This window comes from Anoplopoma fimbria, chromosome 15, assembly GCF_027596085.1.
Source record: "Anoplopoma fimbria isolate UVic2021 breed Golden Eagle Sablefish chromosome 15, Afim_UVic_2022, whole genome shotgun sequence".
Taxonomy (NCBI): Eukaryota; Metazoa; Chordata; class Actinopteri; order Perciformes; family Anoplopomatidae; genus Anoplopoma; species Anoplopoma fimbria.
In genome coordinates, this window is record NC_072463.1 from 24,434,088 (window position 1) to 24,568,768 (window position 134,681).

Below are 134,681 nucleotides of genomic sequence, written 5' to 3' on the forward strand. Positions count from 1 at the left end.
GTATTGAGACTGAGACCAGACCAGTGCGTGTCCCACACTGCATGACACACTTAAGATAAAAGTGACACATTAAAACCATCTAGGCACTCCTCTAATTGATCTGAAAGATACACATTACCATCAAAACAGCTGCAGAAAACCAATGAAGATTCCTCTTCATTCACCTCTCCATTACCAGACATACTGTATATGTGTGTATGTAAAAGTGGACGATGTGTCCTGATAAAAAAATAATAATCAAAAAGCATTGCAGAGGTGAATTTGATATGAGAATGTTGCTTTGTTTTCTATGCGCAATCTCAGTGATTATGTTAAATAAATCAGACAATGCACAGACAATTTAGTGAGTACTGAGGTAATACTCTGAGATAAGACAGAGGCCTTTCAAAGGTGGTCTTGAGATCTAGTAACAATATGACTAAATACTTGTATAATTAAAAAATGTCTTATGTTTTTCTCTCAAAACAGTTCAACTTTATTCTAAAAATCACAGATTTCTTTTTCACAACCGTGGCTCTAATAATATCAATGTTTTACAAACCATAGAGCCAATCAGTCTTGATGTAGAGTCTAGTGATGCTGGTAATTCACCATGCATTACACTAGTCTTGGATCATTAATCAATCTAATTTCTATAGCTAATTTGGCCAGTGGACTCAATTCCAAAATATTTCTGCTACAAATAAATCACAGATTCAGTGGAGAATATGAATATGTGCTGCTTCGTTAACTGGATTACTGACTCATTCGGGGCAACAGCGTATCCACCATCTCACAATCCTCAAAGTGACATAATATTATGGAGAATACAACATTTGAATCCCTTGTCTGCTGAAACCTAAATACGTGTTTTTTTAGCGCACGGCTTATCAAAGTGTTTTCCCATCATTTCGACTGTGGATAGTACAATTATAACATAACAGATCTACTGCAGCTTCCTAAACGCAGCCCAATGGGGAAATCGTTCAAGCCTTCAACAGCCATTACTTAATCTTGTTTTCAAACATGGGAAGTGCACATGCCTATCTGTTTGACAAACTATGCTTTCCACGAGGTTCAGTTGACTTTAATTTCATTTTACACAACTTTCTGCTTTTGGCACAGTCAATAAAACCCTATATAAAGCATGTCACTCGCCTTTCACCGACAGAACATATAAACATGTCTCTATTAGAGATCAAGCCCCATGTAATACAAAAGTTGATATAGAAACTGAAAGACTTCTACTCAGAAGCTGGATGTGCGGCTGTGAACTGGAGTGAAGTAAACTCCCCCACACTGGAGGATTGGAGTGGATGTTGTGTATGCCTGCTCAGCGAAAAAGCAGACATGTGGATGGAGTCTTAACTGCTGATCTAGGAGATCTGCTTCATCTCCTCCATGGCAGAGGTTATGGCAAACTATAAAAAACACAACATCGGATCAAGCTAAGGATGTTCGAATGAGCCAGTGACCATCATTATTTCCCCCCTTACAAGAGGGACATAACTTAAACTGTTGCCTGATATTGTTTATTCGCTTTTCTTTCTTAAATGACAATTAACTTGTGAGAAAAAATGATTAAGTTTAGGTTAGAAGAGAACAATAATAATAATAATATGTCTGGGATGCTTGACCCAAAGAAAATGTAAGTGCAAGCTGTCTGGGCTCTTTGAAACAGCTTTGTATGTAGACTATGGTGTTACTCAACCAAGGAATACATTTTAGTATTCACATTGAAGGCCGGGTCACTATTAAATGAATCATTACTCATACTGTAAGGGCTTGTTAATTGGCTTTTTGAAGACACTCTCCAATGAAATTATAGCAGCCTCCTTTTTTCTGCAGGCCTGGTTAGTTGAAGAACGTTTCATTAGTTTTAGGTCAAAGGTTTTCAAGCCTCGGGAAGGGCTCTGGAGAAAGAAAGCTCAAGTGCACGTGCTCGCAGCATTGACATCTGTTCATCTACAGATTAAATTTCTCTTTGAACATGAAAATCACACACCTGTTGGGTTCCTGGTTGACTTAAGAGACACAATAGATATTTCTGCATGTTGCGCTACATAAGTGTGTAGGTCAGGGACTGATGTTGGGTAAAAGGCCTTTCTCTTAGTTAGTGTCAGATATAAGGCATATAATAAGAGATAATAAGAGGCCTATGATGCACCACAATAATGGATTTTACACTGGCAGAGGAAGTATATTGTCCATACAGGGGTTTTTCTTGTGATTTATTAATAACTATCAAGCAAGCAAAAAAGAAACAAAGAAAGAAAAGAAACTATGGCTCATTGGACCCCTTCAGGTGCATATTGGCTCTATACCTACATAAACAAAGGTGCCTATAGACTCTATAGGCACCTTTGTTGGACGGCACCATACCGTCCAATTCTTGAAAAAGAAAACAAAGCCCTAGCAAAAGTAGATAAATAATTAAAATACTCAAAACTATACATAAAATATTATGTCAAAAAACAAACCTGTTTCTACAGTTTCCGCTGTATTTCCTACTCAAAAACAAACAGGGTAGCCAGAAATGACATATGTCCATGCTCCATGAGTATGACGTGAACATGGATTAAAACATTTAATAATCAGTAAAAGATGTTACTTTCTATTATTTTATAATTCATTACAGAAATAAATACTTCTTAAATATTTGTCTTGTGTCCTACAAAACAAGCAAGGTGATTTTAAGACAGGGTACTGAAAAAAACAACCTGATGCACTGTTACTTGAATGTAATGAAAATAGATAAGAGGCAAAACCTGGATCCAGCCAGACCAACCAACCAAACATGCACAGTATTTACACATACATGTACATGCACTTCCATATAGGTGTATGTGTAATATTAACCAATAAAGGGGTTCGAATGATCAGCAGATAGATAAGTGGAAAAGATACACAGCCAAGGAAGAAAGAAATACAAGACAGAATACAGAGAGAGAGAGAGAGAGAGAGAGAGAGAGAGAGAGAGAGACGGTACATGTGACAGTCCAGCTCAACAGCCTCCTCCTCCTCCTCCTCCTCCTCCTCTCCTGCTGTCTCTCGCATCCACATCTCATTTTTTTTGGGTCACATCTCTTCATTTTCTCCTCCTTCCTGCTCCTGCTTTTTGTTTCGGTTCTTCGTCTTCGACATGTTTCTCACGTGAAGTCCGACAACTTGCAAAGAGAAAGAAAAGAAAGCAAAAGAAGGCAGATGCTCTGTCGGGGAATAAGAGAAACAACTACGCACGTTGGCATCTTCCCTTAGTGCCTCGCATCGGACGGAGAGACACCATGGATCTGTCATTCATGGCTGCGCAGGTGAGAAATCTCTCCTCCAATTTGCAATAAGATGTTTGGGCTCGTCTGAACTTTTTATTACATTTTTCCATTGATTTCATGGGCGTGGCCGGTCAACAAGTCATTTTTTAAATTTTCTATACGTCAGAACTCTGTTAATCAACTAACATACTAAATGTACTTCTGCTTAACTGTTAATCAATTCCATATCGATACTGAGACTTCATGGTATCTTATTTCCCCCTAGGATTATTGTAGTGGTCTTTAAGTGAACAGTTGACAGTCATCCTTCATAAGTTTATATGGCTTTATGTTTGTTGTAGTTAACAAGGTTATGTCTGACATGGACATGCTGTACTTGTGTTATTTTTTGACAGAATCCAATAAAGGATTGTGTGTGACAAAAAAACCCATCATTAAAACTTAGGACATCCTTATATTTCATTTTTATACTTATCTTATTGTATTTTATTTACATTAGTTTGATTGGACCCATACCTTATGGCATAATTGTGTTACTTGTGCTTTACATATTAATATATTTTAATGTCTATTTATTTTTGCTCCATAGATATAATAACACGTGTTATTGCGCAGCTGTTTTGGACATGTGGTTCGTTTCCATTAGAAGCTTCCATTGCTTCTATTGCAGGCTGTTATTCCCTCTGCTCTGTCTGGCTGCTTATGGTTTGTCTGGTGCCATCTACTTTGCCATTTAAATGTGCAACTGCCATTGAAAGGGTTCAGAGGGTTAACTTTGCTGCCAATGGCTGGTCTGCTGGCCAAATGCTCTCAAATCTTTTTTAATCTAGTACCCCTAAATAGAAACGCATTGCCATCCAAGAATACATTTTGAGCAATGACAGAGGAGAGCATGAAACCTAATGTCAAATCAGTCAAGAAGTATTCACTTTCATTGTGCAAACTTTTAGTGAGTGAAATAATAAATATTCAATGCTACAATGCTGACACCATGTCTTCCAGGACTTGTTGTCCTCTTGTGTTCTTAGAAACTTTGTTCGGGTAGCAGTGCACAGGAACCAGGTCTACTAACAGAAGCACAGTGAAGGAGGCAGACCACTGTCAGCCTTTATATGTGGGCAGTCAGTTACTCATATTCACAACTGGGAATGGTTGAATACCACAGTGTTTTAAACCACTCAGCTGGAGCCAGTGTAATATGTTTCTTCTGCACTGATGAGGATGCACAGCAGCGAGCTAAACACACTGTCAGTAATGGTGGAAGACAAGGAGCTGATTTTGAGGTTTTCACTCAAGCAATTGTGCAACAGTGAAAACAGTAATGTCAAACACATGTAATGACAGGCATTAGAAATATTAATAAATAGATCAAATGTAGTGTAAAAATGAATTCATACAGTAATAGGGAAACTAAATAACCACCAGTGAAGGATTAATGAAACACAGCATGTTATTAATTTAGTAGACACATAACTAAGGCTACAACTAACAACCAAATTCATTTTCAAGTCATCTACCGATTATAATCTTAACTGCTTAATTAATATTTAGTCTATAAAATGAAAATGTGAAAGTGCTCTGAGCAGATGGTGACCCAACCAAACGTCCCCACAAACGCCCTATTTTGTTTTAAACAAAAATGACAAAATGTGCCTGTAGTAAAACAGGCAAATTCACACCATTTTTCCCCCCCAGGGACTCCATAGCATCCTTTTCAAGAATGCAGCCCTATCAGAGAGCTAATGGCTAATTTTACTGAGGTGAAATTCATTCCAGTGCCAGCAGTCACTCTGTAATGGTGACTGTGAATTAAATCAGGCAAATGTCCCTGGAGTTTTCAACATTGACTTCACAATGGATGATTTTTTGCCCATTCATCTCAGCGTAGCTCTGCTGCCTGCAAATCACTGGACCTTCGCCATCACTTTGTCTCTGCAAGATGACGGATGCTGCCATAACTGTTCTTTCCTAAAGACAGGGAAAGTTTTCAGGGAAGTCAAACTCAGAGGACCTGGTTACTGAGGATAAAGAATGAGGAGTTCAGAGGATGTACTGGTCATGCAGCATGTGTTTACCAGTATTGGCCATTGTTATGCTGCATTTGCCACTCTTCTCTTTGTTAAAATGATTTGGTACGATATCACAGAAACATGCTTAATAGCTCTCTGCAGAACAATGTGCACGCTTTTGTATTTAGTGAATGATTTGCATTTGGCAGCAATGCCTCACTGGCTTGAAATGAAAAAGGGCATACTTCATTAGGCAAAAAGCGGTGGCGTCCTCAAGCATTGCAAAACATGGATTAATATGTGACAATCACAGTGAAGCGTTTGAATACTAAGCTGAGGGGCAATGAGGCAATTTTTTCTGTATATTTTTAAATAGACTGAATTGAGGAATGTAGGAACAATTTCCCTTAGCTCCTTTGAAATGGATATTAAGAATTATTTTTAATTTTCAATCGCTTAATAATTTGTTTTTCCAGACCAACTACTGTGATGTTACTCAAACGGTGTAAAGCTTTGCACCTTGAGAAGAGTGTCTCTTTCAAAATGATTAAAATGACAGATGTTAAGGCATCGGAAAATGAGCCAGGGTGTTCGCTGGTTACTGACTGATGTTGGGGTCAAGTGTGATGTGTTGTAGACAGGCTCCAGAGCCATCCTGGGCATCTTGCCAGTCTCAGAGTTGCTTCAACTGATCTGACTGCTACACAGGGCGGAAAAACCCTTAAGGCTTTGTCCATCCAGTACACAGTGACCCACTGGCCCTGGTCTTTTACTACGTTTTGCATGTAAACACGTGTATGCATGCAGCTGTAGTCTCACTTCAGATGATTTGTCTCTTCTTGACAGGCCATCAGAGTAGTTAGTTTCTCATTACTCAATTACTTATTCAGTGAAGCTGTGGCTCTGAGTCATTCTACCTGATAGGGTTGTCAATCTCAGTCGTCTTAGAAAGGACAGATGAAAGAGAACGGTTGATGATGGAGGGAACGGTTTACAGCTTCAACACAAACACAGCCATCTGTATTTACCCATAGCACCAAGACGAGGAACGCGAGTTGCAAATACGCTTCACTTTGGTGCCATGATACAATACAATAAGGTCTAGAAAGTCAATTCAATCAGAGTATATCATTTTAAAGTTTGTACATGTATCTAGCTGTATTGTCAAGATGCAGTCTGCTCCACACTTTCATGTAGGTTTGTCGTTTGCAGAATAATTTGCAAATGCTACTTTGATTACGATGGGATCAAAATAACATATGATTGACATAGAAGTGACATATGGTCAGAGAAAGACTGGCTGACAACAAGGCAAGAAGACTTGTTTGTGCACCACTGCCCCCCTGAGAAGAAGCCAGATATGGAAATGCAAGTTGAATAGTTCACAGATGAGATTATTTTCCTATTAAACACACTTTGCAAAATAGCAGCCGCCACAAGGCCTATATCAAGACCATCTTTGTGCTCAATTGCATAAAAAATTCAATTACATAATCATGTTATCTCACTGTGCATCCTTCACACCCGGGCTGTCCCTTTTAAAGAATAAATCTCCTGATCTCCTGATCTAGATGAGGCTTATAATAATGGCACACCATCCTTTTCATCTCAAGGAGTTCATTTCCCCTCTGGTGTTTTGTTTGCCCTTTCAGCAATTGGTTTTATATTGTGAAAACTTGCAACAGCCCTGATTCTCAGCCGTTTTCCTCTTTTATGACCCTGCAGTGTTGTAAAGGGTTGAAAAAACAAGCTTTACCTTGAACCAATAACAAAGAGCTGTATGCACAAGAATAATCAATTCTTTAAATACATGAAAAGCTTGTTAGGTCTGCATTCTATTTTTAGAAGAAAAAGCTGTGTTAAGATTTGATGCCTTTGTATTTCAGTGTTTTTTTTACCTTTACATTTTATTCCTTCATGTATAGTCCATCATCTTTCAGATAAATCAAACAAAAATTTGCAGTAATGTTGAAAATGAAACCACAGTGAGTGTGAATTAATTTTTTGTGTGTCTGTGTGTAGAATATGAATATGTGACTTCACACAGCCAGGAGGAGCGTTCAAAGACATAAATGGACTGCGAGGGGCAGTATGCAATGTTAAAAAGTAAACCCTGCTTTTTTAATGAGCCTTAGATGAAGATGTAGCCCTGCCTTAACAGCAGGCCTTCATGGTTTACTCTCACTTGGTGGATTTTCTGATGAAGATGCATACACTGGAGGCAGGAGCATTTAGAACCTTTGGATGACTTTTGATTTTACGTCATCCTCCCTATAATCAAAACAAAAACTCATTGAAAAAGAACGGTTAATGTTTTCTAGCTGTTGCTGATGTTGGAGGGATTCGGGTTGAATGAACAGCTCCAGGTTCAGTCTGTTCTTTTAAAATGACAAATTGTAACTCTCTCATTGGCAACAATTGAATAACCACCAGGATGCTGCAGCTCTCTATTTTTGGCTCTAATAACTGTTGAAGCAGGCACCAAATAGCCTTGTAAACAAATTGACTGTTTGCTAAACTCCTTCCTCTAGCATTGCTTGTCCAATCATAACATAGCAACAGTAACTAGGCACGGCAGGCCTATCAAGCTCTGGGTTTCTATGAAAGATAGCGAACAAAACTGAGTACCGTATTTTCCGCACTATAGGGCGCACTGGATTATAAGGCGCACTGTCAATGAATGGTCTATTTTCCATCTTTTTTCATATATAAGGCGCACCGGACTATAAGGCGCATTAAGCGAAACAAAACAGTCAGTCAGTCAAACTTCCTCCACTTCCTACCATTGATTCATTAATGTTGAATTCTCTCGCAGCTGCTCTATTCCCATGTTCTCCTGCGTGACTGACAGCCTTGAGTTTGAAGTCCGCGTCGTAAGCGTGTCTCTTGACAGGAGCCATGTTGGGTCCTTATACACACACACTGTAATATTATGGTGAAGCACAGTATGTATTACTCCTGACGCTCCTGACTACGGTGGCCGTGATGCTGCTGCGGTGCGGCTTTGTAGTTTACTAAGTCTACTAAAACATGTTGACAGAGCGCCGTGTACCACACAAAACCGCTCCCAGGTCAGTAAGCACAACCAGAATTAATCCATATATAAGGCGCTCCGGATTATAAACTGTCGTTTTTGAGAAAATTAAAGGCTTTTAAGTTCGCCTTATAGTGCGGAAAATACGGTATATAAAAAGGTTTGTATGATGGATTATTTTATAATTTATTTATTTCCCTATCCAAAACCCTAAAACAAGAGCAACAATGTACATAATGAATTAACAGTGTGTGTCTCTGTGTGTGCCACAATTGGCACTTAGTAGCTTAACCAATGGCACACTAACAACAAGTGTGCTAGAGAGTCTTTTGAAAGTGTTGACGTGCCCTCTCATCCGCATGCCAAATTAACTCTTCCACAGCCATTGGCCTTGTGCAGTCTATTATTTATAGTTTGATTGATTTTTTTATCCCATCCTTCATTCTACGAAGACTCGTCCTACTCTGTCTATAATATGGCTCTGGCTTATATTGTTGCTTTCTTTGAAACATTTGAATTCATTGATGATAAAAAAAAAATTGTGGAAGGTTGATAGGGTTAATGATTTCAACTTGGACGTGGATGTTTTCATAAGGATGGCAGCCTTCTGTATAGTGCTCTCATATCCAATTACAATTTCGTGATTATGGGAGAAAAATGTTGCCTATATTGATGGAGTAAAACTACAGATCCGTTGGAGATTTAAATTTAGATGTGGAGTTATAGTTAAACTTAATGTAGCATAATGTTGAAATGCCACACTGATTAACAAGAAGCTTTGAAAATGGTACTGCATATCAAAAGGTTGCCAACCCCTGGCTTAGAATGAAGGAGGAGATTCTTCTAAAGGTGCTCCCAGAATCTGGTATCAGGAGAGACTTCAGATATTTGGTCCAAGTATACTGGATCACATGTTTTTAAGGCAGCACATTTTATTAGAGGATTAATGTTTCGACGCCAGGCCCATCAGGCGTTAGCTTCTCTCTAAATCAAACAACCCTATCTTCAAAATGTAAGTTTTTGAGGGGTAAATCTGCTCCCATTTTCATTGTGCTGTGCAAGAACACAGAGCCTGCCAGCTGTAGCAACTGCAATTAAGGGCAAGGCTTACTGATATGTAGCTACTGGTTAGATTTGGGGGCATTTGACAGGATACAGTGATGAAAATAATTTGACTCAGCTGCCACATTACTCTAAGTAATTTCCCAGTGTCTTCACGCTATCTTAGCTTACAACATGTTTGCACTGCTGACACAAACATCTCCCAACTGTTTTGCAACCTGAAATTGCATATTGAAAGAAGTCCTGGGGAGAATGAAAGGGAGACTTAATGGACTGTGACAGCCAAGTATGAAGTAATAACATATTTCCCTGATAGACCTAACTGCATGATGCAATATATAACCGTGACTCTGATAGTCAGCAGGTATGAATTATGTATTATCATATAAATATTCTATATTTAACTCATCCTGAGATCATTTCAAAGCAGCTTTATCCCCTTATTGATATGTTTCTGAATTAAACTGAGCTATCTTTTGGGGTTAAACTTTGATGGATATTGACTCATCCTGTTCATCTTTAAAAAGAAAAAAAAGAAGCTCCATGCTGATGCTTTTTTCCATTGAAGTGCAAAACAAATTCAGCTCATTAGCGGTTCTTTTAATGAAATGATGGGAGTTAAATAGTGTGCTGCTGCTTTGCTTTTTTAGAAGGCAGGCCAAAAGCTGAATGGCAGCAGCTGATTACACACTATGAAGGAGGAAGCAGAGGTGAATTATGATCGTAGTTAAAAATCACCACAGCTGACGTAATTCATTGAGCTCAATTTAATCATTAGCATGCCTTACATAAAGTAATAAAACTATATGATCATGTTGTGTAGTGTGAGTGAGTGAGTCTCCAGCACAGTTTTTTCAGTTTTCCAGGAGATTTTTCATCCTTGAGTGCAATTTCAGTAAATAACCCCTGTGAGTACAGAAAGAGTGAAAGAATATTTTCTTGTTGGCTTGAGCAAAATTTATCAGGCATCATTTTAAGGGGCTTTTAGATTGTTCTCCATTTTTGGACGCCATAATTTCTTTCACAATGCAGTTTTTCCACAATTTATGTCAGTTTACAGCCCAAGCTTTAAAACCCTAGTGACTTCAAACAATGCTTCTGTAATAACACCAACAGCAAAACCTGCTTTTGATTGGATCCGTTTCACTGGGCCTTACACTTTGAGTCTGACCTTGGGCTGTGTTCAAAGAAAGCTGCCCTGAAACTAATGACAATGTTCAGCTAGAAATACTGTTTCCCTAAGAGGAAAATCTCAAGTTTGGTGACCAAAGCCGAAATTAAGGTTTCAATGACAGTCTCAGTATGGATCCACAGCTCAGGACCAATCTGACTGTATCTACGCAGCATCTCATTATCCTGGATTATGCAACACCGCTCCTATGAGGACTCGCTGTATTTTAGTCTCACAGCTCATTTGTTTTATAGGCATCTGATTATTAGGCTACAAATGGACCAGTTTCAATTTCCCTGCTGACGAACTCCTCAAAACGTAAATTACACCTGTCCTCTGTGCTAACGTATGATGTTTTGCTGCTGATATTTCACACCATCTAAATTACAGCAGCTATTTTCGTCATACAATACTAGCCTCCCTTTATTCTCCACAGCTCTTATTATGTTTTATATGAAACAAATCTGACTGCGACCTTCTCATTTCGGGTGCATGCAACTTTAATGACCCGATGATGAATCAGGCACTTACAGTCAGTTGTATTACGTATGGAAATCATTTGGAATGCCCTCTGGTATGCATGAGTGGTGGAGAAGTACACTAACTTAGATTTTTCTTAAAATGTTGAATTTTTTATGGTGCTTACAAGGAGTTGTGAATCAATTCGCAGCTAGAGCTTGAAGCTATTATTTTCAGATGCTGTGATGTGTTTCGAGCTAAATAGGCCTAAAATAATACTGTTTAGACCACGTTTTCAGGCTAACAATGCACCGATATTAGTAGTGCATATGGATCTATGGTCGCTCTCTGTTGCTGTTGTGTTTCACTGTTCTTGAGCTATTTATAACACATTACCTCATGAGGTTTTTGCCACGATTTAAAGGATTTTTCTCCAGTCAAAATGAGTGAATGAGTATTGAGCTTCTCCATGTTGCAACCTGTGGTGCGCACAACACTCTGGTGTGCAGTACATCCCATATCCATTTTGGCCAACAGCTACTCTGTGAGCTTTACACAACCCCTACAGGGTCGATGCTCTGTGGGATTACTATTTTCCCTACTGTGTGTAAAATAAAAAAGATTCTAACACATCATTTAGAGGCAAATTATATTGTTGATTGCTGCAATTACTAATCAAAGACTGAAAACATTATCATTCATTTATTTCACACTGAGTCTTCGCTTTATGTGATGCCAACAGCTAACACAAAAACAGACACATCTGTACAGGCAGGGCTCTGTCGCCTAGCACTCACCTCCTTGCTACTTGTGATATATATCCATCTCAGAGTGTGAAACACACATAAATGTATTTATTTATAGCCGTGATTTATGTACAGAAGGCCCTGAACAATGAATCTAGCGCCCTCAAGAGCAAATGTTTGTGTTTGATCATGTAAATACATGTTTTCATATAAAACAGGTTTTTTCTTTACAAATGAATAATCCACATATGGATGTTGTGCACATGTTTCCTTGTTACATCATCCGTAAACTACCAAACACGTTTCTCTTTATTGCCTCACACTGTACATGCACATACATGCATAGATACATGGACACATACACAAACTTTAAACATTAGATTAATTCAAGACTGAGGGCAAGCAGAGTGAGGGAGCACATGCTGAACTGTTACAGTATTTGAAAACACTAACTAGGCCAACATGGCACTTGCGTGACAAATTCATAACGCACCCCCCCTCCTCCTCCTCCCATGGGGAAAATACATACAGCTACCATTCATAAATGCTGATGCCAACCTGCAGCGGTATATACAGTACTGTAGCAGCTACACCAGTGCAAGACGTGAGATGAAAATTCCATTTTACAGCAGTAATGCTGAAGGCAATTTACACAGTGAAGAAACATAAGAGCCAATTGCATCAACAAAAACATTGCAAGGATATTTTCCACTTATTATCCTAAACCTCTCTTAATTTTTTTCCGTGAGGTTTGCTTCAGATATTATTAGTCACATTCAGGAACCTCCCCTAACTCGACAAACCAATTCTACCTGTTAATGAGCAGGTGCGCTATGGTGAGATTTTGGTCTATAAAATGGCCTTATAAGGCTGCCTGTTCTGCGCCAATTGTTGGCAAGTTTCTTTCAGAAGAATGGTACCAAAGAGTAATAAAGAAGAAATTAACCAGCAGAGCTCTAATTTATGTGTTTGAAAATCAGCAGACAATTGCTAAATAATATGTTTCTAAAGAAAAGCAGTTCATGACTAACTTAGTATGAGAGGTGACAGATATTAGAAGAGATCGAAAACTATAGCCTAAAGTAGGTTATGTTACACTGTTTGCATAACAGATGATGATATTGGACAGCGACCTGCATAAAAACCCTGAGGCAGGTGTCAGAGTGAGAGAATTTTACAAACTACTACTGAAATGTACACGTTTATGTGCCAAAATATGGCAGTAAAAAAGTATGGAATCTAGAAAAGAAATTCAGTAAAAAGGCAAGCCATGATGATCATGATATGGTAAACATAATGTTATTAAGTTAGTCTTACATGTTTTATTTATTGTATTTCTGTATCATATTTCAAATTATAGTTCATTCAAAAGAGTTCTATTTTTCCTGCTAATGTGCTAAAGTGTTGAATTCCACAAATTCACTCAAATCACTTGTATGTACAGAGTACAGATAAACAGTGTTAAGACTGAAGAAACTTTATCATAGAGGCTGAGATAGATAGCCATTAAAAAAAATGTACACTGGCTTATTGCAACGTAACAAAGAAGAATTCACATGACTTACAGCCTAGTCTCACAGAAATACATGAAAAGTCCACAACCTGTTAAGCATTTGCATCAAAACAGTGCCAAGGGTCAATTAGGATCCTTTATCTGTGATTGACAAACTTATTAAAGTGTGTCCACGTGTGTATGAAAGGAGAGAGCTAGTGACAGGTACTAAACAGTGAGAAGGAGTACTTATGGTGGGTGGGGAGGGAGGTTGATTGGTCAAACCAACATAGGACTCTTTACGAGACCATTGTTCAAGACTGTTTGTGTAAAGTGTTGTTGTGAAGTGAAGCGTTTGTGACATTTCTTCCTAAACTTCACTAAGTCGTCTTGTTGCCTTGACCTAACCTTCATTTGAAAGAAGGGCTGAGCGATGAAAAAAAATTGGAAAATTTGTGCCCAAGTTCACCAATCAATAGAATACATTTTGTGACTCTTTCACCAACTGCCATGAGATTGGGTGGGGACTTAATATGCACTGACAGGTATTGGACAGGTTTGGGTGATGGGATTTTGCATCAACTTAAGCAGTTTTTAGTATGCATACTAATTTATGAGTATACTTAATTTTTGGTCTTTTTTCCACTGTGAACAGAAATAAATAGTCAAAACCTGCTTAGAATTAGTATGGGAGTGGCATACAGCTTTAACAGAGAGGATAATTAATCATGTTTCTCCATGAAATTGCAAATTTGTGACAGCTGCTCGCAGGCTATTACACAAGAGAGGAACAGAACAAGGGTAAAATAATTGTAAGGTTGCTTTTATATGTAAAACAATAGAGTGAAAAAATAAATAAATAAGTACACGGCTAAAGGCCCTGAGGAATTGAAAGTGTTATGCTTAATTTATATTTGACAGGAACAGTGAAGGTTCACAGGGGTCTGCAGCAATAGCTGAGGTTTGTAGAACAGGTTGACGCACCCACTGTGCGCAACAAGAAAGACTGCTGTGTTTGATTGCCTGATCAGAAAACTTGTTGGCTTTTCATTAATAACGAAACTTACAGAACATTTATTCTGGTGATTTATTCCACACACACAGAGGATTAAAGAGAAGTAAGTGGAGAAAGTTTGCTGATACTGTCACCTTTTTGCAGGTCTACTAAAAGTGTTTGTTACAGTTTTTGGAATTAAGTAAACAATGACAAATAATATGCACTCAACAGACTCAGAACACTGCACCCATAGTCTATATATATAGTACAGTGTCTGTGCATGTTTACTTCAATGCATGATGTACAGCGGGTAAAATAAGTATTGAACACGTCACCATTCTTCTCAGTAAATATATTTCTAAAGGTGCTATTGACATGAAATGTTCACCAGATGTCGGTAACAACCCAAGTAATCCATACATACAAAGAAAACCAAACAAATAAGTTCAGAAATTAAGTTATGTGTAATAAAATGGAATGACCTGTATGGAGAAACTAGTCGCATGCATTGCTCAGGTGTGATTTTGTCTTCAAATCTAGAAGGTTCCGTGGGGATTCAAGTCAGGTGGCCATTCTAGCAGCTTTATTTTCTTTCTCTGAAACCAATTGAGAGTTTCCTTGGCTGTGTGTTTGGGATCATTGTCTTGCTGAAATGTCCACCCTCGTTTCATCTTCATCATCCTGGTAGATGGCAGCAGATTTTTATCAAGAATGCCTCTGTACATTTTTCCATTCACCCTTCCTTCAATTATATGAAGTTTGCCAGTGCCGTATGCTGAAAAACAGCCCCACACCATGATGTTCCCACCTCCAAACTTCACTGTTGGTTTGGTGTTTTTGGGGTGATGTGCAGTGCCATTTGACCTCCAAACATGGTGTGTATTATGGCATCCAAAGAGTTCAATTTTGGTCTCATCTGACCAGATTATATTCTCCCAGTATTTCACAGGCTTGTCTAAATGTTGTGCAGCAAACTTTAAACAAGCTTCAACATGCTTTTTCTTCAGCAATGGAGTCTTGCGTGGTGAGCGTGCATACAGGCCACGGCGGTTGAGTGCATTATTTATTGTTTTCTTTGAAACAATTGTACCTGCTAATTCCAGGTCTTTCTGAAGCTCTCCACTAGTGCTCCTTGGCTCTTGGACAACTCTTCTGATAATTATTTTCACTCCTGAATCTTGCGAGGAGCACCTGGTCATGGCCGGTTTATGGTGAAATGATGTTCTTTCCACTTCCGGATTATGGCCCCAACAGTGCTCACTGGAACATTCAGAAGTTTAGAAATCCTTCTGTAACCAATGCCATCAGTATGTTTTGCAACAATAATGTTGCGAAGGTCTTGAGAGAGCTCTTTGCTTTTACCCATCATGAGATGTTTCTTGTGTGACACCTTGGTAATGAGACACCTTTTTATAGGCCATCAGTTGGGACTGAACCAGCTGATATTATTTGCACTGACAAGGGGCAGGACTGCTTTCAAATTACTGATAGATTTCAGCTGGTGTCTTGGCTTTCCATGCCTTTTTGCACCTCCCTTTCTTCATGTGTTCAATACTTTTTCCCTGTGTCATTCCATTTTATTACACATAACTTAATTTCTAAACTTATTTGTTTGGATTTCTTTGTATGTATGGATTACTTGGGTTGTTACCGACATCAATAGCACCTTTAGAAATATATTTACTGATCAAGTAGAGAGCTACACAAAGATGTGAATAAAATGTTCCCAATAAAAATAAAATAAAAGAAGCAGCAGAACATGCAGATGATTTTAAAGAGCTTAATTTCAATAACTTTAACACCATATTCATACATATTAAATGCATGCCATAAGAAATAATTAGGGCCCTTGTAACGATAATGTGACCCTCATATATTTTTTTTCAGAGAGCATCAGAAAGTCACGTGGTTTGTATTGCAGTTTTCACAATATACCATAGAGGATGGTACCGGCAGGCAGAAAGGATCCATATTCAGTGGCGGTTAAAGGACAAAACAATAGGGAAGAATCCCACTTCTCTTCTTGGCAAGACCCACCCTGCATAGCTTGTTTAGGAAGGGATGATTGGTTTAGGTTCGGCAATGACATAGGGTCAGTATAGCCCATTTGTCCGGGCATAGGTCCTGATCAAATTTGGTGTACCGATAACCTGGACATCTTCGACGCCTGGCCAATCCTAGTGCTCGAATGCTACACATGGCAGGTCTTTTTCAGAAAAGAGCACAAAAAAACCCACAGTGTAGTCAGGTTGGTGATGAGTAATAGAGGGACATAATTGAGGACATAAACACAGAAATGACAGTCATCAGCAAGTCTGAAATACCAGTTCTAGAGCCATCATCCAGATGGAGACAGTGTTAAACATGAGGCTGAGGGTGGGTTCTTTTCATATTATGTTGACACCACCTATCAGGCAGTAGTGAGCAATGTCCACCCAGATGGCACATTTTGTTTTAGATTTAGCAACAACAGAAAAAGGAATTATTGGGCTGCCAATCTACAAGAGGACCAAACACAGCATCAAGCTTGTTGGCTGTAATAAATGGATTGTGAAAGAGAATGTGGATACGGAGATGATTTTATGATAATGACATGACACTATGGTAGTGGTAAAACTAGGAACAGAATCAACCCAGGATTGATAAGGAGCAGAAAGTCTTTGTACTGATGCCAAACCCAGTCATCACGAGGGAGTGTTATTCATCATTGGTGAGTAGAAAAGACGAAAGGGTCTCATTAGAAACATCAGACGCCTCTGTGGCTGAAAAGAAACCGGGGCTAGAACAGTCATTGTTATGGCCCATGCAACTGCTCTAAGGAAAATGAGCAAGCAGAGGTTGAACTTGAGATGTTACTGAGCTGTTGACAAGATGATCATAGCTGAGAAAGATGTGGTGTACTTGATGAAAGTCGGGACACACTACACTGTGGGTGCAGTTGTAAATCCGCAAAAAAAAAAATCAGAATCTGAATTGGTTAATTGCTAGGTATGTTTGCACCTAAAAGGAATTTAGCTTGGTGATTGGTGCATAACAATAAACCCAGTGCAATAGTATAAGACATCATTTAAAAATAAAAAATGAAAATGTACAATAGATTTAAAAAAACAAAAACACAATTTAATGATACGTTAAAATAAGTCTGTTATTTAAGTCTCAAGTCTATATATAAAGTGAAGGGTTGTGCAGGAATATCTTAATGTCTGTAATTGTCCTGGGGATGTAGGAGTCAGAGTCAGTGGGGATCCTGGGCTTTGTTTATGAGCCCAACTGCAGACAAAAAAACAGTTTTTATTGTGTGAGGTATTGGTCTTGATGGACTGTTCAGTAGAGTTACAGAAATTAAATATTGTGAGAAGTTACAATACTATATGTAATTCAGAAAGGAAAGGGGGAACATGAGGTGCTACTCTTCTTCAGGAGATGACTCTTTTGCCTTCATTAGATGAGGACAAGTGACTCTGCTGCAGCCTTGGGGAGCCAGGAGGGAAAATATTTAAGGCCTGCCTTAACAAGGTCGAACATGAACAATCTAAAGAGAGACGTTAGACAACAGAGTGAGGTCTAGCACCCAGGACTGAACCGTGACCTGGACGCTTGGGGTTGGAGAGGAGCGCAGACCTCTTCTAGGCCTTGTAGGGTTTTGGAGTGAGAAAAGTGATATGAAGTGAATTTGAGGTTTGGCTGTAATGCTCATGCTGCCATTAGGTTAATATTGATGATAGAATACGGCCTGTTTTGTTATTCAAATTCAGCTGTGAGGAAGACACACTTTAATATTACTTTTAGCTCTGCAGCATTAATAAAGCTAAATTTATTATATCCTTCAAACAGTAGCTTTCTTCTTTGCCAAATCAAAGGACGTGCATATCAATGAGATACTGAAAATAGTCTGCAGAGCAAATGAAAGTATTTGCATTATGAAGCACTGTTGGATATAATCAACCTTTTGCTTGGATTAATCCCCACAAGCAGGAAGCATATCACTGGGCTGAAACTTACAACTTAAAAATTGTATGAATATCCAGAATTTGAAATTATAAACTTGGTAGTTCAAAAATAAAAAACATCTAGTCGATGGTTGAGCTAAAATGAGGGCTTTTCATCTCCGATCGGGGTGTTTCTGCTTGCGTAAGAGTGGTTACAAACCAGTGCTACCCCTGCTGCACCTCACCTAGTGTAAAGTCTTACATGACTGGAGATTCAATTAAGGCTTCCATCTCTACGCCTGAAATGTCTCTGTATTGCACAGTTAATGAGCAGGCATGGATGGAGCCATAGGGGCAGCTGACGCCAGCAGCAGACACACAAGAGAGCGTGGTGATCTTTTTTTACTTGTCTTGTTTTATATTTCTTTATTTTTGACAATCTACAGTGACTTGTTTTCATTAACTCTGCCCTCATTATTTCCATTGCAAAGCAATGCAGCACGTCTAACTATATTTAACCATGGCAAGTCTAAAAACACTGCAACTATTTGCAGCAGATATTATCTTCAGTTTTATTTCCCAGCGTTCTTTCAGAGATGATTTTTCTGACCTTTCAAAAAACCTAAATTCCTTTTGACTGATTTGTTTACGGGGTCAACTTTTGATTTTTTAGTCTTAAAAAGGGCAAATGATTCACTCTAACCTGTTATGCTTTATTTTAGTTTTTATATTCTTTTGTGATCTTAAAAATCTTTAGAATTCAGTGACATTGACTGTGTTATAGCAGCAGTTTATTCTGGTTTTAAATTCAACACATTGTGTCAAAACTCAGCCCAAGGTTGCACAAAGAGCAGAGCCTTGACATCGAGCCTATGTGCATTTTAGTTAACTTGGAGAGCATAAACAAAAGACAACCAGAGTCGGCAAAACCAAAAGTTTGTAAGCCAGGAGACAAACAGAGACACCCTCACGGCCACACGCTTTTATAGTGTTATGTGTCATCTGCGCAGGTGAGCTGAATTTTCATGATGAGCATCATCTACACCCTCAAGCACCTGCAGGGAGAGGCTCTCCACAGAGTGGGGGTGCATGACAATTACCTTAATTGCGTCCACATTTTGCACCACACAAAACCCACATGGCATGCGTTTGTTCAGCTTAATTATTTACATCTTGGTTCATTGATATTCTGTAGGTTGTGATTAGAATGTTTTAGAATTAAAGAAATTATATAGTCTAAATGTTTTTGGGAAATTGGAAATAATGTTAATATTTCAGAAACCAGTTTGTGCCCAGGGATTTTTAGCCTCACATGTGACTGGATTTAAGAAGTCACTTAAATTGTTCATTGCTGAAATATTACAGACTCTCCTCTCTCCATTCCTATAATATTATTCATGGTAGAGATTAAACCTGGAAAATTGGACAGATAATGAAGAGAAAATCTTTCTAATGAATGAAGACAGATATTGTTGTTTTTTTACACACACAATACAGATCCATTAATTTCAACTACATGGTGAATGAAAAAAACATGAAACCTAAGAGTATTATTCTCAGGTTGGTTTTGTTATTAGTCTGTCCACTTTAGTATAAAACTGCAGTTATGTTGTGTGTTTCCAATCAGAAAAATGACTTTTCCATGAATAAAGTCAGTTTTCTTGTTAGCCATGAACATGCAAGAGGTAGCCTGTGACTCTACTGGGTGTGATTTAATTGAAATTGCCCACAATGTAAAATACATGAGATTTTGAAGTGGTGTGGGACATTGCAAAGCAAGACATCTATTTTGCTATAGCATGTCCTTTGGTGTAAACTGTACCATAGAACACATGCTGCTGCACATAATCCAGTTTATGCATATTTAAAATAACTGCTCCAATAAATAATAAATGGCCCCCAGGCTTTGGGGGAAAAAATGTTTTTCTGTAGATTTTGAAAAGTAGCTCAAAATGAGCGTGTGAATGGTTAATGAAAATATGTCAAAATTAAACAGTGATGTATTTTAATGCAGGGATTTGGCAGTGTGACAAAAGCCTTTTCACTGAGTTAAACACCATAGTTTCTTTTCAAAATGAGGACGCCTAAGGAAATGTGATGTATATCATATCTATTTATGTACATATATTAAGTAATCATAAGTTAAAAAGCCTAATGATTGTCCTCCTGATTGTACTTCTCTAAAAAGCACTATGAGAAAGTGCTACTAAGTCACTGTCCTGCTTTTTTCTCACTCTCTTTTTCTGTCTGAACAAACACAGTCGCGATGACATAGAGAGAAGATAGCATGATCAGAGTTTCAGCAGTGTGATCTTAGAGCCTAGAGAGGTATTCACCACTATAATCATCTAAATAATTGAAAACATTTTAAAATACTTTCTAGGCTTACAGTTTGATACTGTATCTGTTATCTGAGCTTCTTAATTCTTTGTTTTGGAGAGGAAATATTGATGCATCTGCAAGGAATAAAGATGAAATATGATCTCCTCGTCAAAATGTAAAAGTCTTTCAACTTTCCAGCTCCACTCATTCATCACCCTCCTCCCGTCTGTCTGTGTTGTGTTTAGACGCTGCTGACAGTTGTCATGTTTGGTTTCAGGATTTCTGTCTTAATTCCTGTGTGAACTGAGTCTTGAGAGCTTGGGGCGTCACAGAGCAAAGCACTACAGATTTAAACATACACTTACACATGTCAAGAGTGAGACACTAGGACAATAGAAGCTCCAGCCTTGCAGACACACGCACAGCCTCAGTCTCTTTCACTCTTTCTTGTCACTTAAAATTCTTGCCCCTGTGATCGTCTGGCACTGCTTCTCCGATCTCATCTGGCAGGAATAAGAAATGACTCTTTGTTTGTGGTGGATTTTAATGTTTAATATTTGCTGACGAGTCTAGTTTCATATCAAATTTAAGTCATCACGCAACTGCTAATTCGTGGCATAGTATATCAGTGAGTAACAACTCCAGATGTGAACATGCATTATTTCCTCCACCTTTAATATTTTTTCCTGCTTCGAGTGGCGATAATGGTACAAAAAATCACATTGAGGTCAGATAGACCATTGACAAAAGAAGCATGAAGGTGATACATTTATAATTCATAATATCCAAGAAGTATAAGAAGTTTCCCCTGTGCTGCTCAATTTCAACCTAGCTGACAGATTGACCAGGGTGTCAAACGAGGATCACTTGGGCTACACTTGTTCTACTGAATTATAAGATTTATTAAAAAGTGCTGCTGGGCTGCTGAGACAGGGAAAATCAATGAAAGCACAGCTGTAAATCTGACCAGTAGGAACCAGGCCTTAAACTAGAGGTCTCACCTCCTTAAAACCTTTGTAAATCTCCCACCAAATTTATAGCCATAGGTGTATTGTATGATACAGACCAAATCTATTGTTTTCACTAAGTCCCACTATTGTGTAGAAGGAGTGGCTATTTTTCTTCTGCAAACCGCCAATTAAACACATTAGGGATTAATCTGATTTTTTTTCAAATTTGTAAGCCCATTTTATTAATTTCCCTGATCAGTGGTGTCCTGAATTGTAAGTGCAGTAAGTTAAAACCTTCCTTTGGTAAATTCACATTGTTGTCTTTTTGTACTTTTTTGAAAAGCTAGAAAGAAAAAAAGATCTAAACCTAAAAAACAAAACAAATGAACATACAAGTTTGAATGTAAGTGTATATATTGTAGTATATGGTTTAGTTTGGCCATCAAAATTAAAGCAAAAAAGCAGTGACAGTGGATTTTATTTTACCTTTTAAACACTGTCAACCAAATAGGTTTTCTGTTCTTTTTTAACATTTTGCAATATGGAGTATTTCAGAGAATCACTGTGTGCACCAGCTGAGAGCTCAAAGAGGCTTACAAAAGGGAAATACTGTCCAGTGTTTGGCTATATCTGAAATCACTCCTTGTTTAGAATAAAGACCAATACTTTCTGATTGCCATTTAATTTGAGTGTCTGAATTTAGTGTGAAATATATTGCTGCAATTGATTGTAGTCTGAACTTAGAAAAAAACAACCTCCGCAACGGAAAAGTGCAAAGGAACAATCATTCAAGTAGAAATTTCAAATTGGGAACTCGGGCAAGATGTATGGACCCATTCCAGTGATAATGCAAAATAACGATGATTCCTAAGTGTCTGTTAGCTCCATTAACTGCTCGCTATAGGGTAAACTACTGAGCGTTTCAAGTGTTATTTAGCCATAGGGACTATGTAGGGAGCAAAAGAAACACCAGACAAGCAACAACCAGACTAGTGCGGTATGCATCCATTTTTCAAAAAGCTGTGATTTCTTAACTCCCAAGTCCACACATGAATTAAACATGAGATATTTCATTCAGTGATTCTCTTACAACACCATTGTGATACCAAAGCACTTAACAGGAGGAGTTTTTAAATATAAGATAGTTTCTCCCTGAAATGACATGTACCATCCCTGTCCCTTTTTTAAATTAATATTATTATCTTACACCTCGATATTATAAGAAATCATCATCATCATTTTACCAAAATGATCTTGTTGGTATTATGATGCAGTAAATAGTTATCAATGTGCATCAACGCAGCAGGTTTAATTGTTTTAATCTACATGGTGACACACACCTGTGGTAGCAGAGTGGTGACTGAGCGTTGAGGCAGTGAGAGGCTCGTCAGACCAACAAGTCACATCAGTGTGCAATTACGTGTGTGTGTGTGTGTGTGTGTGTGTGTGTGTGTGTGTGTGTGTGTGTGTGTGTGTGTGTGTGTGTGTGTGTGTGTGTGTTTGACATGTCATAGTCTGCTTTGACACAGGCCTAATAATGTTTAAGGGTGATGTGTTTAATAAAATATTATCATGGCTCCTTAGTGTGCTTAGTCATTGCTTTTAAATTTACAGATGAGCCCTTTTGTCATATGTGCTGTCTTTGCAACAAATCCATGAATCAAACATGCATGCAAATGAAGTTGTGTGTAAATAAAATATACTTCCTCACATTTATTCAAAATCTTACAATCATGTTGTAGTTCAGAATTGGCAAAGACTCAAGGGGTATACGTCTTTTTCAAAACACTGCAGCAGTGCTCATGAATGTTTTCCAAGTTGCATGAGCCAAAGTTAATTTCCCACTCTGGGAAACCGTTGAAATCCCTTAACAGATGAGTCTGGACAGCAGCGACGTTGAAACTGATATTGCACAAAATTTTAGGAATGAATACGACTGTGTATTGCTGGTAGGACTGAAACTGTGTGATCTTCCCTAGAGAGTTAACTCCTCTCTGAACAGGGCCAGTCCTGTCTTTTATTTCAAATATAGGGAGCTTTTTTTCTATAATAGCTATGGGTGAAATCAGTACATTTGCAGTAGGTACTGTACAAGACTCTCTCTGAAAATGCAATCTTGTGTGCCCTTGTGTCCTAGGGGTAAGTGTGATTTAAAAATAAAAGAAGTCGCAAGGAAAATCCATAAAAAACAAAGATGATATCATATGGAGACAAAGTCCACAATAACAACCTTCCAAGCAGTCAAAAGAGCAGAGATGGTTGAGACAGTTGGGAAAATCAACATCTGTGTGTTTTCACTGATTGTGCGAATGATGTCAAACGCAAGGTTCATTCTTTGCACAGCAGGGGTCCACCTCTCTGTGCCGATCTTCTCCGTTACAGTTTGTTCTCTCGAGAACATGTTGAAGTTTGTTCTCCACAAGGACACAAGTATTGATTTTCTGATTTGACCTCAAATTATCCCTGAGTGAAGAAAAACAACTTGTTCCCTCTGATTTCGTCTTCACAGACAATGCTTGGGTGCTTTTCTGGGTAGGTATATGTTTTGGTTTCCCCCAATAACCAAAGACATTTACTTGGGCTTTGCTTGTTTGTTCCAAAGCCATTTCGCTGAGCACTTACTGGTGGCGATATCCAGAGGAGGCAATTACAGTCCATTCTATTTCACAATTACTGTGATCATCCGTGTAGGATGGCACAGCTCGAGGAACAGCTGGGACGCATAAATCAAAGCTGTGAGAGCAGAGCAGGTGGATTAGTACAGTGAAAGGCGTGTCACTGTATCATCTTCCATAGATTGGGATTTTCCTGTGTGTTGCACAGCTGTAGGCATTACTCAGCCAAGGAGGTGTGAAATATGCATATCAGGAGTTTTCTCTGGTGTTGGTTAATGGAGGATAGTTGTTCCATATGATACACACAATAGAATGAAACGACTGTATATCGTTAATCATGTTTATTTTTCTCATCACTAACATTATCAAATCAAATATATAAATTTCAGATTGTAGTTTTAAAGGAACAGACAACAAAAAAGGTGTTTCTCTTAATAGCTTTCATTTTTACTTATTTCTTCTGTTGGAGAAGTCCCTCAAATCAGTGTTTGTGCTAATGGTACCTTCTTCCTCCATAATTTAGTCATTTAAGTCTACACAAGATTACACAAATTGCTAATATCCTACATTCAATGTTTGGCTGTGATTCTTGTGTTTATCTCGCTGGGGATTAACTACTTTACTCTTAGTCACTTGGGAGGAACGGTAAACTATTAGATATCCAAAAAGCGAGGTGTACATGCATCCAAGAAGCATTTGAGACAGTTTGCAACCAAATAGTTTGAACCACCTCTGGAGCTTCTGAAGCTACTGTAGTTGTAACTAAACTGCTAAAGTCATGCTTCTTCTGTTGCTTTAGCCGTAACCAAATAGGTTGAGTTTCATAACCGTCACTCTCTGGATTGTGATAGGGCCCCTGATTTGCATGTAGCCCCAGAAAACCGAGACAGAAGCAATTAGATTGGCTGTCTGGCCAACAAGTGTAAATGAAAGTGCTCTTAATCTCATCTGGATTGTTGTTGGAATATGATACACTTAAAATGAGTGTAAATGTTGCCTCTTTGAAATAAGATACCTCTATCATTCCACCATTCTGCAGCACAGTATGCTACTATGGTCCGTTTTCAAATAGGGGCATAAAATGTATTTATTTCCCCTCTTTTCCATTAAAGCTTAACCACCTGCTGCACAAGATCCACATGGGAGATGTGAGCTTGGATAACTGAATAGAGGAGCAAGTCCCTAAGAAAAAAAATGATATAGTACTGACATGTCATCAAACACCATCTCTACCACAAATAGCGAGCAATCAAATATTTAGATTCAGTCTTACTACTGGGATATTTTTAGAAATATCCACTTCATTTAATATGGTACACTTCCTCTATTTATGCAAACAGCTCACTCCTGTAGACAATGAGTTACTTATGAATAAAACATTTAAATATAAAGAATGCAGACAGGGTTGAGAGCTTCAGTTATCGTCTGAGTTAATGTTAGATTAAGATAGATGCAGCTTTGAATGCAGGATAAGGTTGTCAACATTGTGGTGTCTCGAGATCACAGTGTGGTGTGATTTTAATAAATAAGAAATCAAATCAGCAGCATGTTGATGAGAGTGGTCAGATGAGCTCCTAAGGCTCCAAAATACCCTTTTAAGATAAGATTTGAATAACAAAGCAGATTTTGCCAGCTTGAGTTAATCGTTAAGATTACGCGTCAGAAAAATATAATTTCATTAACGTCAACACTTCTTGTTGTTTGCAGAATGCAAATTTCCTCACAAGTTTATGACTTTCTGTTATTTAGCTTTTTAATGTTATTCAAATTATCACCTTTTCGAGCTGGAGCACTACCTGGGGCAGTTGTGCGCATCACAATAAATACTGAATAAGGATATGTTAAAAATGTAGCAACATATTCATTCTGCATACCCACATAATTGGAAGCGGCTCGGCTAAAAGCTCATCATAATCATTTTTAACTTAATTAATCATGATCCCAACAGAAAGCAACTAAATGAGCATACAAAAGCTAATGGTGCATGCAGGCATAGTGCGACTCCACAGATTCCAAAGGCAAAAGATCATCACTATACAACCAAAACTCTCTGAACTAGCAGCCAAATAATATAAAAAATGAACTTCACTTACTATTAATTTTGTCTTACCTTTGCTGTTTTGTGATCAAACATTGTGTTTGACATTGAATCATTGCTGCTAATTGTTACTCCAATGTCTCTAGATTTTGAGTCGATTCCAGCTGTTTGTATTCATTTGCTTAGCATGGAGTGGTATTTTCACCCTGCCTTCCTTCAGCATTGAACAATGTATTTTAGCCTTCCATGTGAAAACATGGTCTATGTCTCCACCTGGTGGCTAAATTGGAATACTGCACTCATCCTTAAAGCATTTAATTTGATACAGGCAAAAACTGGTCAAATAGACCAATGGATTATGGTTTTCTGAAATTAAATATTTCATTTACGCTGTGTTCCATCTTAATTTACATATACCCAGTATCATAAAAGCAGATAATAACATCTCTGCAGACATCTTAGAAGTGTTACCTTTACTTTTTTAAATCTATGTCTAAGTATGTTTTTTGGAATAGCTACTTGTTCAGTTGTCCATAATATGTGCGTTTATGTTAATAGAAAACTACGATGTATGTGTCTTTTTTTGTGTATAATATTTTAACGTTTTCTTTATCTGAATTACTTGATATGTTGATGTTTTGTTGTCTCTGTACTCTGTACTGTACACTGTCTCTGTCTATGTCTTGAAATATTTTAACTATTAGCTTTTGTAGATGTATTTTACCCTTGGAAGTTTGGATGGTTAACTACACCTGTTAGCATATAGCTTAAGCATTTTGCATTTTGTGTGGGGACCATTTTACTGACGAAGATCCAACGGGAATCAAAAAATTGTCCATTTAAATTAATTTGTGGTTTGGCATCAGTGTGCCCACTCTTCTCATTGATGCTCATTTCCAATAACCTCCCATCTACATGGGAAATGCGTATGCCTTTTTGGTAGGAATCTGCTCATAATAATGAAATGTTTAAGTGGATGAAAGGTACATATGAAATGTTGTAGCAAGAGGAATCAGCAGTTACTGGGTGGGGGGCAGGGAGACCCAGGTTGCTGGACTTCATGCATGCCTGTCTGCCTCCATCATGCTCATATGTACAGCAAGTGCACCACAGAATGTGTCATGTCATTATTCACCACCAGGGGCCAATGAACGGAGAGCAGCAGAATGCCTACTAAACAGTGCTTTCCCTGTGTGAAAGTCGACCTGAAGTGTGTGTGTGTGATAATGCTTTGTGCTTTAGCCTGTGTGTACATGAGAGAGAGAGGGGGGATGAGAGGGAATGAATGTGAGCAAATGAGCAAGCACGACAGAATTTCTGTGTTCATTCCTCTGAGGTATTTTTAGCATTGTTTTTCAACATCTTCAGCAAAGTCTGTTTTTCCACTCTGAGTGTGGTAATGGTCTCTCATGCATTTCTCAATCATTTACCCTGTTTTGGAGACACACACACACACACACACACACACACACACACACACACACACGTAAAGTATTCTCACACAACACACACAGACACATGAAAAGCATTCAGTTGCTTTAATGACTAACCTACACAGGGTGCCGAATGTCCCAAGCAATAAATCATTTTAACTTGCCACATCTGAAATATTCATTCTTTCTTAATCAAGCACTGCTTCCTAAATACACACATGCACACACACACACACACACACACACACACACACACACACACACACACACACACACACACTGGTGTGACCCTGCATGCCTGTGTGGAAAACCTTGTAACCATTTACTAATGATGTCGTGATGCAGCTACCTCTCATTTACTTTAATATAGCACTTGCTGTTGCACGACTATAGGAAACAATCTGGCGTGCTATGATAGTCAGGAAAGTGAAGATTTTTACTCCCTGCACTAGGACTATAAAGTGGTTTGTTTTTTTAAGGTTTAAATGGTTGCTCAAAGAAAACATTATTGTCATAATAATAATAATAATCAATCCTTTATTAACAATGGGGAAATTATTGCATTTAACCCATCATGCTAGCAGCTTTATGATGATACACAGCAGTGCTTTGAGCTTAATGCTAACTTCAGCATGCTAATATGCTCATAAAGCCAACATTCTGATGATTAGCAGGTATAATGTTCCCACATTGTGATTATTTTTATTCGGTATTTGGTCATGACCCAAAGTATTGGAAAAATGTAAAACTGGAGTTAAACTGAGAGGAAATATAAAAGTAGTTAAATTGTAATGTACCACATGCAAGTTTTTAACTGTGGAATGTTACTCCCCACTAAACCCCTTATTTCATTGAAAAAACATAGAGGACATGCTGTCAGTGTCCTAAGTAGCTACGGCCCTGTCAGTTATTGGAAAAGCAAAACCTGCATGAAACACCAGACTTGCAACGTCTTACTTCTCTCCGTATACTCTCAAGACTGACAAGATTGAAACCTTTCTCTTTACGTTTTCTCCTCCCCTCCTAGATCCCAGTCATGACGGGAGCCTTCATGGACTCCTCGCCCAATGACGACTACAGTGGCGAGCACTCGCTCTTTAACTCCTCGGCCAGCGTCCACGCCGCTGCCTCTGCCGCCTCAGTACACGGCCAGCAGGATGAGGCGCAGTCCATGTCTAGTGATGCAATCTGGCTCTGGATTGCCATCATCGCCACAATCGGAAACATCGTGGTGGTTGGGGTTGTCTACGCCTGCACTTTCTGATGAATATATGCTTACAAAGACATAAACACGCACACACACACACACACACACACACACACACACACACACACACACACACACACACACACACACACACACACACACACACACACACATCTTGCGTTTTGTGGAACTCTGGACCCCTGAGCAAGGCAGTGCTTTGTAGACAGACACACTCTCTCTAAATCTCTCTCTCTTTCTCTCTCTCCCATGCACTTGGCTTTTGGATCAGTTTGAGCCCCTAAGGGTGTGTAAGTTGTGACACTGGACAATGACTTATAGACTGATATATTTCTTCATCGGAGGGGAAGACTGGGACTTGGCTGCATACGTCGGCACCAAGCATTTTTTGGATGCTTCAACAGGCAGTTCGAAAAGAAGCGCTTTTTGTAAAAACAGAAACATCAGACCGACAAGAATCAAAGGAAAGGTTTTTTTTCTTTTCAGCTAAGTTTCTTTTCATGTTTCTCCTCAGACAACACCCTCATTATGATGCAGAGATGAGAATGGAGATTAGATGGGGCTGAGGATTCAGGTTGATCCAGGCCATCTTAAACATCCACCAGATAGCTGCTTAGCAATTTAGGGCACTGCTGTTCAATTATGCGGCTGAACAGAGATGGTGAGTTTTAAAATATTTAGAAAGTGCTGGGATTATGTTCGTGCCAGGCAGCCCCGAGGCCATGGACGTTGGAGCTCAATTAAGGACTAACTGGTGGCTTAAACACATTGTGGACACTGATCATCAGCGTATATAGCATCCAAACAGTTTTAATGACAGGAAACAAAACACAAACATGTTTAAAATCTCATAAACATACACAATGAATGACTTTATGATTAGATTAGTGGTGTAAAACTAAGTCAACCCCTTTGAAATGGATGTTCTTAATGTCAAATACTTACAGTAATATTCACCAGGGATTTTAAGAAAATCTAATTGTATTGTTACAGTCTGTTGAGTCATGTCTAGATGTTATCTACAGATGTTAACAAAATACAATTAAAACACAAATTGAATCGCAAGATGACATGGCAAAGTTTTACTGACTATTTCTTTTTGTAGTTGTTTATTTGTTTTCTCAAAGTACAGCTTGCAAAAGTATTTCTTATCACTCAATAAAAAGCTTCAACAGCGCAGGGCAGATTGGAAGATTAGTAAATGTATGGATTTAAAAGTAATTTAACACTGACCAGATCCGTCGTGAAATTTGTGATAAATGTATACCAATGTGAGGAGAGAGAGAGAGGATGCCTCATTTTGAAATGAAATGTAGTCATATATCAAGCTGTCCCTCTAAATTTCTCACTGTTCAGTAAATTTGCTTTGTGTTACGGGAGAAGCTGGAGCCAGCTGTCTCCATGGCAACGAATACTTTTCCAAATTGGACGCAACAACTCCACTCAGAGACTCAAGCATCAACCTGCAGCCACAAATGCAATTTGTGCTCTTTGTTCTGAGCATTTAAAAATTGCTTGCACACCAAGAAAATCACAGCTAACGTTGCACTGCATTTTACACAAATATTACATCTGGAAATCATTGTTTTTTTTACTTTGTTAATTATTTGTGCTAACACTGTTTTATTTACATTTATTTTAAGAAAGCAAGCTACCATAAGCAAACTAATAACAATGTTAGTAATTCGTTTTTTTCTGAATATCAGTGAACAATTGTATTTCTTATTGACAAACTGACTGATCTTTATATTTAGTCAGAGAGAGAAATAGAAAGAGGGTACATTTTATTTTAAGCAAACATATTTCTTCTGGGATTTAGAAGTTAGTCAATCATTATGCTTTAAGTTTAGAGATATGAACCTGTCTTGTTAACACAATACTGTACATGTTCAAATGTCCATACACTGCGGATTACGATACTATCTTACTGTATCAACTGTACCAATGTAGGGAAAAATTCAGAGCCACTGTATTATGATGACTTCTGCAATGTTCAAAGAAGGACTTTTCAAGCCTGTTATTTTTAATAAATGGTTGATGTAGAAATACTGTATTTAGACATGTTGTAAACCACATACACAATGCTCATTTTGTAAAGACATATGCTGCTATTAAAATTTCTGTAATAATGTATTTTAGTTTTTCATCTGGACCTTAAGTGTCAAACGAAGAATGATTCACTGGAAACATGGTTGGCTTAACGCAAATGTATGCTTGGTCATGCAAGAAGGTGTTTTAGCTCCATCTTCTCTCTGCCTGAATCACCTGGCGTTGTTCCTGGTGAAAATAAAACCCGCTGCCAAGCCATCAGGTGAGATTGATGCTAAACTTAGATGGCCCCATCTGTCATTTTGACACAGGCACAGGTTGTCTAGAAACCACCTGGATTTACTCCTCTGTGTACCCCTGCTCACACTCATCTCTCTCTGTCTTCATATTTGTTTTGCTGAAACAACAGACTGTAAGAGAAGTTAAACACAAAATGTTAAAATTATGCAAGATGGTCTTACCTACTTAAAGAAAGGCAGATTATTTATGGTAAAAAAAGTAAATGCTTCAGGGATTTTTTACATAAAGTTGATATCTTATAGTTGGATGATATAATGTGCAACATCAGAATGCTAACAAGTTATAGGTATAATTTTACCATTCACCATCTTAGCTGGTAAGTAGCGCCACACACAAAAGTACAGATGAGGTTGATGTGAATTTCCTTATCACAGGTATGTTGTCATATTTTGTGATCATATTTTAACTTGATGGTGGCACTAGATAAAACGTTTAGGGATCGCCAAAGTAAGGATTTTATATTTTATCTTGAGGGGAACATGAATGTTTTCACCACATTTTCTGGGAATCATTAGATGTTGAGAGGATTTATAGAATACATTTTGACCTGTTGATGGCGACAGAGAGAAAGTCAGGGGATAACCAAAGATGAAGGATCATTAGGATTCATCCTCTATAAATATTAGTACTGTAGTTCTTGAGATACTTCAGTCTGGACCAAAGTGCTCGACAGAACAAACAACAGGCCGATAGATCATGTTGCTAAAAACCTCAATATGTTAAAACAATGTAAGATGGTTTAGTCTACTTACAAAAAAAGAATGTATTTTACTTCTTGATACATTTGTCCAGTAAGTCTAAAATGACTGGATGAATGATAAAGTTATCTAACTTTTCTAACACGACTTTACAACTTTACTAAGATCCACAGCATCACAAGTGATTTTATAACTGTAACAGATTTATCCTGAGTGGCTTACTCCCAGAGGATAGTGGTTGCAAATCCCTGTCACCCTGGGGAGAAGTGATGTCAAAATGATTTAGAGATCACATTCATTTTTCCAGGAAGGTGTATGCTACTGCTCTGCCTTTATACCACCTTACAGACTGAATCAGCCCTTTTGATACCGAAAAGGCAGCTTGCTTTCATAATATGTCGATCAGCTCCCTTCAAATTCGCCACGGGCCACTCTGATCCCCCTCGGCAGAGGAGATTTAGCTGTAAATTAAGTTGGCTGCACACAATCTTTGAACAACCTTCAAATTGCTTCTGCTGCTTGTGCCTTTCCTCTTTATCCGATCAAGCGATTCAATTGTGGGGCGAAAAAAATAAGTCCCAGGGGCGTCGCCACAGCCGGCAACTCCTGGAGGCAAGGGAGTCACAAAAAATCCCTCAGAAAGAGCAGGGGGAAATGGATAATCATTGACCTTGCCTGGTCTAATCTATGCTAATGTATGGTAATCAGTAGACTTTCAGGTGATCGTTTGTGAGAAATCCACAGTGGCTAAGACTTCATTTGTTTGGTCTATGCAAGAACAGGCCAGCTTTGCACGTGAATAATAGATAATGTTGTTAATTTAAAGCCAGGATGAGATTAATCGGTCTGAAAGTATGAGTAGAGGAGAGGAGAGTGGTCTTCTCCTTCTCTGTTACCCTCGATTCTCACAGGATGTAACACTTCAGCCCAGGTCCTGTCCAGTCGAGAGTGACAGTTTGATGATGAGGTGCTGGGTATGCTAATATATGCCAAGCTGCTTAGACCCATCTTGTCAAACTGTCACTTCAGAGACATATGAGAACGTACAGAATGGGTCTATACTTATATCGCACCTTAACAAAGATCATACAATATATACATCTATACAATGTGCCTCATAAATATGCCCATTACAGCAAAGTGTTGTATGTGATAAAGCATTTCAACAGCAAGAAGAGAGAGGATGTCTATTACTTCGTGCAAGTGTGCATGCTCACAGTATATGAGGGTGTGAGTAATACTGGAGCTCTTCAGTATCATCTTTCAACACACACACATGTCTGTCAGTGAAGACAGAATCGTGCAGCAATGAAAAACACAAATACACAACAGTATTGGTTCTTTTTGTTCTCATTAGTTCTTATTTTAGAATAGTGTCTCACTGATTATAATATGATTGGACCAGCTTTTGGGACAATCATTCACTCAACTATCTCATGAGAAGACTGGCACCTAATCAGGAATAATTCAAAACTAAAAAAATTGACCTTTTTATCAGTTCCACGCCTGGATGGTTGGTTGAATTTGTATTGAAAAGTCTTATATGAAAGGTGTTGAATTTTGAAGGATATATTGGTAAAAATGAGATAACATATTATTAAGTATGTTTTCTTAGTGTATAATCTCCTGTAAATAAGAATTGTCATGTTTTTGTAATGTAAGAATGAGACGTTTATATCTGTTCACTGAGTCAACTGCCATGTTTCTACAGAAGCCCAGAACGGACAAACCAAACATTGGCTCTCGATAGGGCAATTCACATATTTCTGTTTTTGCATCAACCACTGTAGTTCTCCCGCAGTAAAACAAAGTTGTAATAATACCAAAAGTGTCTTCATAGGAGACATGATAATGGTTGACAAATACTGTAGACAAATAAACATTTTAAATAGTCTGTATGTGCTTACAACAACATAGCAGTGTGCTATGAACTATTTATATATGTCTATAGGTGTATCAGCACTAGATATGGTGGTTACAGTTAATAGTTTTTGTTTTACGAAAACGTGACTGCAGACAATCCATGATCAATAAAGCTGATCTTCATACTACAAGTGTTGCTGGAGTTCTGACCTGTCAAGATTATTTCCATTCTCCATACACTTTGGAAGAAGGTGCGCAAAATAATCCTTCTCTGAATTTTGGATTGCTAAAGCTGACAGAGCTACCTACAGTGCTGTCCCAGAAGTTGACAGACTGCACCAAACTCTCAAAAAGTTGGTTAGGTCTATTCAGGCTCTTAATTGAATTGAGAGCTTTCTAACTTTTGCACTGATGCATTAGACACAGAACTACTTTTCGCTAATGATGTTGCCAGCAGTCAGTCATCAAGACAAGGGTTTTGTTGTGCAGCAGGGACCTGAAGTCAAAAGTTTAATGGCTGTCCCCAGGTGAATGAGCTCATCGCAGCAGACCACAATGGAGGATAATGGAGATACATTAGTTCGCTTTAGGTCAATAATTTGGTTTTCTGACTCTGACTCAGATTAGGTTGTTATCAGAATCAGTAATGGGCTTTTGATCCCAATGTTTCTGGCTTCAGGTCAGTTTTGAGGAATAAGAAAGAGTGCTTGTTACCATCAGATCAACAGCCTGCCTCCACTCCACAACATGTTTGTTAAACTCTGATCAAAACAGGCACTGATATGACACAAGATACCAGAGCGTAACATGAATCATTTTGCAGCATCTGTAATCGACTCTGACGTTGGGATGATAGATGTTTCTGATGGTACCTGCTTGAGCGCACAAGCAGGATGGAGGTTAATTCACTGGTCCGATGACGACATGAGCAACTGACAGCTGTCTTCACACTAACAGAGTTTTTACAGATAATTCACCAACTGGCTTTGTATACCTCTTGGTAACATACAATAGGGAGGATAGGGTAGTGAGAAAAGGATTTTAGGTGGGCTGCTACCATGGCAACAGCAGGCTGTAATGGATTTGGACAGCACCTTTGGCTTGTGGCAGCCATTTCTGGACCTTTATTTAGCTTGTTTCTGTCTTGGGTTTTCTTCTCTCCACTTTTCGTTCTCACGCACAAATACACTCTCTAATGATGCTTTCATTACAGATGCTTGTCAATATAGCTAATAACCTCTGATGAGAAGCTCACAGAGCAGCACCTTCACCTCTGACTAGGCAGAACGATTAAACAAGATGATAAGCCCTGTGAGCATCGTGCAGAAATTGACACAAAGTAGTTAACTGATGATGTGCATCCTCAATAAAAATAAATGTGTTCATTTCCCTCGTAGTAAAAAGCTTCCCCACTGATTAATTGCCATTTGTTAGGACACAAAATGCAGGCAAAATGTAAAACAAATCCCATAAAATCCACTTCTGCATGAAGCTTACCTTTCTAACTCCAATTGCATTGGATGGTAAATAGTGTGCTCAGTGCAACAGGGAACGGAGAGTCTTTAATGCAATCCCGGGGGCCCCACCACCCACTGATGCTGCTGCTGCCTCGGTGAAAATGCTTCATTACTGTTACTCCATGATGGGAGCTCAGCATCACCCGTCATCCAAAAGGCAGGAGCCCTATTCTTTTGATTTAGTATCGCTGGGTCTCTCTCTCTCTCTCTCTCTCCTTCTCTTCTATTTGGCCAGAAGAGAGACAAAGTATATCTCACTGCCTGTCATCTCATACAGAAAACACCTTTAGAAAGAGCAGGCATTGTATGAGGAAGCTGCCCTTTTAACATGATGTATACAGTGTTGCCCAACTCTGCCCTGAGCTTAATATCGAACATATTAAGCTTATTACTGTTATTATTCCTTATATACCCCTCATTTTTAACAAGGAAGTTGATATAGAGCAGAGCCATGGCGGTAGATTCAAAATACAGAACACTGATGTTGCCTGGCGGCAGCCACGGCAGCAACTGCTCACTGTCTGAAAAAGGCTTACCATGTTCACTTTAGTTTATTGTTTTATTGTTTTTATTGTATTATTTGCTTACTAGCACTAACACAAATTAAAACTGAGGCCGATGGGCATACCATTAGTTATGCAGGTATTTGGTCCAAACTAAAGTAGTGGACAAATTAAATTTGCTGACCAGAGGGTTGCAATGAAAGTTGGGACAATGAAAGTTTTATTTATATAGCACTTTGTATTGCAACTTTCAACGACAAGGCCATTCACATTTACAAAAAACAATTGGGACCTTTGTGAACATTGAATGTCTGTACAAAATTGTGTGCCAATAATGGATAATACCTTAAATGGATATGTGAAAACATTTGATCTGCTGTAGGCTCTGGAGGAAAGGCCAGAGGATCACCTGAAACACTAGGATTTATTCTAAAGGTGTCACAGGTATCTATGCCAAATTTCATAGCAATCCAAATGATATCTGTTTTGACATTTTACCAAACAATGTCAGTCTTGTGGTAGTCGTAAAGTTAAAGTCAGGGGTCCCTAAATAAGCAGGGTTTATCCTTTAGGGATCATTAATGTCTGTACTATACTTAATACCACTGAATAGTACCTAGACTGCAATTACATCCAGCACAGCTGTTCTTATGGTGCTGGCTACAACGAAACACCTGCAAGTCACAGGCACACTTCATCAATAATTTATCATCCGGCAGACATAATGTTCGATCAATAAGTGGAGGTAACATGAAATATAAGTCTCAGAGAGTACTAGAGGAGTCCTGGGAATAAAGACGCCGATCCCTGAGCAGACAACCACCACAGCTCTGTCACTACACTGTATATGATTGGATTTCAGCATGCAAAACATGCAGTCTGTCACCATGGAGACTGACATGTATCACTCTGGTTGCCTGACGCACCCATTGGCAGACACAGTTGAGTTTGACTTACTCGGTTGCTGGCCAAAATTAAAGTGGAAACCTCTCAGGGGCTAATGGGGGATACCTCGAACAGAGAGCGAGATAAGCAAAGAGACAGATAGACGGATGCACTGGCTGACAGAAAATGACAAGGTGATTGAGAAGAGCAAAAATGCAAGAGAATGGGGAGGAAAAGGATCGGGATTAACAGTGGAAACCTCTGTCCATTTCTGTGTTGTGATGAATGTGTGACAGGTGTTCTCTCAGAGCAGAGAGTGATCGATGCTGATCAGCTCTAGCTCACAGGGAATCACTGCTTACTGTTATTGGTAATTCCTTTATCTACCATGTTGTTAAAGCTAGGGTGGGTATTAATTAATTAATTTCTTTACTGTAATATTTGGCAAAACTGTCCTAATAGCCAGTCAGCTATATGTAGGTGAAGTGCTCTGAGAATATCTGCTCATAACTTTGCTCTCCCCTGCCTCTGTGGGCCGCACCCAAAAATGCCACCGCTCATGTACACTTTGACCAATCAGAGCGAGGCTCCGATTCTCCGTTCTTATTGGCTGTGGGACTGTCCGGTCACCTTGGCAACGACGTTGGTGCGTCCCTGCGTGTTTCGTCTTCCTATCAATGTAACTGAATTCACATGAACGCGCATAACTGACGTTCGGTGGGAGGAGCTACAGCAGGTAGCGTGGCAGGGAGAGGCCAGAGAGCACGCGACGGAATCTCAACGGCTGTTTTCGCCCACCCTAGCTTTAAAGTACAAACATATAACAATCTAAATAAAGCATCGTATGTATAATGGAGAGTGGTCCGTGTCAGTTTCAAAATTAGTAGAGCCTATATGCCTCTGTAGTGGAAAGTAACCAAGAAAATGTACTTAAGTAAAATTTTGAGGTACTTTCTGCTACTTTTTACTTCTATTCTATTATAATATTGTACTTTTAGTATGAAGTAGTAGAACAGTACACAGTGAATGTACTTACCTTCTCCTCAAAGTGACAGTGTATGTTGGAGATTTTAGAAGGCTGATGAGGTTAATTTTTATTCATAAATCATACAATTCACATGCTCACTAACCAAATATTTCATTATATCCTCGATCATGTCTGATGACAGACACAAAAGTATTTATCAATACCTTTTTACATGTGCTAATGTGCATGTGTGTTTTCAAAACAGGAGGGCCAGCTGCCCTCATTTTTCTATTTTGTCTATTGAATTATCATGGCTCAAAACACTTTACAATTCATCCAGTAGAGGGCTCCATATCAATTACTTTTTTCAGATACAGTAGTTTTCCAAGATGAAGAGAGTAAACAATACAAGCATTATATACTGTATCCTGCAGAATCAGAACCAACTTTACGGGCAAACATAGGAGGAATATAACTAGTTCTAAAAATACTCATGCTTGTTCCAAGATATAATAAAACTGCAGGAAATGCTTTAATAGTGTGAAAGTTACACATACAGAATGCTCAGACTTTTGTTTTTGTATTTTCCATTTACAAAGAGATTCATAAAGAAAAAGATCTACTGTTTATACATACAAATCATAATTTTGATGATTTTAAATCTAATATCATTGTAAGAGTCAAAGTTGAAACAAATATGCCCTTACTTTGTTCTTTTATTACATCAGCAAAAAGGTCCCCTTTTCAGATAGAAAATATGTTTTAGGGATATAGAAGAGACAAGTTGCAGATATGCGGTAACAATCCTCTCAGTGAGCTTCACCATACTGTCAAAAGTCATTCAGTAAAACATGCAGTCATCTCTTTTGTCCCTCTTAGGCTGAACATTTGTAGTCTGTCAGTCGACATCAGAGTAAAAAGGCACAATATTTGACTGGCTCTGACAAGACATGCTGGTCTGCCTGTCTGTTTGTTTTGCATGCCATTTTAGTTTTAATTTGACAGACTTTCCTTTATTGGTGGAAAATCTCAGGTAGTCTCATAATAAGCAGTTTCTATTGTGTCTTAGTTTACCCTATGGAATTGATTACTGATGCTTCTTAAGAAAATGGATATGGAGTGTGTAGAAAAGTGACATGCTAAGGTGGGTGAAAGCAAATAAAAACCAGCAGGAACTGGTTTGATGCATTTAGGAAAATTCTGTTATTTCCCAAAAGCATTTTCAGATGATGACAAAATGGACGCTCACTTAGAAGCTATGTAGTTCAATGAAATCATTTGGAGTCATAACCACTATTAGCCACTCCACAAGCCTCTGGATGATAAAATATTCATTCCCAATAAAGTGGCCTCTCCCAGATTGTTTACCTCTCGCTCAGTTCTTCTCTAAACTACAAACTCCCACAGCCAGAGACATCAGCTTGGTCACTGCACACAAACACATTAATTTGAACCATAAACTGCAGATTTCCTGGCATAGCTTAAAAGTTGTTTTTTTCTCTGACGTTCAAATCCCATAATGAAAACAGATCTAAATATCAGACACAGATGTTTGGATTGTGGCTACCCACCAGTAGTTGTATTGCATAATGTCTTGTGATGTCTGTTTTTTTAAATACAAAAAAAGGGATGTGAAAGTTTGATTTGGTCATTTTGCATTGCCTTTATCTGAAAGCAAGATGAAAAATGATACATCAGGCTTTTGAAAGAAACATATGAGGAACGATGCAGATCAGTTTCTGGAACCTCTTAACCTTTTGTACAGAAACTTAAAAGTCTCTGTCTATATATACTGCAATATGCGATGGTCTATTTTTTTCTGCCAGGAACAACAAGAAATGGCTTGTTGTTCCATGCTCGCTGCATTAGCATTAGCTCCCAGTAACAGACCCTGGGGCCCCGTTGCTCAGTGGTCCCTGCGGCCGATCCAGCTTTTTCTGTCCTGACCCCTCAGTGGTGGAATGAACCCCACTGACGTCAGGACAGCAGAGTCGCTGTCCATCTTTCGGCGCAGACTGAAAACTCACCTCTTCATGAAGTACTACCCTGAGCCTTCCTCGTAGCACTTATTGCATTCGTATTAGTTTATTGCACTTATCCTATTCGTATTAGTTTGTAGCACTTATTGTATTCGTATTAGTCTGTTGCAATTATTGTCTTCGTAGTAATTAATAATAATAATAATAATAATAATAATTCATTTTATTTGAGGGCGCCTTTCAAAGCACCCAAGGTCACCTTACAGGGCAGTTTAAAAACAGAAAACATAATCAACAATCATAAAAAACACAAGAACAAGATACATTGAACAATTTACATAAGTGGGGTGAGATGGGTTAGATGGAATATGTCAGTTTAAAAAGATGTGTTTTGCAGACTTAAAAGTGGAAAGAGTGTCGGAATTACGGATGTCAGGTGGGAGGGTGTTCCAGAGGTGGGGGCAGATCTTTGAAGGCTCTGGACCCCATGGTAACCAGGCTGCGGGAGGCACAGTGAATTGAATGGAAGAGGAGGACCGGAGAGTGTGCACTTATGGGTGTGTTGGTGTGTAGGAGTTCACAGATGTATGGAGGGGCGAGGTTGTGGAGGGCCTTGAAGGTGAATAGCAGAATCTTGAAGTGGATGCGGGTTTTGACCGGGAGCCAGTGAAGCTGCTGAAGGACAGGGGTGATGTGATTAATGGAGGGGGTTCTGGTGATGATGCGGGCGGCAGAGTTCTGGACCAGTTGGAGTTTGCGGATGGACTTGAGGGGAGCGAAAGGAGGGAGTTACAATAATCGATGCGGGAAGTGACCAGGGTGTGAACAAGGATGGCTGTGCTATGGGGTGTGAGGGATGGGCGGAGGCGGTTGATATTGCGTAGATGGTAGTAGGCAGACCTGGTGATGTTATTGATGTGTGCTTGAAATGATAGTGTGCTGTCGAGGATGACACCTAATTTGCCTCTGCACTATACTTTTGCTCTGGCTTATGCTTTAAGATGCTTGTTTAAGAAAGGAGATGCACTTATGACTTCTGGTGACTAGTAGTTCTCTTGAATACCTATGTTGAAGACACTTCCTGTAAGTCGCTTTGGATAAAAGCGTCTGCTAAATGACTGTAATGTAAATGTAATGTAATGTATGATTCCATTTCTTATGAGGTCGCATTCACTCTCCTTTCAAAGCCCTTAATTGTACCAGACAGCTGTGAAAACAATATATAAACCACATGAGAGGAGCTGAACCCTGCTGTCTTAAATCAGTCAGGAGTTATGAAAGAGAGAACGGGGGCGGGATCAGCACCGAGTAACAGAGCTCACAGACTGGAAAAAAACGTTAAGCAGACAGGCAGAAGGAGACAGGAAATGAGCTGGATATTTTTGAAGTGGAGCACAAGCCATGCCGCCCCCTCGTCCAGACATTTGTTATATACCTCATTACTCACCACTGAGACATAACTAACGGCAAAGGACATAGTTGTAGTCTGTTGTCATGATTATTCAAGATCCTTTCAGTTTGCTACGATGAATTATTTTAAAATAGATTAACCGTCACTTAGATTTTCATTTAAAGGATTCATAGAGTGTGTCTCTATAAATTTATAAAGAGTTGCCCAAGGGAATAGGTTTAAATCAAACATATTAGGCTGCAGTTAAAAGGCTGATAAATCTAATTAAGGTTATTGTTGGACATAGACATTGTGTTTTAAAGGGTCGTTATGTGTAAAAAAAAAAAAAAAAAAAAAAAAAAAAAAAAAAAAGGGGTTTTTTGTACATATAATTAAGGTTTTATTTATTGAGGTTTGTTAGATAACCATTGTGTTTGTGGTGCTCATGACATTGGAAAAGTAAAGTTAAACAACAGCAGCTTGTCCTTCCAGAAACAATGGATTTGTTTGTCAAAACAAACCACAGACCTTCCTGTCAGCACTTAACAGTATTTTTTATATATCCAGTAAAAAGTTTCTCATGAGACTGTCTACAATACAGACCAGCTACAACATTTTACTTTTATTTCTCCACCAGCCCATAATATACTGCAGCAGGAACCAGGAACATGCACTTGGCTTCAGGTGACAAAACAACAGTAAAACTCCATGAATGCTTTTATTGACAGTATTTTAGTAATGAATTGTTGGTAAAATAATTGAGAGCATTGGCCAAAAGACAGGAGTTATTTCTGGTAGGAAGCAGTGCAGATAGATTATCCTGTAAAAAATAACACAATAAATAAAACTGCTGCTTAAGGACATTTATTCGGAAGAGAGATTATGTATCTGTAACCTGACCGTTGGTGCAATTAATTTGATGGCTAAGGCAATTACCAGAAGTGCATTTGTTTTTTTGTGTGCCAAAATAATGATTTGGATCAGTTGTTTGTGGGAATAGCTGCCACCTTTTCCTATCTAGTTTTCTTTTTTCTTGTTTGCTTCATTTAACTTTTGTATATTCAGCTCATTAAAATATTGCTAAATGCAGTTTTAACCGCATTAATGATACTTCAGTCATAGTAAATCAGTTACCCAGATATTAGGCCTGTCACCTCTCATTTTAGATTCAGCATCGGATGTATGGATCAATATATATATGTGAACACAAATCAAGTTTGTGTTATTAATTAAAGCGATTCATGCCATTCTGTTCAGGAAAAGTCAATTCTAAAATAACTTGATATCAGTGTTGATATTTAAATATTGTAATATTAACCCCTGGCCATTCAAAGACCTCCATGTTTGTAATAACAGTGTTATATAACCTTGTATTCTGGTGTTGTGATATACACTTCCCTTTGCTATGCATTTGGTTCCAAGGAAATGTCTTTGTCTTTGTGTTGTGAGTGGATAATCAGTACTGCACATTACATAAAAAAAGGAAAGGGTGGATGGGAAAAGGAGGAAACAATGTCTCAGTTGCAACACCAGGAAGTCTCATGACTTGGCTGTTATTAGATTGTATGATAGACAAACTGACCTGTCATAGGAAACAAATGGTGGGTGAGAGAATGGCGCCTAACTGCTTCAGCCTGGCTACCAGGCTCACTCCTGCTGGAGGTCACTTTAAGGTTACCACTCAGATTATGGACCTCTCCCTAAAAACATGTGTAACAACAGTTACACTTATAAGGTAAACATTGCAGGATATCATGGGGGAGCATTTCAATGTCTCTGCAACAGGAAGTGGCAAAAATGAAATCCATCATTGCAAAATATTTTCAAGGAAAGATCACAGTCATGGTCATGCATTTACTGCTCTCTAATCATGTGAATATGACACACCAGATCAGTTTTCACACATTATTGACTGCTTTTAAGCCCTTTGTCTATTCTAATCAATGCTAACTTGAAAATGGCCTTTGGTTTAAAGTGCATTCTCCCTGTTAAACTCTTTATGTCTCTCAAATTGCCATTTTGTTGCTGTCTCTGAGATAAATGAAAATATCAGTCCTCAGATAAGAGCTGATAATCACAGGCTTGATGATCGAGCCAACAGTCCATTTTCCTGCATTGTCAGTGATACACATGAACACAGTGTAGAAATCAGATAATGTTCCATCATAAATCTTAGTTAGGTAGATTGGACGGAGATTGGTCAATGTTGACATCACGGAGAGTGGAAGGGTTTGAGTCCATATACAGCAAGAGAGCAGCAATGGATGATGGGCCACATCAAGACATGACAAATGGGTTAATTGTTTGATTTGCTGTTTTTTACTGTTCAACAAAAACCTCACCCTTTCTTCCCATAAAATAACACTTACAGCAAGAGAAGAGCAGGCAGAAGAGAAGCCTGTACCAGCCACAATGGCTTTCAACATTAGCCATTAGGCTGGAGGTAGGCTTGTAGAAGCCTAATATTTCACCTTGGAAAAGAGCTTGAAAAGGCTAAGATGATTATAGGCTTTACATAGAAGCAGCAGCAATGTGCACAAAAAAACCCAAAAGTGTTTTTCTTCATTGTCTCTTACCAAGCATTCAGGTGAAAAAAGAAATTGAAAACTTCTATAAGACACGATTAAATAGGATTCAGGAAGCAGGGCTCGATTATTGCTTTAGTGAAACAGCAACAATAATTGTTTGTTCCATAGTGGTCACATGGTAAACAGTAGAAATATGCAAATAACATTATAAATATCTGTCAGGAATGTTTGCACTGCGCCAACGCAGTGACCATATGTTTGATTCTGTCTGAAGGAACGTGGTTTGGAGTCAGGTTTCCCTCAGTAACCAAGCATTTTACTGCCTAATAGTGTTTTGATTATGATGCACTTCTGAGGCCATTAGAGACTATGGCATAGTTATTCTTTGCAATAATAATCCTACAATAAACTAAATACAGTAAAATAAATGAATTTGCTTGTCTCTAATGTACAGTGAGCAGTACATGAACATATCCAATAAGGTTTCCAACATAATCAGAGGACACATCTACTACTCAGAGGACACACCTACTATACTTTAATGTAACATTGTGCTCACATTATGTAATGAAAAATGTATTTGAATTTATTGTGAAATCGTGTATTGACTCAAAGGCAGATGTCACCCACTCAATTTGAAACTTTAACTCCCAGCTCAAGTGTAGAAAAATATTTAACCAATGATAAAACTTCAAGAAAAAAAACAGTAACTTTGTCCAATCACAAACAGATAGACATGCTGTGGAAGACCTGACTCAGGGGAGGACCAACAGAAAAGAGCACAAAAGAGAGAATGAATTTGGCAGACACCATTTCAATTACAGGTTCCCATAAGAGAGCGAGTCAGCGACAGACGGACAGTCAGGGAGGGTTGCTGACGCAGTGTAGCTAGGCATCTGGACTTTCACATCTGGACTCAGGAGTTATGACTCTCCAACCTACAAGGTATGTAAAGGCTTAATTTGTTATATAATAGGAAATATTTCACAATAGCATTGATACATTATCTACTCTTTAACATTGAAAATGTATTACTTACAGTAGTGTTGTGCTTTATAATCATTTTGTGTGAATAACTATGTACAAAAACGTATTAAAACTGTAGTGAAATGTGTTACGATTTATTATTTATTATTTATTATCAGGATGTGTTGAGTTACAGAATATGTTGAAGCATAGCACTAAAAAATACAGAGAAGTAAAGCAAAACAAAGTAGACGTGGGTAGAAAAGTAGAAAAAAATGTGTGATACATTTCAGTGAGCAGTAGACCCCTCTTGTTTTGTTTGTACTACAAATTTTTTTTTATAAATAAAACATATTTGGTAAAGTATGTCAAATATATAAAGTATATGTTGCAATTTGCAGTTCCTTATGCATTAAATTTGCCCAGTGCCACAGAACTGACACTGCTACATACAATAATAAAAAACAAACTTGTCTGTGACACATTTGATGTAAACCTACACTCTTAAATGCCAGCTGTATTGATTGTTAATGATTCCTAATACATTTAAAAACATTCTCATCTGCGTATCATTTAGAATTGTTGTTGCTTTTGACGTAACATTTCAGTGCAAAATAGATACTCGGACGAAGATGATATCTCATATTGTGCAGAGCAAAGTGAAATACCCCCCGGGGAAATTAGGACAGAACAGAGCCAAGCATGTCGCTCATTATTGGAACATGGTGACCACTGTACTACGAGCCATAGACGCAGGTACAATAGAAATGTGGTTATGGTATAGCTTTATTATTTAGTGCACTAGAAAGCTCATACAGCTTGAATGTGATTAAAAGAGCTGAAAAGCAGTTGTGTTCATCTCTGCTCCTGTGGAAACATAATGTCACCTCAGGAAATGACCCTCATGAACATTTACCAGACAACATATCACACAGTTGAACCCAGGTGGATTTATTACCTTTGGACAGAGCCTTTAATTGTTTCCCTCCGTTTGCAGTCTGTATGATAAGCTAGGCTAAACGGACCCAAGCTACATATTTACTGTACAGTCATGATAGTTTTGTCAATCTTCCCATTTAACTCCAAAAAGCGAATTTCATAAAACATAAATCGTTTTTTTAACTAGGGATTTCCTGATTTCAAAGATATCCTGGCAATCAAGGCCTTTTTAACTGATTGGTATCGTCACTATTGAGCTGAGCCCGATCCGATCCTTTGTTTTACGTCAGCTGTCTCTCAATGTGTGGGTAAGAGCCCCGACTCATGGCGAAACACCACACACCATGAACAGCAAAACGCAGTCACCTATGAGACTGTTTATTTATATTATTTACCTATTATATATGCATTTGTTTTATATCACCTCAGAACGTAAAGTATCTTGCTTTTATGGTGCATGATGTTTCACAGCGCCAGCACAGACACAGACAGTGGCTGAGTGCCGACAACAAACCACAATCACCAAGTGCAACAAAAAGCACCAGGTGCAAAAAAACAATAAGAGACATTTATTAATTAATTATTCGCACAGTAGATGTATGGTCAACGATAATAAACCCTCAACAGAAGAACAAGAAGTTAATTCCTAACATTTTCCTGAGACAACATGAAGGCCAGAAAGATTATAGAGAGGGTTTGTTATTTTAAACTTTGCCATTTTGCAAAAAAATATAATAAATACAAAAATCTTTAAGGACCAGCTTTGATGCAGGTCATTTTTTTCTTGATTTAATTTCAAGCATTAACATTGGATTTATTTTAATACATTTAATCTAGTTGAAGTGGACACTGTGCAGCTGTATTATCGAGGAAAAAAGAACTATCATATCGGGACATGGTATAGGAAGATACTCAATATTAAATGACTCAATTCAGGATTGTGAGCAACATCCCTAGTTTAAATCTCCATATTTAATTGTCTTTGTTTTATTTTCTCTAAAGCGTCCCGGACCAAAACAACACTAATGGCACGGATTGTCCTGATCTGTACGGCTGGGATTGGCTCTACACTGGTCAACCAGTGTATATCCTGCTCATCACTGTGCTGGGAATCATGTTCAATGTGTTTGTCCTGATGGTTTTCTGCTTTCACAAGAAGGCCTGCACTGTGGCTGAGATCTACTTGAGCAACCTGGCTGCTGCCGACCTTCTCCTGGTGTGCTGTTTGCCTTTCTGGGCTGTCTACGTATCCAACGGTTTCGAATGGCCTTTTGGTCTGTTCATGTGCAAAGTGGTCAACCTGGGCATTAAGATGAATGCCTACAGCAGCATCTACTTCCTTGTTCTGGTTAGCATGGATCGCTATGTGGCACTGGTGCATACAATGACCCATGGCAGAATGCGCAGGCCAAAATATGCCAAACTGGGCTGTCTGCTGATGTGGGGTTTCGGCTTGCTCCTGAGTGTTCCCACACTCGTCTTCAGGGAAGTGAAATATTTCCCTGAATATGGTGTAACTGCATGTATTCTGGAATACCCAAACCTCACTACAGAGTTGTTCTTTGATGGGCTGTTGGTCGTTTTTAGCTTCATCGTCCCCATTTCCATTATCTCATTCGGCACAGTCAAGATCATTCAAGCTTTGAAGATACAGCTGATAGAGAGGTTTAATGCTGAGAAAACAGAGCAGAAGGCCACCAATCTGGTGCTGGCGGTCCTCCTGGCGTTCTTTATCTGCTGGGTGCCATTCCACGTGGTCACCACACTGGACGTGCTCTTACGAGCTGGCATCCTGAGAGGGTGTCACCTTGACTCCGTCCTAGCAATCTGCAATCAGATCTTCACCTACCTGGCCTTCTTCAACAGTGTTCTCAACCCCATCCTCTACGTTATTGTAGGAAAGAACTTTCGTAAAAAACTTTGTGAACTCTTCAAGGAATGGAAGATTAAAAAAACAACCACATCTGAGTCCTCCCGTTCATCAAACCTATCCTCTACACTGAAAACTTTGGCATAAAATACTGCTTTTAAAAGCACTGTTCCTATCTATCTACTTTGCAGAAAGATGTCTGTAGTGGAAAGTCTTTAAATAGTCTTGTGCAAATGTAATTCCTTCTGATATAAGCTTATTCATTATTAGATTTGTAGTGAATGTAATTGTGTAGTAGGCCTAATGTTTAATGTAATCCCCCTTCCTCAAATCAATCTTTGACGATACGTTTTCTCAAAAAGATTAACAAGCTTTAATTATTTTTAAATGATGTTGTTATATGTGTAAGGCCACACAAGGCTTGATTTGTTTGTCTCACTTTTTAAACAGTTTCACCACATGCAATAAACAACAGCTGGCCTCTTGTTAGAAACATTTGCAAACATACATATTTGGAATGTACAGGTGTTGATTTAAATCAGCCCAGTTGCTTTTAAATAACTTATGGAAATACAGTTTACAGTTTAGTCACATTCTGTCTTGTATTGCTCAGATTGTAAATAGTACCAGTATGTGTTTTAATATGAACAAAATAGGTCAAATATAACATACATATGGTTTTATGTATGTTTGTTATGTATGTTATGAATATGCTTTATCTGTTTAAATGTTTAGTTCAGCACAAGTGTGCTCCATCCTGTGGATGTACTGTAATAGAGCCCCAATATCATGCTTGCTAAGTGTTTTCTGGTGTTTTTGAATCATAGTCTGCAGAGTTAAAAACAGGACTGTGTCAAAGAGTTTCCAGTGGTGACACACAAACATGCTCCTTTTTGTTGGCTGTGTGCACATCAGCTGTCTCATTTTACATGTCTCCCCACTCCACTATTTGATGGCCAAATGTTGACTTATTGTGGGCTGTGGGCAAGGTTACACCCCAATTAGAATCCAAAATGAAGGCACGTTGTGCCAAACAGGAAATCTTTGTTAGGAGTCAGGCTTTACCACCGTTGCCAGAGCTGGAAATTGTTGTGGAACAAAAAAGCATGCAGGCAGACAAAGCTACCTCAAAGGGTAAAATGCATGCCAAAAATACACAGTTTGACCTTGTTCCATGTATTTTCGTCTGCCTGACAGGATTATGGTAGTTGGCTTGGCTTGCTAAATTCCACTTTTTCAGTGGAATAAAAACTTATCCAAATGTGTGGTCAGAAGGGCGGGGGACATATGAAGGCAATACAGGACAATAACTTACTCCTGTCAGTAGTTTACCATGAGAGATGACTGCATGTCTCCTTGTAAAGCCGACACAAAAAGGAAATGCGACATATTAGTTAGACTTAAATATGTAAAATACTCATTGCTATCATACTCTTTGTGTTTATGAATCTGAATTTGTTTGAATGTGTGGCCTGGGTTCTGTTTCAATCACTGACATGTTTCACACAGTTGCTTAGACTCCCTACCTTGACGTCGGCATGTGAGCGCTGTGTGCTCTGACTGATAAACCACCATTAAGTCACAAACACTCCATTAAAATCAATTATCCTTCTGACTTTGGAACTCTAATCAGGATGTGAAGGTATAGAGACACGGACAATACACCCTTGTTGACACAGTTAAAAGGTTTCACTGGTATATGTATTAGTTTTGAACACTACCTCATTTCTCTACCTTTTAAAACAGCTGTTACTGTGCAACAGCTTTCACAGTGATCCACATTACTGATGGAGAGTGCCGCAAGAGCTGAGCTCGTCTGCAACCACACAGATGCATGGGACTGGGTTTACACCATGCAGCCTGCCTACATGTCCATCATCTGCATCCTTGGAGTGATCGGCAACTCCTGCGTGCTATGTGTGTTCTGTCTCCAGAAGCGGCGCAGCTCTGTGGCCGACATCTACCTGAGCAACCTGGCAGCAGCTGATCTCCTCATGGTTTCCTGCCTTCCATTTTGGGTAGCAACCATTGTCGACAAGTTCCACTGGAGGTTTGGCGAGGCCATGTGCCAGCTTATCAACATTGTCATTGGGATGAATTATTATTGCAGTGTGCTGTTTCTTACGCTTGTGAGCATGGACAGATACCTGGTCCTCACTAGACCTCTAACCCAGGGGAGGGAGAGACGGGCCTTCTGGGCTCGTGGGATTTGTTTCAGTATCTGGATTGCAGGGGTCTTGCTCAGCTTCCCTGCTATGCTCTTCCGCTCCGTTCAGTTCTTCCCTCATCTGGGCATTGATGCATGCTACATAGCGTATCCCCATGAAGGCTGGAGACTGCGCTACAACATGACTGTCAGCACAGTAGGCTTCCTTATCCCTGTTCCCATTGTGTCCTTCTGTAGTTACCACATCACTAAAGTCCTTCAGAGCAGCCAAAAGATGAGAAAAGGCAGCAGAGGCAGTGTGGAAAGAAAGGCGGCGTACCTCGTTCTTGTTGTTCTGGCTGTGTTCATTCTCTGCTGGCTGCCCTACCAGGTTCTCATCTTCTTGGACACTTTGGATCATTATGAAGTCATCTCTGGATGTACGTGGGCGTACGTGTTGGACATTGGAAACCAGATTGCTACTTACCTTGGCTACAGCAACAGCTCATTGAATCCTTTCCTGTATGTGATTGTGGGGAAACACTTTAAGCAGAGGGCAAGGGAAGTGTTTACACTTGTGTTGTTCAGGAGGAAAAGGGAGTGGAAGAAGTCTGGCCATTCGAATGCCAATCTCAACTCAACTAAACAAACTGAGAGCACCAAAATCTAAATCAACAACACATATAGAAAAAAAGTTTGAAAAAAAAACAGCTGTTTAAGAAATCAGTTTATATAACAGGTGGTAAGTCACATCATACGATTATTCATTAAAACTAGGGCTGGTAATCTTGAGAAACCAGCAAGAGTACGCTAGATTTCCAAATTATCTAAAACCCAGCCCAGTGTTGCCAACATATTTCCAATGAAAGAAGCTAGCAGCCCCAGCTCCAAACTGTGCTAAAGCTGCTAAGTCACCAACGCTGATTTCTTCCGAAGCCACTCCCCCCAAATGAAATCAACATATAGGTTAAAATTTCATGATGAATGTAAACAACTAACATTGCTATTGGTAGTACTTATGACTGTCAACCTAGCATCTTGTGGAAGACTCCGCTTATTAGCAATTAGACCACAGGTACCACATTTATTAATTTTCAGTTAATTTGATTTATTACTTGCTGCCGAGATCTAATGACTTTTTTAAAATAAATATAACAAACATGATTTTGAAGAAGATTGCCAACTCTTCCTCTAACCAAATGTCACTTAAAGGAGTAGTTTATTTCAGAAAATACACTTATTTGCTTTCCTGACAAGAGTTGGATAATACAGTTTTTACCCCTTTCATGTCTGTAGGCTAAATTTGAAACTACAGCCCTCAACCTACTAGCCTAGCTTAGCATAAAGACTGGAACGGTGATACATTTTACCATCCAGTAGTTCTAAAGATGGCAAATTAACATAGTATATCTTGTTACAACCTCCAGAACTAACATTGACTAGCATTTGGCATTATACTGTATTGTGTTGTGTTTGTCAATCTTGATATTGCTGTCATATGATTATAATTATTGGACTGTAACAGTAGTTCACTAGAACATTTCCACTTTTGTTGTACTTGCTAAACAAAACCATTGGTTGCCTTACAAAGTTTAACTTGTGGGTGTTATCTGAGGCTGTTTCTGTTTGTATAGCAAGTATCAGGGAAGGAGTTGTTTTTCTTAGAAGTTTGAGTTTGTGTGTCATGCTGCCACTGTATGTAGAGAGTGAAATATATATTTTGCTTATGCACTATCGGTAAAATTGAGTTAACCATATATCAAGCACAAAGCATTTTTGAATTTCAGAAGACAAAGATAATAATTTTTACAAGATAATTCAACAATTTATGTGTGTTTGTGTGTGTTTTGTCTTGAATAAAGCAGTATCTATTACTATTAGAAGCATGGACTCTTTGTTTGTATAGGAAAGGATTGTTGCTTTAATGACAATGATCCTGATTCCCTTTCAGAATGCCTTAATGGACTGAAGAATTCAAGTTGACTGTTATCATTGTGACCATAAAAGGGATGCTGCAGATCATAGTCATTTCCCACTACATAGAGACGAAAAAATGTGTTTATATTTTGTGTTCTGTCGACTTTGATTGTGCTTTGGGTTTAAGCCATATCAAGTTTGTTATTGTTACCAATTCATCAGCTTGAGTTAGATTGTTGCTATGGGTGTGATTGTGAAGTTTAGTTGTTTTTATTCGTGATGGGCAGGTGGCACCTTGCATGGTAGCCCTGCCATCAGTATAAGAATGTGTCTGAATGGGTGAATGATGACATGTAGTGTAAAGCGCTTTGAGTGGTTGAAAGACTAGAAAGGTACTATACATTTCTACAGTGCCTTTCTAGTCTTTCAACCACTCAAAGCACAAGTCCATTTACCATAAATTGTCATATGGATGCATCACTTTTGCATCAAAAAGCATCACTTTTGTGTGTGTTGTGTCAGCTGATCGCTGACACAACACACAAACTGGACGAAATTTGCCCCGACGCACCCAAATTCATCCTGGGGGATTTTAATAAATGTGACTTGGGTAGAACTTTGAGAACTTATGAACAATATGTAACTTGCAGCACCACACAGAAAAACACCACTATTGACCTCTGCTATGGGTCAATAGGTGGAGCTTACCGTTCCATACCCATGCCTGCCCTAGGGGCCTCTTATCACAACAGTGTTTACCTCATGCCAGTGTATAAACCGTTCTTCATGCGCTTAGAACACAAGGAGAGAACGGTGAAAATGTGGTCGGAGGACAGTATCTCCTCTCTCCAAGCATGTTTTGAGTGCACTGACTGGGACTGTTTTCAGGATAGCACAGATAATATTGACGAACTAGCAGATACTGTTTCATCATACATTACATTCTGTGTCGACTCAGTCATCCCAACCAGGATCTCTGTCCATTACCCAAATAATAAACCATGGGTTACTAAAGAACTTAAATCAGTGATAAATAAGAAAAAGAGGACATTTTACACTGGGGACCCTTGGGAGAAAAAAGCTGTCTCCAAGGAAGTGAAAAAAGAGATTAGGAAGGCCAAAATGAAATATAGAGAGAAGGTCGAAGAACGGTATAGTGGGGGGGATCTCAGAGCTGCATGGAGGGGAATTAAGTCAATGGCATCCATAAATCAGTACTCTAGTGAATCCAGGCAGCCAATAACGGTTAAAGGTGTTGATGTCCCTGATTTGTCAAATGTTTTTAATATGTTTTACTCACGTTTTGAATCATCTGATTTCTCTGAGAACATTTCTATGTGGAGGGACTCTCTTGTCCCTCACAATGACATTGTGATAGCCCAGGAACTAGTAACAACTCTGTTTAAGAGAGTAAATATTATGAAAGCTGCTGGCCCTGATGCTGTTTGCGGACGCACACTGCGTTACTGTGCTGACCAGCTCAGTGTGGTATTTACTCCACTCTTTAATATGTGTGCTAAGAAAGGCCAGATACCTCAGATATGGAAGAGCTCCACTATAATACCAGTAGCGAAATCAAAAAATCCCAAAGAGCTAAAAGACTTCAGACCAGTAGCACTTACATCCTTAGTAATGAAAATTTTTGAAAAAATTATTAAGGATGAAATCATGTCCCTGGTCAGTGGTAAACTTGACCCATTGCAGTTTGCATATCAAACTGGGAAAGGTGTAGATGATGCAAAACTCTTCCTTTTAGACACAATGTATAAACATTTAGAAAAGCCTGGATCTCATGCTAGATTGTTATTTGCAGACTTTTCTTCTGCTTTCAATAAGATGCAGCCACATATTTTAATTGAGAGACTAGCTGCTGAGTTTGAGTTACCCCATCAGATACTGTTGTTGCTTTTAAACTTCTTAACAGACAGAACTCAGAGGGTCTCTGTAAATGGACACTTGTCCCAGGCCATTACATCGAATACTGGTTCACCTCAAGGGTGCGTACTCTCACCCCTGTTGTTCATTTTGTACACAGATAGCTGTAGGTCCTCTCAACAGGGAAGTTATCTAGCTAAATTCTCAGACGACACTGCGTTGCTGTCCCTTTTCCAAGGTCCACATTGCAGCCATGGCCTTGCTTTGACATCGTTTGTTAATTGGTGTGATAACAACTTCTTAGATCTAAATGTAGAAAAAACAAAGGAGCTAGTCATAGATTTTAGGAAAGTGAAGGGAGCGCTCAAACCAAGTGTCATCCATGGGGAGGAAGTCCAACTTGTAGACACCTACAAATATCTAGGCACAGTATTTGATAACCAGCTTAAATTTCATCCAAATACTGAGGTAATTGTTAAAAAGGGACAACAAAGAGTTCACCTGTTGAGAATGCTGAACTCTTTCAGTGTCTCTAAAGTTATTTTGAGAATTTTTTACCAATCTTTCATTGAGAGTCTTTTAACTTTTTCATTCATATGCTGGACTAAAAGTCTGTCAGTGAAGGACATGAATAGTTTAAATAAAATTGTGAAGATCTGCTCTAAGATCACTGGCATCCAGCTCAAGAGCATAAGTTCATTGTGGAACAAACAAGCAGTCCAGAAAGCTAAATGCATTATCAGTCAGCCTGACCATGTCCTCAGTAAAGAATTTAAACTAATGCCTTCAGGGCGGCGCTACTGTTCAATCAGGACAAGAACAATGAGGTACTCCCACTCTTTTATCCCTGCAACCATCAGGTTACTAAATGATGACAAAAGTCAGGAGTAGGTGGAGAGCACACCAGTGTTGCTGGGTGTTTCCGGGGGCAGGGTGGTTGTTACTGACGGGTTGAAATGAATTGTGAGTTAAATGTGTGTGTTGGACTGCCTTTGATATATGTTTTTGTCTATCTCCTATTGCTATTTATTGTATTTATTTTATTAAGTAATTTATTATGTGAGACGGGAAACTGTGAACGAAATTGCCCATTTTGGGATAAATAAAGTTTTTCTAATCTAATCTAATCTAATTATTCAAGCAAACATGTTATTACTGTAGATAATCAGTGACATTTTTTAGAAATCCAAAAGCAAAACATTAATTACTTATTTCTTAACATCAAAGCATAGACAGGGGTATTACAGACTGTATAAAGCGGCAAATATTATTTTAATCAGTTAAAACAGATGGATGGGTTCCACATTTCCCTTTGTGCTTAAGGTTTGTAATAATAACGAGGCAATGCTATCTTTCTTGATCTTTTTTTAATAGTCAGCAGTATGGCTTATGAAGTTGAACACTCTCATAACACATTTTGTGCACTGTAGTTTCAGCTCGTCACTCTATGAGCACTGTCCGAATTTTGACTTTTTCATAAACAAGTTGATATATTGAACTTCTTGGCGAAGGGTTTGGAAGAATGCAACTGTATACAAAAACCCCCGTAACAGATCTCTCTACTGACTTGCTGTGTACTCTTACCAGGAGCTCAGTGTACACACATGAGCCTGTTCCAGACGAGTCTGGTATCATTTTGACCATAAGAGGAACATTTTCATGAAACGAACGGTAAGAACATTTTACTTTACCATCCTATTTTTTTTGTTTTGGGCGTCAATTTTCTAGCAGGTGCTACAGAGAATTAATGTAGCTTCTTTTGGTAAATATTTGTGTGGTTAAACTAAACGGAAATCAATCAACTTGTTAAAAGTGATGAATTCCGAATTCAGAGCATTCATATAGCAGCAAACAACCATTTAAAATGTACAGATTTTATCGAGTAATGTCATCTTGAGCAGAGAATCAGTCACACTACCTCTGTGTGAGTTGTTATCCATGCTTTGCTGTGCTTTGTTTACGTAGCCTGTCCAGTCCTGTGTACATATTAGTGTATGTGAGTCTCTGCACTATGCTCATACGGTGGTTACCACTGATAACGTCCCAACCCAGGACCCACCCTTTGGTTCCCCCCTGTAAGCACTATTGCTGTTGTTTGCACTGTTACTGCCACCACCAGCTCAGCCGCATCCATGTCATTTTGTTCAAACTATATCATTTCATACTATTTTAAAACGTTTTTTATTTGATTTATTGTGTGTTACCTGGATATTATAAATAAATATAAATATGATTTTTTTTTTTTTATCTCTGATGGGGTACTAACATAACATAATGTGTTTTAAATATGATAACAGGATTTTACTGATGATTTATTTATAATGAATTTGTTTCCTAGCCCATGGACCCAATGACGCTTGTATCTGAGGCAACACTGTGGTCTGAAAACAGAAGTGCGTTCTCCCCATCCGGTCCATCAGAGTCTCCGATCTCTGAAGAATGGGAACTCGTCCACTCCATCATTCCCCCGTACATCTTCACCTTATCCCTGCTAGGCCTTGTCTTTAACAGCTTTGTCCTGGCGGTGTTCTTCGCTCACAAGGATCGACTGACAGTAGCGGAGATCTACTTGAGCAACCTGGCGCTGGCTGACTTTATTCTGCTGTGTGGCCTCCCCTTCTGGGCGATGAACATCCTCAATGACTTTAACTGGCCGTACGGAGATGCCTTATGCAAACTGGTCAACTCCATCATCATCATCAATTTCTATACCAGCATCTACACCATGGTCATGATTAGTGTTGACCGCTACCTGGCACTTGTGAAGACCATGAAGGCCAGGTGGCTGAGACGGACACTCTATGCCAAGGTGATCTGCTCCATCCTATGGATATTCGCGGTCGTACTGAGCATACCAACAATGGTTCACAGGAAGGTGAAGTTCATCAAGGAGTTCGAGACAATGTCCTGTATACTGGATTATAGTCATGACAGCTCTTGGAAGTTGGCTCATCAGGTTCTGATGAATGTGGTGGGCTTTTTACTCCCTGTTCTGGTCATTGTTTTCAGCAGTGGAAACATAATCAAGGCTTTGATTCAGAGGAGGGAGAGTGTTGCTTTTCATGACACTAATGACACAAAGGCCACAGCGCTGGTGTATGCCGTCACTCTACTATTCTTACTGTGTTGGGGTCCCTTCCAGGTCTTCACCTTCCTCGACACACTCTGTGATGTCCAGGCGCTGGACGAGAAGCTTTGGTTCCACACTCTAGATATAGGAGGCCAGGTTTCAGTGTATCTGGCCTTTCTCAACAGTGCCCTGAACCCAATGCTGTATGTCTTCTCAGGGCAGTACTTTAGGAGGAAAGTGAGCGCCATCTACATGAGGACGCAACATCATCGCAGAGGATCAGATATGACCATATATCAACGCTCTGTTGTGTCCACTTACATTAACAGAGCAGAGCAAATCAAGGCTGTGGTCATTTTTAATGGAATGGATCAGATGTGACCTCATAATATCCACCACTTCCATTGCTGCTTATGGAAAAAGCGATGTAATATACTTAACATAATACTAATGCTGTTATATTGTTAAACAGCACCATTAGAGGATGTTTAATGTTCTTTGCTAAATAATTGACACAACCATGTGTCAACCATCTGTGCACAGATTGTAAAGCCCTCTGAGGCAAATTTGTAATTTGTGATTCTGGGCTATACAAAATAAACTGAATTGAATTGAACCAGAGATAATGGCTGTAATCTCTAGAAGACATGGAAACAGAGTTTATGTTCACAGCCTTCATAAAGACACTTATGTCTAGATATGTATCTGAATCAGTTTCATTGAAATGACTCCACAAAGCAGTTTATGTTATTACAGTCATTTTTTTTTTTCTCACTACTTGCCGGAACCCCGGCGTCGGCCATCAGACCTCTGGAGCTCGTCCAGAAAGCTGCAGCACGTCTGGTGTTCAATCGCCCCAAGTTCTCCCACACAACTTCCCTTCTCCGTTCTCTACACTGGCTCCCTGTAAGAGCTCGCATCCAGTTTAAGACTCTGGTGCTAGCCTACAGGGCAGTGAAAGGAACAGCTCCTTCCTATCTCCAGGCCTTGGTCAAGCCCTACACCCCCGCCCGACCACTTCGCTCTGCTGCCTCGGGGCGATTGGTTGCCCCGTCGCTCAGAGGTCCCTGCGGCCGATCCACCCGGTCACAGCTTTTTTCTGTCCTGACCCCTCAGTGGTGGAATGAACTCCCCACTGACGTCAGGACAGCAGAGTCGCTGCCCATCTTTAACCTCACCTCTTCAAGAAGTACTACCCGGAGCCTTCCTCGTAGCACTTATTGCATTCGTATTAGTTGTTGCACTTACTGTATTCGTATCAGTTCGCTGCACTTATTGAATTCGTATTAGTTTACTGCACTTATCCTATTCGTAGTAGTTTGTAGCACTTACTATATTCGTATTAGTCTGTTGCAATTATTGTTTTCGTAGTAATTTGCTTCTGCACTATACTTTTGCTCGGGTTTATGCTTTTAGATGCTTGTTTAAGAAAGGAGATGCACTTATGACTTCTGGTGACTAGTAGTTCTCTTGAATACCTATGTTGAATACACTTCCTGTAAGTCGCTTTGGATAAAAGCGTCTGCTAAATGACTGTAATGTAATGTAATGTAAAAGTTTATATTATGTAAGCTAACACAGGAAAGTGGCCTCCCTTGTACTTTGTAGAATTACATTCATATTTCCCTTTGTACGGTATATCTAACTCATAGACGGTCAGCCATTTGGTCTCTTGTGTGTTCCAACATGACATCCATTTCCAGTAGCCTAAACATCAAAATCTAATAACATGAACAAATACAGTTAATTACTTTGAGGCTTTGTTTTGGCCTTCTTGTTATAATCTTGTTTATGCATATGCACTGTTGCATATGCACTGAATCTGTGTTTTCTTTCACTCAGGAATATAGAGTGAGTTATCTACACAGCAAGTTGTCCAGATGTTTATTTGTGTTTATATTGGTGTCTTGTCAGCACAGATTAATTTCAACTGGATTCGATGTCCAACCTCACTTTTCTCGTTTGACATGGCACTGACATTTCCCTCTGGGTTTTGACTCAGTCCCCTTGTGCCTCCTTCAGATTGACAAGAACAGGAAGCGGGGGGGAGGAGGAGGAGGAGGAGGAGGAGGAGGAGGAGGTTAGTGAGAAAATTGCGTGTGCCGGAGCTTTCTTGCCTCAACCTGACATTAGAATTCCACCAAAAAGTTTATGAATCATTTTAATTAATGTGTTGTTGTTTCTTTTCGTTTTAAAACAAAGACACTAGAGGAGCCAACCACTGTTTTCCTGATGGTGCAGTAAAGCCTCACATTGGTAATTTTCTTTTTGCAATTATTTGATTTATGTAATTATTGTTGATTTATGTATTAATGTTTATTTTTGTCCTTCCCTCCTTTATTATGACCTGCAGTTAGGCCTTGTTTTGAAACTCACTTATGAAGTCTTTTATTCCATGCATTGTCAATAAAATAAATATCGTCGGTATAGTAGTCTCTGGATCCAGTTTTATTCTGGGTCTTGTGCATTTAGTGTCACCGAGTTACATGGGTATAAAAAAGGTCATAAAACAGAAGCTTTGTCCTGTCATCACTCTACTGTCACTATTTAATAAGTTCATAACATGCCTCAAAAATAGCTTGTGGTAGCTGCTCTGCACAGCACTCAAATGGGGCTAACAGATGATAACGTTGCCCTACTGTCGGCGTCTTCACGGAAGCATAGCAACCACCAGGATAACGCTTTAAGCTTTGTCAGCACTTTTGCTGTTGTTTAAAATGTTAGCAATGTTAGCATTTTTAGCTGCGAGCCAACGGCTCAGTCGTCTCAATGATGAGAGCCGTGTGGAGGCAATAGATAGATAGCTATGAATTTCAAATTTAGCACCTTTAAATAAAATGCTAAAAGATAAACATCTCTGAGATAATAACATTTCTTTACTGATGTAGACACAAACTTTACTGCAAACCGACAGACAGGCTGTGTATACATTGCTGCTACAGACAGGATGTGTATACACTGCTGCTAGAGGATTGGATTAAAAAAATTGAAACCTGAGACTGGAGGAGGGGACAAAACACCATCAAAAGAATTGTCGGACAGGATTCATATAATTTCCTTTCACTTTTAAGAGAGTGAATCAGAGACAGACTAGTAGAAGGGGTAACTGGAGCAGTGCAGCGTGTCTGAACATTTCACATCTGGACTTCCTCAGAAAAAATGACTCTACTGCCTACAAGGTATTGTTGGAGTTTAATCACTATCGATTATCTAAATGTTTGAATATAACTAAATGTTGGAAACTTATATATATATATAGGGCATCTGCATACTGAAATGAGTGTGAATATAGAGTGATTTGCATGGTTTAAGATATAACCTGTTTTATTTAGTAAAAGACTAAGAGCTGTTGAAACACACACGCACACACACGCACACGCACACAGACATCAGCATACATGCAGGGAAGAGTAAAGCTGGGTGAACACAGACACACACTCTTCAGCTCACCAAAATTACGACATGCAGAAAAAGAGAAGGCCTAAACTCACACAGCCTATGAGAATGACTACATGCAATACAAAGTTCAGCCTATATGAAATGACAACATGCAAGAGAATAATAGGCATTAGGTAGCTTGCACAGACAACTGGATGATAAGAGTTTTTCGGGTTTATTTCTTTGCTTAAAGAATTAACTCTATTGCATCGAACTCTGCCTGTCTGTTTCCAGTGTTTTCTTCAAACTTCATCGAGACTCCAATAGGTATTTAATATAGAATAAGAAAAAAGAGTTGGAGCAGTAATTCAGGCTTCATCAACTTCTGTTACCCGACAGTATGTTTAATCTTTGTTTGGCCTGGATATTACCTTGCTAGATGCTTTATAACATTGCCTGTGATAAAGCAGATAAAGTAGTTTAAATTACCTTCATCTTTACCAGCATCAACATTAAAGTGTAGTGCAAATTAATGCAACAATAATTATAATCCAATAATACAATTTATATTATTCTGAAATGGGCTATTTCACATACAGTAATGAGTACTTTCACTTTTTGTGCTATAAGTATATTTTGGTGCTAATACATTACTTTTTTTTTTTTTATAAATTGAAAGCATGACTTGTTACAGAGTATTTCTACACTGCTATTTAACTAAGATACAGGATCTACCTTTAAAATAAATACACAATAAAAAGTTCAACCATCGTAAAACTGCTTTTCATGTTTCAGAAAATAATTTAGAAACTGTTAAAAGTTTTTTGTTTTGTATCCATAAATATTCATGTATTACATTAAACAAATAGTATCATGTATGCAGTACGCCATATTTGAATACTATATTAAAAGGAATATCAGTTGAAATTGCACGTTTATGGCTTATGAACAAAAAGAAAAAAGTACCTAACAAATGCAACAGTAGTTTATGGCACCTAATCATGTTATTAAGATATCATTCCTTTATTTCTTACTTTCATCATAAGGTGTTTGGGGAAACATTTTTGTCGAGAATATTTGTAACCTTTTTCATTGCTTGTACAAGTGATTTTTCTTTGCACTTTCACTCCGTGAAATAGCATGAATCTTTAAGAAAATGATCTTGCTACTAATTGGAATCATTCCAATTCTAAAAATGTATTAAGGCACAATGGTAGTCCTGTTAGTGTCCCACCTCTGTACACATCCTGCCCTCTGCATTATTTATTAGCCCAGTCTTCATTATTTTGTAAAGCATTGGCTCACAAAATGAAATAATGTATTAATCCTTAACAAATGTTTGAAATGATTTTCATCAGCTCATAAGGGACAGAACACAGAATAATTATGAATTTGATGATCTACTTGCAAATTGGCTAATACAAATTGTCAAAGTCACCTTCACATTGTCTGTTTTGATTTTTTGTCTCGTTTCTTTTTCTCTAACTCTCCAAAGCATCCCTGCTAACTTCACCACTGCGGTTATGAATGGGGACCAAAACAAAACAAATGTCACTGAGTGTCATCCAACAGACTTGAAGGAATGGAACGTCAATGTGATCCCAGTGTATATCCTGATCATCGCTGTGCTGGGAATCGTGTTGAATTTGTTTGTACTGATGGTTTTCTGCCTTCATAAGAAGGCCTGCACCATGGCTGAGATCTACCTGAGCAACATGGCCGCTGCTGACCTCTTCCTAATGGTTTTTATGCCATTTTGGGCAGTGTATGCAGCCAAAAACTTCAACTGGCCCTTTACTGATCCCCTGTGCCCACTGATCACCCTCGCCATCAACATGAACGCCTACTGCAGCATCTACTTCCTCGTTCTGATTAGCATAGATCGTTATATGGTACTGGTGCACCCGCTGTCCCATGAGGGAATGCGTCGGCCAAAATGTGCCAAACTGGGCTGTTTGGTGGTATGGTGTTTTGGCTTGTTCCTGAGTATACCAACACTCGTCTACAGGAAAGTAAAATATTACCCTGCCTCAAATGCTAGTTTTTGCCAATTGGTTTACCCAAGTCCCACCGTAGGGCATGTGTCTGATGTGATGCTGATGATGTTCGGCTTCATCATCCCCATTTGCATTATTTCCTTCTCCACTTTCAGGATTATTAAAGCACTGAATAACAGGTTAACTGTTGGGTCAAACACCAAGAAGGTGGATCACAAGGCCACCAATCTGATGCTGGCGGTCCTCTTGGCGTTTATGATCTGCTGGGTGCCTTTCCACCTGATTAAGATACTCGCATTGTTCGTGTATGCTAAAGTCCTGACAGGGTGTACCCTCAATGCCATCCTACCTATCTGCATGTCAGTCTTCATGTATTTAGCCTTCTTCAACAGTGTTCTTAACCCCATCCTCTACGTTATTGTAGGAAAAAACTTCCGTAAAAAAGTTAGGGAACTCTTCAAGCAGTGGAGCTTTACCAGAACAATGACCCTCAGCACCGCTTCGACACGCTCAAACATGTCGAAAAGTGTTCGTACTGAGAATGTCTCAGGCTGATAATTAAACTGTTAGATATTTGATTGTTTGCTCTCAACACACTCAGTGATGTACAATTGTTCGATGAGAACCTGTGACTCAATTTACCGTATAAACACTTATGCCCTATAACTGTTGTTTCATTAGAAATTATTTCAGACCTCATACAAAACATACAAACAGCACTAACAGATTGTTTTAGTGCAGAAGTAATGGGCGCAAACCACTAAAATGGAGTAATGTCAGACAAGCTGGAAACAGACTTTGTGTCTCTGTGTAACAGCAACGGTTTAAAGTCTTAATATGACACCCTAATGGTAGGTTGTTTTCTTTCTCGCCTGCATGCATGTCTCAGGATATGTGTGTGAAGCTGTTTCTCTGTACTGTACAGTGTTGCTCTAACTGTCTTGTTATATACGTTTTAATGTTAAACATACAAAAACAAACCCTGCCATAATTTATAACTGTAATTATCTCTTTCTGACGCTGGAACTCATGTAACCTTTTTTTTGACTCCAGAGAGCTAACATAACAGAATAGCCACCTACACACTGTTCATACATTTACATGACATAATAGAGAGGTTGTTTTACTATTCAAAGTCACAATGGTGTGAAGAGTAGTGAGTACATGTTGGTGTTTCTTTACAGCTTGAACAAACATCACTGTTGATGGAATAACCTCTGTGTTTCAATTGTGAATCTATTTGCATCATCAATGTAATGTTAACCTGGAGTGGCATATACGCATGCTGATCTATGAATAAACTTGCACCAATGTGACAGTATAAAGGCATGATTTCATTTGTTTGTTTTTTGTTTTGACAAATATATTCAAGTTTGACATCGGAATCTAACATATTTGTTCTGATTTTTGTAAAAAAAAAAAAAAAAAAAAAAAGGTATAGATCTTTTCTTGGTTTTGTGTCTCCAAGTTAAAGTAACAGTGAAAGATATAGTGGCATCTAGTGGTGTGTTGCAGATTGAAACCAACTAAATACCTCTCCGCTCACCCCTCGCTTTCCTAGCATATCGGAGAACTACAGTGGCCTTCAGGTAGGGATATGTATATTTAGGACTTCATGACTATGAGGAACAACTCTTATTAATACTCTGTTCTTCATCATGACTAAATCATTCCCTCCTAAAAACATATATAAATGAATAAACAACAGCATTCATTGAGAACGAGGCATCGTGGCCGTGAGCTCCCCGTTCCGGCCGCTGCAGGCATGACTAACCAATCCCCAGTGTCCTCTCTCAAAAAGGCTCAACAAGTCGATCATAGATTAACTACTAAATTTACCCTGTTAACCTTTTTAACATTTTCTAATAAAATCAATCTATCACAACTGCACACAGAGCCAATTGATCTGCTCCCTCCTATGGATATTCGCGGTCGTACTGAGCATACCAACAATGGTTCACAGGAAGGTGAAGTTCATCAAGGAGTTCGAGACAATGTCCTGTATACTGGATTATAGTCATGACAGCTCTTGGAAGTTGGCTCATCAGGTTCTGATGAATGTGGTGGGCTTTTTACTCCCTGTTCTGGTCATTGTTTTCAGCAGTGGAAACATAATCAAGGCTTTGATTCAGAGGAGGGAGAGTGTTGCTTTTCATGACACTAATGACACAAAGGCCACAGCGCTGGTGTATGCCGTCACTCTACTATTCTTACTGTGTTGGGGTCCCTTCCAGGTCTTCACCTTCCTCGACACACTCTGTGATGTCCAGGCGCTGGACGAGAAGCTTTGGTTCCACACTCTAGATATAGGAGGCCAGGTTTCAGTGTATCTGGCCTTTCTCAACAGTGCCCTGAACCCAATGCTGTATGTCTTCTCAGGGCAGTACTTTAGGAGGAAAGTGAGCGCCATCTACATGAGGACGCAACATCATCGCAGAGGATCAGATATGACCATATATCAACGCTCTGTTGTGTCCACTTACATTAACAGAGCAGAGCAAATCAAGGCTGTGGTCATTTTTAATGCAATGGATCGGATGTGACCTCATAAAATCCACCACTTCCATTACTTCTTATGGAAAAAGCGATGCAATATACAGGATATGATGCTCAAGTTGTTTTTTCATGAGACTTAACATAATACTAATGCTGTTATATTGTCAAACAGCACCATTAGAGGATGTTTAATGTTGTTCTTTGCTAAATAATTGACACAACTTGATAATGGCTGTAATCTCTAGAAGACATGGAAACAGAGTTTATGTTCACAGTCTTCATGAAGACACTTATGTCTAGATATGTATCTGAATCAGTTTCATTGAAATGACTCCACAAAGCAGTTTATATCATGCAAGCTAACACAGGAAAGTGGCCTCCCTTGTACTTTGTAGAATTACATTCATATTTCCCTTTGTACGGTATATCTTGAAATCTGAACAAACATTTATTCAGTTGTGACATACACAGCAAGTTCCTCTTCAGTATAGACACTAATTGCTTAAGCTACTTTTGTGTATTTGTGTCATCAACTACACAAAAGACATGTGTAGACATGATTACACAAAGACTTGAGAAGAAGTTGGAAACGTCCCAAAGTTTACCTGAGATATATTTACCAAGCTGGTTTATTAGTCCTCCTTCTCAAACTCGTTCTTCTAGTTAAAGTGTCACAGCGAAAATATTACTATGAAATTGTAACTCCCAGCTTTGTGGTGCTTGTCCAGGCATGTCTTTTAAGATTCCACACTGTATTATTATAATTTTTCAATCAACAAAGATTTTTCACTAACATCTAACTAAAAAGATGAAGTTTGACATTTAGCAGTATAAATCTTCTTTAAAAAAATACACATCTGAGGTATTCATGTGTAACTCATAGACGGTCAGCCATTTGGTCTCTTGTGTGTTCCAACATGATATCCATTTCCTGTAGCCTAATTATCAAAATCTAATAACATGAACAATTACAGTAAATTACTGTGAGGCTTTTTCTTGGCCTTCTTGTTATAATCTTGTTTATGCATATGCACTATTGTAATCATCCCATTTCCCTATCTATGCCTCATTCCACATTCTCTGAAAAGACTGAAAGCTATATTTTGCACAGGGAAGAAGGCTATACATTTTGTGCTGCACTTGCCCTGTTCACACAGAAAAAGGAATCAGTGTTTTCTTTCACTCAGGAATATAGAGTGTGTTATCTACAGAGCGATTTGTCCAGATGTTTATTTGTATTTATATTGGTTTCTTGTCAATACGGATTCATTTCAACTGGATTCGATGTCCAACCTCACTTTTCTCATATGGAATGACACTGACATTTCCCTCTGGGTTTTGACTCAGTCCCCTTGTGCCTCCTTCAGATTGACAAGAACAGGAAGCGGAGGGGGAGGAGGAGGAGGAGGAGGAGGAGGAGGTTAGTGAGAAAATTGCGTGTGCCGGAGCTTTCTTGCCTCAACCTGACATTAGAATTCCACCAAAAAGTTTATGAATCATTTTAATTAATGTGTTCTTGTTTCTTTTCGTTTTAAAACAAAGACACTAGAGGAGCCAATCACGGTTTTCCTGATGGTGCAGTAAAGCCTCACATTGGTAATTTTCTTTGCTTGTACATCTATTGTTGATTTATGTATTAATGTTTATTTTTGTCCTTCCCTCCTTTATTATGACCTGCATTTAGGCCTTGTTTTGAAACTCACTTATGAAGTCTTTTATTCCATGCATTGTCAATAAAATAAATATCGTCGGTATAGTAGTCTCTGGATCCAGTTTTATTCTGGGTCTTGTGCATTTAGTGTCACCGAGTTACATGGGTATAAAAAAGGTCATAAAACAGAAGCTTTGTCCTGTCATCACTCTACTGTCACTATTTAATAAGTTCATAACATGCCTCAAAAATAGCTTGTGGTAGCTGCTCTGCACAGCACTCAAATGGGAGTAACAGATGACAACGTTGCCCTACTGTCGGCGTCTTCACGGAAGCATAGCAACCACCAGGATAACGCTTTAAGCTTTGTCAGCACTTTTGCTGTTGTTTAAAATGTCAGCAATGTTAGCATTGTTAGCTGCGAGCCAACGGCTCAGTCGTCTCAATGATGAGAGCCGTGTGGAGGCAATAGATAGATAGCTATGAATTTCAAATTTAGCACCTTTAAATAAAATGCTAAAAGATAAACATCTCTGAGATAATAACATTTCTTTACTGATGTAGACACAAACTTTACTGCAAACCGACAGACAGGCTGTGTATACATTGCTACTACAGACAGGGTGCATATACAGTGGTACTAGAGGATTGGATTAAAAAAATAGAAACCAGAGACTGGAGGAGGGGACAAAACAGCATGCAAAGATTTGTCTGCCCTTTCTCATTTAAGAGAGTGAATCGGAGACAAAATAGTAGAAGGGAGAACTGGAGCAGTGCAGCGTGTCTGAACATTTCACATCTGGACTTCCTCAGAAAGAATGACTCTACTGCCTACAAGGTATGTTTAATCTTTGTTTGGCCTGGATATTACCATACTAGGTGCTTTATAACATTGCCTGTGATAAAGCAGATAAAGTAGTTTAAATTACCTTCATCTTTACCAGCATCAACATTAAAGTGTAGTGCAAATTAATGCAACAATAATTATAATCCAATAATACAATTTACATTATTCTGAAATGGGCTATTTCACATACAGTAATGAGTACTTTCACTTTTTGTGCTATAAGTATATTTTGATACTAATAGATTACTCTTTTTTCTTTTATAAATTGAAAGCATGACTTGTTACAGAGTATTTCTACACTGCTATTTAACTAAGATACAGGATCTACCTTTAAAATAAATACACAATAAAAAGTTCAACCATAGTGGGGGAACAGGCTGTTGTGTTCAACAAATACAAATGTCCTAAAACTGCTTTTGATGTTTCAGAAAATGATTTAGAAACTGTTAAAACATTTTTGTTTTGTCTACATAAATATTCAAGTATTACATTAAACAAATAGTATCATGTATGCAGTACGCCATATTTGAATACTATATTAAAAGGAATATCAGTTGAAATTGCACGTTTATGGCTTATGAACAAAAAGAAAAAAGTACCTAACAAATGCAACAGTAGTTTATGGCACCTAATCATGTTATTAAGATATCATTCCTTTATTTCTTACTTTCATCATAAGGTGTTTGGGGAAACATTTTTGTCGAGAATATTTGTAACCTTTTTCATTGCTTGTACAAGTGATTTTTCTTTGCACTTTCACTCCGTGAAATAGCATGAATCTTTAAGAAAATGATCTTGCTACTAATTGGAATCATTCCAATTCTAAAAATGTATTAAGGCACAATGGTAGTCCTGTTAGTGTCCCACCTCTGTACACATCCTGCCCTCTGCATTATTTATTAGCCCAGTCTTCATTATTTTGTAAAGCATTGGCTCACAAAATGAAATAATGTATTAATCCTTAACAAATGTTTGAAATGATTTTCATCAGCTCATAAGGGACAGAACACAGAATAATTATGAATTTGATGATCTACTTGCAAATTGGCTAATACAAATTGTCAAAGTCACCTTCACATTGTCTGTTTTGATATTTTGTCTCGTTTCTTTTTCTCTAACTCTCCAAAGCATCCCTGCTAACTTCACCACTGCGGTTATGAATGGGGACCAAAACAAAACAAATGTCACTGAGTGTCATCCAACAGACTTGAAGGAATGGAACGTCAATGTGATCCCAGTGTATATCCTGATCATCGCTGTGCTGGGAATCGTGTTGAATTTGTTTGTACTGATGGTTTTCTGCCTTCATAAGAAGGCCTGCACCATGGCTGAGATCTACCTGAGCAACATGGCCGCTGCTGACCTCTTCCTAATGGTTTTTATGCCATTTTGGGCAGTGTATGCAGCCAAAAACTTCAACTGGCCCTTTGCTGCTCCCCTGTGCCCACTGATCACCCTCGCCATCAACATGAACGCCTACTGCAGCATCTACTTCCTCGTTCTGATTAGCATAGATCGTTATATGGTACTGGTGCACCCGCTGTCCCATGAGGGAATGCGTCGGCCAAAATATGCCAAACTGGGCTGTTTGGTGGTATGGTGTTTTGGCTTGTTCCTGAGTATACCAACACTCGTCTACAGGAAAGTAAAATATTACCCTGCCTCAAATGCTAGTTTTTGCCAATTGGTTTACCCAAGTACCGCTGTACAGCATGTGTTTGGTGCGATGCTGATGATGTTCAGCTTCATCATCCCCATTTGCATTATTTCCTTCTGCACTTTCAGGATTATTAAGGCACTGAATAACAGGTTAACTGTTGGGTCAAACACCAAGAAGGTGGATCACAAGGCCACCAATCTGATGCTGGCGGTCCTCTTGGCGTTTATGATCTGCTGGGTGCCTTTCCACCTGATTAAGATACTCGAATTGTTCGAGTATGCTGAAGTCCTGACAGGGTGTACCTTCAAAGCCATCCTAACTATCTGCAAACTCGTCTTCATGTATTTAGCCTTCTTCAACAGTGTTCTTAACCCCATCCTCTACGTTATTGTAGGAAAAAACTTCCGTAAAAAAGTTAGGGAACTCTTCAAGCAGTGGAGCTTTACCAGAACAATGCCCCTCAGCACCGCTTCGACACGCTCAAACATGTGGAAAAGTGTTCGTACTGAGAATGTCTCAGGCTGATAATTAAACTGTTAGATATTTGATTGTTTGCTCTCAACACACTCAGTGATGTACAATTGTTCGATGAGAACCTGTGACTCAATTTACCGTATATTTCATTCTAACACTTATGCCCTATAACTGTTGTTTCATTAGAAATTATTTCAGACCTCATACAAAACATACAAACAGCACTAACAGATTGTTTTAGTGCAGAAGTAATGGGCGCAAACCACTAAAATGGAGTAATGTCAGACAAGCTGGAAACAGACTTTGTGTCTCTGTGTAACAGCAACGGTTTAAAGTCTTAATATGACACCCTAATGGTAGGTTGTTTTCTTTCTCGCCTGCATGCATGTCTCAGGATATGTGTGTGAAGCTGTTTCTCTGTACTGTACAGTGTTGCTCTAACTGTCTTGTTATATACGTTTTAATGTTAAACACACAAAAACAAACCCTGCCATAATTTATAACTGTGTAATTATCTCTTTCTGACGCTGGAACTCATGTAACCTTTTTTTTTACTCCAGAGAGCTAACATAACAGAATAGCCACCTACACACTGTTCATACATTTACATGACATAATATAGAGGTTGTTTTACTATTCAAAGTCACAATGGTGTGAAGAGTAGTGAGTACATGTTGGTGTTTCTTTACAGCTTGAACAAACATCACTGTTGATGGAATAACCTCTGTGTTTCAATTGTGAAACTATTTGCATCATTAATGTAATGTTAACCTGGAGTGGCATATACGCATGCTGATCTATGAATAAACTTGCACCAATTCAAATGTATTTATATTTTTAACATAATTAAATATTGTTTCTAGAGCAGCAACAGCACAGTCACTATATGAAGTTATTAAGATCTTACTGGAAACAAATCTAAAATGTTCATAAAATAAACATTTTTGAGTTAAGTTTATAAAGAGCACATAATGAAACTTAGCATTAGTTCATGCAGGACACGGAAGTCATACTCCCCCAGCTGTAACCAGCTGGCAGCCAGCCGATCGAATCATAGCTTCTAATCGGCCACACACCAATCACTGCTCACTCTCACCAAAGGCAGTCCATTTAAATATGACTCCCTTCTCACTGATCCTTGTTACACCAACGCGTTACGACCATACCACTGGCAAAGCTTTGCCTCCTCCACCCCAGCCTCCACCCCTTTCTAGTATAGCGCTAACCTTACATAACAATTGTCGAAATGGAATTTAAATTCTAACCTCAGGCTCATTTCTGTAGACCGGGGGGTTTATGTATGGTGCTCCCATCCATCCATCCATTTCCTTCCGCTTATCCGGGGCCGGGTCGCGGGGGCAGCAAGCTAAGAGGGTCCTCCAGACGTCCTTCTCCCCAGCAACACTTTCCAGCTCCTCCTGGGGAACCCCGAGGCGTTCCCAGGCCAGACGAGATATATAATCTCTCCAGCGTGTTCTGGGTCTACCCCGGGGCCTCTTACCAGTTATGGTAAGTTATGTATGGTGCTCCCTGTTTTGGCTTAGTAGCTGCTTGGCCATCCAGGGAGCATGTCAATAGCGGAGACCCACCGCCAAGTATAACTGTATTTCCATTGTTACAATAAATGGATCAAATCTATGACGCAAGTGTTCCTGACTGAACATCAGTCAGTACAGTTATTCCTCCTGTCCTCTGTCCTCCTCTCTCTTCTGATTCATTGCCTGCAGGGTCCTCTGGGTTTTTCAAGAACAAACTAAACAGAATAAAGACAACTTTTGTTTCAGCTTGTTTGTAAAAAAAACAAAAAAAAACTTTTGGCTGAGCTTGTGCTCTGTGCTTGTTTGAACATAGCAGAGGTTGATTAGAGACTGCACACAGAGCCGATTGATCTGCTCCATCCTATGGATATTAGCGGTCGTACTGAGCATACCAACAATGGTTCACAGGAAGGTGAAGTTCATCAAGGAGTTCGAGACAATGTCCTGTATACTGGATTATAGTCATGACAGCTCTTGGAAGTTGGCTCATCAGGTTCTGATGAATGTGGTGGGCTTTTTACTCCCTGTTCTGGTCATTGTTTTCAGCAGTGGAAACATAATCTATCTCCAGGCCTTGGTCAAGCCCTACACCCCTGCCCGACCACTTCGCTCTGCTGCCTCGGGGCGACTGGTTGCCCCGTCGCTCAGAGGTCCCTGCGGCCGATCCACCCGGTCACAGCTTTTTTCTGTCCTGGCCCCTCAGTGGTGGAATGAACTCCCCACTGACGTCAGGACAGCAGAGTCGCTGTCCATCTTTAGGCGCAGGCTGAAAACTCACCTCTTCAGGAAGTACTACCCGGAGCCTTCCTCGTAGCACTTATGGCACTCGTATTAGTTGCTGCACTTACTGTATTCGTATCAGTTCGCTGCACTTATTGAATTTGTATTTGTTTACTGCACTTATCCTATTCGTAGTAGTTTGTAGCACTTACTATATTCGGATTAGTCTGTTGCAATTATTGTTTTCGTAGTAATCTGCCTCTGCACTATACTTTTGCTCTGGTTTATACTTTGAGATGCTTGTTTAAGAAAGGAGATGCACTTATGACTTCTGGTGACTAGTAGTTCTCTTGAATACCTATGTTGAATACACTTCCTGTAAGTCGCTTTGGATAAAAGCGTCTGCTAAATGACTGTAATGTAATGTAATGTAATAATCAAGGCTTTGATTCAGAGGAGGGAGAGTGTTGCTTTTCATGACACTAATGACACAAAGGCCACAGCGCTGGTGTATGCCGTCACTCTACTATTCTTACTGTGTTGGGGTCCCTTCCAGGTCTTCACCTTCCTCGACACACTCTGTGATGTCCAGGCGCTGGACGAGAAGCTTTGGTTCCACACTCTAGATATAGGAGTCAACAGTGCCCTGAACCCAATGCTGTATGTCTTCTCAGGGCAGTACTTTAGGAGGAAAGTGAGCGCCATCTACATGAGGACGCAACATCATCGCAGAGGATCAGATATGACCATATATCAACGCTCTGTTGTGTCCACTTACATTAACAGAGCAGAGCAAATCAAGGCTGCGGCCATTTTTAATGCAATGGATTGGATGTGACTCCTATTAATATCCACCACTTCTGTTGCTGCTTATGGAAAAAGCGATGCAATATACAGGATATGATGCTCAAGTTGTTTTTTCATGAGACTTAACATAATACTAATGCTGTTATATTGTCAAACAGCACCATTAGAGGATGTTTAATGTTGTTCTTTGCTAAATAATTGACACAACTTGATAATGGCTGTAATCTCTAGAAGACATGGAAACAGAGTTTATGTTCACAGTCTTCATGAAGACACTTATGTCTAGATATGTATCTGAATCAGTTTCATTGAAATGACTCCACAAAGCAGTTCATATTATGCAAGCTAAGTTGTGACATACACAGCAAGTTCCTCTTAAGTATAAACACTCATTGCTTAAGCTACTTTTGTGTATTTGTGTCATCAACTACACAAAAGACATGTGTAGACATGATTACACAAAGACTTGAGAAGAAGTTGGAAACGTCCCAAAGTTTACCTGAGATATATTTACCAAGCTGGTTTATTAGTCCTCCTTCTCAAACTCGTTCTTCTAGTTAAAGTGTCACAGCGAAAATATTACTATGAAATTGTAACTCCCAGCTTTGTGGTGCTTGTCCAGGCATGTCTTTTAAGATTCCACACTGTATTATTACAATTTTTCAATCAACAAAGATTTTTCACTAACATCTAACTAAAAAGATGAAGTTTGACATTTAGCAGTATAAATCTTCTTTTAAAAAATACACATCTGAGGTATTCATGTGTAACTCATAGACGGTCAGCCATTTGGTCTCTTGTGTGTTCCAACATGATATCCATTTCCAGTAGCCTAAACATCAAAATCTAATAACATGAAAAATTACAGTAAATTACTGTGAGGCTTTTTCTTGGCCTTCTTGTTATAATCTTGTTTATGCATATGCACTATTGTAATCATCCCATTCCCCTATCTATGCCTCATTCCACATTCTCTGAAAAGACTGAAAGCTATATTTTGCACAGGGAAGAAGGCTATACATTTTGTGCTGCACTTGCCCTGTTCACACAGAAAAAGGAATCAGTGTTTTCTTTCACTCAGGAATATAGAGTGAGTTATCTACAGAGCAAGTTGTCCAGATGTTTATTTGTGTTTATATTGGTGTCTTGTCAGCACAGATTAATTTCAACTGGATTCGATGTCCAACCTCACTTTTCTCAGTCCCCTTGTGCCTCGGTCAGATTGACAAGAACAGGAGGAGGAGGAGGAGGAGGAGGTTGGTGAGAAAATTGCGTGGGCCAGATCTTTCTTGCCTCAACCTGACATTAGAATTCCACCAAAAAGGTGTTTCATGAATCACTTCATAAATGTTTTCACAAGAGACACTATGACTCATCTGAGACGGAAATACACAGGCGTTCACACAAAAAAATGTTTTCCTTTTTTATCAGCCTAATGTGAAATTTGACATTGGTGTGGAATTGGATTAAGTAAAAAAAATGTTTTGCTAATAATCTGACAAATGCAAATAGGAATATTTGAGAAACATTAATACAAAAGAAAAAAAAAACACCATCAGGGGGACTGTGTTCCAGTCTCTTTTGTAAAAATGATATTTTGTAAAGTTTCCTTTAATTAATTAATTAATGTGTTGTTATTTATTTTAGTTTTTAAACAAAGACGCTAGGGGAGCCAACCACGTTTTTTTCCTGATGGTGCAGTTAAGCCTCACATTGGTAATTTTCTTTGCTTGTACATTTATTGTTGATTTATGTATTAATGTTTATTTTTGTCCTCCCCTCCTTTATTATGACCTGCATTTAGGCCTTCTTATGAAACTAACTTTAGAAGTCTTTTATTCCATGCAAACCAGTCCCAACTTCTCTTACCCGACAGTATGTTTAATCTTTGTTTGGCCCGTATATTACCTTGCTAGGTGCAAGTGTAGTGCAAATTAATGCAACAATAATTATAATACAATAATGAGAGCCGTGTGGAGGCAATAGATAAATAGCTCTGAATTTCAAATTTAGCACCTTTAAATAAAATGCTAAAAGATAAACATCTCTGAGATAATAAAAAAAATAAACTGACATAGACACAAACTTTACTGCAAACCGACAGACAGGCTGTGTATACACTGCTGCTACAGACAGGATGTGTATACACTGCTGCTACAGACAGGATGTGTATACACTGCTACTAGAGGATTGGATTAAAAATATTGAAACCTCAGACTGGAGGAGGGGACAAAACACCATCAAAAGAATTGTCTGACAGAATTCATATAATTTCCTTTCACTTTTAAGAGAGTGAATCAGAGACAGACTAGTAGAAGGGGTAACTGGAGCAGTGCAGCGTGTCTGAACATTTCACATCTGGACTTCCTCAGAAAAAATGACTCTACTGCCTACAAGGTATTGTTGGAGTTTAATCACTATCGATTATCTAAATGTTTGAATATAACTAAATGTTGGAAACTATATATATATATATATAGGGCATCTGCATACTGAAATGGGTGTGAATATAGAGTGATTTGCATGGTTTAAGATATAACCTGTTTTATTTAGTAAAAGACTAAGAGCTGTTGAAACACACACACACACACGCACACGCACACAGACATCAGCATACATGCAGGGAAGAGTAAAGCTGGGTGAACACAGACACACACTCTTCAGCTCACCAAAATTACGACATGCAGAAAAAGAGAAGGCCTAAACTCACACAGCCTATGAGAATGACTACATGCAATACAAAGTTCAGCCTATATGAAATGACAACATGCAAGAGAATAATAGGCATTAGGTAGCTTGCACAGACAACTGGATGATAAGATAGCTCAGTGCACCTGTAGATCAAAGAACTGTGACAGTATATAAGATCATGAAGGACAAAGCAAATCAGTTCGCCTCCGGAGCTAACTCGGGTTTATTTCTTTGCTTAAAGAATTAACTCTATTGCATCGAACTCTGCCTGTCTGTTTCCAGTGTTTTCTTCAAACTTCATCGAGACTCCAATAGGTATTTAATATAGAATAATTAAAAGAGTTGGAGCAGTAATTCAGGCTTCATCAACTTCTGTTACCCGACAGTATGTTTAATCTTTGTTTGGCCTGGATATTACCTTGCTAGGTGCTTTATAACATTGCCTGTGATAAAGCAGATAAAGTAGTTTAAATTACCTTCATCTTTACCAGCATCAACATTAAAGTGTAGTGCAAATTAATGCAACAATAATTATAATCCAATAATACAATTTATATTATTCTGAAATGGGCTATTTCACATACAGTAATGAGTACTTTCACTTTTTGTGCTATAAGTATATTTTGGTGCTAATACATTACTTTTTTTTTTTTTTTTTATAAATTGAAAGCATGACTTGTTACAGAGTATTTCTACACTGCTATTTAACTAAGATACAGGATCTACCTTTAAAATAAATACACAATAAAAAGTTCAACCATCGTAAAACTGCTTTTCATGTTTCAGAAAATAATTTAGAAACTGTTAAAAGTTTTTTGTTTTGTATCCATAAATATTCATGTATTACATTAAACAAATAGTATCATGTATGCAGTACGCCATATTTGAATACTATATTAAAAGGAATATCAGTTGAAATTGCACGTTTATGGCTTATGAACAAAAAGAAAAAAGTACCTAACAAATGCAACAGTAGTTTATGGCACCTAATCATGTTATTAAGATATCATTCCTTTATTTCTTACTTTCATCATAAGGTGTTTGGGGAAACATTTTTGTCGAGAATATTTGTAACCTTTTTCATTGCTTGTACAAGTGATTTTTCTTTGCACTTTCACTCCGTGAAATAGCATGAATCTTTAAGAAAATGATCTTGCTACTAATTGGAATCATTCCAATTCTAAAAATGTATTAAGGCACAATGGTAGTCCTGTTAGTGTCCCACCTCTGTACACATCCTGCCCTCTGCATTATTTATTAGCCCAGTCTTCATTATTTTGTAAAGCATTGGCTCACAAAATGAAATAATGTATTAATCCTTAACAAATGTTTGAAATGATTTTCATCAGCTCATAAGGGACAGAACACAGAATAATTATGAATTTGATGATCTACTTGCAAATTGGCTAATACAAATTGTCAAAGTCACCTTCACATTGTCTGTTTTGATATTTTGTCTAGTTTCTTTTTCTCTAACTCTCCAAAGCATCCCTGCTAACTTCACCACTGCGGTTATGAATGGGGACCAAAACAAAACAAATGTCACTGAGTGTCATCCAACAGACTTGAAGGAATGGAACGTCAATGTGATCCCAGTGTATATCCTGATCATCGCTGTGCTGGGAATCGTGTTGAATTTGTTTGTACTGATGGTTTTCTGCCTTCATAAGAAGGCCTGCACCATGGCTGAGATCTACCTGAGCAACATGGCCGCTGCTGACCTCTTCCTAATGGTTGTTATGCCATTTTGGGCAGTGTATGCAGCCAAAAACTTCAACTGGCCCTTTACTGATCCCCTGTGCCCACTGATCACCCTCGCCATCAACATGAACGCCTACTGCAGCATCTACTTCCTCGTTCTGATTAGCATAGATCGTTATATGGTACTGGTGCACCCGCTGTCCCATGAGGGAATGCGTCGGCCAAAATGTGCCAAACTGGGCTGTTTGGTGGTATGGTGTTTTGGCTTGTTCCTGAGTATACCAACACTCGTCTACAGGAAAGTAAAATATTACCCTGCCTCAAATGCTAGTTTTTGCCAATTGGTTTACCCAAGTCCCACCGTAGGGCATGTGTCTGATGTGATGCTGATGATGTTCAGCTTCATCATCCCCATTTGCATTATTTCCTTCTGCACTTTCAGGATTATTAAGGCACTGAATAACAGGTTAACTGTTGGGTCAAACACCAAGAAGGTGGATCACAAGGCCACCAATCTGATGCTGGCGGTCCTCTTGGCGTTTATGATCTGCTGGGTGCCTTTCCACCTGATTAAGATACTTGCATTGTTCGTGTATGCTAAAGTCCTGACAGGGTGTACCCTCAATGCCATCCTACCTATCTGCATGTCAGTCTTCATGTATTTAGCCTTCTTCAACAGTGTTCTTAACCCCATCCTCTACGTTATTGTAGGAAAAAACTTCCGTAAAAAAGTTAGGGAACTCTTCAAGCAGTGGAGCTTTACCAGAACAATGACCCTCAGCACCGCTTCGACACGCTCAAACATGTCGAAAAGTGTTCGTACTGAGAATGTCTCAGGCTGATAATTAAACTGTTAGATATTTGATTGTTTGCTCTCAACACACTCAGTGATGTACAATTGTTCGATGAGAACCTGTGACTCAATTTACCGTATATTTCATTCTAACACTTATGCCTTATAACTGTTGTTTCATTAGAAATGATTTCAGACCTCATACAAAACATACAAACAGCACTAACAGATTGTTTTAGTGCAGAAGTAATGGGCGCAAACCACTAAAATGGAGTAATGTCAGACAAGCTGGAAACAGACTTTGTGTCTCTGTGTAACAGCAACGGTTTAAAGTCTTAATATGACACCCTAATGGTAGGTTGTTTTCTTTCTCGCCTGCATGCATGTCTCAGGATATGTGTGTGAAGCTGTTTCTCTGTACTGTACAGTGTTGCTCTAACTGTCTTGTTATATACGTTTTAATGTTAAACACACAAAAACAAACCCTGCCATAATTTATAACTGTGTAATTATCTCTTTCTGACCTGGCCCAAAGGTCGAGAATCTGGCTGTTGATGAGCAGATGGTTCCTATAAAATACTCATCTTGGCTGGCTCTGACGGTGTCCCCCATAACTTGGAAATCTACACAGGAAGAGTTGTGCAACACCCTGAGCTAGCAGATGTGGGAGCAAGTGGCAATGTTGTCCTCTGCCTGGACCAGCCTATACCCAAGCAAGAGAATTACAAGTTCTTCTTTGATAACTGGTTCACGAGTGTCCTTCTTGGGCTCACACTGGCACAGCAGGGTATTCACTGCACTGGTAATGTTCGTGGCAACCGACTACCAGCCGTCAGCTTGATAAGCGATGCTGAGCTGAAGAGAGCAGGACGTGGATCCTTTGAGCAGAAGATGGCCATTGTTGGAGAAACAACCATGCACTTGTCAAGTGGTATGATAACCGCTCAGTCACTATTCTGAGTGACTACACTGGAGCCCACAAAGTCACAGAGGTTGAGAGGTGGGATCACAAGACACACACACATTTTTTATGATTGATGTGGTATCAGGGACCCCAAAACTCCCAAAAGATGGGATTAAATATTTTCTTCCCCAAAAAATAAAAACTCATGCCATAGAGGGTTAATTCAATTCAATTCAGTTTATTTTGTATAGACCAAAATCACAAATTACAAATTTGCCTCAGAGGGCTTTACAATCTGTACTCATGCGACATCCTTTGTCCCGGAACCCTCACATCGGCACAGGAAAAACTCCTCTAAAAAAAACCATTAACAGGGAGAAAAAAGGAAGAAACCTATGGGAGAACGACAGAGGAGGGATCCTTCTCCCAGGATGGACAGAATGCAATAGATGTCATGTGTACAGAATGAACAGCATAACAGAGATACAACACATTCAATGTATATGACATAAATTATTCATATAATAAGAGTAGTAAGCAGAGTGACGAAGGAAAAAATTAAGACTACTTATAATAACAGCAGCAATTATTATAGTAGAATCATAATTATGAAATAGGGAATAGTAATAGTAATGTGACTAATAATAATAATCGAAGTAGCAGTGGGTGTCAGCCGGGTCACAGCAGGAGGCACGACTACGGTTCAGGTACCACAACGATTCATGGAAACCTGCAAAGCGAGAGTCATAGCAGGAGGCACGACCACAGTCCAGGTACAGCCACGATTTATAGAAGCCTGCGAAGCAAGAAAGCACAAAGACTCCAGGTTAGAAGCAAAGTCAATAAGCGTAATAGTACAGGGAATAATACTAGTAATGTGACTAATAATGATGTGGTAGTAGCAGTGGGTGTCAGCAGGGCCTCAGCAGAACCAAGGACCAAGGCGAACCTGGACCAGCCCTAACTATAAGCGCTATAAAAAAGGAAGGTCTTAAGCCTGCTCTTAAAAGTGGTGAGTGTGTCTGCCCCCCAGACTGAAACCTGGCTCCACAGAAGAGGAGCCTGATAACTGAAGGCTCTGGCTCCCATCCTACTTTTATATACTCTAGGAACCACAAGTAACCCTGCATTGATTGAGCCCAGCTCTCTAGTTGGGTAATATGGAACTATAAGTTCCTTAAGATAAGACGGTGCCTGGCCAGTTAGAGCTTTGTAGGTGAGTAGAAGAATTTTTAATTCTATTCTTGATTTAACAGGGAGCATTTTCTGCCGTAGCATTATCTTGGTTGAGCTATAGTAACCGAGGCCTCACAGGGACGCCTGTGTTGTAAAAGTCAAAAGTGTATACACACATCCGAATTATGGGTTCGGGTGAGAGCAAGATGCAGGTTTCTCCTCCTGCAGGGGGATGTATTGATGTCATGGGGTCCAAATATGGAGCAGGGAGCATAGATTGTGTTGGTGTATGGATACAACAATATGGGTTTCCTCCAGGAGGATCATTTAGCATAGCTCAAATAGGGAAATTAGAAACAAAATTGATGGAAGAGCAGAAAAGAGTATGGGGAACAAAGAGAATCAAAGTTAAGGATTTGGAAGAGATAGAAAAACATAGAGTGTTTGAAAATGTGGAAGGATGAAGCAGAGCATAGGGAAAGAAGGAAGATACGCAAACAATTGCCTAAAGTCACTCCAGAGACAGTGCCAGACCCTTCAGAGATAGTGCCTAAAGTACGAGATAAATCACCCTATTCTCCTCTGTTTAAGAGATCTGGCTAAGCTGTGTAAAGTGGACCCTGATCTGGACACCCATCCTCCCCCGTACAGCCCTCCACCGACAGCACAAACAGCCACAGACAAGGAGGAAGAAGAAGAGAAACCACAAGCCTCAGCCTCAGCCCCTAAAGCAGGACCCTCAAGCTCATCCGTCTTGGGAGGAGGCTCAACCTCCTGTAAAGGAGCGTGTGAAGCCAGCGGAGGGCCCACAGCTGCAACAACTCGATCAGAAACCCTGAAAAAGGGGGGGGGGGGGGGGGGTGTAAGGCATGTGACGGCATGTGACTCTCCCTCTTACCATGGAAGTGGTGATAAGCCGACCTCAACTCATGCAACACTGAGATTTAGATTCCTGAGGAGGGGGGGAGAATGGAGTGTGCGGAGACGGGAAACTACCCACCGACAGCAACTGAGCAGGGGAGTGACACACACACACACACACACACACACAACATGAGCATAGAAGAACAGGTTACACACACACATGCTACACGCAATGAAGAAAATGCTTTGCCTACTGATTTGGAACAGGTCATTCAAGAAACCATTCAATGTTTAGAGATGAGAACAGCAAGAAAGCCTCTTGTAGAAACATGCTAAATATGACAATGATGCTTATAAAGAGATGCCTATGACCGAGGTCGACGTTAAGGGTACCAAATAAAAAATTTTAGTAGACTCCGGAGCAACAAATTCTGTAATTATGAACAAATGCATGCCAAGGGTTAAAATGAGTGGCAGATACACCTATTCTCAAGGTGCTTCTGGCCTCACTGTAAAATAACATTTTTCCACTCCTTTAAGGTGTCATTACTCTGATGACATGGGGGAGGTGAAAATTAAACAAGCTTTTCTTTTGTCTCCACGCTGTCCCATTAATCTGATGGGCAGGGATTTGCTGTGTTCACTGGGAATTAATATCATTTCCACTCCAGAGGGACTCAAGGTAACAAGAACGCTTCCTGCTGAGCCTTCTATGGTTAAAAACAGCGTACAGGTTCCTCTGTATGTTTACCAGTGGAGAATTCCATTTCCTGTAGCTCAGAAAATGGCCTCCTTGGCTCGTAGCCTAGCTAATCCACAAGCGGATTTCATGTCCTTTGAACATCTACATTGGCACCACACATGTTTCACATGGACCTGACAAAGACTATGAGGAACATTTCTTCAGAGACCTAAATGACGAATTTGACACAATGGTACTGTTATGTATCAGGCTCACGTTGTGCTATTTCTGTCTCCCTTTCCACTGACCAGTTATCTCTGTTTAAGATTGATGGCTCTCATCCTCATGTCTCTCTCTCGAAGAAAGATGACGAACAATGGCGCCATCTAGGACCCTTTGTGAAAAGGTGCAGATCTTTAACCGACTGGACTTCCACTCTGGATCCCAAGGTCATGTATTCTCCCTCTGCTGATGTTTACAGACAGCCGTTCCGCTTCCATCTTGACACCTTAAGGTCTGTTTACCTTTTTGATGAGTGTGACCCAAATTCTACCAGTTCGTTTCTAGCTCAGACACCAGCACAAGTGTCTCCACTGCTGGCTGAAGTCCCTGACTCGCTCTGGGCGAAGAATAAATATGACATAGGCCTAATTCAAAACTCTGAGCCTGTGATTATCACACCTAAGTCACATTACAGACCTCGCAGAAATCAATATCCATTGAAACAGGAAGCCATTGATGGCATCACTCCAGTATTTAAATCCCTACTGGAGGCGGGGGTTATTGTCCCATGTGATGACTCACCCGTCAGAACACCAATATTTCCTATTAAAAAGATCAGACCAAAGGGTCAGGCCACAGAATGGAGATTCATTCAAGATTTGCAAGCTGTAAATGATGCTGTGCATGCCAGAGCTCCGTCAGTGCCAAACCCTTACACGATTTTGTCTCAGAAGTGGTTCACTGTAGTGGATCTGTCAAATGCATTTTTCAGTGTACCTGTGCACAAAGACTCTCAGTTTTGGTTCGCCTTTAACTTCAATGGGAGGGGCTACACCTTTACCCGCCTGTGTCAAGGCTATTGTGAGTCACCATCGATCTACAACACAGTGCTCTGTAATAGCTTGGCATCACTCACATTAAGTCCCGGCTCAGCTATTTTGCAATATGTAGACAACATATTAATAGCAGCACCCACAAAAGCACAATGCGAGAGGGACTCTATTAAACTCTTTAAACATCTAACAGAGGAGGGACATAAGGCCTCACTTGACAAACTCCAGCTCGTAAAGGAGGCTGTGTGTTTCCTGGGACACAATATCTCTGGTGAGGGTAAAGCGTTGTCTTCCAAGCGCACAGAGACTGTTTGTAACATCCCTAAACCTCAGACAAAGAAACAATTGATGTTATCTTTGGGCATGTGCTCCTATTGCAGGATGTTCATTCCTAATTATGCCCAACTTGAGACACCTCTGGGTGAAATGATTCATGGTAAAAGCCTCAGACCAGGGGACCCTATTCAATGGACAGAGGAGGCATTGCAGTCATTTGTTGACTTAAAACTTGCTCTACAACAGGCCCCAACTCTGGGCATTCCAAACCCTGACAGACCATTCACTCAAGCCGTCGATGAGTGTAATGGCTGCATGACGTCAGTGCTCTTGCAACAACATGGTGATAAACTCAGGCCTGTTGGGTATTTCTCAGCTAAACTAGACCCTGTGGCTAGAGGCCTTCCAAAATGTCTGCGTGCCGTAGCTGCTGCAGAGAAAGCGGTCAATGCGATGCGTGACATTGTAGGTTATTCTCCTCTCACCATTCTGGTGCCTCACGCTGTCAGTCACATTCTGCGGAGCAGAAAACCTCTCATCTGTCTGCTGCCAGATACATGAGATATCACACTATTTTGCTTGATTTGCCGCATGTGACTGTGAAGAGATGTACCACCCTTAACCCAGTGTCACGGATTGCGGTGTGGACCCAAAAGCAGAACGACCAGGAGACGGATAAAGTTCTAGAGCTTTATTCAAAGCTGAGAACTCAGCAGACAGACAGGCAGGATATGACTCACAGAGGAAAACAGTCAAGGGATCAGGCAGACGGAAACCAGAGGAAGCGGAGGCTAAACTCGGGGTCGGGGACAGAAGGCTGAGTCGTTGACCGGGGCACAGGCAAGGCAGGGTCGGCAACGGGAAATCAGTCCAAAGGAAATTGCTGGAAGGTCTGACATAAATGCAGAGAACGGTCTGGCAGCAAGTGTGTGTGAGACTGGTGTTTAAATACTGCAGGGTGTAGGTGCAGCAGAGTGAGCAGGTGAGAGTGATTGTGCTGATGAGGTGGGTGTGGCAGACAGGTGCACTGCATGAGGCTGATTAGGTGAGGGAGGGAGAGTGTGGTGAGAGAGCGGGGGCTGGGCTGTGAGCTGAGAGAAATAGTGCAGGAAGAGTGAACAGGTGTGACTGTGACACCCAGCTTCTCTTCTTCCAAGCATTCCGTTCCTCCGTCTCCTCAGGAGGAGGATGATGGAGAGCCTCACTGTTGTATAGCTGAACTTCAACATGGTTGTTCTCCCCGAACTGATCTCTCTGATATTGCATTGCTTAATCCTGAACTTGTTTTTTATGTGGATGGTTCTGCATCACGTGACCCAGCCACTGGCCTCTCCAGAGCTGGTTACGCTGTTGTTTCTGACCATGAAGTTGTTATTTCTGCCCCTCTCATTACTCAGCACAGGCAGCAGAGCTGGTAGCCCTAACAGAGGCATGCAGATTGGCTGACGGTAAAACAGTTAACGTTGGCAGGGTCCCTACCAGGTGCTTCTGGTTACTCACACAGCTGTCAAGGTAGCTGAAAGAGCCACGTGGATCCACGCCAGCCACTGCAAACGGGTTCCTCGGCCGAGTGAACCCCCACAGGCACCGACTACAACCAAGGAAGCAGCTTCTGATAAATAGGCACATATATGACCATAATAAAGTCATATTTGTGACCAGATATACTTCGTTGATTCAACACAGGACAGGTGTGAGCCAAGCGGCGCCTTGGTCCTGCTCCGCTGAAAACACAAACACACACACTGATACAAGCTCAACGTGACGTGCAAACGCAGTTCTTGTGTCACCACCATGGGATCAACACACTCCATCATGGAACGACCACGACCATGGCATCCATTCCGTCGTCTGGGCTGTGGCCTCAGGGCTTCATCATGTATCCTACGGTTTGTTCTGTAATCATTGTATTCACCATCCTTTTCCTGTGTGAACCAGATCGTAAGAAGCCCACAACCTCTGCTGACGGTAATTTTACATCAGGTAACACAACCAACCATACACACCTGAGGCGTTTTGCGGTTCCGGACTCACAGATCTCAGGTCTGGGAGACAATTTGTGGTATCAGACTGTCCGTTCATTGGTTCGCAAGGTTACTAATACTAGTTGTTATGCTTGCTCTCTCTTGCCTCACTCGTCGAATAGTGCCCCTTTGGTACCTGCTCCCTTAAACAAAATAGAAACGCTCTCAGTCTTAGTTGCCATGACTGGCTCAGGTCCCTACACAGTAAAGAACATGATACGATATCGCGACTTGATAAACGAGACAACGTTCGACTATGAAAACCATCACATAAGAAACAACATTTCCATGTATTCCAACGTCACCAAAGTGATGTTGAGCTCGCCATTGATTAATATACCCGTACCACAGTCGTACACTGCTGATGTATGTTTCAGTCGCGCGTGTGCTAACGACTCGCTCAACTTAGGTATGACCGGTTCCTGCGAACAAACTGTTAAGTCTACCTGCTCTGCTACCAGACGAGAAAATGGCCTTTCTCCTTGTCGTAACAAAGAGAACACACCATATATAGCTAGAGCTAATCTAACCAGTTCACCGCTCAAGGAAAACACTACCTTAGCCACAAATCCTACTGTATTGATTCCAAATTCAGATGGCTATAGTTGCCTGACATCACACGTTTGGGTATGTGGCTCCGGAGTGTATCTTATTCTCCCACCAAGATGGTGCGGGGTTTGTCAGATGGCTATAGTTGCTTCCAAACGTTAGAATTACGAAAACCATCTCTTATCACAGTAAAAAGTCGTATTCACATTATTTTCCTCACCAGCAGCGTGAACGCAGGTCAAAAAGAAAAGAGAACCGTGAACGAATCTCGAGTGAGGTGAAATTCTTAAGCGGTCTGGTTCCATGGTGGGGAGCGACAAATAATGCGCATGAAATCGATAGATTAGCCCTTGAGATAGAGAATCTAACCGCGGATGTAACTATTGGCTTTGCGATGCTTACTCCTGAATTACAGGCTCTCAGAACATATGCGATCCAAAATAGAATGGCACTGGACCTTCTCACTGCCTCCTCGGGAGGTGTGTGTCATATAATTGGAACAGAGTGTTGTACTTATATTCCAGATATAAACGACAATCTCACTCACGTTGTCCCCCACCTGAATACTCTGTTAAATGCCGAGTATGCCGCAGACAAGTCCATTCCTCAGGGATGGGACTTTTTGTCTTGGCTAATGAGCTCATGGCGCTCACTGATGTGTAAAGGAGCTATAATGTTGTTACTGTTTTTCATATTGTTGACTTGTGTCCTTCCCTGTATCAGATCTATGGTCTCCAGTATGATCTCACGAACGATGATACAGTATACTGCTTTGAATGATAACCCTGAACCTTGTATTCCATATGAAATTCCAAGTGACACTGATGACAGTGACCGGGATGAAGAAACCAGTGCATAATTAACTTGTTATCCCCGTTGCTTGCTCTAAATACAGTATTGCTGACAATACACAAAAACAGCTAAATGCATTTCCTGACTGTAGCATTATGATAATATAACTTGAATCCTCTCGAATTGTTATATTTGATCTGAACTTGTTCAGCTACAGCTCATGTGTATACTATGTTTGATCAATAGAATGATCAAAAGGGGGGAATGTAATGGCAAATTTAGGGTTTAGTTATTCTGTGGGAATTCTATGGTTTTAGTTATACTGTGAGAATTCTGTTATGTTTTAGTTATACTGTGGGAATTCTCACAGTGTATGTGTGAAGATATTATATTCGCAGGCCAGGTGTAGGGAGGTGTTTACTCTCCTTTTCCCAGGCGCCAGTAGCCTTGATCACCCCACTTGTGTTGTCCCTTATATTCAGAGTGTGAAGCTTTTCTCACCAGTGCACAACTGTTTGTGTTCTGTGTGATCCTGTAAACTCTTGCCTCTTTCTTATAAGAAATAAAAAAAATCACAAAGACACTTTTTGTCATCTGATCGTATTTCAACGCTCACTTCGGACTCATCTCAGTCCGTATTAGTATAGTATTAATTGTTTCCACAACAATGGCTAAACATGAGACACACTGAGCAGGAGAGAGAGCAGGAGAGCTAACGTTAGCAGAACTGAACGACGTGTAAACAGCTGTTGGTTTAAGCGAAAAGTCGCTGACTTAAGATGTGAGCTATGAGTGTTCAAATGTTTAAATGTAAAGCAGGTAATTAGCCGCTATAATAAAGAATATCACACAATTGACTAGTTTTCGCTGGAGCTGTGAAAAGTATGCTATCAACTACGCTGGGAACTGAAAGTGAGGCAACACGCTCCCCGTAGTACGTCAGCACGCCGACATAATGAAACACCACTGAACCAATAGAATCCTCTACTGCACCACAGCAGGGAATGAAAGGATATGTAAATACATGCTGGTCCGGGGAAGTCCAAAATATAAAATCTATACCACAATGTAAAACATTCCATTATCAGTAGAATTCCTGTATTCAATCCTTTTTCAATCAGTTTTCTTTTTTATGAAATATTTAGCCCTTTTTCCTATTTAAAATGTAAATAAAAACATACAGGAGGATTAGAGGGGGGATGTGTCTTTGATAGAACAACTGACAAAACAGTATAATTTGCATGTTTTCCTACAAACTTTCAGATATAGGTTTAATCTTTGGGTCGATCTGTTGTTGACTATCATGTAGCAGAAATAAAAGAACAGACACAAGGAAGTATTGGATTCTGTTTCCATTACTGGCATGCCAGAGCCTGTTTCACCAGAAATACTCTGTGTGCTCAAAAGCACACAGAGTCCTTTATTTCCATCCACATTCTGGATTGGTCATCATCATGCAAGGATGCTCTCAGCTCTCCTCAACCAGACGAACACGAGTACATCTATCTCCTGCGCCATGGAGACCTCAGTCGAAAGACACATGTATCCAGCTGTCTATTCTCTTTTTTTTATTGTGGGCTTTCCGTCCAACTGCCTGTCTCTGTATGTAGCCTGGATGCTGATGAGGAATGGAAACAGCATAGCAGTCTACCTCTTCAACCTGTCCATCTCTGACCTGCTCTACACAATTTCTCTACCTGTGTGGATTGAGCTGGCCCTGCAGAAACCCATTGGTGATCTCTGCAGTTTAGTGGCTGTGATCATGTACAACAGCTTTTACGTCGGCTCAGGCTTCCTTTGCTGCATATCTGTTGATCGCTATCTGGCAGTGGTCTATCCTCTCCGCTTTTACTGGGTTCGTGAAGTGAAGACAGCTGCAGTTGTGTGTATTGCTGTTTGGAATTTGGAGATTGCCATTCACATCATCTTGCTTAGCCACACAGGGGCGCTGCAAGCTTTCTCCTCCAGACACTTGTGTGATGAGCGAATACCCATGATGCAAGAAGATGCCAACCTCACACTTACAAGAGTCACTCTGGGTTTCCTGGTCCCTATCTTCATCATGACCTTTTGTTTTCAGCAGATCATGCGGTCACTCCGACAGAGCATCTCCGTCTTGACAGAGGAGCGCAGGAAAGTGGGACTGCTGTTGTTGTTCCTTCTTCTAACCTACATAGTAGCCTTCCTGCCCTACCAGATTGTCATGCTGCTCAGGGCCATACTGGAACCTGGGAACTGCGTCTGGGCCAGGAGGCTCAGAGATCCGTACCTGGTCACAGTTGCCATGACTACCATTAACAGTACTCTGGATCCTATAATATACTGTTTAATCAGTGAAAGCGCGCAGAAAGAGATTAAGAAAGCTCTAGAGAAATGTCGGGGAGTTTTTGTTAGAAGGGAAGGGTCAGCGGGCTCTAATGGAATTCAGTTAGTTTCCTAACAACAGATTTTATTATTTGTTTCATTTTTAACCCAATTTAATAATGACATTGATTTGATGATTTATTAAGTTTTGCAGCTGAAATTTTATATAGCCTCCTCTGAACTGTCTTTTATGCATATACATTGAACAAGATATTGGTAGTTTTTCCTTCTTTGTGCTTCCACAAACAGTGGTTGTGTGCTCATCCACGGCAGAGGGATAGTAACACAAAGAGGACATTTGGTACTACATTGGAAGATCCCCATTTAATTTGTTTATTTGTTGAAGTCTCATATTAACTTTGGCTGAACTTTTGAATTCATTGTTAGCCAGAACAAGGAATGTGACTTTTTTTAGGGGTATTTCTACCTTTTTAAGAGAGAAAGACAGAAAAGGCAGATGAGAGAGGGAGCTGTGTGTGTGTGTGTGTGTGTGTGTGTGTGTGTGTGTGTGTGTGTGTGTGTGTGTGTGTGTGTGTGTGTGTGTGTGTGTGTGTGTGTGTGTGTGTGTGTGTGTGTGTGTGTGTGTGTGTGTGTGTGTGTGTGTGTGTGTGTGTCGTTCGGGAGCGCGTAGTCTTAGCCCTAGCCATAACAACATAACTGCGTTATGGAAACAATTAGTCAAACAGATATGTGTTCCTTTATCAGACAATAATCAGCATCACCTTTACCTGAGTCCATGTCTATATTGACACACCAAACATAAAGACATGCAGCCTCATATAGACTTAGTACCAAAATTAAATCAGCTTTGTGGTCCTCTTACACCGGTAGTTTGTTCTGTCATGGCCTGTCACCCAGTAAATGACATACGGTAGTCAGGGACAACAAGGAGGCAGCTGCTGACTCTTCCTGTTTCTTTAAGCTGGCTGATTTAGCAGTGAAGACAAGACAACTGAATGAATACACTCTGCATCTGTTTCAATGTTTTTATTTTGATAATAAATAATTCTATCCTCGTTCCCTGGTCTGAGAAAGTACTGTGTGATCGAGCTAGCACTACCCTCGCCTCGGACAGCTGTTTTGTGCTTCTCGGTGTCCAGGTGGATTTTCAGATCTCTTGCACCTCCATTGGACACCGAGACATATGTGCCTGCTTTGCACACTGTGCACAAGGCTTCCCATTTGTCTCGACCCGGTCTGAAAGCCGGGAAACTCTTTAGTAATTCGTCGGTAAACGAGCACTTGCGCTTCGGCATGTTGCTTGCGTATGACTGACAGTCACGTTGTCTACGTTCTGATGCTGAAATACTTTGGAGCGGAAAACCCAAGTGAATAAAAAGTAAGTAGACCTTCATATGACTTAAATTCAGTTTATGGGTTTTTTTAAAAAAATACTTACTGAGTTCAAGTATGTTTATGGTTGATACTTGAAGACTTAAAGTACCATAACTCAGGTTTTCCATGTTTTAGAATGATGTCTTAAATTCCAGTAGGCCACTGGTTTTGATTAATTTAAGCAAGGTGGAAATACCTACATTTAGACTTGCTCTAGATAGATAATCTATCTCAGATAATTGATCTGATCAACAATTGCTTTTGTTCCACCATGTTTTTGTCATGTGGTGATGCAGGATGTATTGTGTAATAACCACCTTCCAAAAAAGTGCCACATCAGAGGTTTAAGAAGCGGCTCAAGCAGACCACTGAGTAGGCAAAAAATAAAGTAGTTTAAAGTTACTCCACCCTGAAAGATGATTTTCAAAGCTCACTGAAATGTACTTAAACCATAAGTTTTGTAGAAGTTGGGAAAAAATCTCAACAGTCAAAAAAATAAAATGATTAACTTGCTAAAATAAACAAATTAGTTGTCACCAACTTGAAGTAACCACAAAATACATTATTTAGGTGTTTTCACAGGCTGAATAGTATTATCTGATGGATAAACTGAATTGAAATTAATAGATTTTTTCCCTCCTAATTTTCTTCCTGTGTTTTTTTCTACAAGGTTTGAGCACTGGAACGCCACATCTGCGATGGAAAACTTAACCCTGGGTACAAATACTTCAGAATGTTACTCCATTGACAGTTCATCCAGGAGGAGGCCGTTTCTGTTTTTCTACCTGGCTATCATCATCACTGCCATCCCGTCCAACGCCTTCTTCCTTTATGTGTCCTGGCAACACATTAGACAGAAGAACGAACTTGGTGTGTATCTATTCAATTTGGCCCTGAGTGACCTGACCTTCACTATCGGCCTTTCCCTGTGGCTAGACTTTCTATGGAAAGGAGTTTGGGCCCATGGTGGCTACGCATGTGTGCTATCTATCTACTCTCTCTTCACTAACTTTTACACCAGTGATGCTCTCCTCTGCTGTATTGCTGTTGACCGCTACTTGGCAGTGGTTCACCCATTAAAGTACACTTCCTTTAGGAAAGTTGGCACTGCAGCAGCAGTCAGCGTTGCCATTTGGGTGTTGGTGGTCTCCTTCAACGCAAGCACCATCACATGGGAGGACTCATACCATGAAAACAACAAGTTCTCACTGTGCTTTGATGTCTTTCTACCGATATCAGAGAACTTGGCTCGGGCTAACGTAGCACGCTTTATCTTGGGCTTCATTGTTCCCTTTCTCCTATTGGTGTTTTCAACCTGGGGGATCTGTGAGGCAGTGAAATCCAACAAGGCCACAGAGGAACAGGAACGTAAAAGGATTTTGAAGCTGCTAACAGTAGTTCTGCTCTCCCTTTTGTTCTGCTTTGGACCTATCCACTTCATGATGCTCCTCCGCACAGTAGTTGATTACTCTTGCAGGAATCTTACATGGCTCCTTTATCCATACAAGCTAAGCATAGCTATCTCAAGCCTCAACTGTCTTGCAGACCCTCTCCTTTACTGCTTCATTACTAAAACAGGGAAGGCAAATGTCAATCAAGTTGTTCTCTTCTTCCAGGTAAAGAAGAGGAGCAGAGATGAAGAAGTAGTGTAGATTTAAATAAAGTACGGGACCTTGTAATAAACTCAACAGTTAAGACATTAAACAATAGGATATGATCCTGAAGTTAACAACACAAATACACTGCTTCAAATATGAGACGGTTGTCAAATGGCAAGCTGCCAGCTGTTAAAGAACAAAGCTGACAGTGTTTATATGTTTCCTTACAATAAATCTCATTAAAGGGCCAACACTAACAATGAGTTGGTCTGTTTCTCAAAACCTCCATATACACTATCTGTGGCATTCTGGAAACAACCTCATCAGCGGTGGCAGAAGTATTCAAATCCTTTACTTAAATGAATGTTCTAATACCACACTGTGAACATACTCCACATCAAGTAAGAGTCCTTCTTTCAAAATCTTATTCAAGTTTATGAATGTAAGTGTTAACAGCAAAAAAAATATTTTAAGTATCAAAAGTATAAGTACCTTTGTAAAATGGGGCTTGTCCGTGCTTCACCATGATATTTTTGGATTAATGTTGCTTCAACTACTTTATGCACTGTTTGGTAGATTATTGTACAGTAATGCATCTCATTTTATCAGATCCTTATATACCACGTCGCTGTCCTGTAAGAACCATGCATCTCTAAAATGTGTTTTTTTTGTGAGCTGAGAACAACAGTCCTGATTTCAGCTTTCTGACAATTAATTTTCCAGAGAGTTTAGATATAGTTTATTTAACTTAAGAAGTAAGAGAATGTCCACAACCCATAAACACTTAACCCTTCAGTTTATCAAAAACATTTTGAATCACCAAATTTGGTGATAAGTAATTTCCACTGGACGGGAAGGGTTTGAGAAATAGTCATTTGGAAAGAAACTAGTAACTAAAGCTATCAGACAAATGTTGAGGAGTAAAAAGTACAATATTTTCTTCTGACATGTAGTGGAGTAGAATTATATAAACTAGTTAGTTAGTTAGTTAGTTAGTTAGTTAGTTAGTTAGTTAGTTAGTTAGTTAGTTAGTTAGTTAGTTAGTTAGTTTGTTTGTTCATAGATAGTTTAGAGTTTTTTTCATAGTTTCAAGGGAATTTGAAAAATGCCTTGGCGTCAAACTCTGCACATTATTTTGTCTACCCCCTTGCATATTTACTACATGTGTACTTTCCTTGTACTGTACATCTCTGCTATCAAGGTACTGTAAACACTTTTTCAGCAGTGACTCATGTGGAACAGCTGCTCCATGGTTTGTCAAACATCACAGTTGTTCTGTTGTGTGAAACCTTCTCTATACATGACCAAAGAAAATAGAGGTATTTTCATTTGACACATTCATCATTTAAATAAAGTGTGAATAGGAAAATAATATGTTTAATGAGCCCTGTGACTTATCAATGCGCTTTTTGTGTTACACTGTTTGTATTTTTGGTCAGACAAGTGTGATTCAGATCTCAAGGAAATGTCTGCCTTTTCTTAAATGCCATAATCCCATAAAAAATATTTTACATTGGAGGAATATATTGTGAGATTTTTTTTGAAAAGTGAATCAGTCACTATCAACACATTATGATCTTAAATGCTGTGAATTAGCAAATAAATGGCTCAAGAACCTTTTCAGTAACTGTGAATTTTACATGTGCTTTAAATTGCTGGTCTTACATGTAGCAGACTGAAAGTGGATATCTGAAGCTCTCTAGTGGACAATTTTGGAAGTGCAGCAAGATGTTTACACTGTTTACGTGTTGAGTAGTTGTTTTAATCTCTTGTTTTATTGCATAACCTATATTGTTTTATTATTACAGCAATTAAACACAAAAATGCAATGTCCTTTTTTATCTTTCTGTAGTGTTTTTTTTCTGGTATGTGCAGTAACCATAAATAAGCCTGCAGATCATGCACACACGCATACAGACTATGACCATTGGTCTTTTTAAAAATATATAAGATTAACCTTGTAGGGACCAGCTTTATATCCCCAGATGGGAGGGGAGTCCCCATCATGTGCTCTCAATGTGCACTCCTTATATTTATTTATTTGGATACATATTATACAACCTCCCATTTTTTACTCAGGTGTGTGACATTTTGCCTTCATAACAACAAAGACTGGCTGACATGTGCTCCTCCATGTGAGTCCTTGCCTTGCCTTTTCCTTCCATCCATCCATCCAGCCATGCCAGATAATATGCTTCACCTAACATTGAATAATCTGCATCAGCAGAAGCTGGAGGCTATAAAGCCCATCTGAATACCCATCTTCCCACCTCTAACCTTCAACTGTTCCTGACTCTGCAAAAGACACCCTTCATTTTATGTAATGTGCAGGTGAATGTACAGATGGAGACAACTGAGGATCACCTGGGTGTTGGCAGAGTTTCATCAGTGGCACATGTGAGAGGGGCTGCTATCTCTCAGGCATGATTAATGAATAGAAATCTACACTGGTGATCTTATTGTATGCACACACATTTAATAGAAACATGAGCCTCTTCTAATAAAAAGGTTGAGTGCAGAGTGAGCTGCACTAATTTAGTTGATTCGGTATGTTCAAAGTGAAAGAGCTGGTTCAGGACAAAACATACATTTTGAATCTTTATGTTTTGACCAGATTTTCTCCGGTGGATTATCATTAAAAATGTCCACTTATTGCAACAAGGCTTTGGAAATTTGGTTGAAAGAAAAACATATAGATCTTAAATCATGATGCACAGCCAGCCCTGGCAGCTGTGACTGACACTGCGTGTTGGCAGGCAGGCTGTGGGAGCAGTCAGGTTAATCTACATACACATGCCACAAGGAAATACTGAACCGTATACACGGATGTGCTAAAGAAGGAAAGAGAAAGAGAAAAATAGCAGTGTAGAGGTATGTGGTAACAATATTACATAAGCTATTTGTAATGTAAGCCAAGAATAGAATGAATTAAGTTGTACAGTATTCACTACAGTAGTTATACTGTAGTTTATACAACTATAAACTGGATTTGTTCCAGCAAAACTATCTTAACTCTAATATTTCCTTCCTAAATTGAGCCATTAGTCTGAATTTGTTTTGTCCTTTCATTTATGCCGCCACTCATTTTCATTCCCTTTTGTCTGTTTAAATGATGAATTATTCAAATTTAAAACCACAAATAAATCAGTTTAACTCAGACATCTCTGCCCAGCTGTCTCCCAATCTCTAATCCAGACTTTCACACTGCCCTTCACTTGTTTCTCTCCCACTTGCCAGACGTGCGCAGTCGAACCCAGCAATAATTACAGTTATCTTAAGTTGTTGGAGAGCAGAGATGCGAAGAGCAGTTTCTAACTACGGTATTTGCAATAAGCAGGGAACGTTTTGAGCTTTATCAGTATAAAATCATGTTGCATACAGTATGAAATTCTTGAATCAAGTTTTGTCTCACAGTTATTAAGTACCCAATGTCATGATAACTGTACTTATATTGTGCTCTAAAGGTAAATTGCGCCCCCATAAATCTGCATAAATGTGGAGGAAAATACAGTAGATTTCAGTCCACAATTGATATCTTCTTAAAGTATTTTTTCAGGCAATTCTTTCCTTGAAAGGCAGAGGAGTTTAGGAGGTGACAGGAAGTGAGGGGACAGGGAGAGGGAGAGAGAAGATGATGTGCAAAAAATGTAAAAACAGGGATGATGTTCTTTTACTGTGTTAGACCCCCTGGGCACCTTGCCTTACATCGCCAGACCAAACCACAAATGTGAATAAGGGCAACTAAAACATAAGCTTGCGGATTTGTCTGGTCACCAGGCAATAGGGCACCAGCACACCAGCAACAATTAAAATTGTTCACTTAACAGTTTCACTGTAGTTGTCATCCCTATTCAATCCAAAATCCGTCTTCAAACACAACTCCTGGTCTGAGCTAAAGCCCTCTTCAGTGTCACATGATGTACTTGATTTGTCAGTTTCTCTAGACTGGTTTAAATGATATCATCACCTAGTGTAGGTGACCTTTCTTCACTTCAGTATCTCAGCTGATTTCACATCTCTCTCTCTCCCATTACGTTTGATGACAAGCACACCGGGTTACTTCAGGTGACTGTCTGACACCCCTGAAACCTTTCCTCTTCATCATCCTCACTATCGCTCTCAGCATTTTCACACTTTTCTCACAACAGCTCCAACAACAACTTCCCAAAAGCTTCAATGTAGGGAAATTATAATCATAAAAAGGAGGGTAGAAAATCTGAGCACTGTAATACATAATGTTTGTGTTTAATTTCAACGTTTTCGAATTCTATCTACGTTCAATTTTCTATGTGTAATTTAAATACTATGGATCATACTGCTTTTATTCTTTCTTTGGGGTTTCATTTTGCTGGAAAAAATGCATCTAATCTTTGAAATCTATGTTTAAAATGAATCAACAAGCAAGAAAATCCAACAGTGGCACAGCTGAAGCAACCAAGAAAGACAAACCAGAAATGTTGGAAGAGGCAGTCTTTTGAAGACTCCTGAAGTGCAGATCAGGTGCAACCAATTTGACTGATTATGTATGACCAACAGGAAGCTTAATTATCTGTAAACTGAATATTTAAAGCTTTCTTTTGAAATTAAATTAACTTTTTTGAGACTTGCTTATTCTGCTTTTTACAATAATCTCACATGGCAGGATCAGGGTGCTTTCACAAGCCTTAATATGTTTGGCTTGTCCAAATCTGAGTGAAATTAGTTATTTTGCTTTGATTTTCAAATATACTGTCAAGCTTTTTTCCTTTGACTTGGCATTGATCTTGTATGTACACAAACGCCTTCTCATCCAATTCATCTCGAATTACTTTATAAACGTCACTTTTTATGTCGACCTTATTTAGCATATTCTATATGTTCTGTTCGGCCCAGATGTTAGGCAAACAAGGGACGACATAATTCCAAATTAGTCCTCTCCCACTCATGTTAACCTGTCCTTTACCTGTGTCCCTCTCTACAAACGCCCGCATGGGCAGTCCATATAATCACCTTTGTTTTTGTTCACATCCTGCAGTTGGTTATTTTGTTCTCACTGCAAACGAGCCGCACTATGGTTCGCTTGGAAACAGTCCACGACAACGTTGAATATTTTCCCGAACCTGAGTAGGATTACTGCCCAACTGCCCAAACAAAAGAGTTAAAAAAAACGAACTAAATGTTGCCTTGCACGCTAACGTCCTATTCAGACCTGAATTAAGAGGGTGAATTGTGGTGGGGATATTCACATTGCTAAACAATGTTGCAACATTATATAGGTGGTATTTGAGCCAGTGATTCAGGTCAGCCCTAGTTAATTGTAAAATTTTATATAATGCAACGTCCGTTCTTCACTTCCTCTTCTGTCCTTTCAGTCTTTAAAATTATTTTTGGTGTTTCGTTGATTACCTTAACAATACGTCCTCCATTTTGAATTTTGGAGAAACCAGGAGGTGAAACCTACAGCTGCATGTGAGTCCCGCTACTTTGCTGGTCAAAGTTCAGCAAACTACAACTGTCTGTAAGAAGAATGATTTAAGATTACAGTTATACTCACAAGAGGGAGCCAAGACCAATTGCTGTCCAAGAAGAGCTGTGGTTTGCATGCTGTGGAGCATGACTAAAATTGAGCAAACATAGGAAATGAGTTAATCCCGCAGAGGCCTCCATTGTGGCTGATTCATGGACATTTTGAAAATGTTTGTGCTCTTATTCAAGAGCACTTGTAGACTAAGTAAGATTAGGATGTGTGCTCATGCATGCAGGGCCATCCTCACACTCAAATAATTCTTGATAGATGAATTTGTGATTCTGCAGCAGCCCTCTGGATAAATTGCACATCTCTGTAATGGCTTTCTAAGAGCTGTAAAGCTACAAGACTCTGATAGTTGACATCAGTCAATGTTCTTTTTTACTGTCAGTATGCCAGAAAAAAATGGAGCCACAAAATATTATTTTGGCACTGGAGATGTAGTAAGAAAGGAATGTTCAGTTTCTCTCACTCTAGCACACAGTGGTGATTTATGAAGGCCAGATGGATGAAAATACTTTGCCACATTATTAAATGAATAAATCTTTTCTTTTCTGTTGCACACAAACGGCAATCTTGTTAAACATCTCATTAAATCTGCAATTTAATCAAAACCACACATTAAATTGCATGTGCCAATGAGACAGATGCAGTCTTTCTCACAAGGAAATTATGGAAGTAATGAATAAAATACATGCCATCAAGGTCAAACTCTTCCTACTCACTTTTCATCATTACCAGTTATAAAAGGAGGCCTTTGGGTGCAATCAGATGTGAGAAGCCACCTTTTGCCTTTTCTTTCTCCCCCTTCTTGTTGTAACATAACACAATTGATATGGAAGGTTCAGCACTAAGCACACAGAACAAAAAGATGTTAAGGGAGGAAGAGGATAGAAGGAAATATGTGAAGTAGTTTTTATTTGTTAGAAAGGAGGCAAGGAGGGGAAGGAAGTGGTAAAGAGCTAAGGGATAAATACAGATAAACAGTGAAGGGAAGGTCTGAGATAATTAGGTTGGGAGAGAAGCTGATGTGTTTACATGTCTATAAGTACATTGCTTTGTACGACCATAGAATGTATAAAATTTTCACGTAGTGTCTGTGACGTCACCCATATGTTTCTGAAGAGGCATGGTTAAGCTCAAAGTTATTGGCTCTGGCCTTCCCCATCTTGCTTGTGACGACTGTCCTGGCTAATTAAGAAATGGGAAAGTTACGTGTTTATTTCTGCTGTAAAGTTGGGCGTTTCTACATGGGGTCTGTGGGGACTCACTTGTTTTTGGAGCCAGCCTCAAGTGGCCATTTGAGGAAAATATATCTTTTGCAATCTGTAGAAATTCAAGCACATTTTTGTAATTTTAGCTATTCTGACTTAAAGGTGTCAAATAATCATAATTCACTTTCAGTTTTGTGGCACTGAGCCACACAAGGTTGTGAAAGTGTACCCTAAAAATGCAATATTAAACTAACTTCAGCTCCTTGTTTGAATTCATCAATAACATCCAATTATATGATACAATGTCTAACATTCAAAAAAAGACCTTGTGTTGCCTTAGAGCAATGATATAAAGTATATTTAATAGTTAATTAGGTACACCTGTGTGATCCACTGCAACAGACTTTTTTTTTCAGTTTTCACTGACACTATTGTTAGTGAGGTGTTGATTATTTCTGAGTGTGTATTTAGTAGCGGTGTTTTATTTTATTGAAAATTATTTTCAATACCATTTTCAATACCAAAAATGTTTGAAGTATCATTTTCATCCCCATTTACTATAAACACTGCACATGGTGTAGATACTTTAGATGATAATTTTCTCAGAAACACAAAAATTCTTTCCATTTAGGTATAATTCTTCTTTTGTAGGCTATATGGAAATATCACAGTAATTTATGTGGTCCAAAAATACTTTTATGGCAATGGGATTCACAGCTCAATACTTGAGAGACATGTTTGTCAAGAGATTTATTTCTTCTGCCTTGTAGTAAAACCTATTTGACCAGCCTCTTCCATATTGATGACTCTGATTGACTGTCTTAGAACATGAGTAAATACATTAACGAACCAAATACAAATAGAAAATGTATGTATAAAAAAACTGTGGTGGATACATCATGCGTTGGGGAAAAATCAGAGATAAGATAGAGGGACAGAATAATAATGAGGGACAGACAAAAGAGAAAGGAGCTGGTCAAGGTCACTTCCACCTTGAAGGGATTCCCCCCCCCCCACACACACACACCCTTTTTATTACATGCAATTTATAGGTCTGCCTCTACTAACCTGTCTTCTTGATTAATTTCTTTTGTGTTGCTGTCAGCTGTTTTTTTTTCCTGGATGACAAAAACACTGGATGTCACACGTGACTGTGGCACCAAGCTATAGACATGCACGGATGGAGACCTTGGGCTCCAGCATCCTGCAACACGCGAGGAGTCAGTTACATAATAATGAATTCTGTCATTTAATTACCCAAAAGCTGCATCAAAACAAATTCATATCATGTTTTTATATGGTGAGGCTGAAAATGTTTTAGTTGAGTGAAAATAGGGATACCATTGCAATCAAGTTTGCACAGAAGTGAAGCTTTGTTGATATATTTTGTTGATATAACTAAACTGAGAGCATTTGCTGTGTCTTTGTGTGATATCTATTGTCTTCATTTCCTTTTTTTTATAAGATTTTTTACAGCATGCTGTATCAAAAAAACAGATGCCCTTTGACTCCAACATATGGGTCCATAAAAAAGAGGGATTAGACTTCTACTTAGCTTTGTGATCAAAATAGAATATAAGTCATAACCAAAGAAATACAAAGACGCTTTGCAAAAAATTCTGATCCATAAATTAATGGGCCCTGCATTTCAACTCAGAGTCTTTCTTCAGGGCATTTAAAAACAAGTGACAGCTCACAGAGGCTGGTGTCAGCTGCAGTCAGTTGCAATCAGGGTAGCACTGGATAAATGAGACAGATGCAGTCAAGCAAGTATGTGTGTACATAATTAGGTCAATACTACAAGGCATCAATATCTTTAAGGTTAACAAGTTCAGCACAGTTAAACAATAACATCAGATATTCATTGACATTCATATATAGACAAATAACGTGGAGAAATACCCATATTTAAAATATAAATAAGTTCAAAATAGACAGAAATACACAACGTATTGTTGATGATTTCCTTTTAACTATTTGCTCTAGCGTCACAAAGCTTCTCTTGTTCTCCTGGTTCCTTTTGTTTTTGTTGCAGGAGATCTTGACTTCTCAGTTTCTTAGCTTTAGTATAGGCCTAGTTAATATAATTGGTTTTGTAGCCTATTAAGAAACCTTTTCTGGCTTATTCTCTTAGGGAAAAAAAAAATAGTCTGACTGCTACAAAAACAAACATTTTGGATCCTCAAGCTAGGGGCCGAAAAATCAACTGGACACATGCTCCATATCTGTAAATATATTTACATGGGGTAATTATTTCAAAGTATTTTTCTACATATGAATGTGTCTTTGAATATGCTATGATTTTTTATTTTATTAACCTAATTATTTACGTACCTACCTGCTTGACTGCACCTGTGAAGATTATCCTGCGCTACCCTGATTGCAATTGCCTGCAGCTGACTCCAGCCTTGGTCAATCTCTTTTTACATGCCCTGAAGAGGAGTTGAAACTTTTATAGTCGCAGCTCATTTATTAAAGGCTTTTAATTTTTGCAAAACTGCCAGCCTTGGTATCTTTTTTTTTGTGATATGACTTATTGATCACGAAGGTAAGAATATTTTCACATTGGTCGACAATGTTTTAAAGGAAGGTCTGTCACCATAAACCCATTACATTATGTTAGAGGTCAAATTTAACAATTTATTTTTCAGTGGTGTTAAATGGATCATAATTCTTCACAGCCACTTACCGGAAAAAGAACATTAGAAAATTCCAGTTAAAGACTGTAAATGTTTAGCAATGAAAGATGTTCTGTTTAGGCCCCAAAATAATAATATGAATACAACTGAAAACCTTTTTATATAAATTCACATTCAGCTCAAAACTGCTCATTTTATGTGTGACAAAATATTTTGAGGGGGCGAGAAAACTAAAAATAACACCGGCAGTAACCCTTGTCTTATAAGAGCAGGTTGCATACTGGCCACATACACACTAGTCTCTCTAATATAGCATTTATTCCACCCATCAAGCAAATACAGCGGTCATTCTAGGTGTGTGGCTAAACATAGTTCTTTCTTTGCATTGTGTATAGTATGTTAGCTTCAGTAATCTTAACTTATGGCATCTTCTTTGTCCAGCACTCAGCAAATCTTTACAAACACGGTTCCTGATAGTGATAATCAAATTAATGATGGCTAAATACCATTTAGCTGCTCCCAGTTTCAGGTTCATGTTACTGTGCATGCTGGCACGCTTATGGCTCACTGGTGAACAAAGCCATCCGTAATGTTATTAGTTACACCTGTACTCCTTTGTACCGTCAGCTGTGAAAGAAGGCCTATGCTTTAAAAGAATTTTGTAGCAATGCCCTTTGAAAGACAATACCCTTTCAATGTACCCCGCCAGCGCTTATTGAATTAATATGCTCATACTGTTATTAGTATAGCATTACCCCCTTTTAAATTTATTTTGTCATGTTTATTATCTGGAAAAAGGCACTCACTACATTTAATGTGATCTGTTCACAAAATAAACTGTACACAAAAGACTTGTCAGGTCATGAAAAGGTTAATGGTACCAGATAAAACAGATTACAAGTACAACCAGTGTGTGTATAACTTGCCTTCAGAAACGCATGCAATGCACGCTAGATATACATTTATTGATTGAAAAATGTAAAGAAGGCGTCGGGTAGTAGTGTCAGGGCCTGTTTGAAAAAAGAAAATAAAGTTGAAATGAGTCAACGTTTAAGAACTACAGGAAAACATATTTCAGTATAAGGATGATTGAAGCCACAATGTTTGACCGTGTTTCAGAAAAGAAATATGAGAAAAGGAACATGACATGTTAAGTTCATATTTTACAGTTCAATGTAAAATTCAACAAAAGTGCTGGGCTGATATAAAAGGAGTAAACACTGATGCAAACATGCTCGATGAGTACAAAATTAATAGCATCACATTCATTAATTAAAAAGTCTGAAGACATTTGTAATAAAAGTGAAAGTGAATACAAAAAAGTGTTTCCAACATGGTTGACAATCGGTTGGCCAAATGTGACTAAATGTGTCTGTAAATGTGAATTCCAGCTCGGTGATGATCCACAATGGTGGAAATTATTACTGAAATACATCTTTTTTTTTCACAAAATGTGAAAGAATTCAGTACATTTAAATGTATTAAAACAAAAAGAAACATTATTACGGCTGTCATTTCAAGCTTTCAAGTAAGTCAATTAACTGCTATGGTTGTGATTTAATAACCATGCACAATCTAGGTGAATAGTTTGTTTTTATGAGCTCTTAGTATGTCCAAGTTTATACCCTAAGGCTGCATTTCCATAGTCCCATACCAGGAATAATTGTACATGTCAACTAGGTAAATGTTCGTATTGTCTCTTGATCCAGCAGAAATAAAACCGCCCACCCTTCATTCCTTTAACGTTCCAGTCCTTTGGTAGCTGAGCTAAAAATAGCCCCCACAGTATGAGATGAGAAAGCGGAGATCCATAATGTATCTGAAGACGGATGACCTGAAGCTAGCTCTCTGCATGTACCGCCCACAGTTAAAAAATAAGATTCAACATTAACAGACAGCCGTTTCCCAAGTGTCTCCAAAGCGTCAAGAGTTAAGGCTGAAAGAAAACGAAGCTGGGAAGATGGCTCCTGCAGAGAGGAAAGTTCTTCATTTGCCCATCCTACAGAAACATCCTATTTGAGGTATATTAATTACAGCCTCTTCTGTCTCATCAATTTTTTGGCAACACATATTCTTCCCATGGCTATGGCATGATGACCAAATTTCCTGGGAGCAGTTCCAATCTAAGCATAGGAAACAGAAAGGCACATTTACTGACATCTCAAAGGTCCATGCACTCCTGTTCTGTGTCTCTGTCTCTATCTTTCACTCTGTTTCTTTCTGTCTCTCTGACGCACACTTCCATTCAATGCCTAGTCGTTCGCTATCTTCGATCTGCACTGGTGTGAACTCATTCAACTTGCTGCGCTCCATCGCATACTGTGACAGGTTTGTCAGACTTGTGTTTGCCTCTTTTCTTTCTCCGTTTTCCTCATCTGGTTCGGCATCTTCTTCTTCTTCTTCCGTCCTCTCCTCACCCAGCATTGCACTGCCATTGCTTAAGCCTACACTAGCCCGTCGCACCTCTTCATTAATGTTCCTCCGCAGCTCACGGTTCTTGTTGCGTCTGGCCAGCTTGGTGAGGGATCCGCAGCGCAGGTTGAAGAGATTCTCCTCAGAGGAAGACGCTGTCTGTGGTGTTTGCTCACTCCCTTGATGGTCGTATGGCTCACAGGCCCCCTTCAGTCTCAGGTTGTTAAGCTTGGTGTCGATACTCTCCTGGGAGGAAGTCTTGAAGCGGCCAGCATCCAGGCTGGCAAACAAGGCCCGCTTCTCTGGAGACAGCATGTCCAGGGAGTGAGCTCGCTGCTCCAGGCCGAGCTGTCGGCGCTCCATGCTGCGGATGGTGGCAGCCCGTTGGAGTTTGTCGTGGATCTCAACACTCAGGCGCCGCCGCGTTTCACGAAACTCTGCTCGAACATTTGCCTTCCATTCAGCTGCATGAGCTTTAATCTCCCCAACCTGTGATTACAGGAGTAAGAAAAGGATCAGGAACAGATCTTGAAAGCACATGGCGTCATAATCTACAGCAGCAAAGACATTGGCTGTGTTTCCATTCAATTGTCAAGCATTTTTTTACCAAATTTTTGAAATCTCCCAGAAAAAGTAAATGCAAATTAGGAGTGTTCCCATTAACTTGTTTGGAGCGAACAAACTCAGCAAAGTAGTTGGGTCAGAAGTTAGATAAAGGTGATAAAACGTACTTTGCAGGCTTTAGCAAAAATGTAATCAAATGTGATCAAAACACAACAACACAGTCGTGATGGACACACTCCAAACATTACCTTTGATTGTTGCTTATCTATTCATGAATATCTGATGCTATACAGGAATACTAAATACTAAAGCAAGTCTTCAGGGACTTCCAAATCAGCAAAAAAAATGTGATTGAAGCTTTTGACAAAGGCTATCTTGTTTATGCGAAACTTATACATCTTTTCTCTTGTCTCTGTCTCGACACAGAACATTTTTGGCAAAATCTAAGCAACAATTAATAGCCAAATAAGAGAGCAGACTCAGAGGAGACAGTAACTCAGTGACCTTAAATGTTCTGCCACCCTAATTTAATACTAATGAGCAGTGTAATTGATGGAACATCACCTCTTCTTTGGTCTTTTTAGACAGTACTCGAAGCCAGTCTCCAATCATGCTGAGAACGGCCGCAAAGTATGCTAAACCCACCAAGATCCAGAACCACACCAGAGGCTTGTACCATTTCATATAGTCGATCCTACTGTTACCACCTGCAGGGGAAGGAAAAGCATCAAAAATAAGTCATGGTAGTTCAACAAAACAGTAATCTACTTCATGACAGAAACCACAGTCCCTTGCATAGATCTACCTGCCACATAGTCTCCTATTCCCACTGTGGTGAGTGTTATCACAACAAAGTAGATGGCCTCCAGTCCGGTCCAGCCCTCAATGTGTTTAAAGATGACAGCAGGGATGGTGACGAAAACAATGCAGCCAGCCAGGATGAACAGAATGGTGGACGTCACTCTGATCTTAGTCTGGCTAATCTGTCTGTGTTTTTGCTGAGAAAACCAAACAGGAGATGATATAAGAACAATGCGAACAACAGTTAAAAAAAAAAAAGACTGTGCCCAAAGGAACACGATCCGCCCGTATTAATTAATACAAGACTCTCAATGAAACACAGCTGAAAGGGGTTTACATCCCATTGAAAATGGAAAATATGAATAAAAGAGAACTAGAAGCTAGCTTAAACTTGCAACTCACCCTGAATATCTTCTCCACCCTCAAGATGCTTTTCACAAAGATGGTGCCCAGCTGGTCTCCAATCCCCGCCAACAAGAAGCCAAAGAGAGGGATGCCAAATATGGCATAAAGGATGCAAAAGATTTTCCCACCCTCCGTGCTTGGAGCTATGTTTCCATAACCTGTCACAATCAAGGAAAACACGAGGAAGAGCAGAGAGAAAAAACAGTGAAGAAACATGGCAGAGAAGACGTGGTGCAGAGGAGGTGGAGGAGAATTAGGAGTGTGATGAGTAAGATGACAATCAAGACTTTCTTATGCAACATAATCAATTGAAGCCCATGTGTTATACTTCTTAGTTCCTGTTGCAGGGGTCTGCAGTAAATAAACTCCTACAGAGTTTATTTACAGAGCTATTAGGTTCCCCACAGAGAAAATTGCATTAATTATGGGCCTACAGTGACAAGGATACAATGAAGAGGCCTGGTAGAAAATGCTTATGCAACTTGGAACTGGAGGTCTTAGTGCATGTAGTCTTAATTCTGATATTTAAAAATAATATATCTGGACAGAGAAGTAAATTAAGCCACTTAAAGCATCTGCACAGCAGTGTGATAGATAGTTGTTAAATCTCCAGATTGCACCATAACAATAGATCACGGACATTGTGTTATTCAACCACTCAAATGAAGCAACATGCATCTAATAGAGAGCATAGGAACTTTGATGCATCAGTTTGGTTGTCTGAAACATGGCCCCTAAATGGAACTAAATATATTGTGAATGCTCAAGTAAAATTGCATTGTCTCTGTCAGCAGTGTCTGTTTTGTCAGCATCCTTGATAATGTTGACTTGATGTTAAATTCCACAATATCACAACTAAAATATTAAAGTGAAATACTCCAATGAATCGCCACCTTATCGTGGTGGAGGGGTTTGTGTGCCCCAGTGATCCTGAGAGCTGTGTTGTCGGGGGTCCTGGTAGGGTCTCCCAAGGCAAAGTGGTCTCGGGGGAGGGGTCAGACTAAGAGCGATTCACAAAACCTCAATGAATCGGACGATACAAGGTTGTGGCACCTCGCCCGGAATAGGTAAACCGGGGCACCCTCCTGGAGCCAGACCTGGTAGGGGAGCTCGCCGGCGAGCGTCTGGTGGCCGGGCCTTGGCACATGGGGCCCGGCCGGGCCCAGCCCGAAAAAGCTACATCGTGCCACCACCCTGTGGGCCCACCACCCGCAGGGATAGGCATTGGGGTCGGGTGCAATGGGAGCTGGGCGGCAGGCTGGGGCGGAAACCTGGGCGTGCTGACCCCCGGCATCACAGACTAGCTCTAGGGGCGTGGAATGTCACCTCTCTGGCGGGGAAGGAACCGGAGCTGGTGCGGGAGGTGGAACCCTACCAACTAGATATAGTTGGGCTCACCTCCACGCATAGCACCGGTTCTGGAACCAAACTCCTGGAGAGGGGCTGGACTTTTTCCTTTTCCGGAGTTGCCCAGGGTGAGAGGCGCCGGGCGGGTGTGGGGATACTCACAAGCCCCCGGCTGAGCGCCGCTGTTCTGGAGTTCTCCCCGGAGAACGAGAGGGTCGCAGGAGGAAAGCCTCTGACTGATGTTTGTGCCTATGCACCAAGTGGCAGTTCGGAGTACGCGGCCTTCTTGGAGTCCTTGGGTGGTGTTCTGGAAAGGGCGCCGACTGGGGACTCCATAGTTCTTCTGGGAGACTTCAACGCTCACGTGGGTAACGATGGAGAAACCTGGAGGGGTGTGATTGGGAGGAATCTGCCCGATCTGAACCTGAGTGGTGTTTTTTTGTTGGAATTAATTAGTCATGGACTTTCCAAACAAACACCATGTTTGAGACATAGTTCATAATATAAAACACAGAACATTTAGGCTAAAGGTCTATGATATATTTACAGTTTTCATCAGTTCTTATTTTTGGACACCCGGGTGAAGAGAGGAGCAGAGCTGAAACATGATCACCACCTGGTGGTTAATGTTTGGATCATTTATTTAATGTTTCGGAAGATCTTAAATTTAATGTTTTAACTATCTTGAGGATTTAATGTTTTAATCCCACCTTTATTTAATGTTTCTCGTTTGTCACATCCCGGTGGAGGCTGGGGTCATGGTTTTCACGGATGTTTATGGGCCATGTTCAAATCCTCCTGTGGAAGCTGTGCCGGATTGTGGTGTTTTTCACGGTGCCTGTCGTGGCGGCGGTGGACCCGCTGGTGGACACCAGCCCTAGCTAGCATAGAAAAAGGAGGGTTTCGGGCTTGTCTGGCCGAGGGGTCTCCTGGGAGTCTCCTAGAGGAGGCGTCCCGGTAGAATCCCGGTGACCGGGAAATAGGTTCCGGGATCACCGCGCATTGCATGCCGGGTAGATTTTTTTTTTTTTTTTTTTTTTTAAATTAATTAATTAATTTATTTTTTTTTAAATTCAATAACTTTATTGAGACATTTGTTCATACATATAAAACACAATATATTTATATATATATATGTATATATTTACATTTTCAAGTTCTTATTTTTAAGATCTTAAATTGATGCCACGAAGGCTGAAACATCATCTATTATCTGTATTTAATGTTTTATTCTATTTATTTAATGTTTCAATATCTTTATTTAATGTTTTAATATCTTTATTTAATGTTTTAATATCTTTATTTAATGTTTTTTCTCTTTGTTTAATGTTTTAATATCTTTATTTTGTCACAGTCGCGGTGCAGTGACGTCACGTCATGACGTTTTCACGGATGTTTATGTGGACGGCTCATCCTCCTGTATACCGGTGTGCCGGATTACCGGTGTTTTTCACGGTACCGGTACCGGTGGACCGGCCGGCTCAACCTCCTATAGCTAGCATAGCTAGAGGAGGTTGAGCCGTCTGGGAGCTAGAGGAGGCGTCCCGGTAGAATCCCGGTGACCGGGAAATAGGTTCCGCGATCACCGCGCATTGCATGCCGGGTAGATTTTTTTTTTTTTTTTTTTTTTTTTTTTTTTTTTTTAATTAATTAATTAATTTATTTTTAAATTCAATAACTTTATTGAGACATTTGTTCATACATATAAAACACAATATATTTATATATATATATGTATATATTTACATTTTCAAGTTCTTATTTTTAAGATCTTAAATTGATGCCACGAAGGCTGAAACATCATCTATTATCTTTATTTAATGTTTTACTATTTATTTAATGTTTCATCTTTATTAAATGTTTTTATCTGTTTTATTTAATGTTTATTATTCTTTATTTAATGTTTTAATATCTTTATTTAATGTTTTAATATCTTTATTTAATGTTTTAATATCTTTATTTAATGTTTCGCGTTTGTCACAGTCGCGGTGCAGTGACGTCACGTCATGACGTTTTCACGGATGTTTATGTGGACGGCTCATCCTCCTGTATACCGGTGTCGGATTACCGGTGTTTTTCACGGTACCGGTACCGGTGGATTTAATGCCGGCTCAACCTCCTATAGCTAGCATAGCTAGAGGAGGTTGAGCCGTCTGGGAGCTAGAGGAGGCGTCCCGGTAGAATCCCGGTGACCGGGAAATAGGTTTCACCGCGCATTGCATGCCGGGTTTTTTTTAATTTTAATTTTTTTTTTTAAATTCAATAACTTTATTGAGACATTTGTTCATACATATAAAACACAATATATTTATATATATATATGTATATATTTACATTTTCAAGTTCTTATTATCGAAAGGGGGCCAGCTGAGGTGGCTCGGGCATCTGATCAGGATGCCTCCTGGACGCCTCCCTTTAGAGGTTTTCCAGGCACGTCCAACTGGTAAGAGGCCCCGGGGTAGACCCAGAACACGCTGGAGAGATTATATATCTCGTCTGGCCTGGGAACGCCTCGGGGTTCCCCAGGAGGAGCTGGAAAGTGTTGCTGGGGAGAAGGACGTCTGGAGGACCCTCCTTAGCTTGCTGCCCCCGCGACCCGGCCCCGGATAAGAGGAAGGAGATGGATGGATGGACTATCCCATAATTTCTATTTCCAGGTCTAATGAGTTAGTTTTACATGATTATTTATTTTACATGATTATGGGCATTATAAAATAGAATTCTATTTTAAAATCCAAATTATACACAATTAAACTCAAAAAAAAATAAACTAAAGAATTCTGGAATTGCATTTCATATATATGAGTTTGATTTTATGTATTTCTTAAATTATTTCATAAATTGATGGTTCATTTATATCTGTTACACAATTTATTCATTTACTAACATATATCATAATATCTTTTTTTATTCTTTTAAAATACAACACTTTGGGCTTCCATTTTGGAGATTTTTGCCATCAACATTAGACTACAGTCTTATTAATCGGTCACACCTCTGTGATGATACCTAATGCAACATAACAATAGCATATTTAACATGTATAAGGGAATTAAATAGAGGATTATTTAAGAGTTTACCTATGGTTGTGATGACAGTTCCAGCGAAGAAGAAGGCACTGCCCAGGTCCCAGTAACTGGAATTGTATGATGTGTCTCCAATTGGACTCACTCCAGCACTCACAGCATCTATAGCATGCTGGAAAGAGAAACATGAATTCAAATAATTATGGGGGAGGGGAATATAAATTAGATTAATCCTCGACTGTGATTACAAGTGGAGCCAAGTAGATGCGGTTACAATTGATTAGATCTGTTCAATATTATTACATTTTGCATATGCACACATATTTTCCACCATATTTCCAAGACCTAGATAACCAAAACCCCTTAAAATGAATTAATGTCTCGTCACTAGATGCAGATGTCACAATGAGGGTTGTGAACAGTTCAACTATAAAGAGATTTTCCTTGCTTTATTTGAGTTCTAAGGATGTAAAAGTATCTTGTGATTCATGTGAAAAAAAAGTGATGGAGCAGAAATGTGTTTTCTTGCTACCCCTCACCACCTCCTGTGGGAGCCCAAACCAACATGTTGGCAACCACTGTCCTTGAGTATTGGTCTTTTGTATTCATTTAGGAAAATATCTGCTGTCTGAAATAAAAAAACTATGTGGAGGAAGTTTTACTATTATGCAATACACTGTCACTGTGTAATCATGCGCTGCTCCTGCGTACATACAGATACAGTATGCACCAACATCTAGCACCAGATCTGTTCATATTATTCAGTGGTTGGCTCTCCACTCAGAGCTGTTTCTCCACTCTGCATTTTACCCACATTTTTTTATACTTAACACTGACTAAATCTACATAGACTTTCAATTACAGCAGGGAGCCCTTTATCGCTCTTTTCCTCTGTGTCAGCCTTTTTCTTTAGTCCCTGAGCTTTTTTTTTTTTTTTAAAATCCCCAGCTTGTCAAGGGAAAACACTAAGAAGCCACAATGCTCTGCGTTTACTGCATCATTATTCTCAAGGATCTCCTTCTGAGCTCCATTACGTAGCAATGAAAAGTTAATCTCCTATCTTGTGTTCCTTCTGAATTCCCTGTTTATGGGCATTTTATCTACGTGGAAAAGAATAGTTCGAATTTTACCTTGGGGCTCAAATATACATCACCTCTGCTGACATGAAAGTGAGGGATGCCTTTGGTAAGAAGTAGCTTCGGTGCATTTACCAACATTCCTGGTCTTCATCTTCATTCAGGGCAACCCCCCGATCTATCCATGCAAGCTGTTTGAGAGATGTGCGTCCATCTTATAAAATATGTATCCACTCTCGTGACATACATTTCAAATCAGACAGAGTGAAGGACCACTTCCACACACATCGCTGCACATGTCTACTCATTATCTTGCATGTGATTACCTCAACTCGACTAGTTTAGCTTCCCTAACAGGAAAGATTTTGGAATCTAAAATTAGCCAATTACAGTTATGCTTTTTCATAGGTTTTAGCAGATACAGCTACTTTGTGTGGCAAAATAAAAGCATTAATTATGTAAACCCCAAATAGCCTAAATCTGGAGTCAAGAGAGAGCTAAAAATAGCCTCAGAATGCATATGAATACTTAATGCGAAGGTCTATTTTTGTCTCTCCTCTTTCTCACAGCCAAGTTCACAATGCATTAGTTAAGTAGAAAAATCCTCCTTCTCCACAGACAGGTTTGATTTGTGTTGCAGAGTGTCAATAAGGACGACAAATGGTGTTTTCGTTTCACAGGGGCTTTCATCCATTTTGATTGCACAGAAGAATAAGCACACAGACATAGTTGAAAACACACAATCACCATCATATTGGCTAATGTGTGTTTTCATATTCTACACATCAGGATCATTAGAGAGCCAGCTAACTCACTACACATCTTTATCCTCTGTGTGTCTTCCTGCCCCAAAGCAGGTGACGGCAGTGATCCAGCCAGCATGGTGCCAAGCACTCTCCTCTGCAGCACTATCACCATCCCTTATTGCCCAAACCACCTTGAAGCATTAAAGCTGCACAAATTACTGCCAAAAAGGACGATTCTGGTCCACAGATAAGGCTGATTTGAATTTATCAGAATTGTTTCTGAGTTGAGCAGAAGCAAAACTAAATCAGACTTTGATACAAACATTTTGCATTACTTGGTTTGGTTTTGACATTGAAGACATTTGTTTCAAAATTGTTACTGATTTAAAACAAAAATGGAGCAATGATGAAGACTCAGACCTTTAAGAGAAAGTGGGATTATCACAGTGGACAAATACTCCATTATACTGCATTAACTGTTACTTATCGACAAGAAGCACAGAAGCATTACCAGCATAATCACCTCATTTGAACTTCCTTATAAGTCGTAAGGGTCTATTACAGTCTCAGCCCTCCTGCTGTTCGAAGCAGCAGCAATATTAGCAACAGGTGAATCATAGACAAGACTTTCTCCCGGACAAATGATCATATTCAGACACAAGACATAACGTATGTCTCTATATTTTTGGTGCACATTGACCCCTTAGGAGCTGATTCCACATTACTTACCATGTAAGGACAATGGTTGACGTGGATTTACTGAGGTAGCTCAGTGTTTGCAAAAGTTTATTTCCAGATAAGTGAGTCATCAATAAATGAGGCTTGACTGGTGTCAATAACAGCACGGCTTCACATCGCGCCAAACTGTGAGTCATCCCGAGGCGCAGGAAAAGCCAATTAGGTTTGCTGCCTTAGTGGGTGCACAGTGGGTAGGTGGACAGCACAGATACTTAAGCAGACATGAGGAGGTCAACAGACGTGCATGGACACACACACACACGTCGTCAACTCATGCTGTGAAGCAAAGCTTTAACATCCATCCTTTTCTGCTGCCTCACACACAAAAACGCTGTGCACACACATGCTTCCCAAGGTTGCCATTTTTCTGTCAACTCCTCCGCCAACCAGTTCGACAACAGTGAGTCACCACTGCTGTGTCGCCACAGAGGGTCTTTGTCTGAGTGACAGGCTTGACACAGCACGAACAGACCAATAACGGAACATGTAAAAAGGCCAGACAGACTCTTTGATCCAGTACTTGTTAAGAAGCATGTCCTGAAGGCTTTTTCTTGAGACTGCATAGAAAAAATAATGTCAGTTTGAGTTTCAGACATGGCATGATAGTTTTGCATTTCTGAGAGTTACGTTTAACTTTCATAATAGCTAAGTAGACAAATAAATGTATCGACTCTGATTTAAAGAAATAGTTTGACATTTTGGGAAATTCACTTTCTTGCAAAGAGTTAACTTAGAATATGACTCTCAAGCCTGTATGGTAAATATAAAACAACATTCAGCAGCTAGTTAGCTTAGCATAGCTTGAAGAATGGAAACAGTGGGACGCTAGCCTGGCTCTGTCAAAAGTAACAAAATATGCCTTCCAGCACCTCTTAAAATAATTATTCCGTTGTGTATCATTTTTTAATCTTTACACAAAGTGAAATGAAAATACGACAAGTTTTGGTTTAACAGGAGGTTAAGGCACTGTTCCCAGTCAGAAAATAGTCTGGCACATAAACCGCAACTTTTTTACACTTTGGTTTTTGGAAGGATTCATTTGTGACTTTTATAGGTGTCAGTTGACAGGTTATGTTGTGTTTGTACAGAGCCAAGCTACCTGCTTCCTCATCTAACTCTTTTTAGAAAAGTGTATATCTCAACAAACAATTCAATTACATTTTTCAGATGTAATATTGTAGTACTGGGAAGACGTGGTGAGACATGTCGTCATACGTTATGTCTTGTGTCTGAATATGATCATTTGTCCGGGAGAAAGTCTTGTCTATGATTCACCTGTTGCTAATATTGCTGTTGCTTCGAACAGCAGGAGGGCTGACTGAGACTGCTGGGCTGTGCAATGAATAATTGATTCCCTCTGTACCACAGACACACCATGCTAAAGGCTTTATTTCCACATGTCTCCTTAGGAAAAACTGTATTGATTTTTTACAAACTTATGATAGCACTTTTGTGGCTCAAAGGTTCAGTGCTGCAAGGGAAATAGTAGGAGAAGAAGAAAGGATGCTTCTCTTACAGAGAATAACGGAACAAACGTGGGTGTGGAGAAGGCGAGAGAGGCAATCCAACATTCACTGGAGCAGTGTTGAAGAAGCTACTGTCGAACGGAGCCATAGCTGAAATAGGAGCTCACAATATGCCATGACGTTGGTTATTTCAAGCACAAGAGGGGTTTCGAGAATAAGAGGGGTCCACTGTGGCACTAACACGAATCTTGTATTTACTACTCTCAGACTACAGAAACATGGAAAGCACATTATTCCAAAAAGGCTTTTTTTGCTCTCTTCTCTTCGGCAAGATCTTCTGTATTACCATATATCTTCTGCAAGATACTGCTAATTGGGTACAACTGTTGATAAAAGAGATATTTTAGAGTAAGGGTTTGCGATATTCTTTATGTCACAAACCCTTACTCTCCAAAGAAAGTGATATTGATATTGTTGCAGAATACTCATCTCTCTTCTTTGAACATCCTTTCAAAAGGAGTGTTTGACCGATCTCAGTCCTGCTTTCCTCCATCACCGCACTAAATCACAAATCAAACTTTCCGCTCGGCAAACTGCAAGCCGACACACACCTGAAATTATTTTCCAATCCCGCTTACAGTTTCACATGTCAGCTTGATGTATTGACCTCAAATCTCGACCTATAATTCTGGCCGTGATATCAGAGAGTGGCAGGAAACAGCCTCATACCCTCTGTGACAAAGCGTCTGACACCAAAAAAAGGCATGTGCATTAAAGTCTTGATGAGATGGGAATGGGGTTTTTTTTCACGATCTGCTCGTTATCTTGTCCAGTTCAAACCATATTGGTTGAGAATAAAAGCTTACTTTCATGTTGGTAACATGTTTTACAGAAGCATGTTTCAGGTCAGCTTTAATTATATTTTTTAACTGATATCAAAATAATCATTAATCATTCTTAAAGATGCCGTATTTCATTATATGATCAGACAGACTGAAGTATCAGGGTCACTCAGGTGCTGAAATAGTCATTTATCTATCAAACCCTAAGTTTGACTAAATTGTTTGTTAAAATAGAAGATACAACACACACAGTTATGGTAGAAGACATAGAGAAACTTCAAACGGCTTCAAACGTTGACAACAGTGCTCGTGTGTAGCTGTGAGCTAGTTTCTTTATTTAAAAACGTGTGGGTGTTGTTAAAGCCTCACTCTGGAATTCCATGTACTAATACATTTATTATGGAGGGTACAAGGCATTCAGATATATGTCTCAATAAAGAGACCACTGAAACACTACGGGGTTGTTTTGAACGGACTGACTGGGATTTGTTTTTTAATGATTGTGGTGGTGATCTTAATTTACAAATCCCAGTCAGATGCCTTGTATGTGTCATACTGGGAGGACCCACCATAAAAAATAACTCTTCATCTAAACAACAACAAATGGGTCACCAAGGAAATAGAAATCTGCCTGGTTCAGAAGACGAAGACGAGCTCATTGTGGAAGAATTAAGAGGCCAAGTTGGCCAATGACAAGGTTGAGTTCAAACTAATGTAAATGAAAAGCAGGCATGAAAGGGGTTAAACATTATAATGAGTGAAGCCCCCAAACCTACCTTCAAGGAAAAACATGCGACAGAGGACTCCCAACACCCCCAGAATGTATTCATGAATTTGTCCTCTGCTTTTAATACACACTTCTACACTGTCAAGTGTATCTTCAGGTCAACCCGGCACTGTCTTTTTTGACAGGCAACAACAGGGGCTTGTAAATAGTTTTAAATCCATAAGTAAGTCGGTTTTAAACACAGTACTGCCCTAAGTGTTTATCCACTATTCTTTTCTCTATTTACACCAACAACATCTCCTGCTCCCGTGGAGGAAAGTACGCCCATGACATGGCACTACTGGCGCACTTGACCGGGACCAGTGCTCTGTCTGAAAAAACAGACTCACAACAAACAGCCTCTTTTCTAAACCCTAAGTATCGAATGCCAGCTGCTGATACCATTGGAGGGAGATAGACACACCCTTCCCTTTTTCTCCAGGACACCGACTCCATGTACAAGAAAGCCCAGCAGTGTCTCCACCTCCTGCAAAAACTCAGGACTGTGGCAGCAAGGTCATTTTGACCCTGGTTTACAGGACACTAATTGAATCCATTCAATCTAGCCATCCATCCATCAATCCAAAACAACTAATTATTATGCTATTTTAATACACAATGTAGGTTGTTTGCACATGCATTGAAGACACAATTCCCAATTCTCCACTCTGCAACTGCGATACAGCATAAAGGTCACGCTGACTGACCTTGTTTTTGAGGATAAACATCAAGACCGATTGCCCTCACCTCCAAGATTACTTTACCGTCCTGTTATGTAACATAAAACTGCATGTGCTAGCATGTACTGTACAGTGTGTTTGCAAACAGATGTGAAGTGTCACCAAGAATTATGGACATCTCTGTGGTGACCCTGAAGGTATTAATGTGCTTTCTGCTGAATGATGGACCTGCCTCTAAATCAGTTCTTGACATTTACCCATCAGCTGTCCTCATCCAGGGGGTCAGAGAGTAGTATTTTCTGATGGTGCTTTAGTTACTTTACACATACTGTATATAATGTCTATAAATCAGCATTATTAGTGCACTTTTAGTGGAGAAGCTCTGACTGAGTTCACGGTAACCCTTAAAACTAAAAAAAATAAAGAGGTACAATTCAACAATCCAGCATACTTGCAGCTGACAATCATTTCTGCAGTTTGCAACAGACTTGAAAACTGAAAGCAACAGGTACACCTACTCCTCTGTAACAAGCTGGGGTGTTTCACACTAGTAGAGTGACTGAACCAGTCCAAGTATATGCCTACATAATGTGCAATAATGCTAACTGAAGCCATAAGACATTTTTGAGAAAAAAAACAAGCAACCAACAAGGTTCTTTCTTGACTTTTAGGCCTTGGTCTCGACTCAAAGGTCGACTTACTAGCTTTTTACTAGTTCTGAGGTTAAGATGTTACATTTGCTCATGAAGTCAAAATGCTTTACTCAACATTTGTTATGTATTACAACAAACTTGACCGATGTTGTTGCATAGAAAGGTAAAATTCTGCAGCAGTTGATGAAGGCTTAATTTGCTGAAGGACAATGTGGACATAAAAAGAAGTAGCATCCAATCATTTCAAGATCATGTGACAAGTTAATGAAACCAGAATTAATTAACCCGAGAACCTCTAATTACCCCTGATAGCTATCTCCAGCTAGAAAACTGCTGCTACACAGGTCAGTCGTCTGACTCTCTACTACCAATCAAATTAAATGACACTCAGAAATATTCATTAGATCATTTTCATTAAGTTCATCATATCTCCATATCCTGTTATAAATTAATCTGGTCAATCATTAAAAGATTGAACAGATGCAAAATACTATTTCAGGAATGTCTGAGCAGCTGGACGGAGAAGGGTCTGTTAAATGGGAATGCCATGTCTCACTTCATCTGAAACTCCAAAAGCTCATCAACATTTCCAATTACTCACCTTGATGAGGGCCTCCAGCTCATCAGGACTAACACAGCGGTGTCTCTCCAAGAACAAAGCCTTCTCCAGAGTGATACTGTTCTTCTGGTGACTCTCAAACGGCTGCTCCAGTGCCCTGAATGCCAGACCTCCACAAACCAGGTAGAGAACCACCACGATGAACACCGCCAGCACTGTCTTCCACTTCATCACTGAGTGGAGCGCCGCGGCCATGCCGTCACAGCTGGCATCCATGCTGGCCACCACGCTGGCAGAGCGGGAGGAGATGGACAGGCGTGGCAGTGGACAATGACCATTGGCCTTAGGGTCGCAGCCCATGGGGTTCTGCATGGTGGCCACACTGGCCTGGACTAGACTCGACTTCGCCATGCCAGCCTGGGCCTTTTTGGGAGGGACCAAGTTGGTCTGGACCGCCACTACGAAAGAGTAAAAGGAAAAAGAAGACTAGATTAATAAATGTTTTGTTTTGCTTTGTGTTTGAGGATACCAAGACAGAAACAGAAATTCTGTATCTTCTAGAGTGATTATGATGAATTTCGACATGTGAAAATTAACAGAGTGTTCTTGGCTGAAGGCCCTGAATCTGTTACAGTCTGGATATGAAAGTCAGATTGAGTGTTGAGAAATTTTGTACTGAGATGTTGTTTTGTGGGCAGTCTTTCAGGCTTTTTAAGTGAGTCTGAAATGATTAGACAATGTTTATGTGTTTACAAATCCTTGTGTGTTATGTTTGTCAAATTATTTGTGCAATAATTAAGAAAAGACATGCATGGAATGAGTTTAGTTACAGTATTTTCTGACCCCTTTTAAAGTTTCATTTAGCTTGCATGTCAAATACAGTAACAGCAAAGGGACATTTGTTTATGAAAGATTTCTGCTTCCCAAGGCCTTGCAACAAAAAAAGTAAAACTTTCAATGTTAGGAACCAAAATTATCAGGCACTGATGTATCAAAATTGATTGCCTAACTCTGTAACTGAGGAAGCTCAAAATATTGTACTTTTTCTAAATGTTGTACAGTAAATCATTTAAAATGGAGTCCTTGGAGAGCAGAAATCATATCACGGGTGTAGACTCAGCACCTGAACAAGAAAGACGTGCGTCTGTTTTGCACACAGAACACTACTTTATAAGGACATAAACATGAGCTCGCTACGGCCATTGAATATCTATAACCTCCTGCATGAAGCATTAGAAAGTGATTTCCTTCTATTACGCTGAGCTAATAAAGGGCTCTTCAAAAAGCCGACACTCAAAGCTATCAGCTAAAAGGCCTGATATCTGGCCTACAGCTGTGTCCACGTTGCCATCTCAACATCTTCAAATGCTGAGAATTTGTTTTCGGTTCTTCATATAATAGCTATTAATCTTTTCAAATGAAGCCTCAGACGTCAAAGCAGAAAACCTAGTGATAGAATTATTGTAATGAATGACATTTTTTTTTTAATTAGGGTGAATAATCAAATGACTGCATGTATATTACATGGATGTGCCTGCATAATAAGGCAACATAAGAAAAACATTTTCAAAAACATACACCATTTCAGAAAAAAAGCATTGTCAGGTGGAGGTGAAAACTGAGTAATCCTTTTACTGAGAAGCAGGATTCCATTTTTCTAATAGACTGTGAGAGAGGGAGAGATAAGTGCCACTTTCAGTCATTGGCTTCTGGATTGGTTTTATAATAAATGCATGGGTGCTGGAGCAGGTCAACAAAGTGGCAAGCAGCACCGAGGAGGCAGCCAAATCCAGATTCCTTTAATGTGTATGAAGCATTGTGTGAGCTATTCAGAGCTCCGGCCTTCACCCCGGATGCTCCCTTCTCTCTCAGATTGGAGAGCATGGTGTGCCTCAGAGCCCAGGGTGGAGCCTGTTGCTTATCATGATGCAACTCTCAAAGGTAAGGAAACAAAATGGATATGGTCTCGAGAGGTTTTCTTTTGTTTATTTGGATAGGATCACTTATGGGATATGCTAAGCAAAATGTATGCACCTGTCACACCCTGATGAGTCAAGGGCGTCCAGGAAGTGTCTCATTGTCTGATCCAAGAGCTATGAATCTTGTTAATGCCTGAGTGATCATGGCATCATGAGTGAATCAATAACTACAAATTGAGGTCAGAAAAAGCCCAGAAAGGTGCTAAACTGCAAATTTCATTTCATGGTATATGCCTTTAAGGGCGGTGGCTCGCTAATTTTAGAACATGGGATGAATTTGAAAATTAAAAGGTGACGCAGCAGAAATAATATAACCCTACATCAGTATTACCTTCTGTATTTGGTGCAGTCATGTTGACGGATGCAGTAGAACATCTACTGGTAAATGAATCACAAATTGGACCAAGTCCATAACTGGTCTTACTCAGACAATAATTGCCTTTCATCTCATCTTGTGTATGAGGGAAATTAGATAAATCAGCTCCATGCAGCAGGGCAGCTGTAGATATACACCGTGATATGGTTCAGAAAGATGGATTTTATTTACCTTAGTACAGCTAAGTGGTAAAAAAAACTACAAGTCTTACAATCATAAATAAAAGAATGTATGTGTATATCTAAGCTTCAAACTATAGGCAAGCTCAAAACTGTGATGGACATAATTTGGTTTGCATTTCAGATTGTTGAGGCTGCGTGGCATTCTTCTAAAATCCTTTTCAGCCTACTGAATATGCTTCGTATTGATTTTCGCAAATTAAATAAGGCCTGAGTGGAATGCAGGGGTTTTTAACTGATATTATCTGATCCTCTGTCTCTCTCTCATCCCTCACTCTCTGTTTCCAGCATGCCTCACTGGAGACTCAGGTCCATTAAAGGATGGAAACCAAATATGTGGATGCTAATGAGGATTTAGATGATGGCAATAAAATGTTGCATCAACAATTAACTACTCATCTTAGTGGTGCAAAGCAGTGGTTGTACACTGGAAACATTCAGTATGTCAACAATTCAGCATGTCCGTATCATATTGTGTGTGCAAATCATTATTTACCCACTGAATAAAATACAGAACTAGACAGTTATGATAACATGAGGGCAGATTTTGGTTTTGCTCAGGTTGGCATTTGTGCCCTATGGTACGAGACAGATTGTAGGCATTAAACTCACCAGCTGAGACTCAAATTAAGTGTCAATTGACCAGAATCACACATTAAGGCCACACATACTTCCTGCAAATACATATTTCAAAATAAAACGTTTACTGATGATTTTCAGAGTAGCCTACTCCGTCAATTTAACTATTTATCTCAAACAGAAACACATGAAAACACACATCTGTTTTTGTAATATTAGGGCGCACAGGTGAAGAGCCACAGCCTATTTTCTGTGGTAATAAAACACAGTGAGTGACCAGCCATGTGTCTGAAACCTCTGGAATGCAACTTTATTTTGGACACAATTTCCGATTTCAGCCTGGTTATTCCTGCCAGCTTGAAGCTCCGTTTACAGCGTTTGTCTCTCTGCACAACTGAGCACACAGAATGGGGAATAAAGAAATAGCCTCCAACCGCGTTGTCTCGTTTTTGCATAATAGAAATATAGAATAAGAGTAAACACAAAATGAAATAAAGAAAATAATGAATAAGAAAATGCGCAAAACTGTTCAAGCTTGTGAATAATGCAGCATGTTGTGATTAATTGTGCCTATCTAAGAGATGGTGCTGAGATTAGGAGTAGCCTATTAAATGACATATATCCTATCCAAAGTTATCAGACAATATATAAGAAAGCAGGATTTACCAACCTTGTTCTGGGTCCCAGTTGACTTGTTTCCTTGGGTTTTCTATTGGAAATTTCATCTTTATTTATGTTCTCAATCAAATCGTCAGGAAATCTGGTTCAATCCAATTTTTTTTTTTTATTATAATAATAAATAAAAACAGCCAGATTACGAGGAATTCTCCCACATCTTCGGGTCAACATGTTTTGGTGAATGTGGGGCGTAAATTGTCCGGTAGAATAAACGCATCACACAACCGCATTGTCTGCCCCCCCACCCCACCACCCACCCCACCTTTTTTCCTCCACCTCGGTGTTTGTCTGGAAGATACTCATGAGATGTCCAACCCACATCTCACACACACACACACACACACACACACACACACCGGTTCGGTCCACAAACACCAGCCAAGGTGTCCAAAAAACCCACTCCTTACACCAGCAGCAAGGATGCTGTCCTCCCTTTCATCCCCCAAAAGCCTTCCACTCCACCTGCCTTTTACTGTAATTACCTGGAGGATATGCGCCTCTAGCTCTGCATCAGCTATTTTCATATTTTTTTTTTTTATATAATCCTTTTTTGAATACTCACTCTTTAGTGTTTCCACCCCAAAACAGGGTTATCCTCTCATCGTTTGGCAGCCGGCGACGGAGCACATGGTGCAGGGCGTCAAGTGAGAGTTGTAGCCAAATCAGCTGCAGACTTACACCATTACATCATGCACATGTAACAGTGCATTATTTATGAACTTCTATAGCCGTCGACAAGTCACCTCCTCCATCCCGTCAGACCCCCTGGATAGAGACAGATGATGCAAGTGACCATTTTAGGAATCCATTTACAATAAAAAATGTTTTTTCAGGATATATATAGATTGTTGCCTTTATGTAAAACTAAAAAATGGGCATTTTTGATTTGATTATGTAGTCAAAAACTCCTACAGGTGTTGCATGTTTTCAAGTTTCGATTTAACCTATATATGAAGAACTATACTAATGTTTGGCATGTTTTTCTATATGTCAAGCAGTACTTTATACATTTGTTTAATGCATTTTCTACCAAACTCTGCATGCAGCCATTGGTGACGATTCATTCCATATACTGTGTGGATTCGAAACTGCTTTCATTTATGTCAAAGATATGTTACTGTAGCTGTAATTCAATTATAAAGAGACAGCAGCGATGTTATGTATGTGTATGTGATTTAAAGAAGAAACTCAGCATACAGAACCATTGCAGAGGACCACATGTATCCAGGGGGAAAACTGATCCTGAATAGGTTTTTTTATTTTAACTACAGACAATTTCAAACAGGTGTAACTGATAACAATTTGTCCTACTGCATTGCACTGCAGTAATTGCTGCTTGGAGCGGTGATTAGTGTTATCTGTTCCACCTGTGCTATTTCTGTTATGACAAGCTGTGAAAAAGCTCCTTGAATCTGATTCATTTTGGAACAATAAAGAATCAAGATCAAGGATCAGGGTATCAACATTTATTCAGCCAGCAAAATGGCATGAAATTGTTTTGGAGCATTAAAGGTTTACAGTTTACAAACTGTAATTATGTGTCCACGTCAATTTAACATACATTTTCCAAACAAACGATTTTCTCACTCATCATAATTGAAAACTGTCTATAACCATGTTTTACTCCTGTGTTTACAAAGATAAGCCGACTGGGGTTTACAAGTTATTAACAGCATGAGAAACCATTGCAGCATGGGGAATTAATATATTACTTTACATTCATTTGTACCTTTTTTAAACTGGTAATAAAATCAAACTCTTAAACACTGACAAAAACAAGCATTATTTGATTTGTGGTTAAGGCTAACTATGCTGTTCAAAGAGTCCGTTTCACACTACAATTAAGTCATTTACAATCTTTTGTTGGTGAATGACGTTAGGGGTTAAAAGGTCTATCAAACAATACAAGGAACATGGCAGAATTAACAATATGCTGCTGACAGAATGGTCCCATGATGGACATATACTTGAATCAGAATTTATATTTGTTGCACTCTGTGTAATTCACATTGGTCAGTTTTTCACACACTCAGCAGGCCAGATGGTGGGTGTTTACTTCAAACTGTCCTAAAAACAGCCCACCTGTAATAAACAAGATATGGGTACCAGTATAAATGTAGGACCCTAGGGAGCATGATACATTGAACTGTTCCAAAGGCCTTGAAATCTGTTTTCAGTCCTGAATTTATAGCTGCTGTCTCACTATCCTCTGGTAAAAATGTAAATAACCGCAGTAATAGGAAGACGATTGTATAAGATTCAGTGCAAGTACAGCCCGCGTTAACCCGCTCTTAATTATCAGGCACAGGGGCTCCGGTAAACTTCACATGCCACTGTGTTTAATGACTAGCTAAGACAATACGGCAGTTTATAGGCTTCAAACTGGCTCCTCTTGCCTCACCCTGTTTGTCTTATGTTCAAAAGGTGGTTCAAAAACATCAAGTAATAATAATAATAATAATAATGGATTTCATTTATATAGCACACTTTAAAATACAATGAAATCTCAAGGTGCTGCACAGGGTAAAACAATCACAATAATCAAATATAATAATAAAACGCTAAAAACAATTAAAAAACAAAATAAATGAAATCATTTAATCATAATAAAATCTAAGAATATATATTAAAACTGAACAACCACCCAAGAAACGCAATCTAAGCTACACAAAGCCAAGACCTTAGGGGAAGGCAGAGAGGAACAGGTGAGTTTTAAGATTTGATTTAAAAGCTGTGAGGGAGTCTAAGGCCCTGATCTTCTCCGGGAGCTTATTCCACAGGCGTGGCCCCAGCGAAGAGAAGGCACGATCTCCCATGGTTGCCAGCTTTGTCCGGGGAACCGCAAGGATGTTGGAGTTGCCTGACCTAAGTGTCATGGATGTGGATTGAGGGGTGAGGAGGTCCAGGAGGTAGGTTGGACCGGTACAGTTTATGGCCTTGAATACTAGGAGAAGTACTTTGAAAATGATGCGTTGTTTTATTGGAAGCCGGTGGAGGGAGTGGAGGACTGGGGTGATATGTTGTGATTTCCGTGTCCTGGTGAGAACCCGGGGCGGCACTGTTTTGTACATATTGTAACCTCTGGGTGGTTTTGGCTGGTAGACCTGCGAGCAGAGAGTTACAATAGTCAATCCGAGAACTGATGAATGTGTGCACCAACTTCTCTGCATCACGTTTGGGTAGTGAGGGTCTTAGCCTTGAGATGTTTCTCAGGTGTGTGGTGGAAGTTTTCCAATACAATTTACTATACTAATACCCAATTTGTACTAGTACTATCTATGTCCCGAGATGAGTCCCAATGAGCGTTGAAATAATGATCAAATGACAAATGAAATGTATTTTATTTCTTTGCATGAAAGAGCCAGAAGTTTACAGAGTCACCGGGAGCCTGCAAAGTACTGAACTCCCGAGTAAGGCTGCTCACCCCTGCATATATGGGAGCCTGGGTGGCCAGGCTCAGTTCTGAGTTAGCATCTCCTGACAATGAATGTGTGATGGAGGGGGGTATGAAGAACAAAAAGGGTGCATGAATATCAAAGAAAAGGTAGAAAAACAAAGGAGAGGAAGAAGGCCAAAAGGTGGGTATGAGTCTCAGGTGGGGAGGAAGGACCGAGAGGGAGAAGGCCAAAAGGTGGGGGTATGAATGACAGAGGTGAAGGGGCATAAGGAGCAGGGAGGGGGGGGATAACACCTTCCCACAGTGTAATAATCATACAGAGAGATAAGGTTCTCCACCTTTAGAGTAAAATCTTCACATCATAGTACATTTCATTCAAAACCTTTACACTATATACTTCCAACATACACGAATATAATTTTCCATTACAGGTGGTAGAATGATGTTTGGCAGACAGATGATGAGTCCAGCACCCAGACCCATCACAATGTTAAAACTCAATTGTCACGAGGGATGTTCTATAGGAATTGTGTCTAATTTTCCTTATTCTGCTTTAAGCATATGTTATTATTATATTCCTTTATTGATCCCCATGGGGGAAATTCAAGTGTTGCAGCAGCTCAACTACACAGACACAGACAATAAATACACATACTATACAACTACACAGACAATAAATACACATACTATACAACTACACAGACAATAAATACACATACTATACAACTACACAGACAATACAATACACATACTATACAACTACACAGACAATAAATACACATACTATACAACTACACAGACAATAAATACACATACTATACAACTACACAGACAATAAATACACATACTATACTACTACACAAACAATAAATACACATACTATACAACTACACAGACAATAAATACACATACTATACAACTACACAGACAATAAATACACATACTATACAACTACACAGACAATAAATACACATACTATACAACAAAATAAAGATAGATGTGCTGTTGCCTGTGGGATCAAAATAAAGCCAAACATTTATTGCATGGAAACTATCTTTGATAATCATTCATATTTTGGGATTTTATTTAATTCTGAGGTTTTTTTGCCATGTTCACTTTCCCAGTCCAGTGACCAGTGCGTGTATGTGGCTATGGTAGGGCGGTGTGGGGGGCGTGGCTTTCCTTACGCAAGGGCGTGATGACGTAGGCGATCATAGCAACCAGCATGGCGACGGAGAAGCTTTACCCAGCCGCCCGTCTGCTTATAAGCTAGCTGTAGGCTTAGCTACCTTTCAGCCATAACATGCTCACAGTTAACCACACTGTTGTTACTGAATGCATCCGAGCTCTGCCGTCGCTGCTCCAGACTGTTTCTGAGGAAAATGGGATACGATGAGTACAACATTACCATGGAATCGAGACTAGGTGTGAAGCTATTGTTAGCATTAGCTAGCTAGCTGTTAAGCAGCAGCAGGAAGCTCATTCACATTGTGCTGAGGCAGCAATCAGAAGATAAACTCATGCTGACTGTGAATGTACTCCCCAATGGGGCTTTTAAATGACTTAAATAACCATTTAAACACATACATGTATACACATATATTCTGTGGAGTGTATTGTTTTCATTATGTACTGCAAACTTCTACCAATAACATCATACTAGAGCTAGAGAAGAAAAGCAAATACATTACATTACATTACACAAATACCCTGACAGAAGGAATGCTAGATTAGTTATCATAAGCAGTCAATGTAATCATACTTTTGAGAAGCTTTATGCACCAAATGCTCGCTTGATAATAGACATACAGTACCAGTCAAAAGTTTGGACAGTTTATTTTTTATTTTTTCTACATTGTAGATTAATATTGAAGACATCCAAACTATGAAGGAACACATGTGGAATTATGTGGTAAACAAACAAATGCTCAACAAACCAGAATATGTTTTATATTTTAGATTCTTCAAAGTAGTTGAATGAGAAGGTGCGTCCAAACGTTTGACTGCTACTGTATTTATTTAAAAGGTTTATTATTGTTGTATTGTATTACTTCACTATGGGAGTCAACATGTCTATATCTGTCTATGTTTATTTTAGGGAGCGTATCATCTGGATTGGGGTGCAGCATTGGTGTGAGAGGACAGAATTTAAAAAGTAGCCGTAAGTATTAGTATGTGCTGATATTATAATGAGAATGAAGTCAACTGAGGAATGACCATTTGTAAGATATGAGCTTCATTTTACATTGTACTGTATGTTGTTCTCTATGTTGCGTTCTAGCTTTCTGCCCTCGCTCCTCCAGCAAATTGACACAGTCCATCATTAAAGACCACATGGTGTCTCATTACAAAAAGGTTTACTCAGCTAAAGGTGAGCTATATGGCAGGGTTATATTATGAATGTTACTTTGACATTCAATAGAATGAAACAGTTATGTTCATGCATATATAATATCCTAATATATTGAAGTGGTTACAACATGTATGTCTGTTGCATAATAATTAGATTAAAAATCAGTTGTAATTTTACAACTTTGCCTTGTTCCACAGCTGCCGTTGATGCCTCAGTACCCAAAAGCTTGATACACAGTGTAAAGTGTAAGTACCCACTCACCAAATATTAAATGATTAATTCAACAACAAACAAAATGTCACTGTTTAAATGAGTATATACACCTTACATTTCTGCTCTCATTTTTGTTGATATATGCCTCATTTTAGCACACCCACAATGTTTTTTAATGGCATTATAATTGAAATAAGTCTTACTATTTAACCAGAAACCGTTAGGTATTGGTGTCATAATCGGAATGAAAGACCAAAGTTTTCTCTTTGAACTCAGCACTTTGCCCCACCATAGTTAAGGAAGACATGAATCATAGTACAGGCAGAAGCCAACAGCTACACAGACAGTAGCCTAAATAAGCAATGATGCAATGCAACCACTCATCACTTTTTAGTACAGGATGCAACTCATCCTTATCTTTAACGGTAAAAGTAATGCTCTCTTCTTATGCCTGTGCTATCGCAGTTGCTCTCTTGACCTTCTCATACCGTGCAGATAAGTCCAGTGAGTCTTTGCCTATTAAAGACTACTTTCTGTGTCTATTCACTTTCTATTTACAGACAATGACCAGATCAGACAGGAGCGGTTAAGGAAAGGTGGTCGTCCTCAGTCGGCCCCCTCCCTCTCACAGAGGAATAGCAGAGCCTCCTGCTCTTCAGCCCAGGTAAGAAATCAAGGCAGAATCACTGATGTGTTTCTAATTGCTTCATATGATGTTTATCTTATACAGAAACCATGGCATTGCCTGACCAGCAAACTTGATTATTTGAATACAACATGTTTGCTTTTCAGGGTAGATTATCTGTGCAATATGATGACAGCCCATACCTCTGCTCAAGGAGTTCCACGGTTTCCAGCCCAAGGTTCAGCTCCTCCTTCCATGCCAAGGAGATAGTCTATCCATCATTTAAAGTTGGTTCTCAGAACCATTCTCATCACATTCGGCCAGCATCAGAAATAAAATACCGTAGCCAGGAGGCCACTTCACACAGAAAGCAGTCAGCGTATTCACTGGGTGCTTCAGGAGATCAGAGTTGCTACAAGACTTTCCAGGACCCTGCCCAGAAGACGTACAGCGGAGACTTGCTCCAGAAACATTCACAGCACTTTACCAATGACAAACCTTTCACCCCAAAGACCCTGAAATCAGAAAAGAGTTCATACTTGTCGCAATATCGCTACTACAGTGCACCACGGAGGAAACCTACTCAGGATAGCACCAACTCAAGGTTGATGCGACAGGAGACGAATCATGGCAGGTACTTACCTAACATCTCAGTGAGTCTCCAAGGACAGCAATAGATGTGTCTTTAAAAAAAAAAAAAATATATATATATATATAATTCTTTTTTTTTTTTTTTTTTTAATGCAGCACAAAAACCAAGGAGTGCACACAGGACATTTTTGAGCCATCTCAGGTAATTTTGAGGATTTTATTTGATTAATCAGATTTTAACAATAGCAATACAGTGTTAAGACTTCACTGCTTAATTAATTAGTCCATTTATTTACTAACCTTTTTTATTCTTGTTAAAGTGGTAAGATACATATTCAAATGTGTTCACATTGTTTGTGATAACTAATCATTGCTTTGGCACTTTCACTGCACTTGATGTACTGTATATGATGTGGTTTATACCAGGCCCTTAACGCTGATCCATGCCTTAGGTGCCATCACATAATAATTTCAGCGAAGATGAGTGCAACAAATTTAGTCTTACCCCCACTGACTGAACCTGATGACAATCTGTGGCACAGCATCCAAATAAAGACTATGAAAAATTGTTTCATCCACATTAAACCTCTGATCCCGAGACAGACAATATTGAGTATGTCTTCCCGTTTTGCTGTCCATTTGTTTTACAGGGATTTAATACGGAGCATGAGTGGTCTGAAGATGAGTTCAATGGCACATATTTATCAGCATCTAGACAACAGAGTCGAGCAAACAAGAGCAGAGAACATGATTTATTTGACTCCTCATCCAGGTAAAATGATGAAGGGGAAATACCACGCTGCATTTTAAGCATAATGTAAAAATGAAGTGTAATTTTAGTCAAATTCTTTAGGTTCTCACCAGAAGTCGGGAAATCTCACATTATGAAGAGTGTATCTGCAGAGTAAGTTCTCTTTGAAAATGTTTACATTATTCTACAGCTTTCAATTTCTACAGTAGAAAGAATGTGTTTAAGGATATGACAGGACTTTAGATCCCCCTGTGAATCTTAGGAACCATGTAAACTAATGTCTCCATGAATCTAATAATTCCCATCTGTTGTTCAACAGGGAAGAAGAATTAATGTACCTTGAATTTATTTCTGCTGTAACGGAGGATATATTGTCCAGGGGGCACATCTCTGACAGGTTTGTCATTTTTTTAATGATGATTTTCTACACTCTCTGACTATGAACTACAAGACTGAGCTTAATGTCAGCTTTCATATATTTAAAGCACACGTGCAGCTTTGATGGCACTTTCCTAATAGCGGTATGTGTCTTATAACTGAGTATATGGTTAAACAGTTGCTAGTGTCATTGTCTGTGTTTATGTCCTCTGCAAGGTATTTAGACCGGGTGATAAAGCGCCATATCGACATGAATCGTCATCACCTTGATGTGGTGAGTAGCTGATATCAAGCAAATATTGTTTAAGTGTTGGGTCACAGCTTTAAGAATATATTTGAAAACATTTAAAAGGTTGACACAGAGGACTTCTTTAAATTCTTATCACTCATTTGATTTCATTGTTTGGTTTTAGGGTAAAATGCGCCACCTTCTGGAAGTGCTGCGTAAAGATTTTGAAGAGCCAACCAACACATCCAGCTGTGGTACAGAGCTTGAAAAAAAGGAGAATGATCTACTTGATTCAATCCTACCACATCTGGAATCAGGGGGAAAACATGTGAAGACCAAAAAGGACAGTGACCTGTTCCCGTATGCATCACTGATTAAATATTCCGATTCGCCAGATTATGCTGATCCCCTATTGGTGTCCACACCCTTATGCTCTCCTGAAACGACTGCTGCCTCACCAACTAAAGCGGAAGAGGAAGGAGCAGATGACAATCAAGAAGGGGGCATTAGCTCTCCTCGGCTCAGTGAGCATGTTTCCGATAATACAGGAATTAGTGAAGAGGACCATCAAAATCAAATTGGCACAACTGAGACAAGCAAAGAAGTCAGCAATGAAAACCATGAATATAACCCTATAACCAGTGAAGAAGGAGTCCATCAAGACCAAGCTGAAGTCAGTAATGATGGACAATCTAAAGAGCTTGAGGATCTGGGGAGAAGTTTGTCAGAGTCGCTTCATGTGTCCAGCAATAAACACTGCAACAATGTGGAGACGGACACTGAGCAACATACAAATACCATTGCCTCCGTCAGTGATGATGAGTTCTGAGCTTTGCTGTGTTCAGGGATTGAATGTCCTTTAATGTTTTTGTTACCAAGTGAGTCTTTATCCAGACAGAAATGTAACTAACATTTTAATTTCTAAAAGTGTAGTCTTGTAAATGTGATTTAACACTAGTTGTGTTCTCCATGTTTTAAATGCCCTTACAATATGGTGTTGTAGTTTTTTATATTTTCACATAAGCACAATGACATTTTTATAAAAGCAAACAGGGTTTTAGCGAGCACACCGGAGACACATACTGGCCGTAGTGGTTAAGCTCCAATTGACCCACAGAGTAACGCTCTACATATTTTCTAAATGATGGTAACTAGTATGATTATCAAATTTGAAAAGGATAGTCTATAACACTGATGTCAGACGGTGGAATTAGTGGTATCCTTTAGTTTGTGTTGATTGCAGAGAGTATGCCCAGTCAGTCTTAAGTATGGTGCAGCTGCTGTTTACATTTCCAGATTTCTAGAAAAACACTTTTGTTGTAAGGAAACTTCCTCATTTTTCAGTGCGTTTGACTTTACATATGCCTCTGAGATGTAGCTACTAGGAGTTGACTGTCACCAGAAAGTGTCTTTACCATTGCAATAAATCTTCTATTCTTGTGATTCTTATATCTGATTATTAAGACTATTTTAAAGAAAACTGGTTAGCATTCAACCGGTAGGATTTGGTGGATGGACGGTGGGGTAAGAGGTTTGGTAGGCTGGTAGAATGTGACCAAGAGGAAAGAGTGGATAAGGGGTTTGTGGTGGTGGCAGGGTTTGAGGGGGAGGATGTAGAGGGTGATGGGTGAGGAAATGTGGGTTGTGAGGGGGTGGACAGGGCAATAGAAAGGGGGGAGAGGGCAGGGGATACGTGGGGACGGTTGAAGAAGACAGAAAAGATGGACCTCCTATTCTGTCCATTCTTCTTCTCTATTTTCAAATCCTCAATCTCCTTTTTCCTTTCCTCTGCCTCTTTCTTCTCTCTTGCCTCTCCTTCTTTTCTGTCTTTTCCCCTCTCCTTTTTCTCTCTTTTCAAATCCTCAATCTCCTTCTTTTTCCTTTCCTCTTTCTTCTCTCTTGCCTCTCTCCTTTCTTCTCTGTCTTCTGCCTCTCCTGCTTCTCTTTGTTATCTCTCTCCACCTTCTCCTTCTTCGCCATCTGTTTTTTATCCCCCCTCTCCTCATTTTTCTTTGCTTTTTTTCGTATCCCCCGCTTTCTTTTTTCTCTTCTCTTTCTCCTCTGTCTCTTCTTTTTTTGCTCCTCTTTCTCCTTCCTCTTGTTTTCTTCTTTCTTCTCTCTCTTTTTTTTTTTTATCCCGCCCCACTGCTTCCACACCAAAAGAATAAAACTGGTTTCTCTTCTTCTCCCTCACTTTATCCTCATTCTGTTTTCTTTTCAATTCCTCTTTCTCCCTCTTATCGTCTACCTTTTTCTCTCGCTTGGCTCGTTTCAATTCCTCTTTCTCTCTCCTTTCATTTACCTTTTTCTCCTTCTCTCTCTCCTCTTTCATCTCATTCTTCAGCCTCTTTTCTGCCTCCTTTGCCTTCATTTCCTTCTTTTTCCTCATTGCCTTCTCCTTCTCAGAGTTTTGGGAAAGCTCCTTTCTGAGGAGGTCGACCGTTTCCTCCATTTGTCTCACTTTGTTGAGAAATTCCTCCACCATCTTCATGCTCTCTTTCTGAAGCTCCTGGAGGCTCTGATGATGTACCTTAAGGTCAGTGTTCTCCTGTGTAAGGAGGTTCATCTTTTGCTCCATGTGGCTCACTTTGTTGCACCTGTCCTCCCCATCTGTGCTCTCTCTCTCTAGAGTGATCTAATGTGGCAGTGGGGAGATCCTTAAGTGTGTGCCAAGAAAGCAGATCAATAAAGTGATCAGTCATGAATTGGGTCCCTGTGGGGTTAAGCGGAGGGGCAGTGCTGACCTCAGAGGTCATGTGTAATTAGTTTTTCAGTAATATGATGATTCAGAAAGTTACTTTGCCTAACGACCATACAGACAATATGCCCTGGCACTGTCTCCCGCAGCCCGTTTGTCAGCCACCCCATGTGCCACAAACAAAGGGATAAATTAATCATTTAAAAAACAAAAGGCTGCTGGGTCTCCCAAATTTCTTCTTTTTTTTTACTGGGCAGAAAATATGATCAAACTGACATGTTTGGTGACAGCCTTTTCAGATAAAGATGGTTCTGTGTGGGCAACAATGGAACTAACCTCATACACGTTAATGTCCCCAATATATGGTAATTATCTGCTCCACTGTCAGCATGCACAGACACCAATATTTTCTCCAATCCTGTTGTGTTGTATTCTATTCAGATCTGCACACAATTTCACAAACATTTCAATTTTAATCAGATGAATGGCTTTTCTCCCCTGTCTCTTTTATTGTTAAAAGTTTTGCTATCTTTGGAGTGATACCTGCTGAGACTCGAGCAACAAATGCGTAAAAGTAATGCAGATAATTCTCATGAATTGGGAATATCTAAAAAAAACAGCCACCCTTCCAAAGATAGCTGGATGGATATTTGTCTATTTACTGGTATTGACTTTAGACATATATCATTACAAACTACTTTTTTGTTATAACAATAAACAGTGCACACTACATCTGTATACATTTAATGTATCATATTCATATTTGTATTCTCATGCTCTCCTCTGTGGTTAAGTTGTTTGTTACATGACATTAATTTGTGTTTGTGTTTCCTGTTTTACTCACCTCTCCTCTCGTTTCAGATCACTTCATTTCTTCCTTTGTGTGTTTTCCCATCACTTCTGTCGGCCCCGCCCTGATTAGTTTCACCTGTCCCTCGTTAGCACTGAGGTCATCAGACCTCCTGCTCACCTGTTCCCACTACCCAATTAGTCATTCACTATTTTAGCCCAGTTCCTTTGTTGGTTTATGTTTTGTTTCTGCATGGAGCTTTTTATACATGTTACCTTACCTGCATACATCTTGAACTCAGAGTTTTTAAGAATTTTGTTTAATAAATCCTTTACTTGCACCGTCAGTTAAATTGTGGCCACTGTGTTGGAAATACAATTTAAAGATGATAGTGATTTGTAGATGTGATGTGTTGTACGAGACCAAGCTGAGCAACATTTGATTTCCATAATTGTGACTTGCCTTAATGTGTGCATGGTTTCTATGGCAACATGGCGTAGCTTTCATTATCTGAATCACATACTTCTTCTACTAACTTCAGACAGAGACAAGCTATGTGAAGAGGGTACTTGTCAGAAGCCATGATATTAGAAATAAAATGTTATATAAATCAGGCTATGAATGATATATGAACAAACTCCTATGTAAGAACCTTCAGAATATAGATAGAAATTGAGCCAGTGGAGTGGAGATTTATGGCTCAGAGTAGGTAGAGTATATTGTTTTCTTTCCTCTAGTCGGAAAGAAGACAATTTATGATAGCAAAATACTTCAAAATTGATCAGTGCATGAAAAGTGCATGTTTTTGTCTGGGATGTCTCCCCTTAAAAGATGATTTATTTTTTATCAGGCAGACATTAAGTGGTACATTTTTTCAGTTTCTTATGGCTCTGTAAACGACAAACAAAATATGTGCGTACTGTATTAAAAGCTCTAAGCAATTGTGCACATTTTCAATCTAACAGAGATCTTTGTCAGGCATTATCAAATCACCACCAAAAAGCAGAACAAGCAAAACCAGACATAAACACATTCATCACTAAAGTGATTGTGATCTGCATGATTGAGAGTCAATCTACTCTCAAGTTGGGCCAATAACAGCTGAATGACGCTCTCAGAAACATAAAGATCTGTATCAAACAAGCATATATTAAACAAACATTTAAGAAAGAGACAAATATATATCATAAATCACATAAAACATCAAGAGAAAAACAATTATCCTAAAAAACTAAGATATGGAAAACTACATAGAGAAAGTAGAACACATTTATACAATTCCTCCTATCCATACTGTCAATGTATTGTGCAAAAAATGTTAATGTATTTTTTAATGTTCAGCTTCTTATTAGCCAAATCAGTTATCTTCATTCTGGTTAGTTTGCATTGCAACTACCAGGAAATATAGTAGATCTGTGTTGTGAATATCTTTAGTTCTCATCTTCTCTGGCCAGATGCAGCAGGTGTGTCTCCATGTCCATGTTTTTTGGAGGAAGAGAAAGTGTTTCAGAGCATAGCAAAGGAACTAGATTATCGCTGAGGGAATATTTAATAACTATGGATTCACACTCTATTCCATTTAGTCTCTTTTATTGTAATGTATATTTTTAATACATAAGGCTGCTGTACAATTATAAGTGGGAGAATTTAATATAAAGAGATGAATCTGAATTTATGTCATACATTGAATGTGTTGTAATCTGCTGTTATTGTTATGCTGTTCATTCTGTACACATGACATCTATTGCTGTCCATCCTGGGAGAATCCTCTGTCCATCCTGGGAGAAGGATCCCTCCTCTGTCGTTCTCCCAGAGGTTTCTTCCTTTTTTTCTCCTGTTAAAGGGTTTTTTTTTTTAAGGACAGAGTTTTTCCTGTGAGGGTCTAAGGACAGAGGATGTGAGGGAAGGACAGAGGATGTGAGGGTGTAAGGACAGAGGATGTGAATGAAGGACAGAGGATGTGAGGGTCTAAGGACAGAGGATGTGAGGGTGTAAGGACAGAGGATGTGAGGGTCTAAGGACAGAGGATGTGAGGGTGTAAGGACAGAGGATGTGAGGGTGTAAGGACAGAGGATGTGAGGGTCTAAGGACAGAGGATGTGAGGGTGTAAGGACAGAGGATGTGAGGGTCTAAGGACAGAGGATGTGAGGGTCTAAGGACAGAGGATGTGAGGGTGTAAGGACAGAGGATGTGAGGGTGTAAGGACAGAGGATGTGAGGGTGTAAGGACAGAGGATGTGAGGGTGTAAGGACAGAGGATGTGAGGGTGTAAGGACAGAGGATGTGAGGGTGTAAGGACAGAGGATGTGAGGGTGTAAGGACAGAGGATGTGAGGGTCTAAGGACAGAGGATGTGAGGGTGTAAGGACAGAGGATGTGAGGGTGTAAGGACAGAGGATGTGAGGGTGTAAGGACAGAGGATGGAGGGTGTAAGGACAGAGGGTGTAAGGACAGAGGATGTGAGGGGTAAGGACAGAGGATGTGAGGGTCTAAGGACAGAGGATGTGAGGGTGTAAGGACAGAGGATGTGAGGGTGTAAGGACAGAGGATGTGAGGGTGTAAGGACAGAGGATGTGAGGGTGTAAGGACAGAGGATGTGAGGGTCTAAGGACAGAGGATGTGACTAAGGACAGAGGATGTGAGGGTGTAAGGACAGAGGATGTGAGGGTCTAAGGACAGAGGATGTGAGGGTGTAAGGACAGAGGATGTGAGGGTGTAAGGACAGAGGATGTGAGGGTCTAAGGACAGAGGATGTCTCATGTGTACAGATTGTAAAGCCCTCTGAGGCAAATTTGTAATTTGTGATTCTGGGCTATACAAAATAAACTGAATTGAATTGAACAGGACTACAGCTGTCAGT

At 39.5% G+C, this 134,681-nt stretch overlaps 14 protein-coding genes across 15 annotated transcripts; 13 read left to right on the plus strand and 1 right to left on the minus strand.

Annotated features, from left to right (window-relative positions):
* The first annotated feature begins 3,211 nt into the window (after positions 1–3,211).
* Positions 3,212–28,793, plus strand: LOC129103955 (uncharacterized protein C14orf132). 2 transcript variants are annotated; one of them, XM_054614603.1, is made up of 2 exons: positions 3,212–3,290; positions 28,536–28,793. In XM_054614603.1, exons 1-2 carry the CDS (start codon positions 3,264–3,266, stop codon positions 28,770–28,772), a joined length of 264 nt encoding a protein of 87 aa, XP_054470578.1. In that variant the 5' UTR covers positions 3,212–3,263; the 3' UTR covers positions 28,773–28,793. The 2 variants fall into 2 exon arrangements, with proteins under 2 accessions (XP_054470578.1, XP_054470580.1); XM_054614605.1 differs by lacking the exon at positions 3,212–3,290 and adding an exon at positions 18,473–18,541.
* A 15,522-nt stretch (positions 28,794–44,315) lies between these two features.
* On the plus strand, positions 44,316–47,685 carry LOC129103812 (B2 bradykinin receptor-like). The gene is made up of 2 exons (XM_054614415.1): positions 44,316–44,357; positions 46,320–47,685. Exons 1-2 carry the CDS (start codon positions 44,338–44,340, stop codon positions 47,332–47,334), a joined length of 1,035 nt encoding a protein of 344 aa, XP_054470390.1. The 5' UTR covers positions 44,316–44,337; the 3' UTR covers positions 47,335–47,685.
* Positions 47,686–48,914: 1,229 nt separating this feature from the next.
* LOC129103896 (B2 bradykinin receptor-like) lies at positions 48,915–51,126 on the plus strand. Its single transcript, XM_054614532.1, has one exon. The coding sequence runs from the start codon at positions 48,975–48,977 to the stop codon at positions 50,001–50,003; it is 1,029 nt and encodes a 342-aa protein (XP_054470507.1). The 5' UTR covers positions 48,915–48,974; the 3' UTR covers positions 50,004–51,126.
* Positions 51,127–54,724: 3,598 nt separating this feature from the next.
* Positions 54,725–56,576, plus strand: bdkrb1 (bradykinin receptor B1). The gene is made up of 2 exons (XM_054614638.1): positions 54,725–54,796; positions 55,464–56,576. Exons 1-2 carry the CDS (start codon positions 54,785–54,787, stop codon positions 56,574–56,576), a joined length of 1,125 nt encoding a protein of 374 aa, XP_054470613.1. The 5' UTR covers positions 54,725–54,784.
* A 2,707-nt stretch (positions 56,577–59,283) lies between these two features.
* LOC129103816 (B2 bradykinin receptor-like) lies at positions 59,284–62,883 on the plus strand. The gene is made up of 2 exons (XM_054614420.1): positions 59,284–59,374; positions 61,069–62,883. Exons 1-2 carry the CDS (start codon positions 59,355–59,357, stop codon positions 62,123–62,125), a joined length of 1,077 nt encoding a protein of 358 aa, XP_054470395.1. The 5' UTR covers positions 59,284–59,354; the 3' UTR covers positions 62,126–62,883.
* Positions 62,884–63,335: 452 nt separating this feature from the next.
* Positions 63,336–64,113, plus strand: LOC129103039 (B1 bradykinin receptor-like). The gene is made up of 2 exons (XM_054613285.1): positions 63,336–63,380; positions 63,466–64,113. The coding sequence occupies exons 1-2, from the start codon at positions 63,336–63,338 to the stop codon at positions 64,111–64,113; spliced, it is 693 nt and encodes a 230-aa protein (XP_054469260.1).
* A 2,362-nt stretch (positions 64,114–66,475) lies between these two features.
* On the plus strand, positions 66,476–69,504 carry LOC129103771 (B2 bradykinin receptor-like). The gene is made up of 2 exons (XM_054614363.1): positions 66,476–66,555; positions 67,693–69,504. Exons 1-2 carry the CDS (start codon positions 66,536–66,538, stop codon positions 68,747–68,749), a joined length of 1,077 nt encoding a protein of 358 aa, XP_054470338.1. The 5' UTR covers positions 66,476–66,535; the 3' UTR covers positions 68,750–69,504.
* Positions 69,505–70,266: 762 nt separating this feature from the next.
* LOC129103040 (B1 bradykinin receptor-like) lies at positions 70,267–71,794 on the plus strand. The gene is made up of 3 exons (XM_054613286.1): positions 70,267–70,293; positions 70,550–70,792; positions 71,390–71,794. The coding sequence occupies exons 1-3, from the start codon at positions 70,267–70,269 to the stop codon at positions 71,792–71,794; spliced, it is 675 nt and encodes a 224-aa protein (XP_054469261.1).
* Positions 71,795–74,069: 2,275 nt separating this feature from the next.
* LOC129103848 (B2 bradykinin receptor-like) lies at positions 74,070–77,464 on the plus strand. Its single transcript, XM_054614464.1, has 2 exons — positions 74,070–74,160; positions 75,941–77,464. The coding sequence occupies exons 1-2, from the start codon at positions 74,141–74,143 to the stop codon at positions 76,995–76,997; spliced, it is 1,077 nt and encodes a 358-aa protein (XP_054470439.1). The 5' UTR covers positions 74,070–74,140; the 3' UTR covers positions 76,998–77,464.
* A 3,503-nt stretch (positions 77,465–80,967) lies between these two features.
* On the plus strand, positions 80,968–85,809 carry LOC129103733 (uncharacterized). Its single transcript, XM_054614322.1, has 2 exons — positions 80,968–80,980; positions 83,303–85,809. The coding sequence occupies exon 2, from the start codon at positions 83,738–83,740 to the stop codon at positions 84,638–84,640; it is 903 nt and encodes a 300-aa protein (XP_054470297.1). The 5' UTR covers positions 80,968–80,980; positions 83,303–83,737; the 3' UTR covers positions 84,641–85,809.
* A 923-nt stretch (positions 85,810–86,732) lies between these two features.
* On the plus strand, positions 86,733–87,710 carry LOC129103041 (ovarian cancer G-protein coupled receptor 1-like). The gene has a single exon (XM_054613288.1). The coding sequence runs from the start codon at positions 86,733–86,735 to the stop codon at positions 87,708–87,710; it is 978 nt and encodes a 325-aa protein (XP_054469263.1).
* Positions 87,711–88,476: 766 nt separating this feature from the next.
* On the plus strand, positions 88,477–90,621 carry LOC129103042 (psychosine receptor-like). Its single transcript, XM_054613289.1, has 3 exons — positions 88,477–88,505; positions 88,735–88,899; positions 89,640–90,621. The coding sequence occupies exons 1-3, from the start codon at positions 88,477–88,479 to the stop codon at positions 90,619–90,621; spliced, it is 1,176 nt and encodes a 391-aa protein (XP_054469264.1).
* An 11,388-nt stretch (positions 90,622–102,009) lies between these two features.
* kcnk10b (potassium channel, subfamily K, member 10b) lies at positions 102,010–119,845 on the minus strand. Its single transcript, XM_054613290.1, has 8 exons — positions 119,791–119,845; positions 116,050–116,465; positions 108,536–108,653; positions 104,106–104,266; positions 103,708–103,900; positions 103,467–103,609; positions 102,160–102,827; positions 102,010–102,049 (listed from the first exon to the last, which is right to left on the minus strand). The coding sequence occupies exons 1-8, from the start codon at positions 119,843–119,845 to the stop codon at positions 102,010–102,012; spliced, it is 1,794 nt and encodes a 597-aa protein (XP_054469265.1).
* Positions 119,846–124,503: 4,658 nt separating this feature from the next.
* Positions 124,504–129,731, plus strand: spata7 (spermatogenesis associated 7). The gene is made up of 12 exons (XM_054614421.1): positions 124,504–124,620; positions 125,294–125,356; positions 125,477–125,566; positions 125,746–125,793; positions 126,322–126,425; positions 126,554–127,020; positions 127,134–127,179; positions 127,628–127,749; positions 127,831–127,881; positions 128,048–128,125; positions 128,323–128,380; positions 128,520–129,731. The coding sequence occupies exons 1-12, from the start codon at positions 124,578–124,580 to the stop codon at positions 129,162–129,164; spliced, it is 1,815 nt and encodes a 604-aa protein (XP_054470396.1). The 5' UTR covers positions 124,504–124,577; the 3' UTR covers positions 129,165–129,731.
* The last annotated feature ends 4,950 nt before the right edge of the window (positions 129,732–134,681 follow it).

Coding starts and splice junctions, on each gene's coding strand:
- LOC129103955 (XM_054614603.1), top strand. CDS start 3,264: ATGGATCTGTCATTCATGGCTGCGCAG. Junction 3,291..28,535: donor TGTCATTCATGGCTGCGCAG/GTGAGAAATCTC, acceptor CTCCCCTCCTAG/ATCCCAGTCATGACGGGAGC.
- LOC129103812 (XM_054614415.1), top strand. CDS start 44,338: ATGACTCTCCAACCTACAAG. Junction 44,358..46,319: donor ATGACTCTCCAACCTACAAG/GTATGTAAAGGC, acceptor TTTTCTCTAAAG/CGTCCCGGACCAAAACAACA.
- LOC129103896 (XM_054614532.1), top strand. CDS start 48,975: ATGGAGAGTGCCGCAAGAGCTGAGCTCGTCTGCAACCACACAGATGCA.
- LOC129103816 (XM_054614420.1), top strand. CDS start 59,355: ATGACTCTACTGCCTACAAG. Junction 59,375..61,068: donor ATGACTCTACTGCCTACAAG/GTATTGTTGGAG, acceptor AACTCTCCAAAG/CATCCCTGCTAACTTCACCA.
- LOC129103039 (XM_054613285.1), top strand. CDS start 63,336: ATGACTAACCAATCCCCAGTGTCCTCTCTCAAAAAGGCTCAACAA. Junction 63,381..63,465: donor CTCTCAAAAAGGCTCAACAA/GTCGATCATAGA, acceptor AACTGCACACAG/AGCCAATTGATCTGCTCCCT.
- LOC129103771 (XM_054614363.1), top strand. CDS start 66,536: ATGACTCTACTGCCTACAAG. Junction 66,556..67,692: donor ATGACTCTACTGCCTACAAG/GTATGTTTAATC, acceptor AACTCTCCAAAG/CATCCCTGCTAACTTCACCA.
- LOC129103040 (XM_054613286.1), top strand. CDS start 70,267: ATGTCAATAGCGGAGACCCACCGCCAA. Junction 70,294..70,549: donor TAGCGGAGACCCACCGCCAA/GTATAACTGTAT, acceptor GTTTGAACATAG/CAGAGGTTGATTAGAGACTG. Junction 70,793..71,389: donor TTGTTTTCAGCAGTGGAAAC/ATAATCTATCTC, acceptor TAATGTAATGTA/ATAATCAAGGCTTTGATTCA.
- LOC129103848 (XM_054614464.1), top strand. CDS start 74,141: ATGACTCTACTGCCTACAAG. Junction 74,161..75,940: donor ATGACTCTACTGCCTACAAG/GTATTGTTGGAG, acceptor AACTCTCCAAAG/CATCCCTGCTAACTTCACCA.
- LOC129103733 (XM_054614322.1), top strand. CDS start 83,738: ATGGCATCCATTCCGTCGTCTGGGCTGTGGCCTCAGGGCTTCATCATG.
- LOC129103041 (XM_054613288.1), top strand. CDS start 86,733: ATGCTCTCAGCTCTCCTCAACCAGACGAACACGAGTACATCTATCTCC.
- LOC129103042 (XM_054613289.1), top strand. CDS start 88,477: ATGGCCTGTCACCCAGTAAATGACATACG. Junction 88,506..88,734: donor CACCCAGTAAATGACATACG/GTAGTCAGGGAC, acceptor CTCGGTGTCCAG/GTGGATTTTCAGATCTCTTG. Junction 88,900..89,639: donor CGCTTCGGCATGTTGCTTGC/GTATGACTGACA, acceptor TTTTTCTACAAG/GTTTGAGCACTGGAACGCCA.
- kcnk10b (XM_054613290.1), bottom strand. CDS start 119,845: ATGAAATTTCCAATAGAAAACCCAAGGAAACAAGTCAACTGGGACCCA. Junction 116,466..119,790: donor CAACTGGGACCCAGAACAAG/GTTGGTAAATCC, acceptor ACTCTTTCGTAG/TGGCGGTCCAGACCAACTTG. Junction 103,901..104,105: donor GGGTGGAGAAGATATTCAGG/GTGAGTTGCAAG, acceptor TGGTTTTCTCAG/CAAAAACACAGACAGATTAG.
- spata7 (XM_054614421.1), top strand. CDS start 124,578: ATGGGATACGATGAGTACAACATTACCATGGAATCGAGACTAG. Junction 125,794..126,321: donor CTTGATACACAGTGTAAAGT/GTAAGTACCCAC, acceptor TTCTATTTACAG/ACAATGACCAGATCAGACAG. Junction 127,021..127,133: donor CAGGAGACGAATCATGGCAG/GTACTTACCTAA, acceptor TTTTTAATGCAG/CACAAAAACCAAGGAGTGCA.